The sequence below is a fragment of the Schistocerca piceifrons genome, chromosome 6, assembly GCF_021461385.2.
Source record: "Schistocerca piceifrons isolate TAMUIC-IGC-003096 chromosome 6, iqSchPice1.1, whole genome shotgun sequence".
In the NCBI taxonomy this organism is placed as follows: Eukaryota; Metazoa; Arthropoda; class Insecta; order Orthoptera; family Acrididae; genus Schistocerca; species Schistocerca piceifrons.
The window spans coordinates 299,545,071-299,689,249 of record NC_060143.1 but is presented as its reverse complement, the minus strand read 5'-3'; the positions used below and the strand labels follow the sequence as shown (position 1 = coordinate 299,689,249).

Sequence of the window (144,179 nt, the reverse complement as noted above, 5' to 3'; positions counted from 1 at the left end):
CCCGTGAAGAAACAAATATACATTTAGTCTCCCTTTTAGTCCTACTTGAAATCGGTCTCATGCACTTGAGCAATATGCTGAGATGAGTAGCACGACTGTTTCGTTAGCACTCTCCTTTGAAGACTGAGTACTGTTGCTAGTGACCTACCACTAGGCAGAAGTCTTCCACCTTCTTTACATCGCCATTTTCAGGGGATGGACAGAAATATGGAAATATCAGAAACATTACCATGCCCAATACTGCGTAGATAAACTTCTGGCATTCAAAACAGCTTCCAGTTGTTTCGGAATAGATAAACACATCCTTTATGGTTTTCAAGGGAGTCTCGTATCATGTCTCCTGAAAAATAGTGGCAATTTCAGGTAATGATTATGGAGGCGAATAGCGATCATGCACCCCTCTCTCGGAAGTAGGCCACGTAGGCTCAATAATATTGAGATCTGGAGACTGTGGTAACTGGGGGAGGTATGAAAATTCATACTCATGCTTATAAAATCAGCCCTGGACGATGCGAGCTGTGTGAAAAGGAGCCATGTCGTCCTGCAACACAGCGTCATCAATGGGAGACAAATATTGCATGCTGTGATGGACCTGATAAGGCAAAATGGTTACATAGTCCTTGGCAGTAATGCGACTTCGCTGAGTAACCATGGGGCCCTTGGAACACCACCATGTGGCTGCCCAGATCATCACCGTACTCCCCGCCACGCTTCATTTTTGGGACGTGAACTGGGCCAGAAGTTGGAAGCAGTTTGAAACAAGACTCATCCGATAAGATCACCTTCTTTCATTGCTGCATAGTCCTTGGTTTATGGCTTCGGCACCACATTTTCCCGTTACGGGTGTTTGCATTACTGATGAGTGGGTTTGCAACTCTAGCTCGCCCTGCAGTTCCCCGTTTGTGGGGCTCCCTCCGTGTTGCTTTGGTGCTAACAGGGTTCATGCTAGCGACATCCCAATCTGCAGTGACATTTGCAGTTGTCGTCCTCTTTATTTCTCGTAACAATTCTCTTCAATGGCCGTCTGTCACGATCACTCAACACGCTTCGTCAGCATCGTGCCTCAGCGGAGGGCGTTCTTTCACTTTCTCTTTATGCGGTATAAATATTCGATACGGTTCCTCTTGTGATACCAAACACTACGACTCCCTTGCTCGAGCACCAACAATTTACCCATGTTCGAATTCAGTTATCTCCGACATACTGCACTCACTTCTAAACAGAAAGCTTTTCAGACTACGACTAACATACTGAGGACATTGCACAGGTGCCCTTCGCCACCGAAGGCAACAGCGCGACCTGCAGGTTTAGCTAGTATCTGCAGTTCTGTTCAAGCATGCCTTTCTCACGATGTTTCCTTATTTTTGTCCAAACCCTGTACATCAGTACTTCACAGTCCACTTTGTAGCGGGTGACGGAGGGTACTTCTGGAACAACTTATTCTTTCCCACCTTTCCCTGTTTCACTCGCAAAGGGCGTGCGGGGAGAACAATTGTCGGCAAACCTCCCCTTGTGGTCCAGTTTCTCTGATTTTCTCGTCGTGGTCATATCACGACCCGCACTTGGGAGAAAACTGTATGTTCCCCAACTCTTCTTGGAACATAAGCTCTCGGAAATTCAGCTGCAAACACCTCCATGATGCGTAACACCTCAGTTGTAGCGTCTTCCACCAGACTTTGTCGATCATCCCCGCAACGCTCTCTCGCGCAGACTAAACAATAATTGATGAAACGCGCTGCTCTTCTTTGGATCTTCTCTATGTGCTCTATCTATATTACAGGTGTTGGACAGACGTATACAAACACCGAGAGAAACGCGTGCTTGAACATAAATGCAGAAGCTATCCACCCCGCAGGTTGCGGTGTTGTATTGACAGCGAACTGCACCTGTGCAATGTCCTCAATATGCTGCAAGTGTCAGTCGCTGTAAGAACAGCGTTCTGTATGCTTGAGAGTGTATTACGTCAGAGATAGGTGAATTCGAAAGTGGGAAAATTGTTGGTGCTCGAATTATGGATGCTTTCTTAAGCTAACAGCCGAGGTGTTTGGTGTTTCAAGACCACGGAAAGCGGAAAAACATCGCGAAGAAAGTCTGTTGGGTGACCGTGACAGATGTTCGTTGAAGAGGACTGTGACGAAAAGAAGAGGACAACATGTGCAAACTCACTGTGGAGCTGAATGTCGCACTCACGAACCCTGTCATAAAAGGAAAACAACACGAGTGAAGCTAATTACAGGGCGAGCTGGAAATCCGAAACGATCATTTCGTCGGATGAGTCTTCTTGCACACTGTTTCCAACTTCTGGCCGTCTTTACGCCCTGGCAGTGAATCATGCTTAGGATTTGGTGATGATTTGTGCAGCCATATTCCATAGGCCCCATGTTTACTGTTCGAGGTAGCATTTTGGCTTATCACGTCCATCCCATGGTACAATGTTTGTTCCCTAGTGCTGATGATGTGTTGTAAGACGTCAGGGCCACTAGTCGCACAGCTTTCGTCAGCCGGGACTCCACACTGACGAGTAATGTTCAAATATCGGTCGGACGGCCGTTTTGTAAGCTACCTCCTTCATAGAGTGTCTACTTTTCCTGGAGATTTTTCCAGTGTATGCCTTACCTGTGATTAGATTTACATCATCATTCTACTTCACATACCACCGTATGCATACTCCCAAATATTTAACTACAGCAATTGTTCAGCACTCGTGTTATCATACAATAATGATTCTTTCCTCTTATTTGTGCAGAATACGTTACATTTACTTTTGTTGAGTGTCAACAGCTAATCCTTTCAAGAAATGTCGATTCACAGCAGGCCTCCCTACATGTCGCTACAGTTTTGTGATTTGCATTATTTCTCATTTAGAGGGTGACAATTGTTGAACTATATGAAATAAAATCGTCACAACTTCTGAACGGTTTGCGTTAGGACGTTCAAACTGGACGGTTGGTCGCGCGGCAAAATGGAAATTTGTTTGTGCTGTATAGTTCGATTTAGCGACTAAGCCCACTTTTATTTAGATGGGTTCGTCAATAAGCAAAACTGGCGCATTTTGGGGACTGAGAAACCGCATTTCGCGATGGAGAAGTCTCTTCACCCTCAACGGGTGACAGTATGGTGTGCAGTGTCCATTCACGGAATAATCGGTGCGGTATTCCTTGATGGCACGGTTGCTACCGAACGGTACGTAAAGGTTTTGGAAGATGATTTCATCCCCGTATTCCCAAGTGACACTGATTTCGACAAGATGTGCTTCATGAAAGACAGAGCTCGATCCCATCGAACCAGGAGAGTGTTTGATGTCCTAGAACGTCACTTTGGGGACCGCATACTGGCTCTGGGGTAGCCAGAGGCTACTGGCATGGACCTTGATTCGCCGCCATATTCTCCGTACCTGAATCCACGCGGCCCCTTTTTGTGAGGCTGTATTAAAGACAAGATCTACAGTAATAACTCCAAAACCATTGCTGAGCTGAAAACAGCCATTCAGGGGGTCATCGACAGCACCGGTCTTCCTACACTTCAGCGGGTCACGCAGAATTTCGCTATTCGTCTGCGCCACATCATCACCAATGATGGCAAGCATATCGAACATGTCATAACCTAAATCAGAAGTCGGCCGCGGTGGCCGAGTGGTTATAGGCGCTTCAGTCCGGAACCGCGTGACTGCTACGGTCGCAGGTTCGAATCCTGCCTCGGGCATGGATGTGTGTGATGTCCTTAGGTTAGTTAGGTTTAAGTAGTTTTAAGTTCTAGGGGACTGATGACCTCAGATGTTAAGTCCCATAGTGCTCAGAGTAATTTTTTTGAACCTAAATCCGACGATCTTAGTGACGTTTACATGCTGAATACAGTGTGTACACGCTGTATTTTGTAACTAATTTTCGTTTTACATGTAGTTCAATAATTGACACCCTGTATGTATACTATTAAAATTAATGGTCTTATAAAACTCTCTTAGGGCACATGTGAAGTTACTTTCATGTCTGAAGACTTCTCTCCGTTAAGAATGATACGTCTTAGCAGAACTGCATTTCACTTATGTGGAATAAACGCGAAATGTTCTTAAAAAATAATAGCTACTGAAGTACTAAACCAGCACCTAGCTGAGAACGCACTTCTGTGTCCCAAGCCACGCACGAGAAAGCTAGCTGCTGTCACATTTGGAGATGCAGATAGTAAAAAGCGTTACGAAAGACCTTATTTGCAGTTCTCGTTGTTCTAATGAGAGCGAAAGTCCCCACCGCCGTAGCGAGGGCGGTGACATGTGCTGTTGTAACTGGAGCAAGACAAACGTCAGGCGAGGGAAAGGGGCGCAGTCGTAATTGCCGTATTCATTACCTGGAACTCACCTGGAACGAAAACATTTCGCCTCCACTGTATTTCGGGGGAACGCTGCAGACCGCTGTCAGTTTTTCGTAAAGTGGTTGCCCGCGTTTCTGCACATCCTCACTGGGCATGCGAAAGTTTCCCTTCATACACAACAGCCGACTGCTTCGCTATGGATTCCCACGTTGAAATACCAGCCTTCCTGGAGTCCTTGGGAACGGAACAGACTGCCAGTAGGTCGCAACAGAGTTATGAGAACTAGTTTCTCCACCGAGGCGGTGTTACACGTGAAGAATGCTCCAGATTCTCAAGAAGCCAAAGAACAGGCTGTTCGTCGCGCTTCGCTAGAACCCGCACTGTCTTACGTTTTACGCACCTTTACGAGCTTAGATTCGAAAACAGACGAGCTTACAAAATGGTGCCATATGTTTGGAGGAATACACCATTTGGAAATTACTCCATTTTTATTCTGTGGCTGGATGCCTTTCCAGATGCCGTCGGATCAAAGCTACATGTTGCTCACGTAAGCATTCGCTCCGAAATCTCCATGGCTGCTGTGATGCCAATAATGAAGATAAACTGTATCTCAGTCCATTCATTCAATATTAAAAGAGAATAACCGATTTTATGATGAACAGGCACCTAATAAAAGACATTACAGCAAGCGTGCATAATTCCAATTTTAATGGTTAAAGCAGTATTTCAAGGAAGAAAGGTTCTCGTATTCAGTTATTAAAGAGTCAACTTCTCATACCGAATTGATACATGACTAAGTGATCTCAAAAATAAAAATCTGGTATTGCTTTGAGAGGAAACGAGAACTGAATGTTGAGTTGTAGTACTAATCCATTAAAAAAAAAAAAAAAGGAGAGAGAGAGAGAGAGAATTACTTGAGGATTATTAAAACCTAATGATTAAACGCTAAAAGTCTTCCAGAATATCGATAAATCACATTTTGCTTAATAAACTGATTTTTTTTTAAAGAGTATTACTCCATTTAAGTCACTTCAGTACGCAGAGGCAGATTACGAAGGTTATGTTCGTGATACCTCTGGAATAGCTGCTGCGTGGTGGTTGCCTTTAGTGTTGTTAGAAATTCTGAATGACAGAAGACAGTCACTTCACGTACCAACGCGCTTTAAGCATCACAATCACAAAGTGGCAAACTAGAAACTTCTATTAAAGAAAATGTTGCCTTTCATCATAACAGAATTACGTGAATAGATTCTATTCACTTCAATAGTGAGTTCATGCCTCTTCAGTGAGCGCGGTCTGAGGCGTCTTGTCACAGTCCGTGCGGCTCCCCAGTCGGAGGTTCGAGTCCTCCCTTGGGCATGGATGTGTGTGTTGTCCTTAGCATAAGTTAGTTTAAGTTACATTAAGTAGTGAGTAGGCTCAGGGACCGATGCCCTCAGCAGTTTGGTCCCATAAGACCTTACCACAAATTTCAAAATTTCCTCTTCAGAGATATTCCTGTTGAGTCTTACGCCATACCACGTAATTAGTTGTAAATGGGCGTAAGTTTGAGAAATGAATTCTAATGAAAACTAAATCAAAACGCAATTATACCTATCTCGTATTTCAAGATAATTTTAAAATATCAATTAGAAAAGGGTTGTAACTTACTAATAAATTTAAAATTTTGTCTTGAATTCAAACACGACACAAGCTTAATGAAAATCGAGCTCCAATATAAAACTGACAAATTGCAGCGGGGGATTGCTGATTGGAAATGGAGGAAAAAAGGTCCTGTGAACATATGTGCGGAAATGTTCGGTGTGCGTGCAACAACAAAAACTCGTCCCGGTGATGCGTCGCAACAATTTCACAACAAATGTTCAAAGTGAGCTCCATTGGCTGCAATATACACTTTCACATGTCTCATCATAGATTGCCGCACTCTTTCGCACGTTCCGGCCTCTCTCCGAATAGCGTCGCAGGCGCCGTAAACGCGCTGTTGAAGTGTCTGCACATCAAGAACTGGTTCAGCATACACAACGCTTATCAGATGACCCTAGAGGTAAGAATCCAGCGTGTTTAAGTCCGGTGATCTAACAGGCCACGCTAAAGGGCCTCCGCGTCCTATTCAACATCTGGGGAAAATGTTGAGGTATTAGCGAACTAGATTAGATTAGATTAGATTAATACTAGTTCCATGGATCATGAATACGATATGTGGAACGAGTCGAATTTTCCAATACATGACATAATTAGGTTAATTTAACAACATACTTAAGTTAATATAACAACTTTATTTTTTGTGTTTTTTGTTTTTCTTTATTTTTTATTTTTATTTTTATTTTTTAATATTTTTGTTTTGTTTTTTTTTTGTTTTTTTTTTGTTTTTTTTTTTCTTAATTTTATTTTGTCATTCAGAAATTCTTTTAATTTCTTCTTAAATACTTGTTGGTTATCTGTCAGACTTTTGATACTATTTGGTAAGTGATCAAAGACTTTAGTGCCAGTATAATTCACCCCTTTCTGTGCCAAAGTTAGATTTAATCTTGAATAGTGAAGATCATCCTTTCTCCTAGTATTGTAGTTATGCACACTGCTATTACTTTTGAATTGGGTTTGGTTGTTAATAACAAATTTCATAAGAGTGTATATATACTGAGAAGCTACTGTGAATATCGCTAGATCCTTAAATAAATGTCTGCAGGATGATCTTGGGTGGACTCCAGCTATTATTCTGATTACACGCTTTTGTGCAATAAATACTTTATTCCTCAGTGATGAATTACCCCAAAATATGATGCCATATGAAAGCAATGAGTGAAAATAGGCGTAGTAAGCTAATTTACTAAGATGTTTATCACCAAAATTTGCAATGACCCTTATTGCATAAGTAGCTGAACTCAAACGTTTCAGCAGATCATCAATGTGTTTCTTCCAATATAATCTCTCATCAATGGACATACCTAAAAATTTGGAATATTCTACCTTAACTATATGCTTCTGATTAAGGTCTATATTTATTAATGGCGTCATACCATTCACTGTACGGAACTGTATGTACTGTGTCTTATCAAAATTCAGTGAGAGTCCGGTTACAAGGAACCACTTAGTAATTTTCTGAAAGACAGTATTGACAATTTCATCAGTTAATTCTTGTTTCCCAGGTGTGATTACTATACTTGTATCATCAGCAAAGAGAACTAACTTTGCCTCTTCATGAATATAGAATGGCAAGTCATTAATATATAATAAGAACAACAAAGGACCCAAGACTGACCCTTGTGGAACCCCATTCTTGATAGTTCCCCAGTTTGAGGAATGTGCTGATCTTTGTATGTTACGAGAACTACTTATTTCAACTTTCTGCACTCTTCCAGTTAGGTACGAATTAAACCATTTGTGCACTGTCCCACTCATGCCACAATACTTGAGCTTGTCTAGCAGAATTTCATGATTTACACAATCAAAAGCCTTTGAGAGATCACAAAAAATCCCAGTGGGTGGTGTTCGGTTATTCAGATCATTCAAAATTTGACTGGTGAAAGCATATATGGCATTTTCTGTTGAAAAACCTTTCTGGAAACCAAACTGACATTTTGTTAGTACTTCATTTTTACAGATATGCGAAGCTACTTTTGAATACATTACTTTCTCAAAAATTTTGGATAAAGCTGTTAGAAGGGAGATTGGACGGTAATTGTTGACATCAGATCTATCCCCTAGAATGCATAAGTGGGGTGGTGCTCCGTCACGCGGAACCCACATAACCTATTGTATTGCCAAAGACACATTCTCAAGCAGCCCAGACAGAGTATTCCACAGGAAGTCCAAGTTCGTTTCTCCGTCGAGGCGTCGTGGAATAATAACCGGTCCAACTAAGTGGTCGCCAAGAATTCCTGCCCACACACTGAGGCTGATCCGATGCTGATGAGACGCCTCAAGCATTCTCTGATGACGATTATGCACGTTAATGATTGCAATTCTGGTAAAGGCTGCTTTGTGGGTAAAGAGGACTGACGACAGAAATCTCGTAATTGTGATGGGCTAGTGCAAAAACCATCAACAAAATCCTTTCAGAAGAGGGAAATCCACTGCTGATAATCCTTACACTCGTTTCAGATGATAGGGATAGTGGTGGCTGTCATGCCAGATACACATAATCCTACTTTGGCTCACACCATGTTGACGGGTCGCTTGCCTGAGACTGTACTAGGGTTCGTCTCAGTATCCTGTAGAACCCAGTCCTCCAGATCTGGTTACGCACAATCCACCATCTCTCTACACGTTCCTCTGTCTGAAACGACCTATCATCACACAAACGGCCAAAAAGGACTTGAAATGCTCTCTGATGTGGTTGATGTCTGTGAGCGTAATGGTTTTGAAATAGCTGTGCTGCCGTCTGCTTGGCAGTACGCGAACGCCATACCATCTCGACTTGTTCCCGACATGAATACTGGACCATTCTGCTGCTTATAGCACGCTGCGTCAATCACACAGCGTGTAACACACAAGGAACTTTCATTCGTCAGCGTCATCTAACGTGGCAACGATGCACTTCCGGACATATGTTCATGGGACCTTGATTCCCCAATTTCCGGTCAGAAATCCGTCCCTGCAGTTTTATTAATGTTTACCGTGCATATATGCACATATATGGTTGATTGATTGGTTGGTTGGTTCATTCGGAGGAGGGGGCCAAACGGCGAGGTCATCGGTCCCACCAGATTAGAGAAGGATGGGGAAGGAAGTCGGTGTACCCTTTCACATGAAACATACCGGCATTTGCCTGAAGCGATTTAGGGCAATCACGGAAAAACAATCAGGACGGCCGGACGCGGGTTTGAACCGTCTTCCTCCCGAATGCGAGTCCAGTGTGCTAACACCTGTGTCACCTCACTCTGATATGAAAATCGTTGTGTTTATACGTTCTTAACAGAATTATAATCCTTATATAGGCACTCACGCCGTATTCATAACTGTGAACTACTCTGAACAATTCGTATTAGCTCAATAAAAATTAAGTATCCTGTAGCAGTGTCAAGAAGGGTATTGTATAGGGCTTACCCCTGGCAGATTGTGATAACCACTGTTGAACAACGTTGTCTGACATGGTGAGTGAATTAGAAATCAGTGCTAGACATGTTACTGGAGATTTTATCAGTTCTGAAAGTGTATATACTACGAACCTTGATTCCCACTACCACAACCTGCTTAATGTAGTCAAGCCTTAATTTCCCTCTGCAATCCCTCCCCCCCCACCCCCCCACCCCACCCCACCCACCATCACCACCCCCTCCACTTTCCTGCACTAGACAATTTACTACTTCTTAATGCTTCAGGATGTATACTATCAACCCTTCTTTTAGTTAGTTGGTTCTATAATCTTATGTCATCTATGTTGACTGTTTATGACGAATGATATTAAAACAATTATTTGGGTCAGTCATATTTATTTTGTTCTACGACGTGGTTTGAGGGCTTACATCCTCATCTTCAGGTGGATCAGTGTATTACGTAACATTTTTGTCTGCTGGATGTAGCCAGCTGTCTCTTTTGAACTTCATTTCGAAGCTATTCCAAAATAAAGACCCTTGAGGTTCGTTATAATATACACTTTCATGGCACACAAACACGAAACAACACACAGTACAGAGATTGGGGAACATGAGGGTTATTTCTGTCGGAACATCTTTTAAATGAAGTTCGAAAGAGACAACTGGCTACAGTCAGCAGGCAAAAATGTAATGTAATCAACTGATCCACCTGAAAATGAGGCTGTAAGCTCTCGAAACGCGTCGTGGGAGAAAATAAAAATGACTGACACAGATAATTGTTTTAATTTTACTTTTACTGCTATAATTCTCTTTTGTCCCCGCTTTGATTCAGCACCGCTGCATTAGTTATCCAGCCTACCCACCTAATGCTCTTATTCTTCCGTCAATTTGTGCCGCAAATTTCTTTTCTCCTCACTTCCGTTCAATACCTCAGCATAATTCATCCGATTCACCCACGTAATCTCCAACCTTGTTCTACAGCATCGTATTTAAAAAAACATCTGTTCTCTTTTTGTCGACATTTTTTCGTCCGCAATTCGCATCCATACAAGGCTACAATCGGGTTAACACTTTCAGAAAAGGCTTGTTAACACATTAATATTTGTTGCTACAATACTTCTCCTTTTCAGAAAATAGTTTTTTACTGCTGCTATGCAACACTTTATATCCGCTCAGTTTAGTTATTTTCCTACTCAAATAGTAAAACACGTCTTCTATTTTCACCATCTCATTTCTATTCCAGTTCCTTAACATCACTTGTCTTACTCCGATTAGGCTATATTATACGTGTTTTACATTTACTGAAGGTCATTTTAAATATGCTCTTCTTTTGGAAACACTACCAAATCTGTTCAACTGTTCTTCCAAGTACCTTGCCATGTCTGACAGAATAACAGCGGTAATAATAACAAATGCAGCATTCATTAAAGAAATCTACAATTTAAAAAAATAATCTTAAGATCGATATAACCTAAACCATCTCATGTCAGATACAAACAAAGAAAATGCGAATACTGTCGTCAAAATTGGTATTTTTTGCCGTAATTAAAAGGCGATAAAGAAATAAGTTAGGGAAAGAGTACGAATTGGAAGAACGCATCTTGTTTTTACGAAGAGATGCCTGCTAGAAGTAAAGAAGTCGCTTACCCTGAGTAGGAAGAAGCAGTTTGTCAAGACAGTCATCTGCGGTGTACTGCTGTGTGGCTGTAGAAACCAAATACTGTGTGTGGATTCCAGAAAACAATCGTTTACTGGTGAAGGAGGTGTGGCTGCGGAGAAGATTAACGAAGATCGCCTGTTCAAATGATAAATCCAAGAAAGAAGTTTTAAAAGAAATGTAAGAGGGGAGGGTCCTAAAGATTACCTTTCAGAAGTGGGAGCCAAAATTTTTTGATTGTTGATTGAGACACAACGGCTTCCTAACAAACAATATTTACAGGTGAAAAGATTTGTTACAAATGACGAAGGGAGATTATGGCAGAAGGTCACAGAAGTTAAAGAGAGCAGCGCAAAAAATGGTTCAAATGGCTCTGAGCACTATGCGACTTAACTTCTGAGGTCATCAGTCGCCTAGAACTTAGAACTAATTAAACCTAACTAACCTAAGGACATCACACACATCCATGCCCGAGGCAGGATTCGAACCTGCGACCGTAGCAGTCCCGCGGTTCCGGACTGAGCGCCTAGAACCGCTAGACCACCGCGGCCGGCTGAGAGCAGCACAAAATAGATAAAATGGTGGCAGCGATAGGGTATGGCTTAGATGTTTATTACTTTGAAACCTAATAAATTTCAAGGAAACAAATAAAGAACAGTAATAACATTTATTCATCTTTTGATCATTTTCTGACAGGTCATTTTTGAGGACGTTAACAATTCGCAGAATTTCTGTCTTTGATAGATATAAAAACAATGAAGACTTTATTCCTTATTCCTTACTACACACACACACACAACACTGGCACCACCACTCGGAATCTCACTCAGACTTTTTTTATTATTCTTCACGAAGCTCACTTGAACAGCGTTCTACGTCCCCAATTGATTCAACAATCAAAACAGAGAAGCAGCGGCCGAAACCTTGTTTGCATAAAAATGTTTGTATAACGCATCACATTTATTCCTGAACACCGTGCGGGACCTGAGTCAACCCAGTAATTGTTGTATCCCTTAACACCATGAAACTATTAAATATCAACATCTTTTTTAACTCTTTCTTGGAGAATTAATCTCAAATATCCTTCGTTCTCCACGTAAATATAACTTGAAGGAAAGGAAAACGAAACATATTGCAATGCAGGAACTGTATTGAACTTTACTGAAGACCATGGTGTTGCTTTAGGCTTGGATGAGATGCAGCGCACAGTCTGCATAATTATAAGTGTGGCGGGAAGACTTTGAGGTAAATTACTTTGTGATAGGTACTCTCAGCAATCACACGCAGCACGCCCCGAGGCACGCCAGGGAAAAGAAACTGGATGAAATAACCCTACTTTCTGCGCGTCCTTTCCACCAGCCAGATAACGAGAATATCACTCTAATTGTAGCCTGGTTTCCGTTCGATAGAATGAATCTGTGCATGCCGTTAGTCTGCAAGAGAAAGTTTCCACTACCTACGACCACTCATCACGGCAAATTACCCTCGGTCAGGCCCCGCAGGTTAAGAACTGCCAATCTTCTTCCTGCCCACCTTGTTAAACTTGTCATTCTACCGCCATTAAGGAGACAACGCAAAAGTAGAAAACATTCTGACTCTCGCTTCTCTAAGGTTTAGATTAGCCAGCGCAGGAAATAACAGCATCGACTTACGGAGTCGATAAGCGGCAATGACACCAGCGCCATCAGGGTTACTAATAGGAACATAGAACGTGAACTGCAAGTTCTGAGTAAAGCAGGTTCAACATAGAATTGGTAATGCAGGCACACCGTACTCCATATTTTAAATTAATCTATATAAATAAAATCAATTGCCACATGTATGAAAGATCATCACTTGCTCGACAGATTTGCCTTATATATATATATATATATTCAAAAAATCTCAAGGTTCAATGCGGAATTCATTGCTGTAGCTAATGAAAAATGTGACAGCAGAACTGCCAAGCCGATCATCATACTTCTTATTTCTTTTACTGAGATTTTCTTACAAAAATAGCTTTCAAATTTCAGATTTTTCCGGAAAAATCTGAAATTTGAAAGCTATTTTTGTAAGAAAATCTCAGTAAAAGAAATAAGAAGTATGATGATCGGCTTGGCAGTTCTACTGTCACACTTTTCATTAACTACAGCAATAAATTCCGCATTGAACCTTGAGATTTTGTTAATATAATTGAAGGCGATATTTCAGTATGTTATGGTGATAATCAAATCTTCGAACTGTTGCAAAGATTGAATTGATGTCAGCTCGCAGTAATTTGGTGTGAGCAAACATTCAATTGATGTCAGTTCGTGGTTTATATCTTGGGAAAAAAATTCCAGCTGTGACGCGTCGAAATATCTGTCGGCGTACGCGCAGCGCAAGTCAACTACATGATTGTCGAGTTAATGAGTCTTACGAAGAGCGTAGACAGCGTTTGGAGGCAAACCGAAGAAGAATTTCTCAAGGGCGATCCATTATGACTCCGAAACAACGGCTAGGGTCGAGTTCGACTAGCTCACTTCGAGTTTACACACAAAATAGTTTGGAACACCGGAAGGTCGACAAAACTAACGGCCAAACGTGACAATTCGAACTGAACGTTTAGTGTTCGGATATGATCCAACAGTGGATTACGCCGCGGATGTTATGGTCGACTCCGGAACAATGAACAATATTGCAATGCTTTGAGGTTTGGACACGAACCGCCAGGATTGTATTGTGCCAGTGGAAAGGTCAAATCAACACAACTGACACCGTCAGCAAAGCTACTGGCATAATTGCTTTCTGCCTAAGAATCTTGAACGAAGAATTTCTTGCAGAATATACACAAATTACAACAGTTCTTTCCAAATGGCATCATTTGGGGCGGTTATTACCGAATAAAGAGTTTTTACCCCAACTCTAAAGTAAATACTTTTTCGACTGCATCACACATCACGTGCACAAACACGACACTCCAGCAAACATCACCGATATACAAAATTTCAACAAAGCACTTCTTCATTTTTACAGACTGTGGGACAAATTCACCATTGTTCAGGAGCATTGTTGCCGCCAGCGAATGCTGCTCATAAGTTTCTACAGATTTATTTCCTCTGAAATTCTGATGATGAAATCAATCAGCGTTGTGTCATCAGCTGTGCAGTTAAGCGAAATATTATTGCGCAACTGCTGCTGTCACATGAACGCAAACAATTGCTCAGATTGTTCAAGACTAGACTAGAAATGATGTGTCCAAATGATCATAAAGTAGTGATCAGAGCACATAAATGACCAGCAGGCGAACATGCAAGACGCTTCAGTGTACCGACGTTGAATGAAGTTGCCATTGCGGTTGTTGATGAGAATTTGGTGACTCGCGACATTGTGGTTCGATGGCGTGATGGTGATAACCTTCAGCGTCTCTGCAAAACCCGCTTATATCTTGCCGAGGAGAGGCTGGATTTCATTTTTTGATCAAGGTGATTAATGCATTAACAGATACAATGGTTTATCCATTAACTGGAGAGGTCATAGAAGGGAGGAGGAAATGGATAAAAAGAGCGGGAAGAGGGATGAGGGAAGGGCTCAAATGGCTCTAAGCATAGTTACTGATATAATGTTGTTCAGTATCCGTCCTCAGTCACCAATAGAAATGTCTGCACTCATACCCTTACAACCTGTACACTGGAATTGGTTGAACATACTAATTTCTTTGGTTAAATATGAAAAAAATTTTTGTTGTTGTAACTGATGCATACGATAACAATAAAAATAATAGCAATAAACTGCGACAGTACAGTATGTCGTTTTAGTTTTAGACTTCTATCCCAAAACCTGGTTTGATGCAGCTCTCCACAGTCTATCCTCCACAAGCTTCTTCATTCTGCATCACTACGGCAACCTACATCCATTTCAGTCTTCTCACTACATCCATCTCTTGGTATTCGTCTACATTTTTTACTCCCCCCCCCTCCCTCACACACACACACACACACACACACACACACACACACACACACACACCTCTCTACTACCAAACTGATGACCCCGTGCTGCTTCAGGATCTGTCCTATCAACCGACCCCTCCTTGTAGTCAGTTTGTTCCATAAATCTCCCTTCTCCCAAGTTCTACCCAGTATCTCCATTATATTTGTTTGATCTGCCCATCTAATATTCATCATTCTTCTGTAGCAGCAAATTTCAAAATGCTGTGTTCTCTTCTTGTCTGAACTGTCTGTCGAATACGTTACAGTTCTGTACAGGATCTCTTTCGTGAATTAACTGCGCTTTGGCAAAAACTTCCCAACAAATTGAAGCCTTCTGCTTACCTCACCTTCTACGAGGGCACTCTGAAAGGAAATGCTTCCGAATTTTTTATGTGAAAACTCTTCAATCTTTTTTATATAAAAGAAACGTTATTAACATTATACATCTTTATTCTTCATGTCTACATATTTATTTCTGGTCCTAGTAACCCTGGCGACGAACACACTTCTTCTAACGAGAGACCAGTTTGATGGTATCGTGTCTCTAGAATGTTTGACTTTGTTGATGGAGCCACAGTCTCACCTCCGCTCAAACCGCTTCATCACTATCAAACTGAAGTTCGCGACGGTGTTCCGTTTCTCGAGTGATAATATCCTACACACCTTCTTAGAGCACCTCCGGTAGTAATGTCCGGAAGTCATAGATGGAAGCATCAGACGCAATGAAAGTTTGACACAGGCGCTGAAGCGAGTTGGGATTGCAACCTAATCCTGAACTATTTCTTCGGGGTATTCCAATCTCTGTCTTCCTCTACAGTTTTTACCCTCTACAGCTCCCCCTAGTACCATGTAAGTTATTCCATGATTCTTCTTGTTAGTGTTTTCCACGTGTTCCTTTCCCAGCTGATTCTGCTGAGAACTTCCTCGTTCCTTAACTTCTCAGTTCACCTAATTTTCAACATCCCTCTGTAGCACCACATCTCAAATGCTTCGATTCTCTTCTCTTCCGGTTTTCCCACAGTCCATGTCTCACTACCATACAATTCTGTACTCCAGACGAACATTCTCAGAAATTTCTTCCTCAAATTAAGACCCATGTTTGATACTAGCAGACTTCTGTTGATCAGAAAAGCCATTTTCACCAGCACTACTCTGTTTTTTATGTCCTCCTTGCTGTGCCCGTCACGGGTTATTTTTCTGACTATGTGGCAACATTCCTTAACTTCTCTGCTTGGTGACAATCAATTCTGATGTTAAGTTTCTCGCTGTTCTTGGGTTGGGTTATTTGGGGGAAGAGACCAAACTACGAGGTCATCGGTCTCATCGGATTAGGGAAAGACGGGGCAGGAAGTCGGCCGTGCCCTTTCAAAGGAACCATCCCGGCATTTGCCTGGAGAGATTTAGGGAAATCACGGAAAACCTAAATCTGGATGGCCGGACGCGGGATTGAACCGTCGTCCTCCCGAATGCGAGTCCAGTGTCTAACCACTGCGCCACCTCGCTCGGTCCTCGCTGTTCTCATTTCTGTTACTTCGCATTACATTACTTTCGTCTCTTTTCGATTTACTCTCAGTCCGTATTCTGTACTCATTTGACTGTTCATTCCATACGATGTAACACTTCACTGATGATAGCAATGTCATTAGCGAATCTTATCACTGATATCATTTACCCTGAATTTTAATCTCACTCTTGCGAGTTTCTTTTATTTCCCTCATTGCTTCTCCGATGACTGAACAGTAGAGTCAAAAGACTGCATCCTTGGCTTAAATCCTTTTAAACCCGAGCTCTTCCTTCTTGGTCTTTCAGTGTTATTGTTCCTGCTTTGTTCTTGTGCCTATTGTATGTTACCCGTATTTTCCTATAGTTTACCCTTATTTTTCGCAGAATTTAGAGCATCTTGCACCATTTTACATTGTCGAACGCTTTTCCAGGTCGATAAATACAATGAATATATCTCAGTTTTTCTTCACTCTCGCTTCCAGTGAGATTAGGGATATGAAATGTTGTCAAATCGTAAATAATGACTTCGAGTTCATCATCGATATCTAAACATCGATGGCCGATAATAATCGACTGCAAAATATTGGTGTTTCAAGATCGATGCCAAATGATCAATACTTAGACTGGTCTAAAAAGCGACATACAAATACATTTAATACCATACATTATATATTCGAGTACTCTTTGCCTACGGACTGCAATGTTTTTTTTGTTACCTTTGCTGTTTCCATAAATCATGCGGATACAAACCGATTCTTACGCCTCTCTCTACATTACCACAACGCGGAGTTCTTTTTCATTTTTGCAGTAAGTTAAAAATATGTACCCACTACTATAATAGCCTGACTACCTACCTGTAGCAGTTTAATGTTAGCACTGGACTCGTTATTTCGAGGCTGGTAGAACTTTGGGGTTGCAAATATCTCAGTAATTCACTAGACAGCGGAGCGGTAAATATCGTTACAAATAGCATTCAATTAAGATCAGAGCATAAAAAACACTTGGATTTGTCTGTGGCGCCAAAAAACCACGTTAATCAGCAAAAATATCGTCCAAACGGCGATGGTTGCATTTCTTTGAAAAATTTGCTCAATATTCTGTAATTAGCAGCGCAAATGGCAAAATCTCGTCCAATCTGGTCACCCAGGAGGCACTTAATTATGAAAACCAGTTCCGATAAGGAACGATGGGAAGAGGTTTGTGGGGAGTAGAAGGGGTATGTGCTGCAGCACATTCAATAGTTCGTTTCTAAAAGATTTTTTAAGTGGGCTGCTTGAATTCATCCGAGTCGACTGCGCCCTGCACCCCTTCCCCCCCCCCTCCCCCACCTTTCGTCCAAAATCTATTTACGCTCTTGTAATGCTATAATAACTAAAGCCAGTAATTCTGTACACAATTAAATGTTAAAATATGCATGCATCCATGCACTATCAAATGACTAAACATGGGCAATTAAAGGAAAAATATGAAATGTCAGAGTTCAAAAAAATATGAAATGTCAGAATTCAATCTTTTGTTGTGATGCATTTTCTTTTGTTTTCAGACAATGTATGACAAACAGTTTTTCCAGATTGTCCACCTACTTCGGGTAGCTCTGCATGTTGAGCCGCTGAGCTAGTTCAAAAAATGGCTCTGAGCACTATGGGACTTAACATCTGAGGTCATCAGTCCTCTAGAACTTAGAACTACTTAAACCTAAGTAACCTAAGGACATCACACACATCCCTGCCCGAGGCAGGATTCGAACCTGCGACCGTAGTAGTTGCGCGGTTCCGGACTGAAGCACCTAGAACCGCTCATCCACTGCGGCCAGCGCTGAGCTAGTAATACCTGGTTTTGAGAAGTGAGGTCGTTTGAATCCATCCGACAGAAACCTTGAAAATGATTTGCAATGAATTCCCATTTTCGGGTAAGGTAAATAACGATGCTGGTCTTTTACTATAGGCCACAGCCAATACCTTCCGAATACTTTTCTTTCATGGCGGATTCCGGTTCCCTAGAAGATGCAGCCACTCTGCTTAAATGAAAAGGACAGCATCGAAGGCGAGGTGAGCACCTCCCCGGAGAGTCCCGGCACTAAAAGCCACTTGATAAATAAATAATAATCCAAATTATTCTCATTTGGGCTTCTGCATTCGTTTGCCAGGACACTCTTTAATGCAAGAAGTGACAGATGCATACTTAAATGACGAAATTTGGGAAAGTGTAACGTTGAATAATTCTAAATCCTTTGCATTTTCGCCAACAAAAATTGTTCTAGCATCTCTGTCCAACAGAGATCTCTCTATTCCGAAAGTGCTGACGGTAACAACCACGATGACACAAAAAATTTGCGCCTGTCCCACAGCTCAAATCCAGACTGAAAGCAGAAGAAGTGTAAAATGACCTTGGAGGGTGAAAGAAGACTGGAGCACGTCCGTTTCTTAGTGGTTTGGCAACACAGCACTTCTATTTCCGCTTGGTGGAAACTCTGAGTCATATAAAATTGTTTATCGTTCTTTGTGGAAATTTTCAGAATAAATGAAAAACATGAGTCTTTCTAAAGTCTTATTTAACAAATCTGACCCCCCCCCCCTCCCGCACCGCTTTTTGACAAAATCCTGGCTACGTCTTAGTCCAATCAGATCTTGTGCTCCGTTCAAATAATCTGACGGAACGTTAAACCCTAATCTCCCTGCCTTCCATCGACAGTGAAATGTCAAATTGATCGTATGATATTTTTGACATTTATCTGCCCGTGTTATCGTGTAAGCAGGGTAATTAGCCGTGGCGTACCTGCAGTATTTTTTGAAAGACAGCCAGCTTTGCCCTTTGAGAAGACGATAACTCTGAAGGCAGCGATAAACCGTGCAGGCGGCTTCCCATTATCGGTCAGCAAGTCTGATAAACAAAACCGCCGGAAACGAGGACTCTTCAGCCGCCCACTATCAGTGGAGTTTTCTGCGAATTCGTTCCCCAGAAAAGCTTCTGTGGGCGCTTTATCCTCGCTTCGACCAGCTTTGTTATCGCATTTGTCATTTCTTCCACGTCACTCAGATAATAAGCTTATTGCATAAGTGGCAGGGTTCTTTGCGACTAAGATAAAAGTAAACTGCAAAGACTCGGTGGTGTGTAAGCATTCTTCTTGGCTTCTGATACTCGCAAGAGTAGTAAATAGTATTAAGGCTACAGCGTATACAGAATCATCTCTGTAAACTATGTGATCGCTAGAGCCCGGATTTTCATGCACTATCAAATCGTAAAACAAGCATGCATTCATGCAATATGATACCACTACACATGCACAACGAGGCAGCAAAACAATAAAAATATACGATATCATAATACAGTTCTATAATTGTTTCTGTTTTCTTCTAAAACAATAGACAACAACCAATTTATCCACATTTGCTTCACTTAGTTTCATGCGCTTGCCAGACAGAACATTTTTGTACATAGAAATTGATCTCTCTACGCCACAAGAAGTTAGAGATGCATACTTAAGTGAAGAAATCTCGGGCCAGATCAGTTCAAGTTGAAAATCTTCTACATTTTCGTCAACTTCATAAACTTGAAATCAGGATTTGATCCGATAACTTTGTTCATCTTATCGTTGGCTGTCACATCCACCTCTCCATAGAACGATTCCAAGGATTTGTCAATCTCTTAAATAATTGTCAGAGATTCCGTCAGTTACCTGTTACTTCCAGTTCCGTTACTGCGGCAGGCAAATGCGCAAAATTTGATTCGATGTATATTAGATCTTGCTTAAAATCTGTTATCTTGAATGCCACTTCCGCGTCTTTAATGCAAGCTATATTAGTGACGTTGAAAATATCTACGACCCAAAACGCAAAAAAAGCAAGTAGGAGGCAGTAACTTAAGGATTTTCAATAGATGAAGCAATGTATATTTGCGAGAATTCATGGTCACGTATTGACTTAACTTCATCAACATTATCACAGTAAAAGACGGCAGCATTTGTCCACGTTCCCCACCCGGCTAAAATTAGTTGTGGTGGCAGAGCTAAATCTAGCAGTATATCTCTAAATGCGGCGACACGGACAGGCGCTTTCAGCAATACATTCAACAAGAAAAAAGTCAGCGTATGATTTAATTAATGCTGTCCATTGTGTTTTGTGCGTCTATTTATCTTATTTGTGGAGGACATTAGTTTATTCACGTTGTCGAGCTTTAGTCGCACTGTTTCACTACACAATGTAGCGCATGCGCTAAAAATTTAACGTGCTGTAGGTTAGCATAAAAAATATTTTACTTGCTTGTCCGGCCTTCATCATATACGGGAAAGCATCGCTTAGCAACAACAGGGCCCTTTATTATTCACATTTATTGGCATGAAATATACTGCCTTCTACAGGCATCTACCGAGCCCAAATAGGGCGCTTGAGGTTATTGTGATGTCTACAGACTGTAACTGTAAATTCGCGAATTTACTAATGTTCTATACTTCTGATTTAATTCAAATGAAAAAGACATCAATAAAAGGCGCTATCATGGACGTTATTACAATACACGCACCGCGGCTAACAAAATTATATAATACACATTATAAATGCCTAAATTCAAGTAGTTGTATCGATGAAATATTTGAAACATGCATTTACTCCTCAAATTGCCAAAACATGCATGCAACATCGATTTTAAAGAAAATACAGGCTCTAGTTACCACAACAGCCAGTCCGATATCGAAACTCGTGGCCGAGATAAGAATAGGTGCTTCAGTATCAGGATGATTTATGTTCTAGTGTCAGAAGTTTGACTGACATTCTCCATTTTGTGCTGCTCTCTTCACTTCTTGATGCTTTTGACTTTTTCTTACCGACAAAATATTTTCTCTTTTCTTCTAACGTGGCCTCACCTTTTTTTTTTTTCATGCAGATTCTCTTAAATAAATTTTATGCCTCAAGATGTAGCCAACATTCTTTGTTCCCTTTACCGAGCAGAACTCATTCGGCTGCTTTATTTCTTTTATACAATATAAAATCTCTTCATTGAATTCCCTTTTTGTACAAGTTATCTTCTTTCTTGAGACATTTAATCCGTTGTAAATGTGTCCTTTCTGCTATCCACATGGTCTTGCTTCCATAACCATACAGCGCTACGTCATAGATCAGTGTCTTAGGAATCCATTTTTTCCTTTCCATGTCAAGTAGCTTGTTTACTTGTAGTTCCTTTCTTTCTGATTAAAACCAAGTTTTCCTGTAGCAATTCCGTGCAGCTTCTGTTGCGTTTTGTATTTGTCCTATTTAAGGGAACATTCGATTGACTCTAAGTATAAAAAGGGCATAAGGAGAGTTACAGTTTAACAACGAGTTCATACGAACAGAGCTTCAACTCGAATTTGAGGAGGATGAGTTAAACAGTCACTGACGGAATTGTTGAAGGAATCATGATAACTTTTTCTAGAAATGGTTTAGAAAGGCGGCGGAAACGTATTTCAGGATGTCCGGGTGAGCTTTGAGCCATGATACTACTGATATGACTCCAGTGTGTGTTAAATGCAGTCCAGCCGCACTCGATTAAAACAAGGGCACTGAATGGTACTAGCTGGCTGTTGAAGTGTTGATTAAAGTCTGTTCCAGCAGACAGGCTGCATCTGCTCTCAACTGCGCCACACGACGAGCGAAGGACTATAATGGTGAACAGGGACAGACTTAAGATTTAACTAACAGCACTCATTCACTGTATTCACTGCAGGTGAAAATTTTACTACAACTCAGTGTTACATAATGGAAAATAATAATTCCCAACATTGCTGGTCAGATGACAGACGCTAAATTTGAAACACGAACAGCTGCTAGCATGAGTTTCTTAGGAGTAGATACCTTAGGGGTTGCGAAGCAACTCAAATCGCTTGATACAGGCAAGTCTTCAGGTCAAGATTGTATGCCGATTAGGTTCCTTTAAGATTACGCTGATACAATAGCTCCCTACTTAACAATCATATACAACCGCTCGCTCACCGATAGATCTGTACCTACAGATTGGAAAATTGCGCAGGTCGCACCAGTGTTTAAGAAGGGTAGCAGGAGTAATCCATCGAACTACAGACCTATATCATTGACGTCGGTTTGCAGTAGGGTTTTGGAGCATATATTGTATTCAAACATTATGAATCACCTCGAAGGGAACGATCTATTGATACGTAATCAGCATGGTTTCAGAAAACATCGTTCTTGTGCAACGCAGCTAGCTCTTTATTCGCACGAAGTAATGGCCGCTATCGACAGGGGATCTCAAGTTGATTCCGTATTTCTAGATTTCCGGAAAGCTTTTGACACCGTTCCTCACAAGCGACTTCTAACCAAGCTGCGGGCCTATGGGGTATCGTCTCAGTTGTGCGACTGGATTCGTGATTTCCTGTCAGGAAGGTCGCAGTTCGTAGTAATAGACGGCAAATCATCGAGTAAAATTGAAGTGATATCAGGTGTTCCCCAGGGAAGCGTCCTGGGACCTCTGCTGTTCCTGATCTATATAAATGACCTGGGTGACAATCTGAGCAGTTCTCTTAGACTGTTCGCAGATGATGCTGTAATTTACCGTCTAGTAAGGTCATCCGAAGACCAGTATCAGTTGCAAAGCGATTTAGAAAAGATTGCTGTATGGTGTGGCAGGTGGCAGTTGACGCTAAATAACGAAAAGTGTGAGGTAATCCACATGAGTTACAAAAGAAATCCGTTGGAATTCGATTACTCGATAAATAGTACAATTCTCAAGGCTGTCAATTCAACTAAGTACCTGGGTGTTACAATTACGAACAAATTCAGTTGGAAAGACCACATAGATAATATTGAGGGGAAGGCGAGCCAAAGGTTGCGTTTCATTGGCAGGACACTTAGAAGATGCAACAAGTCCACTAAAGAGATAGCTTACACTACACTCGTTCGTCCTCTGTCAGAATATTGCTGCGCGGTGTGGGATCCTTACCAGGTGGGATTGACGGAGGACATCGAAAGGGTGCAAAAAAGGGCAGCTCGTTTTGTATTATCACGTAATAGGGGAGAGAGTGTGGCAGATATGATACGTGAGTTGGGATGGAAGTCATTAAAGCAAAGACGTTTTTCGTCGCGGCGAGATCTATTTACGAAATTTCACTCACCAACTTTCTCTTCCGAATGCGAAAATATTTTGTTGAGCCCAACCGACATAGGTAGGAATGATCATCAAAATAAAATAAGAGTAATCAGAGCTCGAACAGAAAGGTTTAGGTGTTCGTTTTTCCCGCGCACTGTTCGGGAGTGGAATGGTAGAGAGATAGTATGATTGTGGTTCGATGAACCCTCTGCCAAGCACTTAAATGTGAATTTCAGAGTAATCATGTAGATGTAGATGTAGATCTCGCATCTGACATGTGTAGTCGCGCGGGATTAGCCGAGTGGTCTAGCGGCGCTGCAGTCATAGATTGTACGGCTGGTCCCGGCGGAGGTTCGAGTCCTCCCTCGGGCATGGGTGTGTGTGTTTGTCCTTAGAATAATTTAGGTTAAGTAGTGTGTAAGCTTAGGGACTGATGACCTTAGGAGTTAAGTTCCATAAGATTTCACGCACATTTTATTTTATTTTTCTGACATGTGTATCTTTTAATAAATCAAGCTTAGAAGCAGACAAGTCTAGAGTTCCCATGATGGCTCTACAACCAACTTTGTGACTTTACATCGAATCTGGAAGTAAGTAAATGTAACGTATTGTGCATAAATAGACTGGAAAGATACACTTTTGGCGAAAAGTCACATGAAATAATACCAGAGCTAAAACATCTATGAATATCCGTCTGGAGCGACGTAAAGTGGAAGAATGACACAACATTAATCGTAGGAAAGGCTGATGTCAGACCGAGATTCGTTGGGAGAACCCTAAAAAGTGCAATTACCTCATGAAGGAAGTAGCTTTTCAAAATGCTCGGTTGATCTACATACTTACGAATAGCTCCTCAGTCAGGAATTCGTACCAGATAGGATTGCCGGAGGAAATCGAGAAGGTAATAAGGAGAGAACCAGGTTTCTTTACAGGTTCAGTTAATGAGCATGGGAGAGTCAGGGAGATGCTCATTCAATTCCAGTGGCAGATGCTACAAGAAATGTGTAATGGATCACGATGTGGTTTACTGTTAAAATTACGAGTGTGTGCTTTCCCAGAACAGTCATCTAACATATTGCTTCCTCCTGCGCATATTTCGCGAACATATTGTGAGGATAAAGTCAGAGAGGCTTGAGTTGACACTGAGGGTTACTAACAGTCGTTCCTCCCCCGGACTATTCGCGGCTGTAAGAGGAAAGGCGAAAATAACAGTGGCACGCACAGTATCTCCGCCACACAACTTATGGTGGCTTGCGGTGCGTGGTTGGAGGTGTATAATGAAAACATTTAACAATGAATATGTTTGCATTTTCACTGCGAATTACAACAAAAATAACTTCGAAGAAATTTCAGCATACTAAGTATAGAGCCTTTCCACAAAGATTTTTCGACTTTATACAGTGTGATTCAGCTGCTCCTACCCGTGGGTTTTATGCAACCCTCAATGCCTTCAAATAACATGTGAAAGATTTTCGTATTTCCTCACTCGCTGCTCGTAAACTATACGTCCTACAGAAAAAATCAACAGAGCCTTTCTGTAGGAAATTTAATGTACTTTAATTTTGTACTGAGATACGTTTTACCTAGAGGCAGTAATTTTTGAATTATTCAAGAAAAACGTACAAAAGTGACCTTCAAATGAGTTTTTCATGAATAACTCGGAAACAATGGCCTCCAGCAACATCGTATCGCAGAACAAAATTTAACTAAATTAAATTTCCTACTAAGAGTCCTGTTCATTTTTTTATTTAGGACTACTAGTTTGTGCATAGCGAGCGCGAGAATATGTAAATCTCACACATGGCTTTTGAGGGCATTATGGATTGCATAAAACCTATCGGTAGGGCAGCTGAATCACCATGTGTATTAGAACTAGTAACTATAAATAAATTTATGCATACACACACGACTTGGGGATGTAGCTATCCTGGGGCAGGCAGGGCATTGCCCAGAAAAGATCTTACCCCACAGTAAAATAAAGTCAGTTTTGGAAATCATTCTGATGTAAAGACATGCGAATCATTTAATCAACTTTAGCTAGCTAACGACATCGAGCTCAGAACATCTTATGTACTCGTAAACTAATGCAGACGTAAGATGCGGAGTTAAAGCTCAAAGAAATGTTATATATAATTGAAAATTATATTGTTTAAACTTATTTATAAGTTCGATAGATAGATTCTTCGCACACAATACTGAAAGCTAAGACCGGTAGCCACTGGAAACAAGTCACACAGTCGTTGACTTCTAAATAAACAATTACTCCATCAGCCACAGCTCCGAGAATCTTCTAAGAGCGAAAGATTAATATTTGCTATGTCAGATCAGGTGGGGACTTAAGAATTCATATACAAATGATACTGCTACAAGTTATTTATCACCGAAATGAAACACATCAGACGATGACAACTCTAATGTGAAGTCCATCACGCACAGTATAGTTTAATCGCCAATGTTGGCAACGAGAAGAATCGACAAATTATAGCAGCTCGAATTCCAGCGACCTCTACCGATTCAGTACTAGAGGAGGAGAAATGGAAATGAAGTCCCATTCTTCTTAACAGAGCGTAGGGGAACAATGCGGGAGACCCGCACTGCCGTACTAGGCAAGGTCCTAATGGAGGTGGTTCGCCGTTGCCTTCCTCTGACCGTAATGGGGATCAATAATGATGATGAAGACGACACAACAACACCCAGTCGTCTAGGGGCAGGTGAATCCCTGACCCCGCCGGGAATCGAACCCGGCACCCCGTGCTCGGGAAACGAAAAAGAGAGACGAGAAGCCAAGAAAATTCCTGTGCGCTGTATTGGGACTGAAGATAGGAACTTCACTGCCACAAAGACGAAAGCTGATTGCTTTATCTAATTGCACGTAATCAGGTCGCATTTGATTCCATTAATGGCACATCTATGATCATGAATTAGTTTTCTGATAAAAAAATTGCTTAAAGTTTGAAATATCTCTATATTCGCCATAAATGGTTAGAAAAATGTGTTATTTCTTATGATCCCTCCATGGAAAATGCGTATTTCAAATCACGTGGAGACACACTCGACGTGTAGAAACAATGTCCATACGAGCGAATGCAGAGATCACTTAGCATGGAACTTTGTAGGACAATGTGTAATTTATAATATTCCGCTTTTGCGGTAATTCTATTCATAAAATTCGTGTTCCTCCTGTAAAAACTACCTCAGACAAATCTTGATAAACGGTTTGAACAACTGACGAGTTTCCAAATCAATTTTCCCTAAGTATAGCTGCAGTGTCAAGAAACTTCGTGTCCATTAAATAGACATGCCTATGAGAATTTCTATTATGCGTGTGCAGGGCAAGTTCAATCGATCTGCGTTGATGTTCGATCATCGCTTACCTTCTGACGGCTATCGTTGCTCCGTGTTTTTACTGCGTCAGATGGTATTCGTAAGGTTTAGCTGACGGGATGAACACGTTAATGCTGCTCGCCAATCGACTGGCCTCAGACTGCTGCTAAGCAACGACGTGGGCCGCTACAGAGGCCCCTGGATTGTTGAGAAGTGCGGCACGCCGCGATTTGCTGCTTACTCCCAGATGATATGCGGGAAATAATCATCCAACAATTAAGGGAACTATCCAGCGATAATAGCAGTGGTGCAGCTAGGCTGGGACTACCAGGATAATACCCCCGAGAATAAGGCGCCTCTGGAATTTAAAAAAATAATTGGAAAAGAAGGATAAAATTGAGTGGGAAGGAAAAGTTGAAAATTTATTAAAGTCACCCAGTCAAGAGAAGTCTTCTGCTACGTTAAAATAACAAAAGATTGTTTTGGAAATCATTCTGCCGTAAAGATACGCGAGTCATTTACCTCCTTTGTCCAGATCAACCTGTATTAGATAAAAACATCGTCAGTTAATTGAATATAAGGAGCGAAATGGGCTATATGTAAGCAAGTGATTCGGCCAAAACTATGACAGAGGATCCGTCCTAAGTGGCATGTACAATGGCGTGCCAGAAAAAAAGTCATATTTAAATGTAGTCGTTAATGGTGTTGTAGGGCCACGAGGCTCATAAAAAACAGCACTGTATCTCTAACCGTTGAGAGCATCTACAAATTTTGTGCTGGTGGCATATTAAAGTGGTAGGATTTGAAACCTTGTTGCATGAATACTTTTAATGTAACGCCAAAGACACCAAATCCAGCTTCGTTGCCGGCCGTTGTGGCCGAGCGGTTCTCGGCGCTTCAGTCCGGTACCGCGCTGCTGCTACGGTCGCAGGTCCGAATCCTGCTTCGGGCATTTATGTGTGTGATGTCATTAGGTTTAAGTAGTTCTAAGTCTAGGGGACTGATGACCTCAGATGTTAAGTCCTATAGTGCTTAGAGCCATTTGAACCAATTTTTTTTCCAGCTTCGTTGGGTTAGTAGGAAGTAAATCATCTACACACTGAGGGATTCCCTGATATTCTTAAGGTTCTGAGAAACATAATTCGTAAGAGAAACAAATGCAACGAACAAAGCGTATCAATAGTTCTTGAAAACAAAATCTCACTGTTTCAGGGTTCAGTATAAACCATCAAAAAGAATTAATAGTCTCAGAGCACGGCATTGCTATTGCATATGACTTCTTAGGAAGAGCGCTGTCAGAAACAAAGGTGAAAGATCAGAGTTTAACGCGCCGTCGATGACGAGGTCATAAGAGAAGGCGCGTCAACTCGGGTAGCAGTATGATGGATAAGGAGATAGGCTCTGTCCTTTTCACAGGAAGCATATCGGCATTTGCCTCAAGTGATTTTTGAGGAAATCAAGGAAAACCTCAATGAGGATGGACGGATGGACATGTCGCTCGGTTGCTCTCAGAAATAGCCGGCATCAGACGATCATGCGGCAAACTGCTTAATGACATTTTTAACATCCGTGAAGTATGGGCCTTTGAGTGTAAACTCTGTAAGCATTGTGAGAACCAGAGGCTGCCAGAGCCCGTAACAAGGATTAATGTAACGCTTTTTAAGCCAATGACTGACAACATTTGTTCGCAATTTAAATACTCGCTTCAAGGAATGAAATATATTATAGAAGCATAATGTATCTACCGCCTGTGACGAAGGTTTTAAAAATGAAGCACTTAGGTTTCTCAAAGACATGTTTTCATTACATTTCTCCTCTGTTTCCAGCGCAGCTTACGGAGATACGAACATTATTTAAAGCCGTCCTGATGTATCTAACAGAAGCCACGCCTGTAGCAAAATCTGAGCGCTCTTTTTCCAAGCCACAAATGTTTTTAAAAAATATTTACATACTACAATAGGTCAGAAATAATTATGTGGTTTGGAAGTACTATAAAAAGGAGTAAGGTGTCGCGAATTGTCGCAGGGTTATTTGACAGGCGAGAGAGTGCATCAGAAACGTTGCAAAATTATGACTGACAGAACGCCGTACATCTTTCGACGAGTGCTTGGAAAACGCCAAGACTCATTAGCGTAGAAATCACGAATGTCCTTCAGCACTACGTGTCTATCCCGCAGAGGTCGTGCAGGTAAAATTATGACGATAATGGCTCTCATAGAGATGCAAAAGCATGCATTCTTCCTACCCTCCTTCTGCGAATGGAAGAGGAAAAGATTTAAACGTACAGCTCAGTAAAATGTATTCTCTGCCATTCGGCTTAGAGTTATTAGCCGTGTACAGATGAAGATGTAGATGTACAGGGTGTTCGGAAATTCCCGTAACAAACTTCTAGTATTTGGAAAGGCGAGTGAGTACATAATCTTTTGAATAGGAACCCATATCCGAAAACGTACCGTTTCCGTTCTACGACGCTTTCAATTCGAAGGTTTAACTCATACACTTCTGCTTGAAGAATTGAATTAGGCGCGACGCCGCAAAATTATTAGGTAACATTTAGAAAGAAACATAATGAAGCATCCAATTATCACTTAAGCACATTTGTCTGTATTAACACTTTAACATTACGTTCTGTACGTACAGTATGCTGCGTTCTTTTTTGTTTTAAAACAATGTAAACACATAATAATTGTGTTAATACAAACAAATGTGCTTAGATGACAAATGGATGTTTCGCTAGGTTTCCTTTCGAATTGTTGGGTAATAATGAATTAATCATCTGAATTGGAACCGTCGTAGAACGGAAACTTTACGTTTCAGGACATGGATTCCTATTCAAAATATTATGTACCCACTCCTCTCTACAAACCTTAGGAGTATTAACGGAATTTCCGTACACTCTGTTTAATTTACGAAGAAAATAAAAGAGCACGAAATGTTGATTTTTCAAAAGTAATGCATATAAAAAGAGGAGAAAGTAAGTCAAAAATGTAAGTCGCAAAGAATATACATTTCATTCGCAGTTTATTTTATTTTTTTTTTTTTTTTTTTACATGGATAGTCAAAGTTAAGGACTTCTTTGAAATTATCTATTCATTCTTATTTTGTTTTGCAGAACAGTATTAGATATTACTTTTTGTTAGAATATTCAGTTCTCTAGTCGGCCTTTTATGTTTTTATTCTGAATGCAAGAAGATGGTCCTATTAGCTAAATGAAGATTTTCATAGAAAAGAGTTTGGTCTTGTATTCAATTAAAATGTACTTTGGGTAGCGTGCAGTACTTGTTATGTGCAATGATGCACTGATAAACAGATTTCTCATTTATGGATAAATCGTGGAGAAACTGTATGAATTAGGGGAAGGCGGGGCAAGACGGGGAGATGGGGTAAGACGGGGAAGGGCTGTAAGCTACAGTTAGAGTATTGGCATCTGTGGATAGCTACGTCAACATCATCAATACACAGGCCCTAGTGTGTTGACATTGCTGAACCTTAGTTTCGCGGCGGTTTCTGTGAGCTTTGCAAGGTACGTACAATTGTTATATTGATTTGCAGTGTTTTACACCTTTCGAGGTCCTAAAACATGTGTTTCGTGAACAGTTGTCCAGACTGTATGTATAGCACTGAATAGTACGTCTTATTAACAGTAAACTGCTGTGTCGGTAGTCAATGTTCACTAAATAGTGTTCATGTAGGCGTAACATAACCTGACAGAATGGTAGAGGGCAATAGGGGTGGGGCAAGATGGGGAGCTTCACCGTCTAGCCCATACTATTTGTCCAACCATTACGTTCTTATCGTCTCATGTGTTTACCCCGCTGCGGGTTTTGAACACGTACATTATACGTTGAATACAATTGTCAATAGAATGGTATTCGTTATTCCAACACTTTCCTAATTAATTACAAAGTGTGCCTTAGGCTATATGGTGAATAAAAATACACAAAACGTGCAAAATCAGTATTCTTGCCATGCTTTAACGACTGACTATTGGAAATATGGTATTTACTGTATAATATAGATTACCAGGAATGATCTGACTCAATAGTACGTTCCACGTGTTTTATTTCAGATGGTTCGCAAGAATCGGCGACAAACGTCTAGGCAAGATTGGTCATTGGAGTCAATGGAAGGCGCTGTAAATGCTGTAATGGAAGGTCATATGGGTTCTTTCAGGGCTGCTCGACAGTTCAACGTGCCACAGAAATATGTGTTTCAGCGTCGGGGTGACCACGACACTTGTGCAGAGACAGAAAGTGATGATGACGAGGCTGTCCACACTTGTGTACTATGTGAAAGTAAGAGGCCTAAATAAAACGTAATACCTGATTCTACAATTCGCAGAACCATGTTTCGAAACCTTATCGTCACATGATTTCGTTATTCCAGTCCTTATTTAAGCTTCAGAGATGAATTCATGCTAGTTCCCCATCTTACCCCGCATATGGGGCAAGATGGGGAATTGGTAGTTTAAGTTTCAAATCGTGATATTTCTAACTAAATGTAACAAGTTTGCAGGTTTCTTTGCATGCTATTGTAATTCAATGGTTAAATAAACAAATGATAATCAAACCTACTTGAATTTGTTTGTTTTTGTCCCTTTTGTAAGGGTTTAAAGTTAGCTTCCCCATCTTGCCCCGCCTTCCCCTATGTTTATCTCAACCAAGGCATTTAAAATAAAATTTTGTTATTTAGGATTCCGAAACCAAACAGGTACAAGCGGAATCCTTACAGGACAACTTTGTTGCCCATCAGTCTCTCAGGAACGGGCATAGGTATCAAGTTGAAATTTGTGTCAAATACTAAGATCAATAGTGTCTTGGTGATGCAAAACATTTAATCTTCTAATTCATTAAAATCAAAAGATACGGCGACGTATGTCACATTTGATTGTACTCGCAAACTCACTCACCAAAATCTATAGGCCTGGTGATGTAGCGGCTAAGTGCGTGCCTCCAAACTGTGAAGTCGCTGGATCGAATTCTGGTCGGACAACGGATTTTTCAGTCTCCATCTGTCAACGACGTGAGGAGTCGCCAGAAACAACTCGTGGTTTGGATTCTACTTTAAAGTGTGGGTCCGCTTCCCCTAGTTGGACAAACAGGGTAGGTTAGGAATACGCAAGTCACCGCGGTGACGACAAATAGAAAGAACTGAGCCACACGCAATTACACGTAGTTAAGATTGTCCGGCAACCTCAGTCTGACTCGCACTTGTACGGTTTTTGATTTTAGTTTTTCTTAATTGTTTCACTTTTATACTCATGTGGTAGCAGAGCACGGGGTAATGTTGTAATGTAGTGTCTATGTATATGATGGGAATGGTGGTGGCGGGGGGAGGTGGAGGGACTGTGAAAGACTATGTTTGGGCGACGTTTTGTTGAATTAGGAATAGGGTGGGATGAGAGTAGGCCTGAAGGAAGGAGCCCCACTTTATATACTGCGGGTAGGCATAATAATGTGAACATCTGTACGTACTTGAAAATGTTTTATTAATAAGGGGTTGGACACCCCATTTGGACACCCATAATACAGCTGCCATTCTTCTTGGTATACTGGCATATAACGATTGTATAGTCTCTAGTGGAATGTTATGCCACTCTTCGGTCAGAATCTCTTCTAACTCCGAAGGAGGCGGAAATCTGCTCCGGAGTCTGCGCTGCAATACATTCCACAAGTGTTCGATAATGTTCAAGTCCGAGGACTATGCTGGCCAGGGAAGACGCTGCAGTTCAGCTGCATGCTCCTCATACCACGATTGTACTGTCCTGGCTGTGTGAATGAGTGCGTTATCGTCCTGAAATATGGCATTGTTGAGGAACAACATTTGAATCATGGGGTGCACCTGATCACCTAAAATGTTCACATAATCGTTGGCTTTAACACAGCCGTTAAGAGTAATGTTGGGAGCAGCAGTATACCATGATATGGCTGCACACACCATCACGCTTCCACTTCCATGATTAACCGTTAGAAGCATGCAATCATGATTGTAGCTTCTTTTGGCGTTCTCCAGACGTACATCCGGACCGATGTTGGAAATAACGAAAACGTTGACTCGTCGGACCACATGACGTGTTTCCACTGTTCAGCCGTCCGGGATTTATCCTCCTGACACCATGTTTTACGCTTCTTTGCGTTAGTTGCCGTCGCTAATGGTTTTGGTGTAGCTGTCTGTCCACGAATATTCCCCTTATGGAGTTCTCGGTGGACAGTATCGACAGATAAGGGGTCTCGAAGATGGCTGTTGAGCTCTGGAGTCACTTCAGCCGCCATAGTTTTGTGTTGTTTTGACACAACTCGTGTTAGCGTACGACGATCTCTGTGATTTAGTTTTGATTTGTCACCACTATTACGTTTACACGATGTTGTCTTTCCACGTTTTGTGTAGGCTGTCATGACTGTCGAAACAGTTGCTCTCGAAACATTCAATAAGTTGGCTGTCTCGGTGACTGATGCTCCAGCTTATCGAGGCCCCACAATCTGCCCCATTTTGGAACTCTGTTAGGTCATCCACTGCACGTGGACCTCGGCCTCTGAATGCAAATACGAAGAGTGCATTGCTCGCAAACAACCTGCACTGATGCGCAGTCCGTAGTGAACACGCACAGCCCAGCGTGACACGTGCTTTACCTGCGTTGTTGACTGTCAAACACAACCATCCCATTACTACAGCTGTTCACATTATTTTTCCTATCCCCTGAACTTCCCCCAGGGCCTCCATGACTCTACGTATGCCCCTGGGCGTACACCACATCCGACAACTGCTTCTTGGCCACATTAACTGGCAATACTCATCATTCGTCCCATAGTCTATAACTCGTACCCTTGCGGTTGAGTCGCTGGACGTTAATGGTGCAGATATCAGTAGGTAGCAAGCTGCAATCGCTTGGCTGAGGCCAGGACTGCGTCGTGTGCGTTTCTGAAAGGAGGTGTGCGAACGCAGCGCTTCCGTCGCCCATGTGGGCTGCACGGAAGGCGTGGGCGGCGGCGGTGCGTGGTGCGTGCCGAGAGCCACGTCTCGCCTTTCCTAAAGCAGCCAGGTCCGTACGTGGGAAGTCGTCCTGACCCACATCCCGCTCGTCTGCCTCACAACTCGACGTTGGCTTGTCCACACAGCACCAAGTCTCCCACCGGATGTCCGGAAGGTAGAGACCAGTCTGACTTCACAGGAATTCGTCGCTGCTACAGCGTAACACTAACAGTAGACCGCAAGCCACATTATGGTGTGTCGCGGAAGGTGTTTTTGTACCACAAACAATGTCGGAAGGGTAGAAACTTTTAGTGACTGGGGAGAAATCGCGAAGAGAGTCCCACAGGATTCAATTTTGAGTCTACTCCTTTTCGTTTTATATGTGAATGACCGTCCACTTAACACTCAAAAAGCAGAATTAACAATATTTGCAAAAAATGACTCTGAGCCCTATGGGACTTAGCATCTGAGGTCATCAGTCCCCTAGAACTTAGAACTGCTTAAACCTAACTAAGGACATCACAAGCATCCATGCCTGAGGCAGGATTCGAACCTGCGACCGTAGCGGTCGCGCGGTTCCAGACTGAAGCGCCTAGAACCGCTCGGCCACAACGGCCGGCCAAGTTTTGCAGACAATACAACTGTTATAATAAATCTCATTAGAGGAAAGGCCACAGAAGAGATATTAAATGACATTTCCCTAGAAATTACATGTGGTTCTCAGAAAATAGGCTCTCCATAAATTTGGGCAAAAATACACTGTGTTCAGTTCTGTACAACAAATAGCCATGCCAACAACCGATGTAGCCCATGAGCCAGTGAATAAGGTAAAATGCTCCAAATTTCTGGGAATACGTATTGATGAAAACTTGAATTGGAAGAAGCAAATTAGTGAGTTTCTCAAACAATTCTTTTCGGCTACTTTCGCTCTTCACATAATTGCTAATCTTGGAAACAAACGAATTAACCTCCAGACATATTCTGCGTATTTCAGCAATGTCTTACGGAATAATTTTCTCGTGTAAATCATCACTTAGAAACAAAGTATTGATTGCGCAAAAGCGATCAGTATGAATAATACTTGGTGTTCACCCACGGACGCCATGTAGGTACTGCTTAAAGGAACTAGGCATTATAGCTGCGCCCTCAGAGTACACACACTCACTAATGAAATTTGTCATCAATAATCTGTCACAGTTTGAGAAGAACAATGACGTACATACCTACTACACTAGAGTGAAAAATGACCTTTAGTACTCATTATTAAAGTTGTCAGTGGCTCAGAAAGGATTTCAATATGTAGCAACAAAAATCTTTGATCATTTGCCAAGTAACATAAAATATCTGACAGGTAGAAAAGCAAGTTTTAAATCTAACTTAAAATTATTTCTCCTAGAAAACTCCTTCCAATCCACTGACGAATCTCTACTTAAAAACTGGTAGCAAAAAAAAAAAAAAAAAAGGAAAGAGAATATTTGTTTAAAAGTGTACTTGATGTGAGTAGGACTAAAATAATAATGCGTTAATTAGTATTAACACTTATCATGTGAACACATCCTGTAAACTGACTCATTCCACATCATTTCGATAAAAGAATCGTTCAAATTATTTATGAAACACGTAACTAACTAGCTATCTAACTAACTAGCCACTGTCAGTTCCCTAATTCCTGTTCTAATCGCGAATGGTGCAAAGAAAGAGCGATTGTTGGTAGGCATCTGTGTAAGCTCGAATCTCTCTGATTTTACCTTCATCGTCTGCGTGATAAACGTATGAGGAAGCAATACAGGGTGGGTATAACGTCTTTCCCTGATTATCAAAATTTCTTTCTAGGAAACTACACTAAATACAGTTATGCGAGATTTTGCAAGTGGCAGCTAGCTCATAAAGTTTTTTATGGGTACGTTTCCACTGAGATCTGTTTGCTGTCCGTAGAACTTGTAGGCCACAGTTTCTCAACTGCCTTGTCGTGACACATTGGTGTGCAGTGAATACACGTCAGATGTGTTGCGAGACTGTTAACTTTTTTAATCTTCCGCGGGTAAAATATTTAGAACACACAAAATTTATCGCCAAATCGTTTCTTGGAGTAATAACTTTGTCAAGTTTGTATCTTAATAGACGTTCCATACTAAAAATGTGTACGGTATGCACTTTATGTGTTTGCTTTTTTGTACTTAGGAAGAATATCACCGGTAAGGGTGTAGCGGAAGTTTGAAACGTACTTTGGATTGCCCCGAAGGAAGAAAGATTGAAAAATGCGGGTGATACTCAATTTCTGTCCACATCTTTGGCAACAGCTCATGCATCACCGCCTTTACAACGTACATGCCATTAGAGTTTGCACTTAAGGAACTTGGGAAGTGTCCACTTTATCCTTAACTCAACAAGAAAAGTCAAGAGGAGCTATGTATGGTGAACGTGATGGCCACGATGTTGGACCATCTCTACCGAAACATCTCTCGGGGAAGATTTCATTCAAGAATTGGCGAACAAATAGCGCCGAGTGTTGCGGTGCACCACCTTGTTGAGACACTGCCCACGGCTGAAATTTCTGTAACTGGGATGCAACATAAAATTCCCACACGTCTATAATAGCTGTTGCCTTAGTGATGTGCTCATCAAACAGAACGCTCCAATAATTCTGCATTAAGCCACACAACAGTTTCACTTTCGGCCTTCCCCGTACCTGTTGTACCACGATACTTGGGCTCTCCGATCACCAGACTCGGTCATTATACCTATTTACTTTCCCGGAGATGCGAAAAGTCACTTCATCGAAATACGAACATTATTTAGGTAGCATGTTCCTAGCAAACTCAGAACGTCTGGGCCTCTGATCTGGCTGCAAAGGTTGCAGGAGTTGCCCTTTGTATGCGCGGAAATGGTGTAGCTTCAACACATTACTCTATGGTATGCCTGCTTCCCTCGCAACACGATGCGTAGATTCCTCCGGACTGTGCTGAAATGCAGTAAGCACGGCATCAACAGCATCGTCACTCACTCCAGGTCTAGTGCTTCTTGCCACGTCAGCAGTACTGCCAGACTCTTCAAATATCACCCACTGATGCTCTTCACGTCTGGTGGATCTCGACCATAGTCGCTTGGGAACTGTCTCTGAACTGTAACTCGCGATCGTGTTTCGTGAAACCATGAAACTCGTTGCGCTTTCTCCTGTGTAGACCCCAAAGTGACAGCACCACTCCTGAATTACGCTACCTGTAATAACAGAGACAGAAACGAAATCAGATGCTGTCAGAGGACATGTAGACGCAAGGGCGGCCATATGGTACCGGTAGTTTCTGTGGAGGGGAGGGGGCGGGGGGGGGGGGGGGGATGCTGGACTTGAGGTGTGGAGTATTTTTAATATTTTGAAAGAAGAATGGCGGTTTGTCTCAAGCCATAAACATTTTCCTGTTCCTACCCTGTTAAAAAACTGCGTAATAACCAATTTTGAAATTATTTTCTCGAAAGAAAAACACATGAGTACACTATATTTTTTTCTTTCTCTAAGAGCTTGGGGAGGCAGGGCGATCCCCCTTGACCCCGAGTATGGGACTCTTTTGCAGAAGTGTATCCAGAAAAATTCCATGGGTTAAGCTACAGTTTGGAAAAAACCGGGTAGGTGTACCTACCATAGTTACCTAGAAATAATTTTTTGTAATCAGTGAAAGACTTTATGCTCGTCCTGTATATTGGGTGACTATTATAGGCACGAACGCTCTCGGAATCATAATAACAAACTACACCGTGACGCACAACGGCTGTCTTGTAGCGTCTGCCACTGTCCTTGGATGAGCTTCTCCGAGACGCTTTCGCTCTTACTAGGCAAACTTGTAACGAAACACGTTGCTCTTCTTTGCTTTCTCTTCTCTACTCTATCGGTCCTTTATGCTACTGATACCTGATTGACGAGCAGTGTTCAACTAGTGGACGAACCAGAGATTAGTAAGCTACCTTTTTTGTGCGCGGTTTTCACTTCCTGAGGAATTCTTCCAGCGAGGGCTGTTACCTCCCTCCCCTGCGGCTAGCGTCATGTGATCGTTCCATTTCAAATCGCTCCGTACGCATACTCCCAGATATTTAATGCATTTACTGTTTTCAGTGACTGTTCGGCAATCGTTTGATCATACCAGAATATTTCATTCCCCCTATTTACGTGCAGGTGGTTAGCATCGAGTCCCTTTGCCAACATTCGAACCCTCTGCTTTTCACCACAACTGCGCTTCTCTGTGTACAACAGCAGTATCCGCAAACAGACTCATGTAGCTTCCCGGGCCATTTATATAGACTGTCAAGTCCCATTAATTTGACCACCTATTACAAGCTTGAATGACCATCTTTTGCAGCAAGGACAGCTGCGAAACGTACAGGAAGAGTGTCACTGAGGTTCTGTAAGGTATCGACAGGGATGTTGAGCCACGCCGATTCCAGTTCAGAGGCGAGGTAAACCAGGTTTCTGGGTTGAGGATCCATGGCGAGAACAGACCAATCGAGGTGGTCCCACAGACATTCAACTGGGCTTAAGTCCTGTGAGTTTGACAGATAGAGGAATACAGCAAACTCATTCTGATGCTCTTCGAACCACACATGTACACTCCAAGCTGTGTGAGCGTTGCATAGTCCTGCTGTCAGATGCCATTTTGCCGAACAAAAACAGATGCATGTAGAGTTGGATATGGTCCCCAAGGTTAGGTGCAGACTTGTTCATTGATCCACTGTGCCTTCCAGAATGACGAGGACCCAGGGAATGCCCTCCGGCCTGGACCCCTAGCAGATTGTAGCAGGGTGGTGGCTGCTTTCACACGTTTCACCCCGTACACGCCAAAGGCCATCTGTCCGCTGTCCGATGGAGCATAAAAAGTGATTCATCTGAAAACGCCACCTGTCGCCACTCAGCAGACTTCCAGTTGTGGTACTGGCGTGCAAATTTTAGCCCGCGTCGACGATAAACAACAGTCAGCATGGGTGCATGAACCAGGCGCCTGCCACGGAGGGTAGTAAGCGGCAACGTTCGCTGAACGGTTGTTGAGAAGACCCTTGGTTCGTCTGGGTGGTCAGTTGGTCAACATTTGCACGTCTATCCGCCCGTACACTTCTCTGCAGCCATCGTTTATCCCTGTCATCTGTGGGCCCATGGTGCAACACAGTTGCCTCGGCGCGAGTTTTCACTAGCGCCATTTTGCCATGCACGGTATTACTTTAACGATAGCGGCAAACGAATAGTATACAGACTTAGCTGTTTCGGAAATGCTTCCACCCTCGACCCGAAAGCCAAAGACCACGTCCTTTCCGACGTCATGTATGGGTCTAGGGGGTTGGGTTGGGTTGTTTGGGGGAAGAGACCAAACTACGAGGTCATCGGTCTCATCGGATTAGGGAAGGAAGTCGGCCGTGCCCTTTCAAAGGAACCGTCCCGGCATTTGCCTGGAGCGATTTTAGGGAAATCACGGAAAACCTAAATCAGGATGGCCGGACGCGGGATTGAACGGTCGTCCTCCCGAATGCGAGTCCAGTGTGCTAACCACTGCGCCACCTCGCTCGGTCCCGACGTCATGTAAATCGCTCCGTTTCCACATTACGACAACGACTGCACTGTTTTCCGCGTTCACCTGACATGTGTTGTATACCCTTCATTCCTAGTGCTCCCACCTGCTGTCTCTGAATGATTATTCCACGCTGACGTCGAACATAGGCTGTGGTCACATTTATGTGACAATATACTTATATGGATATGATGTCTGTTCTTTCGGAGATGTCCGAAAGAACAGACTCCATATCCATTTAAGTATATAGTTCTGGCAATACCGGCCATGACCTTCTTCTTCTGTGCGGATGCACACATATTCCCCGAACTCTTACGGGACTTGGTAAGAATGTCTCCCACGAGTAATGAGTGTGTTGGGATGAGACACTACGAATGTAGTGTGTGGACATACAAGGTGAGAATGTGGGTCTCGCGGGAGGCGTCCGCGAGATAGTCCCTGCAGTCGCACTATCCTCTGTCCCCTCGGTGGCTCAGATGGATAGAGCATCTGCCATGTAAGCAGGAGATCCCGGGTTCGAGTCCCGGTCAGGGCACACATTTTCAGCTTCCCCCGTTGATATATATCAACACCCGTCACCAGCTGAAGGTATTAATATAATTCTAATTAATGTGAAGGCCGTGTATAATGTCCCTTTGGGTACGCTGCTAATTGTTCCACGATTACCGGCAGTGCTGCCCATCTTCATATTCGTAGTTACACAGTGACCCATCATACAAAAACTCTATCAGTTTAACTGTCATGATGACTCTTCTGGAGACTAAATAACTCCCTTGTAGGAATCAACATGGTTTCCACAAGCACCGACCATGTGAAGTCTGGCTTACTCTGTTCGTTTATGGGATGGTAACAGACTGCAGAGCTAGGTTTGAAACTCACGGAACTTCTAACGTTATTCACTAGGCCATTTATCTATATTGTGAATTGCAATTGTCCTGTAACACTCAGAGCCGGCCAGTGTGGCCGAACGGTTCTAGGCGCTTCAGTCTGGAACCGCGCGACCGCAGCGGTCGCAGGTTCGAATCCTGCCTCGGTCATGGATGTGGGGTGCTGTAAATCCCCATGTTACACTTGAACATCATTTAAACTTACCAGGTGCGCAATATCAGCATTTGGCATCATATGTCTGGCATTTTTTTCATTGAGGAGAGGTCTAGTGATGACGGGATTTAGTTTCAGAAAGATGGAGGACCTCCCCACTATCCTCGCAACGTAAGAGCTCACCTCGATGCAGTTTCTCCAATCACATGGATTGAAGGAAGACGTAGCACTGAATACCCTGCGCGTTCCCCAGACGTCACGCAAATTGACTTCTTTTTATGGGGATATCTCACGGACAGAGTTTATTGCACAAAACCCAGAACAACTGATGCATTGGAATCAGAAACTGAACGACGATGTCGAGAAATTCCAAAAGAACATTGTGGTAACGTAGGTGAATCCATTGGTTCGCGTTATCAGCTTTGTCTGGACAATGACCATCATCAATTTGAACATTTGTGAACGTGATTCTTTAAGTACATTCTTCTTCTGTAATTCAAGCCCTTAAACTTGTCTCTAAGTTCGTAAATAAAGTTTTTATATTCATTCAGAGTGTTAGGACATTTTTTGAGACATCCTGTACTTTATGGTGCGCTCTAAATTACTTTTACGGCTAAGATTTTCTCTCTTTTAGGAATGAAATGCTGTGGGACCACCAAAACGATCATGCTCGACTCTGCTGGATGTGCCTCCATATGGCGAGACGCGTGAACATATAATGCACGCAGGAACGCTGACGAACATGATCGTTTTGGTGGTCCACATTTTATGGTGTCGGGAGGCATACCGTTCTATCGGCGTCTGATTTCCAAGTTTTTGGACACGTACGCCCATCAGTCAACGGAATTGTGTCACTATACTCTTTCCCCATGCGCGTCTTTTCAGGTGCGCCTTCGGCCCTGACTTCATTATCCTGGATGACAATGCGCGACCACATCGAAGAACGCAAGTGGAGGAGTTCTTCAACCTCAATAAGCATTTGAGAGATGCGTTGGGGAGACGTATTCCACCAAGTCCACAAGCATCTACGACCTTCCGACAGTTGTCAACCGCACTGGTGGAGCAATGGAAAGCCCCAATATAAGAACCTCTTATCAGCCTTGTGGCCAGCGTGGGAGCACGTTGCAGGTCAATCACAGTCGTCCGCGTTATTGAAAGAACCATGTCCCGCTTTTTGTAATGTCCAGAGGACCATCATTAACTGCGGTGGCTTCAGTGTAATACACTACTGGCCATTTAAATTGCTACACCAAGAAGAAATGCAGATGATACACGGGTATTCATTGGACAAATGTATTATACTAGAACTGAGACGTGATTACATTTTCACGCAATTTGGGTGCATAGATCCTGAGAAATCAGTTCCCAGAACAACCATCTCTGACCGTAGTAAAGGCCTTGATACGACTGGGCATTGAGTCAAACGGAGCTTGGATGGCGTGTACAGGTACAGCTGCCCGTGAAGCTTCAACACGATACCACAGTTCATCAAGAGTAGTGACTGGCGTATCGTGACAAGCCAGTTGCTCGGCCACCATTGACCAGACGTTTTCAGTTGGTCAGAGATCTGGAGAATGTGCTGGCCAGGGCAGCATTCGAACATTTTCTGTATCCAGAAAGGCCTGTACATGACCTGCAACATGCGGTCGGGCATTATCCTGCTGAAATGTAGGGTTTCGCAAGGATCGAATGAAGGGTAGAGGCACGGATCGTAACACATCTGAAATGTAACGTCCATTGTTCAGAGTGCCGTCAATGTGAACAAGAGGTAACCGGGACGTGTAACCAGTGGCACCCCATACCATCATGCCAGGTGATACGCCAGTAAGGCGATGACGAATACACACTTCCACTGTGCGTTACCCGTGATATCGCCAAACATGGATGCGACCATCATGATGCTGTAAACAGAACCTAGATTACTCCGAAAAAATGACGTTTTGCCATTCGTGCACCCAGGTTCGTCGTTGAGTACACCACGCAGGCGCTCCTGTCCGTGCTGCAGCGTCAAGGGTAACCGCAGCCATGGTCTCCGAGCTGATAGTCCATGTTGCTGCAAAAGTCGTCGAACTGTTCGTGCAGATGGTTGTTGTCTTGCAAACGTCCCCATCTGTTGACTCAGAGATCGAGACGTTGCTGCACGATCCGTCACAGCCATGCGGATAAGATGCCTGTCATCTCGACCGCTAGTGATACGAGGTCGCTGGGATCCAGCACGGCGTTCGGTATTACCCTCCTGAACCCACCAATACCATATTCTGCTAACAGTCATTGGATTTCGACCAACGCCAGCAGCAATGTCGCGATACGATAAACCGCAATCGCGATAGGCTACAATCCGACCTTTATCAAAGTCGGAAACGTGATGGTGCGGATTTTTCCTCCTTACACGAGGCATCATATAACGTTTCACCAGGCAACGCCGGTCAACTGCTGTTTGTGTATGAGAAATCGGTTGGAAACTTCCCTCATGTCATCACGTTGTAGGTGTCGCCACCGGCGAGGACCTTGAGTGAATGCTCTGAAAAGCTAATCATTTGCTTATCACAGCATCTTCTTCCTGTCGGTTAAATTTCGCGTCTGTAGCACGTCATCTTCGTGGTGTAGTAATTGTAATGGCCAGTAATATAAAAATGTCATTTCTGTTCGGCTTATTGCGTGTTTCTTTCAGTTACCTTCTGTACCTACACTGTACCAGTTCTTTCTATGTGTGGTCCAAGTTTCATCGAGCTATGATACTTGGCAACACATTATCGAAGATTACTTTCTCCTGAAGTTGTCAGACTAGGGTTATGTGGGGCCTGTGAAAGAGCACACATGGGAAACGTGTCGAAACCAGTAACTGTATCTGGTTGTGAATTTGAGAAGACGAGCAGTTTAAATAGCTGGGATCGACCGTCACGAAAAACAACAATATCTCGCCCAAAATTAAACAACGCCTAGTGTTATCCAGTAGAGCGCATTTTGATCTAATAAAGCTACTTCCTTCGAGGTTCGCATCCCGCCTCACTAAATTAATGATCCACATAAAAATTATGAGACCAGTACTCACATACGACTCTGAAACGTGGCCACTGACGGTAAGGAACATCAGCATGAAGGGTCCCTTTGACAGAAAGTTATTCAGCGGAATAATACACATCCGCTGCCAAGGAGGTAGGTTGTGCAACCGTGTGTTTTATGCAATATGTAATGAACTATCAGAAATAGTAATGTCAGCAATATTGAGGTGGGGAGGTATATGGAACGGGTAGGTTATACAGAGGGCCAAAGAAATTCCGAATGGCAAAGAGGGCGTTACCAGCCGAAAAGCAGGTGGATAGACGGCGTAAAAAGGACCTAAAGAGAATGGGATACAGGAACTGGAAACCACTAGCGCAGAATCCAGACTTGTGGCGGAAAATCTTTGAAGAAGCAAAATATCACAACGAAGTATAGAGCCACTGAAGAAGAATGGTCCTAAAACAGCCCCTTGAGGTACTTCCGAAGATAGTTTTACGACGGAGGATTTCTCTCCGTTATTAATGAGATGCTCTGTTCCATTTGCTAGGATCTCTTCAGTCCAATCAGAGAGATGGATAGTTTTACGACGGAGGATTTCTCTCCGTTATTAATGAGATGCTCTGTTCCATTTGCTAGGATCTCTTCAGTCCAATCAGAGAGATGCGTAACTTTAAAGAAGAAGAAGAAGAAGAAGAGAAGTCTGTCTGGGCAAAAGTTCTCGTGTAGTGTCAACCGAGGAATCACACTACTTAATTTGGGATATACAATACTCTCTAATATACTATTCGACGGAATACTGCCAATCACACAGAGGGAGACGGGGCCATACCAATGCGGATTCCTTCCTGAGAAGTCAACTATAGATCAAATATTCACCTTGAGACAAATCCTGGAAAAAACAAACGAATACGGAGTTGGCACGCATCACCTCTTTATAGATTTTAAAGCAGCTTATGATAGCATAAATAGAGAGCAGTTATATCAACCTCTACATGAACTGGGAATCTCGAGAAAGTTGGTAATGCTGGTGAGAATGACAATGAGCGAAACACAGGGTAGTGTAAGAATATGAGGAATGATGTCCAACACATTGAGTATTAAAAATGGAGTGCGACAAGGGGATGCATTGGCATGCCGCCCTGGAGAAGGTGATCAGAAACGCAAATCTTCTGAATAGGGGAACGATCCTCTACAAATCAGTGCAGATACTGGCCTACGCAGATGACTTAGATATATTAGCAAGAACCCAAAAAGCAATGGAAGAGACATTTACAGCTCTTGAACAGGCCAGTAGAAACATGGGGTTAATTATTAATGAACAAAAAACAAAATACATGACAGGTTTTAGCACATAGAGAAAATATGCCAAATGCAATAACAATGGGCAATTATACATTTGAGAGAGTTGAACATTTCAAGTATCTGGGCTCGACAGTTACACATCTAAATGATACCTCCTATGAAATTAAGCAGAGATTAATAGTAGCCAACAGAGCCTATTTTGCCCTAACAAGAATTCTATCCTCAAGGCTCCTGACTCGTACCAAAAAATTAACTATGTATAAATCACTTATATGTCCAGTGCTTACATATGCCTCTGAAGCCTGGGCATTAACAACTAAAGATATTGAAACACTGGATGCATTTAAAATAAAGTTACTTAGACGAATTATCGCCCCAATTTGTGAAAGAGGAAGATGGAGGAGGAGATACAACCTTGAGCTGTGTATCATATACAAAGACCAACCCATCAGAAGGATTGTGAAATCATCCAGACTGAGGTGGGCGGGACATGTGCCTCGCATGAATGATACAGAAGTACCAAAAAGAATATTACACGGAAAGCCAGGAGGGCGGAGAGAACGTGGTCGACCAAGAGCCAGATGGGAAGATGGAGTAATCGAAGATCTTAGGAAGATGGGCTATAGAAACTGGAGAGTATTGGCAAAGAACCGAGGGAAATGGAAGGAAGTTGTAGAATAGGCCAAGGCTCATCATGAGCTGTAGAGCCAAGAAAGAAGAAGAAGTGTCAACCGAGGCAAGAAACTCTGAGATAAACAGCAGCTGTGTGAGCGGCCCTAAAGTCTTCGATGGTTGTCTCAGGGTCAGCTCGGGACTCCCAAACATTCGTGACGTAATTCACAGGACCTGTGGCGGTGCCCGCGCGAGGAGTCCATCGCGGGCTCGGTGAGTCAGTTGAGCGCACGATGACGTAGCCGTGGCGGCGGTGGAGGGCAGAGGTGGGGAGCGAGGAGCGCGCCAGCGCTGCGGCCAGTCAGTTGCCTGCTGGAAGCCGTGCGGAGAAGTACATTTGCTGACGCGCTCCCCTGTCCACAGAGTAGTAGGCAGTCCGCGCGACACGCACTCGGCGCGGCGCTGTGCTTCAGGGAACTGCCACTTCGGCGCTGCTATCATCCTCAGCTTGTGACAAGGTTAAAGGTAGGTTAGCCACGGACTTCCCCGTTCTGCGGCGCTGTCAGGATGTGCCAGCGAGGAAGCGACTGGGTGTGTGTCGTGCTGCGTGCATATTGTATGAAACGAAACGAAACAAAACATCGTTAAAAAAAGTCAGTGTCGCCGAAACAAAGATTTTAGTGACACTTCGAATGTGTGTGTGGTGTGAACCTCCAATAAAATTCGAAACGAAAAAGAAAAGAAAAAACCAAATAAGTGGTTTACCTCGAGAACAAGAAAGTGTTGCTACTTGGAATTAGAGGGCATGTGCTTTCGTAACATAATAAAGAAAAGGGAGACGAAGTATGCCGCTAGTGCTACGCTGGAAGACGGAATATACGAAGCACACTGACGGAGAGTTTCATCTACAGCTATACTTTGCCAACCACTCTGATATGCAAAGTAAAGGGTACGTTATTAGGGTTTTCCCCTTGCCATTCACCCATGGATCGCAGAAAGAACCATTTTTTAAATGTCTCCGTGCACTTTCTAATTAATATATTCTTGTCCTGACGATCTCTACGGGAGCGATACGTAGGGGTTGTACTATATTCCAGAAGTCATCTTTCAAGGTTGATTTTCCGAAACTTTGTAAGTAGGCTTTCTCGGGGTAGCTTACGTCTTGCAATCCGTCACATACTTCTGAAGGCTATACAGTACCTTATCGTGAAATAACTTGTCAGTTCTGCACCAATCCTCTTCATTTATTGATTATTTTGACACTTTATCATTTCTAAGAGAGTTTCTACCATTTTCTTGCTTGGTTTACTTTCCCAAATTTTTTACTACCAATATATTTGTTAAAACTCAGTTTCATTTAAATAAGCGTCGAAAAGGTTTCCTTGTCATTTCTTGGATAGTTGCTGTGAGGCTCCTCTGTTCATCTACCCAAAAAATCTTTCCGTTCCGCCCAGCACGTCTTCGTTAGCCTTCTCCATAGCAACGTTTCCATGGCTACTTAGCGCTTCGTGTCCATCTGCCCTGTGTTCAGCCTCCACAGCCATACAGCTACATATTATAAAGGAACGTCATAACAGATTGTTCTCTTTTCTACTATTCTTCACATGTAGTAAGGTAGGACTTTGATGAAGAGTTGCATAAAATTCTCAATGCCAAGAGCGTCAGTACGCGACGATTTTGCTGCAGCAAACCAAATTATTTACACGATTTGGTTAGAACATAGTAGTGGCCTCTGCAGAAAAGTTGGCGGCCAACTTATTTCTAGGATAACCCGAGGTCTTGGGTTAGGTTGGAAGGTGCGATATGATTCTAAGCTGTCGAAGTCGACGAATGTGAATTAATACGAAGCAAAGGTTGTGGAAACAGATTAACCAGTAGCGGAGCCTGATGTCAAATGTTCGACCCATATGTATGGGCTCTTTTCGTTATAAGAATTCAAAATTACAAGACAAATTCAGAAATCCTTTATTAGAAATTAGACTAGTTTGGACGAGTGTTCTTATGCATATTACATACATATTTCGTAAATAATCTCTGAAAAATTAAATGTGGTCAACTAGGTAACTTTTACATAAGATTGTTAGAAGTAACAGTAGTGAGCGTATTGTGAAGACATAATTAATGCTCCATAAGGTGAAATTTTACGAACTGTTTTCAAAAACATCGCGCATTACTTACAGATACTGTGGCTAATTCACTAAAAACCTCGTTCAATCACTAATGTAAAAAAGTGATACAATAAACTAACATGTTATGTTCTCGGCATGAGATAGTGAAATGGGATCCATTGATTGTATTATCTGTTGCATGTAGGTGGCGACTAGACAGGTGAAAAAGTGTTATTTGTTCTTTATGTACAGTGAATTGATCACATAATTGTTTTAAATTCTTTTGATTCGTCGTAATTTACGCAACTTCTGAAAATGTTCTTACTGCTTATGTTCTTGAATTAGGACGCTCCGTATTAGCAACCGTGTATTGTTTACTATATAATGCAATTCGAAGATTGTTTCGAACAACTCAATGCCCTACGAAGCATGGTCCTATTGCTATTATCTTATTCCAGTCTTCGAAATGACTCACTCAGCCAGTTATGGTCGGGACCTACAGTTTAACAGAACCCACGAATGACAGTGCAACTCGGCATTTTTTGCATACGGAAATCCTTGCCAGAAGTGGACAAATGGTGACTGGGGTTTGAACCCTAAATCAAAGGACTTGTAGACTCAGTCTCATCCACGGAACTACCAAGACACACGTATTCTTCGGCTGACCTGATACATTGATGACAATGACACTGAAAACAGTGGCTATGTACTTCTAAACTGATGTATCGACTTATCAGCCTGAGACAGGCAATGGAGCCACCGATTGGTTCGTTTTTGAAAGTAGGCGATAACACGGCAAGAGAAAAAGTTCCGTTAATGCTAACTAGTTTTGATCCACGATTTACTTCCCCTTGACAGGCTGAAGTGCTTGTACTGACATCATCCAGTGGGAGAGGTTGTATTATGAGTCACTGTCAGTTCCAGCGTCCTGTTCGGAAGAGACTAAGAAACCAGTTGATGACCAGTCATGTCCGGTTTCGTGCGGCTCTTAGGCCAATGAAAGATGCTTCTCGTTTTGCACGTTTCCTTTAGATTGGCTAATACTTCAGGGAGGCTACTGATGCGACTTGTCTTCGTTGGGACACAACTTAGCTCATCTGGAGGGCAGCCTCTGAACATCTGGCCTGTTTATCTGTGGCACTGTTGAAGGCTTTTGGTGTTATCCGTCTGAAACGAAGTAGGAAGTCTACAGCAGACGCCCTTCACGGTTTAGAAAGGAAAAAAAAATTATTTTTAGGTACTAATCATTTCATTGTTTCTCTACATATTCGTCTTTAAACTTCGTACTTTTGTACGCGTTCGAACCAATTCTGAAAATACCAATAATCTACCCTCCCCCAATTGCTTAAGGAATCGAACCCCCGTGTATAAAACATCTGCTTCACGCATCTCAATGTTTATGACGCCAAATCTCTTTAACTCTATGTAGTGCAATGCTATAATTTTGCAGTGTAATGCAGCGCTATAAATTTGCAGGTACATGCAATGGTATATGTGGATACTATCTGCGAAATGTGTTGCGAATAGATTAAGAATTTAAGAAGTGATAAATTAAAACATCATGCCTGAAACTGATGTTTTACTGCATGAACAACGAAGATGTAGTTAGCAGTAAACTTTTTCCTTTCATTATTGCCCCTTGTGAGGGATGTCAGCCAGAAAAAAATTCAAATAGGTTTGGAATTGTGTGTGAAGTTTGTTGTAAATCGTTAAGGGTTCGTCTTTTCAAATACTGGATCAAAATAAGTCCGGGTAATTGCGCGCCGTGAGTTAAGACTGCCTCAAGACACATAAACGATGTGTAATGTAATACTTGTCTTACGTTGTTGAACCTTTAACGTAAGATTATATCTCTTAATAAGCGGGTTATGACAGCAGCTTAAATTCGGTCGATAATTATATGAAATACTGAAAATCATATTTTTGTTGCCCCTGAAAGCCATTGGATAGACAACCTGCAATTGCAATACTGCGCCGTGAGCGGGGTTAGCTAATTAGTATACATCATAGAGGTCGCGACAAGACCTGTGTAATTAAAGAATCAAGCGATCATTTTCGTGAGTGCTCCGCAAACGAATCACTTTTGCTGGTCTCCGGTTCTTCTATTAGCACCTAGACACTTGGTACCTTCTTAATTCCAGCTCGTATGAATAAGAATCAAAATTCGTCTCCCATTACGGTATTGTATACGGATGTTGTATTTTCTCAGTCGTTGTCGACACGAGCGTGTTTTTGATCTTCCATTAAACTGTACGATACCCTTCGTGAACAGACCCTTGTCACAGTTAAATCCTGATGCAAAATTGGACGTACTACGGTCTGTTCTGAAGCAGATTGATTATCACGTGTTGAACGGGGTGGTTTCAGGCACTGAAAAAAGACATCCAACAGAAACTTTCGTACGATGTTTGCATTTTCTCACAAATGCTTGGTTTATTAAAGGCTCATTGTAAATGAACTGTTCAGCCGGTTTTCGAGCTGCCGTTGCTTTAACAACAACAAATGGACAAATTTTAAAACAACTTAAAAGCTGATCCTCGTACGAATATTGACCGACACTCTGCTATCAGTGTTTATTAATATCTGTTGACTGGTTTTATACAGATCACTACCAGCTACAATTCTTTGTTGTCCTCCTTAAATTATTTTATTCTGCAACATGATTCGGCGTAGTAAATATGACAAGACAGTAAAATTTAACGTACAGAAATTGTAAATCAAGGAGCCACATAAGAACCTGAACACGGCTGTTGCTATAACGACTCACATGTTGTACTGTTTATTTTTTTCTACGAGCAGTCGTTGTAAAAAGAGAAGCTGTTGGTACGGATAACGATTGTCATACTCTGTGCCTATTACAGCCTCACAATTTCTTTGCTGCACTCTTCAGAAAATGACGATAATCTACATCCAAGCAAATTAAATCCATTGCGTTAACTGAAACTGGTGCACGTCGCTGCGTTGCCCAAACCTCGCACAGTGTCGGGTTGTCTGTAGTTAGACGAGTTTAGAGTTTCTGAGTGAGGTCCAAGTTTATTTGGGTACTGTTCTCTTGTTTTAGAGAATGTAGAGCGCAAATCAAAACAATGTCATTCTGAGGAGCTAAGGAGAAACTTAGAACCATAATTAATCTTCGTAAGAGCGTAAAAAATCGGATTAACCAATGTGCCTTAGCTAGATGTTTTCAAGGTCGTCTGATCAAAAGCATGAGGTACGGGACTCGTATTAGGGAGTAATGGAGTTCACATCACGGCAAGTCTGACGTACGCCAGGAAAAGGCAAGATATTTCCCTCGACAAGGATACAGCCCATTTCCAACATCTGTGCTCGTTCTGCCTCTACAATCACCTCGATATCGGTGGATCATTTTATGACAGTCGTACTTACGTAGATTAAGGGACTCGTTATTTCTGCTCTAGCGATATTAAGCAACATAAAGCTGTTCCAAATTGATGATATACATGGCGGTTAATCAGTTCGAATATAGACATAAATAACTTGATTTCAATCGGAAAGTTACTCAGTATCTTTATTACGTACTATCGTATTCCTTTAGAACTTTATGCCATAATGTAGCTAAAATATATTGCTCATTGCCTTACTGGTATAATATTAAACAGTAGAAATTTTAAGCCCACAGCATCTCTGCTATTTCCACATTGCTCAGCAATGAAAAAAATGGCTGATCAGTTGATATTCTACTTCCAATTAATAATACATATCGTTGGATAACATTGTCACTTGCTGCATGTAACATCAAAAAGCGCCGTGTGAATATAATGTTTCATTTCCGGTTACACTGGCTTTGCGTTTTTCCTGTATTTTGTCGGAATGCTATCGGCAATAATCGGTCGATATCGTCAGCCCTGCCCCGTTATGCATTATATGTAGAACTACGCACTTTCTGATTCGTTGGGGCTTTCCCACATTCGCAGTTTACAAAATATAGACTTAACGCAAGATAACACTGCAGAAAATGCATTTCAGCGTGTAGCGTGTGAACTCAAAATATTCCCCGCGCTTTATCTTCGTCTCGACGAACTTGTTTATCTAAGATAAGCTTGCAAATATTTGCCGTGTAAAGACGTGGCAACGAAGCTCCTGGTTATCACGTTATACACAATCTGTCTTTTTTTTGTGATAACCAGTTGCTGTGACAGTCACCGTAATTCAGTAACGTGCAGTCAAATGCAGACGAGGTGGATGGAAAAAAGTAATTAAACTGTTCATTATTTCAAAAGTAGTCGTCATAACTGTTATCTTATTTATAACACTGTGAGACAAGACAACCAGTTCCGTCTTGGAAAAATGGTCGCGATTGTCTACGGAAATATGATTGAACACAGGCGTGCATCTCTTAGTCCGAAGAAAAATCAATAGCCACGAATAAATATGGAAATGGCGTGGCGATAGATTGGGACTACATAGAGCATGGTTAACCAGCCTTTTTTACCAACCATCTACTTTTGTGTCTCTGTTAGTACTAAAATTTTCGAACCGCCCACCGGCTCCGCAGTAGTACAGATTTTTAAAGTACGTAAGCAATTTTACTTGTACTAAAATTTTCGAACCGCTCACCGGCTCCGCAGTAGTACAGATTTTTAAAGTACGTAAGCAATTTTACTTTATAATGTTCGTAAATCAGAGTTACAGAAAGTTAAAGCATATAAATATAAGTACTTACAAAATAGTTTCTGTCAATTTTTTATGAAAATCGAATGAAATATTTTTAAAACTTTTGCCTCCTACATTTCACTAGGAAAGCTGGAGCACAGACTAGTGGGCGGTAGGGACCAGCTTGACTACCACTGGCACAGACGATGTGGGCGGGCCCACATGTCGCCAAGATCGTTTCGACTAAGCTGTAGAAGTTTCTCTGGGAAGCCCTTACGCATCCTGCAGAGTCCTGACCTCTATCCATATGATTTCCATATTTTTGGAGTCCTGGAGAAAGATATTCGTGGCTGTCAGTTTGCTTCGAACGCAGAGGTGCACGTCTTTTTACAATCCTGATCCAGAAGGCAACGGCAAACATTTTTGCATGAGGGCATTGACCGTCTTGTCTTACAGTGGGATATGTGTATTATCAGTTACGGTGATTACTTTTGAAATAATGAACAGTTTACTTAGTCTCCATGTGCCCCGTTTTCATTTAACTGCCCCTTACACATCTATACTCCGCAGGTTACCTCACTGTGTGTGGCGGAGGGTAATTCTGCTTCCATTGTTATTCCCCTCCTCCCCCATCCTTTTTCCGTTCCATTCACGAATGGTGTGTAGGAAGAACGATTGTAAGCTGATAGGCTAGGCGTTGAGCGCCCTTAAGCTCCTCCTCCAAAAATGATCGTCGGTAATGCTCCGTTTGACATCTAATGTGTCTTGTTTTTCTGGTGATCGTTTCGTGAGACGTATGTGAGAGAAAGTAGTATGCTGCCTGTCTCTTTTCTGGAGTACGCTCTCGGAATTTCGTCAGGAACCCTCTGTGATGCACAACGCCTCTCTTGGGGTGTCTGCCACTTGAGTTTGTTGAGGATCTCCGTAAGGCTCTCGCATCGAGTAAACGATCCCTCTTTTCGATGGAGCTTCTTCACCTCTTCTATTAATTCTACTTGGCAATGGCCCCAGACGGCATTAACGGCATTCAAGAACGAATGTTTTGTAAGACTCTTCTTCCTTACAGTTCTCCCAACGAATCTCAATTTGGCACCTGTTTTTCTACAGTTTGTTTTCTGCAGTCATTTCACTTTCGCTTGCTCCGGATAGTTACTTCTACGTATTTTTCGGTGGTTTTTCTAAGGACTTTTCTACAATAGTGTAATGGAACAGTAGTGGATGCCTTCGCCCATTTATACGCAATAGGTTACATTTATTTACGTTCACAGTGAAACTTCAGACCCTGCACCAATAGTCGCTCCTATGCAGGTCTTCGTATATTTCATTAATAATAATAATAATAAATAGTAACATCAATAGTAATGATGAACTAACGGAGGCATTGTGAATGATCTTGATCTCAATAATAATAACTTGCATTATTAGGAAAAATAATAACTGGTAATAATTATAACAGTAATAATAGTAATACTAATAATAATAATAAATAGTGGTGGCATTAACAATGATGCTGAGTAGTTTAGCACATTTGAAGCTTTGTCTTGTATTGTAAGAAATAGAAGGGATAATGAAGGGGGAGAAAATAGAAATGAAAGTGACTCGGCTGTTAGGAAAGGAGATGGTTCATTGGTTGATTGGGAGGGGTGGGGAGAGGGAGGGGGTAACAACAGTCACCAGTCCTTCGATAGAACACAGGTGCATCCATAAGTAGAGGCGTCCACCGAGAATTTTTCTGATCTAGCAGCGAGATTCATCACAGCAGAAGCGAGAGAGCTGAAAACGTTATGGACATCTTTTGTACCGTCAATAATAAGAGCAAGATGAAGGAAATACTGAAGTGAGCAGGTGGGCGTCCCCGGGGCTACACGTGCGATAGGAAACGTCCGACCCACAGCTATCCCACGCCTGGTCCATTACAGTCAAGAACGTCCACTACTCAACAGAGTGCGACACGGAAAACTTGTTGCGGTAGATAGGAGGCAAATCGAATCTAAAAGCTATTATAACATTGTAAAAGAGGGGTACAAGAGTAGCCTGATCAAGGAGGTAAGATTGGGGATCACCTAGACGTAGCATACAGCGGAAGACCCCCCCCCCCCCCCCATCCCGGACCACTCTGCCACTGCTTTGGAGCTAGATTAAAATCTTCTTAAATGAGAACAAAAACCACTTTCGATGAATAAACTGAGATCAACCTCCTTGAATCGTCCGCCAATATTAGAGGAAATGAGTCTGGAAGTCCATACTTAGCAAGGAGGGCCAAAAGGATGGGCATTTCACCAGGATATGAGCTACTGTCTGGCAGGTCCCACAATCACAATCTGGGGTTGGCTCGTTCACAAAATAGAGAGATCATAGCAGATTTGATTTGTGTAGTGGTACAGAGAGGATTTTACTTTGTCGAGAATTAGTGTTTCTGCTGAGCTGCTCAAGTACTAGATTTTGATCCGTTAAGAAGGACGTGTTGAACTCTGTCTGCAAGGCGGCCCTGTGTCCACTCACAAATCTGATCCGATACGCGGCTAAGTTCGTCTTTTGTTCAGTAAACAGCAGTGCGGAACTGGAACCAGAAGTTGCGTGAGTGTATTTAAAGACATATGCTAGGGGTACAAACATGAGTTTGAATTAAGATACTGGAAGTGCTTCCTACCGCGAAAGCATAGTGCCGGGCCGCAGGGAATACGTCCAGAATCTTTGTAACTGTGTAGTTCTGATACCGCTACTCATGTTTTACGTTCCAGAACGTGAGAGAGTGCTAGTCGTTCTGTGTTGTGAGCGAGATAATAGTGAGCTGTGTATGTAAGCAAGCAAGGCAGTGGAAGAGGTGTGCTGCTGTGTAGACAGGATGACGAGGTCTACAGATACAGCACTAGATATGTTTCCAGCCGAACCGTTAATTGTGGTTTATGCAGGAAGTAACGTTGTCGTCTGGAGTACGCAAGAGTAGCAATAAACTACAAACCCACTCACCACAGCTCGAGGAGTGGGTCAGTATGAATTTAAGTAGTCTCATTTGCAGACTGTTTGTGCGCCCTTTTTTACTATAGTGACCTTGTAGAGCTACAACTTTCCTACTATATTATCTGTAATAGTACCTCTCCCCCATAAAATCTTTGTATGGTTAAGTCTGTGACGAGTAGTTTGGTACAAATAATTTGCATATATCGCACGTAAACTACGAAAACAGTAAGGTGACTTAGCTATGAAACTTTTACCAATATTCTTATTGTTGTTGTAGTCTGTCAGTCCGAAGACTGGTTTGATGCAGTTCTTCATGCTACTCGGTATTGTGCAAGCCTCTTCATCACTGCATAACTTCTGAAAACCTGCATTGGTTTGAATCTGCTTACTGAAACGTGGTCTTCCCAATTTTTACTCTTCACCCTTCCTTCCAGTACAAAATTGACGATTCCTTGATGCCTCAGAAGATATCCTATCAAACGATCCCGTAGTCAAGTTGTGCCACTAATTTCTTTTTCCCCCGATTTGATTACACTCCATACAAAAGAGTCCAGAAAATACTTAAGAAGTTCTCTTTTTTCAGAAACGTTTCCTTTCCTATTGCCATTCTGGGTTTTATATCCTCTTCAGTCAGACCATCGCCAGTTATCTTGCTGCCCACACAATAAAATTCATTGACTAAGTGTCTCATTACCTAATGTCATTGCATCAGCAATATAGCTTAGTTTTACTTTTGTTGATATACATCTTTAAAAAAAATAAGTTCTTTAAATGAGTCTGCGATATTATGATACCCTTTTTTTGTTTTGTTTTGCCTACAATGCCGCCTAGATCACTTTATCAGGGTGGCGACTTCGTCTCTTGGAAAGATTTCTCTGCGATTTCCAGATTTTTGCAGGTTGAAATTCCAAATTTAGCTAAACAAATATTTGTTAAATGATGTGAGGGAAGGAAGATTAGGGTTTAACTTCCCGTCGACATCGAGTTCATTAGAGACGAAGTACAAGCTCGAAACGTTTCAAGGATGGAGTGTCAATTCGGCTGAGCCCATTCAAAGTAACCAACCAGGAGTGGTGTAGGAAAATCACAGAAAACCTAAATCTGAATGGCCCGACGCGGATTTGAACCGTCGTCCTTCTCGAATATGAGTCCATTTTGCTAACAACTGTGCCAACTTTCGGTTATTTATATGGGAGGGTAAGTTCTAGTTTTCTTTAATTTTTATGACCATAAATCAGTATTTTGTGTTGCCAATAGTTCTGTTAAATATAAGCCCCTGCCGCCCCTGAAAACTAGTTCGTTATATTTGGGATGGTTGCTATTCGTATTCTTAAAACCAATGCGGGGCGTTTATAAATATAAGAGTTCGCGGACAGTTATGTATTTTAAAATTCAAAGAAGAAGGTGATTTCCAGAAGAATGCACGTAGAACCCATTAACCAGTTGTTATGATTTTAATTTCGTGAAGTGCAGGACTGTAATAAAAATTGACGGTTTGGCTGAATGTATGTTATACAGCCAGAGGCTTTATGTCAGAACCGATGTTTTACGCTTATGGCTGCCATGCCAGCAGGAATGTGGAGGAGAAGGTAGGATCCTGTAACCGCCTCTTTATGTCATAATAAGCGTTGCCCGTTACAGGACTGCAGCTAGAGATGTACTAATGGCACCTGTTAAGCAGGCCATAAAAGAGAGTATTACAAGCAGGTTAATAGCCTCTGGGCACTGCGTACGGGTCTGTTACATCACATATCATTCTAGAAGAAGACGATTTTAAGGCTACATAAAGGCAAACTCAGCAACAATTATTTTTTCTCTTTTCCTTGAGTTCAACTGCACATCGATAATACAGCTACACGTGGATTTGGCTACTCAGAATCTCCGTCAGTCGGGCGATCATCGTTTGCGAGATGTCTCAGTTTTCACATGAAACGATAGAGAGACTGAAATCGTTCTGAGACTAGAACCGCGGTCCATCCTGCCAAACCAGAAGTTACCTGCAAGGCCCCCCCCTTCCCCCCTCCCCCTCGCCGCGACTCTTCAGAGAATCGAACTTTCAATCGAATAACTTCAAATGTCTGATTACTATAGAAATGAGTTCATGTGTTAAATATTTGACGTTAGGCATGCAAAACCTTTGTGGTTGAAGACGCAAAACCCTAATTATGTAGGTTTCATTGGTTTCAGTTTTGGTGAGATGTAGGTAAAACCTTAATTTTCATATCACGTGAACGTCGAATTCTTTGAGAATGTAACACAAAGTTGACCATTCTCGAAAACTAATTCTGGCAGTAATATTCCCGTTCTGTCCTTTGCTTGACCTTGGAACTTGTTGATGCTCATGGAAAAAGCAACCTTAACGAGAAATTGAATTGTGTTAAGAATAATTCGATGTCGGGACTTGTCAAATTAAAAATTGAGAAGTAATGTCTGATGCTGAAGTTTTATTGCATAAACAGCGAAAACGTAGAAAACGATAAACTTCTTTCTTTTAATTATTTCTTGGGGGCTTTCAGTGAAAAAAGGTTTCGAAAGGGTTGAAATTACTTGTAAAGTTTGTTTGAAGTCACGAAGTGTAGTCATTCTCAAACACTACTTGACTTGTTGTGTAAAATCTTTACCTTAGGATTTTCTCTTAATGAATTGATTATGACAGCAATTTAAATTTATAAATTCGCCCAATAGTCAAACGAAATACAGAAAATCAAATTTCTGTGGCCCTGGAATCCTTTAGACAGGCAACCTTAACTCGGCTAGAGGACTGTTTCAGGTGTTTGCTGATGTAGGTGCCGTTACTTTCTGCATCAGAGCGCTACATTCGACTAAATCCTGTTTAATTTCTTGAATGCTGTTTCCATTCCCTCTTAAGTAAACAATAAGATTTAGTTTGAAATTCTACATCAACTGTTGTTGCATTTGCAGAAAACTTCGGAACGCTAGTCCTTGAACGGTCAGCTGGCTTAAAATGCGACGGGCAAGCCTACCCATCAGGCTAACATTTTAAGCGGTGTTAGGCACCCGTAAACGAGCAAACAATTCATGAAATTTTACTATGTTTGCCAAATATTTTTGATTGCTGTTTGACGACTTTATCAAACATATAGCGTCTTGCACGTGTCCGCCAGAAATTTTGTTGCCGGAAAATTTGATAAGAAGGCGAACGTTGTTTGCCACTTTTGGTGAATAGCAGAGTAATCACGTAGATGTATTCTACATATTTTTAAAAAAGTTGATAAAAGAAGCTCACTACATGCAAAGAAATTAAATAGAGATAATTTTGTAGAACTCTCACGAATAGTTTCTGAAACAAATTCCATAAAAAAAGTTTAAAGCAACTTAACAGTAAATGTTTTAATTTCATGCCAAGTATGGCACAAAATTTCGTTGTCGCATCTTCAAAATTGTAAATCTGATGCGGCTATTAAATAATGACCCCCTTAAGTTTGTGTGAATATCGCCATTTGAAATGCATTGCGAAATGTTTAGATGTTCCATCCCTTTGCGTTCCTTGACTGCCGGCGTGAATCGACAGGAGGCAGTGATCTCAGTCTTCAGTCGAGCCCGTAAGTTCGTAGCTGAAATGTCGCATCTCGTAGCCACGAAGAGCGATGGAGCAGCAACCTGCGATAAGACACCAGCAAGCGCATCAAGTTCGCTCGTTACTCGCGACCTTGGCAGCTGTTCCAAATGGGGCAGAGAGCAACTTGGGGCTCCAGAACCGGAGATCATGAGCGTGGCGACTCGCGCACATTCGTAGCGGAAGGAAAACCGGCTAAATGTCACTATGAGTGACCTGCAATGAAAACTGCACAACACACTTTGATCTTTGCGTTTTCTTTCACTCTTGCTTACGGACATCGTAGAATCAAAAATAGCGGCAACTTTCATTACTTATGCATCTGTCCCTGAGTAAAATCTTTGCCTGGTACACTCAAACAATGAAGTTAGTTCGTGACTGCTTAGTACAGGAAATCATACGAGGGCTATTCGGAAATTAAGGTCCAATAGATCGCGAAATGGAAATGGCATAGAAAATTTCACAGATGTGTTGGACAGTGTCTCTGGTATGACTGTCGATCGATTCACGTCGCTATTTTCAGTTCTGAACCCACAGTGAGAACGTAAAGATGCTTAGAACAGTAATGTCTCCCGCCAAGTATGGGTGAACGCTGCGAGGTTTCGCCTAATTTCATGCAACCCCACATAACGTACTTTTCATGCATTTCCTTCACCATTGCAATTCTCGGCCGCACACGGCAGGGGCAAGGAGGATATCCACACAGGATTACAAATATTGTTTTCAGCCACTATCTGAAATTAAAAATAGTATCAACAAACATGTTTTCCGTCGAATACAGCCTGCTATCTCATCCTCCTACCACTTCGAAATAATGAAGCAACTTTTCCTGGATTAAATAGGAGGAAACGATCAAACACTAAAAGATTATGAGGATTATTCTCATAACGGTCGCATGCTAAAACTTGGTGGAAGATTGCTTGAAATATTATTCAGATTTATCGATTAAACAAAAGAATATATTTTTCTAAATCTGTTATCAAAATTTATTTGATGTTCCATCTTGCAATTTAAACTTTTTCTTTCGCGACATCTGACGATATGTCCGGACCTTCACCCGTAAATGAGCTGTTTACATATTTATATGGAACCGATATAGCTTAAATGAGACAATGAGAGAAAGAAATGCATCAGCTTTTCATAATTTTAGCACACCGCTGTTCAGAAACTATAAGAGGTGTAAAAATAAACTTGCAAGTCAAAAAGTTGCAAGAGTGGACGTGGAAAACGTCAGGAAAATCCTATAACATTAGCTTCGACACCCCATCCATCTGACATTAATTGATGCAAATTCCTAATAAAATTAAACAACTAGTAGCTTGAAATGACAACAGCTCAACTACCACGGCTAATTCCAGGTCTGCTAAGTTTCCCAGGGCTTCCTCCTTCGCCGTCATGGCGTTGTGACAAACAGCACTCAAATTTCAACGGGTTATGGGCTGCGATCACAGTGGCACCGAAAAAAAATGGTTCAAATGGCTCTGAGCACTATGGGACTTAACTTCTGACGTCATCAGTCCCCTAGAACTTAGAACTACTTAAACCTAACTAACCTAAGGACATCACACACATCCATGCCCGAGGTAGGATTCGAACCTGCGACCGTCGCGGTTGCTCAGTAACATCGGGCGACAGCAGTTTAGTCACGGTGCATCCGATCTCCTTCGTCAGCATTTGGCGGGATCAAGATGATTAGAATCTATTCTAATGCAAGTGAAAGAGATTTATCTGCGTAGAAAAGAACATGGCGAGCACTGGACATTTTTTATCAGTCACTGGCTAATCAGACACGTTTTACGGGAATATGAGATGAAGAGAGAAACTTTGTATTACATACTCGAGGTGATTCTTGGTGACACTGGAAAATACGAATACAAACAGCCTGCATTACTGCAATAAACTCAGCAAAGCAATTAACTTTCTATGCCTATCATTCAGCATATGTTTGAGAAACGAACATAAAATTTAGAATAAGATAGTGTGATCACCTAAAGCACTGAAAAGTCGAACACATACGCCATATTTGTAAACCACCTCTTGTAACAGAATCACCGTCACAGCATTAAGTAGTAATAATAATTCGTCGCAGCAAATGCCCACCTAGCACAGCACAAGAAAGATCTACAATAACTTTAAGCATCAAAACTGACATACGACATTTCTCACATGAACACATACTTTTTTGAGCCTACAATGTAAGCCCAAAATTTCCGAAACAGATTTAGCTTGTGTTGCAGAGGACATGCTGCGTAACTATAGACACGAGGATGAAATTTTAGACATAACATGTCTGATGTAATATAAGGTAACGTTCAATTAATCCAAAAATGTGTGTGTATGTGTGCGTGAGAGAGAGATTTTCATTGTATGATATTAATTCAATCTTTAGCTCCTACGGTGAAATCAGCGTTTGTCTGGGGAACCACCACGAAACTAGCATCTGACAAAAATTATGACGCATGCCGCATCGAAGTGATTGAAATCCAGACATGCCATAAAAATGTATGTACGTACGTGCGTGTGTTCCACATCACTAGACCGATTTCAGCCAAACTTAGGAAGCATATCGCTTACTGTCAGGCAACAATAGCCGCCGGGGTAACAACCACCTGTCTATCACAGTTCAGGAGATCTAAAGTCATAAATAATGAGATGCGTGAAAAATGCAGTATCATGCATGACATTTAAATTTATTACTTCTGTGCTATTAACAGTATTCGCAATAAATTTCGCACGCGATATCCATATATGCTGTTAAATGCACCTGCAAAAGTATATCATGGTACCACACATAGTTAAAGAAATATGACGTCATAAACTCTGAGATGCGTGAAAACCGCCAACTTGTGCACAACGTTCAAATTCTTGATTCTTTTGTACAGCACCATTCGCAACACAGTTTGTAGACAGTACCATGTATACCGCAGACTGTACCTGCACAAATATATCATTGCACGACACATAGTCATCCGATATGACGTCATAAACACCGAGACGAGTGAAAAATGCCGCATCATGTATGCACTTTTAATACATTTTTTCTTTACTGCTAAACACTCCTACTGTCGAGTACACATAAGGAAATCTCTGACACCTGGTAGCACTAATGGCTGTAGGCGAAAACAATTGCCGTCTTTACAGCTGTGAAGAGTCGTTGCCATAGACACGTTTACAAAATCGCGTTGTTGACACCCGAGGTAGCTGCGTGCAGTATACAAAAACTGTTCGAGATAGTGCACTTATACATTCGTTGTACGACTGTTTCGTAATTTCAAGGGTGTTTTAACGAATGCATCGAAATGAAAGGTTTTCAGTATAACTTTACAAATACAGTTTTTTGTTTTGTTTTCGTTTCCAATAGAAAAGTGGCAAAATGGAGACCCAGACAATGCCGAGTTTGTTAGCTAGTTACACTACTGGCCATTAAAATTGCTACACCAAGAAGAAATGCAGATGATAAACGGGTATTCATTGGACGAATATATTATACTAGAACTTACATGTGATTACATTTTCACGCAATTTGGGTGCATAGATCCTGAGAAATCAATACCCAGAACAATCACCTCTGGCCGTAATAACGGGCTTGATACGCCTGGGCATTGAGTCAAACAGAGCTTGGATGGCGTGTACAGGTACAGCTCCCATGCAGCCTCAACACGATACCACAGTTCACCAAGAGAAGTGACTGGCGTATTGCGACGAGCCAGTTGCTCGGCCACCATTGACCAGACGTTTTCAATTGGTCAGAGATCTGGAGAATGTGCTGGTCAGGGCAGCAGTCGAACATTTTCTGTTTCCAGAAAGGCCCGTATAGGACCTGCAGCATGCGGCGTGCATTATCCTGCCGAAATGTAGGGATTCGCACGGATCGAATGAAGGGTAGAGCCATGGGTCGTAACACATCTGAAATGTAACGTCCACTGTTCAAAGTGCCGTCAATGCGAACAAGAGGTGACCGAGAAGTGTAACCAATGGTACCCCATACCATCACGCCGGGTGATACGCCAGTATGGCGATGACGAATACACGCTTCCAATGTGCGTTCACCGCGATGTCGCCAAACACGGATGCGACCATCATGATGCTGTAAACAGAACCTGGATTCATCCGAAAAAATGACGTTTTGCCATTCGTGTACCCAGGTTCGTCGTCGAGTACACCATCGCAGGCGCTCCTGTCTGTGATGCAGCGTCAGGGGTAACCGCAGCCATGGTCTCCGAGCTGATAGTCCATGCCGCTGCAAACGTCGTCGAACTGTTCGTGCAGATGGTTGTTTTCTTGCAAACGTCCCCATCTGTTGACCCAGGGATCGAGACGTGGCTGCGCAATCGTTACAGCCATGCGGATAAGATGCCTTTCATCTCGACTGCTAGTGATACGAGGCCTTTGGGATCCAGCACGGCGTTCCGTATTACCGTCCTGAACCCACCGATTCCATATTCTGCTAACAGTCATTGGATCTCGACCAAAACGAGCAGCAATGTCGCGATACGATAAACCGCAATCGCGATCGGCTACAGCATGACCTTTATCAAAGACGGAAACGTGATGGTACTCATTTCTCCCCCTTACACGAGGCATCACAACAACGTTTCACCAGGCAACGCCGGTCAACTGCTGTATTTGTATGAGAAATCCGTTGGGAACTTTCCTCATGTCAGCGCGTTGTAGGTGTCGCCACCGGCGCCACCCTTGTGTGAATGCTCTGAAAAGCTAATCATTTGCATATCACAGCATCTTCTTCCTGTCGGTTAAATTTCGCGTCTGTAGCACGTCATCTTGGTGGTGTAGGCCAGTAGTGTATTATTAAATTTTTAATTTGGTCGAAACTTCTGGTTTTCAGTAAAGTAGCGATTCCAGTTCACAGATTCCGAGATATATTCGTGCTTTTATCTTTTTCATTATTAGGACGCCACAAACACCATTATTATACTAAACTTAAAAGTGTATGCATTCCTGTTTTGCATGTGAGTATGTCGCCCGATTCGAGAGAAAAAACAAACTGATTTGAATTCCGCCGACCGTCGTCCGAAGTCTGTATGTTCGGGCGCTGCCGGCCTAAGTGGCCGAGCGGTTCTAGGCGCTACAGTCTGGAACCGCGTGACCGCTACGGTCGCAGGTTCGAATCCTGCCCCGGGCATGGATGTGTGTGATGTCCTTAGGTTAGTTAGGTTTAAGTCGTTCTAAGTTCTAGGGGACTGATGACCTTGGAAATTAAGTCCCGTAGTGCTCAGAGCCATTTTTGTTCGGGCGCTGAGATGAGTTGGACCGAGGCTGCGCACGTACTGGCTGCTGGTGTGAAAAGATCGGTCGTCTTCGGCCAATGTCGGTAGTCGGCGAAACGTCCCGATGTCGGCAGCCCTGTGACCGCAGCTTTACGAGCACACTGGGAACTCCACGGGCTCGCTGCTCCAGATGTCTATCGTTGGCTCCTTGCCCATTACATCTCGTGGCGGCAAGTGTGCGAGAAGGCAGCGACGGGAGAGCGAGAGCGAATGTGAAAGCTGTGATGACCGGCTCTGCGCGAGGTGCAGTGGGGAGACACGTAGCATGCAGCGTGCGTCACCCGCTCCCGATGACCTCCCGGACGGTGGACAGGAAGGTGGTACGCAGCGAGCTCCTGGCTACTGCATGACGCCTGCGGTGCGTGACTCACGCATAGCGCAGCGCTGCGTACGGGAGGAACGGGCTGCCGGCTTCGGTGACAGCAAGACCGGAGGGGCCGCGCCGTCTGCTCCGCTCCGAATGCAGGCCGGAGCTGACCAGCGGAAGCGGTGCGGTTTCCGCCAGTGCGATGTCTACCGGAAAAAACACTGCGTGCGCCTGTTCCGGTCGGAGTCGTCCTCAGACGCGATACTCCAGCTGTTTCTCGCGTTCAACATCCGTTGTTGTTATTGTTTTGACAGACACGAATAATTTACAGAAGTGTTGGAAAACCTGTGAAACATCCCCTTAGAAAAATTTATGAATTACTGTGCTGATAAACCTCTTAGGTTATTTGATTTTCAAACAGCTGAGCAGAACTGAACGTACTCAGACATTTCTCTCTTTACTTATTCTGATCAACACTAAACTGACACACAATATTTTTATCGCAATGCAATCTGACTTTCAATAATCCCTACAAAAGAATGGCCCTGACTAACAATAAGCTATACCTTTCATGAATCACTTACCTCACAAAAATCTTCGTTACTCAAACTACTGCAATACAGCGAGCGCCAATACTGCCAGCTAAATAAAAGATTCTAACTACTGAACGCACTAACTACTGATAGGCATAGTTAGCAAATGAGAGATTTTGATAGAGAACAAACAATGTATTTACCTTAATAATATTCAAAAGTAATCATATATATATATCAGTTCATGATATCCAGTATTACAAATTTATCTGATGGAAACACGTGCAGATCGTCCGCTCTCAAAATTCTGCCATCTCTCTTCCCACATCCACCACTGGTGGCGGCTCACCTCCGACTGCGCAACGCTACTCGCTGTTCACGTCCAACTGCCCAACACTACAATGGCAAAAATTCCAACAATGCATACCAGCCACAGACTGCACACAGCACAGTCAGTGATTTTCATACAGAGCGCTACGTGGCGTTACCAACATAAAAACCTAAACAGCCTACTTACACCTGGTTAAAGACGACATGTGGAAGATCTGTTAGGGTTCCGGAGAAATTTAAGAACACACGAAGCAGTACTGGCCCTACGACTTATCTTAGAACATAAGTTCAAGGAAGCAAACGTATGTTTGTAGCATTTGTAGATTTATAGCAAGTCTTTGACAATATGTGCGGAAATAGACTTTTTTTAATTTCGAAGGTATAAGCGATAAAATGCACGGAACGAAAGGTTATTTACCATTTGTATAGATGATGCTGTCATTTACCGTCTAATAGAGTCATCGCGACATCAAAAGACACGATATCTGCATGATGAGAAAAGTGGCAGTTGTCTGTGAATAAGAAAACTTGTGAGGTCATCCACATGAGTACGTAAAGAAATAGTTTAAATTTCTGTTACACGATACATCGCACAAATTTCAAGACTATCAGATCGAATAAATACTAGAAACTATAATTAGGAACAACTTAAACTGGAACGATTACATTGATAATGTTGAGGGAAAGGAAAATAAGAGACTGCGTTTTATTCGCAGGACACGTAGAACATGCAACAGGTCTGCTAAAGATACTGCATACAGTACGCTTGATCGTCCTTTGCTAGAGTATTGCTGTGCGTATGGGATCCTCACCATATGGGACTGACGGAGAACATCGAAAAAGCCCAAAGAACGGCAGCTCGTTTTGTATTATAGCGAAATACGGGAGAAAGTGCACGGATAAATACGCGAGGTGGAGTGGCAATCATTAAAACAAACGCATTTTGCGTTGCGACGAGATATTTTGATGACATTTCAACCACCAACTCGGAATGTGAAAATATTTTACTGCCGCCATCCTTCATAGGGAGGAATGATCGTTGTAATGAAATCAGAGCTCGTACAGAAAGATGTAAGCGTTCATTTTGCCCACGCGCTCTTAAGATTGGAGCTGTAGAGAAATAGTCTGGAGGTAGTTCGAAGAACCCTCTGCCAGTCACTTAAGTGTTAATTGCAGAGTAGTCATTTAGATGTAGGTAGATGTAGATGTACAGAAACCAGAGTGCACTTATAAGAGTCGAAGGACGTGAAAGGGACGCAGTGGCGGGGAAGGGAGTGAGGCAGGACTGTAGCCTACCCACAATGTTATCCAGTCTGCATGTTGAGCAACAAGAAGGGCAACGAAGAAGAAATTTGGAAACGAAATTAAAGTTCAGACTCGCGTTCAGTTGACTGTCTGTCACCGTTCACGCCACAAACAGGAAAGTATGTTCAGCATAGTGAATATCGATTTCTTGTACCCTGTAAGAGATGTACTGTACCCTTATGATTGACTGGTATCCCACAGATGGCGTAGGACTAAGATTACATCGAAATCGTTTGCATTAAAAATAAGACCTATAAATATAGTTGAAGGTGCATCCCTACTACACAAAGGAACGAGTAGTGTCTTGAAAACAAATTATAAGGCGAACATCAAGAAAAAAAAATGGCCAGATGTGAATAAGACTCGTGCACTGAGGGTTCTGTACACAATTATGTATATAGACAGTCCGTCCAGTCCTGCAGTCGAGAATCACGACTATTGATGCCTGTTATCGACATTGATACTGGCAAGATATCGGTTCCAGGGAGTCCAAGATTTTCGAGAATATTTAAATTTCAATTCTGACGTCGGGTAACAAATGTCAAAAGAAATATTACAGATTTACAGTTTTCGGACTTTTTTTCCTTTGGCTGTACTGTAAAACTTTGCAATACGTCATGATTCTAGGCCAACGAGAAATACCCTATAGGTTTTGATATGTGAGATTGCGAGCATCAAAATATGTGACTTAATGGCCGCAACTGTTGGTGGCATTGACTTACAAGCTTCAATTTTTTACACTGCCTAGGAACCATAGACCTTAGTATGTGCCCGCAGCTCGTGGTCGTGCGGTAGCGTTCTCGCTTCCCACGCCCGGGTTCCCGGGTTCGGTTCTCGGCGGGGTCAGGGATTTTCTCTGCCTCGTGATGGCTGGGTGTTGTGTGATGGCCTTCGGTTAGTTAGGTTTAAGTAGTTCTAAGTTCTAGGGGACTGATGACCATAGATGTTAAGTCCCATAGTGCTCAGAGCCATTTGAACCATTTTTGAACCTTAGTATGTGACATAAATTTCAGCTTGATTATGTCAACCCATTCCTGAAAAAAAGGGGTCTTAACAGACGGAAAGACGAACAGACAGCAAAGTTACCCTGTTAGGCTTCCGTCTTTACCGATTGACGTACGGAATTCTGATGACCGATTAGTCGAATTAAATTAGACAGTTCTGAGGAAATTAAATTTGAAAATGAGGCGCTAAAAATAGTAGATGAGTATTGGTTGCCGATGTACATAGGATATGAAATGCAAACAGGCAATAGCAAGAAAAGCATTTGCGTATGAGAGAAATCAATTAACATTTAAAATAAATTTAAGTTTTAGGGAGTCTTCTTTTGAAAGTATTTGTCTGGACTGTTGACCTCTACGGAAGTAAAAAATGGACGACAAGCAGTTCAGACAAGGAGAGACTAGAATTTCTTGAAATGTAGCGCCTCAGGAGAATGATGAAGATCAGACTGTTGATATCGAATAACTAATGAGGAGTTACCGAATCTAACTGGGGAAATGAAGGGATCGGTTGACAGGAACCATCCTGAAACACCAAGGAATTGTAAATTTGGTAATGGATGGAAATATGGGGCGTAAAAATTGTAGAGCGAGACCTAGGCGGGACTACAGCTAACAGGTTGAAATGAATGCAGGTTGCGACAGTTACGCCGAAGTGAAGACGCTTGCACAGGATAGGCTAGCGTGAAGGGCTGCATCAAACCTGTCGTCGAACGGAAGACCACAAAAACAAAGTCGATTCTCACAGAGGATCAAGGAATGGAAGGGATGTTTTACCTTAATTACTCTCGGTAAAGTTTTGTAGGGCCTTCAATTACTGGTTGATTTCGCGGGATAAATGTATAATTATTTATGTGTATATCTTCATAATCCGTACTGTTTCAATTTTTTTCGTATGATAACTGATGAAAATACGTGTTTTGAAAGGACTGGAAGCACAGCGATCTGTTTTACATCATTTGGGTAATGGCGCATAACGCCTGTGATAAGCCGTCTGACTCATTCGTTTATCTGACGATAATTTCCACGAGGCGCTAAAACATCCGGTGTGATGTATTCGGCGATAACGGGCTTCGTTTGCAGGCAGCTGGCACCTACACGTCGACTGTGTGGTGTGTGTGACTCACTGTTTGCCCGGAGAACATGACACCTGCCCATCTATACACTTACCACCCCTGTGCTATACGACACTGGCAGTCAATTCTGCCAACTCTTCCGCTCTAGTTGCCTGGCCGCTACCAAGCACTTTACATGCAGCGCTGCATCAGGAAAAACCACTTGCCTAAAACATAACTTGCTTTAGTCATACACGATTTCTTGCAAAGAAGAGATACAGGTAGACGAATTGTTAGCTCAGTGAATGCGATTGGCTCGATGAACGTATCACTAATATAGAGACGTACACGATACAGGACGGCCAGTGTTCAACATAAATGAAAGTAATATCGGGTGTGTGTCCTAGGGAAGCGTAATAGGAACTTTGGATGTCAATACAGCTTGCCCCAGGTGGAACGGTCAATATTCAGGTTTATGACAGGAATGATCATTCGAAGCAAAAAAGTCTAGTAAACATCGACTCTAAAACGCGTAACCCCCCCCCCCACCCCCCATCCCCCACCCTCATGACAGTGGTTCCCAACCCGGGGCAATTACTCCTTGAGCGGTGAAAGGTAATTTTCCGACTTGTAAAACCAAAAGGGTTCGATTGCGTTTCGCTCACGAAACTAAATTATTTTTAAGAAATTATTCCTGTCATCACTATTTCGAACGGCTGTAATTCTGATTACATAAGGTAGGAATTTTAATGCTAACATTAACGTTCGGCACAACGTGATGCAGATTACAGCTTGTGAAAAGATTGTATGAATATCATCTTCACATAGCCCACCCACTGCACACCTGCTTGCGTACTTCGTATCACTCATCTGTGACTGTAAATTATAGACATATACATCACTTATGTTTAAATATCTCATGTAAGGTGCCTTCTCAGAGTTGTAGATAGTTCCCACAGTGGACCAGATATTGCTTCATTATTCACTTTGCAACAAGTAAACGAACTTATGGACAGAAGAACCAGTGTTTACCACGCTGTTGTAGGAGCTACGTATCATTATTATTATTTCTATTATTATGAATGGTGGCAGTGGTCACACACAAACCATTGGGAGCCTGAAGTCTTTCAATTTCTACCAGTTAAGAAGTAAGAAGCGTAAGAAGTCCAGCAATTATTAGATGCACTGAGAATTGCTGCATCATTCTAGAAAAACAAGGTTGTTAGAAACAAACAGAACCAAATGACTCACCGACTCATTAGTAGGTTAATAAAACACCTGCAAAAACTAAATATCATATATCTTTCGTCATTTTAAAAGTTAAAATTTTTGGATAACATTCTTTCTCACTCTGAAGTTCAGTAGGAGGTAATGTTGATGATGCTGGGTGTACCCCTGATATCTCATTGCATTCAGGTGTAATGGTCACGTGGAGGTTGTGAAACACTGCTTTAAGAACTCTGAGCACTTTTTCAGTAGAAGAGACATGCCTCACAGAGCCGAAGATGAAGGGCTCATACTTCTTAAGATATGCATTTAAAAGTGTGTCATTACTAGACTGTCTTGCTTCGAATGATCGTTACTGTTATATCCTCGAATATTGAACATTCCTCCTGCGACAGCCGGTGTATCTAAAAACGTCTGTTAGATTATTCGTTGACGCTGGTGTTGTCTACAGGAAATTGTCGTTGCTGGACGTTCGGCAAGGAAATGCACAAAGGCTTGCACAAAGTTTTCATCATTGGGAGGCACAGGATCCAGTCACATTTATGCGACCACCACCTATGTTCCACAACAACGTGCAATAACTATTCGCAGAAAACAGGTGGCAACACAACAATGCAGTCGACGTCGTAATACGGTAAAAGAGCGGTGTATCTGACGTCCAAAAGGATATCATCAATTTCTTTAAAATGATGATGACGTTCTCTTGGGTAAAATATTCCGAAGGTAAAATAACCCCATTCGGATCTCTGGGCGGGGAGTACCCTGGAGGACATCGTTATCAGGAGAGACAAAACTGGCATTCTACGGATCGGAACATGGAATGTCAGATCCCTTAATCGGGTAGGTAGGGTAAAAAGGGAAATGGATAGGTTAAAGTTAGATATAGTGGTAATTAGTGAAGTTCGGTGGCAGGAGGAACAAGACTTCTGGTCAGGTGAATACAGGGTTATAAATACAAAATCAAATAGGGGTAATGCACAAGTAGGTTTAATATAACAATGAGCAGAAAAATAGGAGCGCGGATAAGCTACTAGGAACAGCATAGTGAACGCATTGTTGTAGCCAAAGTAGACACGAAGCCCACGCTACGACAGTAGTATAAGTACATTTGCCAACTAGCTCCGCAGATGACGAAGCGATTGAAGAAATGTATGATGAGATAAAAGAAATTATTCAGATAGTGAAGGGAGACGAAAAATTAACAGCCATGGGGGACTGGAATTCGATAGTAGGAAAAGCAAGAAAAGGAAAAGTAGTAAGTGAATATGGAATGGGGGTAAGGAATGAAAGAGGAAGCCGCCTGGTAGAATTTTGCACAGAGCATAACTTAACAATAGTTAATATTTGGTTTAAGAATCATAAAAGAAGGTTGTATACGTGGAAGAGGCCTGGAGACACTAGAAGATTTAAGATAGATTATATAATGGTACGAGAGTACTAGGTTTTAAATTGAAAGACATTTCCAGGGGCAGATATGGACTCTGACCACAATTTATTGGTTATGAACTGTAGACTAAAACTGAAGAAACTGCAAAAAGGTAGGAATGTAAGGAGACGGGAACTGGATAAACTGAAGGAACCAGAGGTTGTAAAGAGTTTCGGAGAGATTATTAAGGAACGATTGACAAGAACGGGGGGAAAAATACAGAAGAAGAAGAAGAATAGGTATCTTTGAAAGATGAAATAGTGAGGGCGGCAGAGGATCAAGTAGGTAAGAAGACGAGGGCTAGTAGAAATCCTTCTTTCGGCACAGTTTGTAAACTCTTCACTTCCGCCGTGATTAAACTATACCGCCCATGGCAAAATGTCACCCCTCAACGACCGTTCAGCAAACGTTGCTGTGTATGGGCCTCCGCAGCAGGTTCACGCACCCATGCTGACTGCTGTTCATCGGCGTCGAAGGCTGGAATTCTCACGCTAGTACGATAACTGAGCGTCCACTGAGTGGTGGCAGGTGGTCTTTTCAGATAATAATAATAATAGCGTGTGACGAGGGCCTCCCGTCGGGTAGACCGCTCGCCTGGTGCAAGTCTTTCGATTTGACGCCACTTTGGCGACTTGCGCGTCGATGGGGATGAAATGATGATGATTAGGACAACACAACATCCAGTCCCTGAGCGGAGAAAATCTCCGACCCAGCCGGGAATCGAACCCGCGCCCTAAGGATTAACAGACTGTAGTGCTGAGCACTTTTTTAAAATTTTTTTTAAATCTCGTTTTGTTCGCTTTAGTTCGTTGCATCTCCTCGGGGCGGACGACGTAAGACATCCGCTTATGTTCGTTATTGATCGATTAACTCAGTTTTTTTTTTTTATTACAGAGGGCAGCTAACCCTCTGACCGAACACGCTGAGCTACCGTGGCGGCAACCACTCAGCTACCGGGGTCTTTTTAGGTGAATCACGTTTTCTGCTTCATCAGACAGATGGCTGTTGGCGTGTACGGCGTGAAACATCTGAAAGCAAACACTGCGTGCGTTATCGTCTGGGGAATGTTTTCGTGTCATTCCCCGAGTAATCTCGTTATTTTGGAAGGCACACTGGGCCATCACAAGTATGCATCTGTCCATCAGGGACCATGCCCACCCCGACATGCAGTTTATTCTTCCTCAGCTCGATAGCATCTACCAGCAGTATAATGCACCGTGTCACGCACGTAACAATGTACGTACAAGCTTCGAAGGTCACCAGGATGATTTCACCGTAATCCTATGGCCACCAAACTCCCTAGATTTAAACCCAACAGAGAATCTGTGGTATCGCCCTGTCCGGGCTGCTTGCATGACCCACCCCAACCCATGTTGGAAAACTAAGTAGTGGAAAAAGGACGGTGTTTCGCGTTTTCTGTTGTTATCGCCGAGCGAGCGCGTACATTGGAACACTGCTGCACACCTACGAATAATGTGCTGCATTCTGTGCAGTTCTGTGCTGCTTTGTGCCGCGCAATTGTGCACAGCGCGGTGCGGTGTCGAGTTGTAAAACTGTCGTTGGCTGTGTAGACTTTTATAAGTAAGTGCAGACTACTACAATTTTCCTACAAGTCCTGATCGGTTAAGATCTCAAACGTGTTACCGGTACGTTAGGTATGTTGCATGCCTTTCGGGCACTACCTCATTTCGATCACTTTGTTTCCGTATGCGATCAGTCTCTTACTAGATTCCCCTACAAACCGTCTAGATCTAGAAAAAATGGCTCTGAGCACTATGGAACTTAGCATCTATGGTCATCATTCCCCTAGAACTTAGTTTAAACCTAAATAACCTAAGGACATCACACAACACCCAGTCATCACGAGGCAGAGAAAATCCCTGACCCCGCCGGGAATCGAACCCGGGCGTGGTAAGCGAGAACGCTATCGCACGACCACGAGCTGCGGACACATCTAGAAACTGGGTGAGGATATACAAGGGGCCATGTCACTTACGGAACATTTTTGTTTTACGTAGTTATCCCTCCGGAACATTTCTGTTTTACGTAGTTATCCCTCTGTCTTTTACTTAAAAGTAAACAGTATTTATAGCGAACTCGATGTTTAGTTCATGTTTTATTCGCAGAGTGTTGCAGTAGAAAACTGTTTCCTAAGAAAAGAACGCAAAACATTAACATATCAAACATCACTCCAGTACTTTGTCAAGCTTACATAGGACATGCTTCTGTTATTCATAAACAACTTTCGCACCTATCAAGAATCACGGGGAAACTCTTGCCTTTGATTACAATGAAGATCGTGAGCACGAAATGACTACAGTAATTATATAGATTTTTTTTTATGTTTGTGCATCTAAACTGTACTTTCATCAAATGTAAAAGCTTTGGTTACGAGTAAGTGAGAAGTTACGCAGTCGTCTAGTTTTTATTAATTATAAAACGTAATTTATATTCTGTAAGGATATAAAATACACAGCTGTCTGACAGAGAATGATGTGCAGTTCTAATTATGTTCAGAACAAACAAGCAAAGGAACAGAACGCAAAGAGAAGTCGTCAACTCCCGGTTTCTCCTTCGCACGATCATTTATGTTTCTTTTCCTAGTAATGTTACCAGTACTAAAGTCTACTACATCATACATGTAATGTACCAAAACTACCGAACCGTAGTTTTGATAGAGCGCAACTCGAGTGCGGAGCGTCCAGTGTGGAAGCGGCGCAGTGTTTACATGCCTTCCTTGCCGCGCAGCGTACTTGTAGCTCCTTAAGGCGACATTGAATCTCTCTGTGGGCAGCGGTCATAATGTTTTGCCTCTCCATTCTATTTTGTTAAACTGTCCTTAACAATATTTTGAAAGCGCAGTTAGTAATTGGTGTGATAATCTGTGGTGCCACAAGGAAAACTACGAGGAAATGCGGGGGATCCCACGCGGCCAGGGAGCAGGAAAACGCCGCTCGCTGGTGAGCACAGAGTGGCGGGGGAAAGTCCCCCGTGTGCGGCGTCAGGGCTGGCAACGTTGCGTGATGTGAGGAGGCGAGCTGAGAGCTCCGGTCCGCCCACAGCTCCGCGCCGGCGATTATCGATACTCGCCGCGACCGTCACGACAGCGCCGACGCACGTGCGCCTCACAGGCGGCGCGCCAGTGATACCGCGGCTAACGACAGTCCTTTGTTCTTAATTACAGTTCTGACCGCTCCGCAGGAGGGCAACTTCATCTGGTCGCGCGGCAGTCACGATCGCCTTTACCTGCCTATCTGCCCTTTTTTCCAAAAACTCATCATGAGCTCAAATTAAAAGAGATATTTCGAAAAAAAATGCCCTTCTGCATGCCGACCAGCTTGGTTTCCAACAAATAAATAAATAATAAAAATACAAAATGCGAAACCCAACTTGTGCTTCTCTCGCACGAACTTCCAGAAATGAACACAGGTAGCTGCAGTACTTCCTGACCTCAGGAAGGCGTTTGGCTCAGTATGAACTAGGAGGTCATATTTCTGGACAGTTGTATGTGAATACGTGTCTCAGTGGGTAAGTGGTCGCTTAGTCATCTCAGGTCACCGGTTTGGTAAACAGTCGGTCCAAGGATTTTTTCCATGTATTGCTTCTCTCATCTCTGGCAATAATTTGTTGGTGGTAAAAATGAGTTGGACAGTTGTTTGGGACCCACGCCAAACTGTGAATCGTTCTGTAACCTGTCTCATACATCAGTTCAAACGTCAGATGATAATTCAGTTCGAAGGTCAGAGAACGGTAAGGGGATATCACCTACAATAGGACTGTGCCTAGAAAAAGATTGTGGTGTTCAAACAGACTTATAAACTGAGGACACCTTTACCTACGTCTGTTAATTTGTTTTGCCCTCAAGTATTATGCTCTGTCCATTTTTTCTTTTGTCGAACCATCTTACTTTTAGCTTTACAGTTCAAATGTGACTTTGTTGTTCCTCTTTCTTTTATTCTTGTTGCATGGAGTTTTCCTTTTGTTCCTCACTATTTCTCAGTTCAGATAAAATTCGTTTAATTTTTTCCTCGTACCTATCTGGTAACGTGTAGCTAGCTACTGCTCCTAGAAATCTCCCCTCTGCGTTTTCTATCGCTTTGAATTGTCTAGTAAGTGTCTTAACATTTACGTCCATTTAACAACGTTGGTCTTGCCATTAGCCATACCGTTTAAGCAATGTATCTCTTCTGGTAACTTTTAAAATGTCATTTGATTGTGCCGCATAGATACAGGAATTTCTGTAGCTTTCTATTCAAATTATTCGATATACAAGTATCACAGCTAGTATTCAGGAATTTGTTAATCGGCTGTATTGTTTGGTAATTAATGACTGTTTTCGCCCTAACTGGTTCACATCCTCTAAACGCCATCATTTTTGCATTTCCTACTTTCACAAGCAGGTACAGTCCACACTGCAGATCATCTTCAATTCCAACTAAAATAATTTGATCGTTTGCAAAGATCATTGTGTATAGGGTAGCGTTATTTATTTTAATTTATTTGTAACAGCTTATGTTTTGTACAGGTCCGATCACAGTAGGAGCAATTTTACTTATTTAGTATACAAATGTGGGCTTCTAATCTTCCTTGTACAGTGATTATTGTTCATCAAGAAGTGATTCATTATAGTCATCGTGAGTCAGCAAGTGACAAGAAAAGTGCCTCAGCGGACGTTACATCTCTTTGATGAGCTCAGGAATGTGGACGAAGACACCGGAAACCGTGCTGTCGCAGCACGCGTGGTCTCGACCCGAAACGTTTCCACTTAACAAGAGTCGCTTCCAACCGGATCCGCCGCGTCTCCACAAACAAGTAATTGCAAGCCCTACCACTACAGTGGCGTTAGAAGGCAGGAAGGCACATCAGGCGCTATATGTAGTGCTAGAACGTTTAAAGACCTGACCTTAACAATGTCCCTAACGTACAGGTTGCAACAAATTCGATACAGTACACTTGCCGAAGGCATTGTAATTCTGTGAGACACAGTAAAGGATCTGGAAGATCAGCTAAACGGAATTCAGTGCGTCTAGAAAAAATGTTATAAAATGAATATCGACAAAATTAAAACAACTGTAGTGGAATGTAGTCCAACTAATTCAATAATGAGGGAAACAGACTGGAAAATGAGACACTCAATATAGTAGAGGAATTTTGTTATTTGGGCAGCAAAACAACTGACAACGGCACAAGTGGAAGGATATAGAATGTAGACTGGCGATAGCAAGAAAAGTGTTCCTGAGAAAGATAATTATGTTAATATCTGTACATGTTGTAAATTAAAAGTCCCATGCTCCTGCTTCGGTCTGTATTCGAAGGCTAATCTCAGAATCTGCTGCAGGGATTTCCATAAGACTGATTCACGAGCAACGTTTATGTAAATAATGTATTACCTCTGAGTAAAGATCAGTGTGTAATACATGTATTTCTATGTGTTCCATATTGAATTGGCGTTTGGAGTGACACCTCGTGGCAATGGTTGCAGCTATGAGCCGATCAGCTACAGAGGAGGTGGTGTCTGGCAAGAAAATCAGTAAAGCAACAGCCGCCACAACTCCAGAGAGCAGTGAAGCTTCACCAGAATCTATATTAGGCCTGGTGGTCTCAGGGTAAAATGCTGACTTGGAAACAGAAATTCGGATGATCGAGTCCACTGAGACGACGGATTTTTCAGTCTGCCATTTAACGTAGCATTCAACTATCAGTAGAGTTGTAAGACTACCGTAGGATATCATAAGTAAGGGTAGATGGCGGTGGACGAAAGTAGTATCTAGATTCCCCCAGAAACGGGAAGCGGTGAACCGTCTAGAATCTGAATGAGGATACACTAAGAGTCGAACAACCTAAGGACTATTTTTGCTCTGCATAGTCATACTCCAGGCGGTTACTTAAAAATAAACAGTATTTATAGCAAAATTGAAATCGTTAATGCTTAATTCGGCTTTAATTCGAACAGTGTTAATATGTGACGTGGAACAGAGAGATGTTGTAGTAAAAAATCATTTCATATAGCACTAGAAAACGAATTTCCATAAAAAGTGGTAAAATTTAAAAAACGCAAAACAAAAGCATATCACACACATTGCTTCAATACTTCGTCGAGCTTATATAAAACAGGTTTCTGGTATTCATAAACAACTTTTGCATTTACCGACAGTAACAAGAAACTCTTGATTTGGATCATGATGAAGAATGTTCTATTGAGTACAAAATAACAACAATAATTATACAGATTTTTTTACGTTTGGCATGTTAACTGTACCTCCATCAGAAGAAATTGCTTTGGGTGCGTGAAAGTGCAGAAGTTACTGATCAACTATTTTACTTACTTATAAAATGCAATTCATTGCAAAAAATAAACAAACAAACATACAATGTAGCCTTTCACGGATGGTGTTGTCTTCAGTTGAAACTTCCGGGCTGAGAAGCCGTGGTCAAAGGGGGCTTTGAGCACTATGGGACTTAACTTCTGAGGTCATCAGTCCCCTAGAACTAAGAACTACTTAAACCTAACCAACCTAAGAACGTCACACACATCCATGCCCGAGGCAGGATTCGAACCTGCGACCGTAGCGGTCGCGCGGTTCCAGACTGTAACGCCTAGAACCGCTCGGCCACCATGGCCGGCTAGAGAGGCCGTGGTCGATGTACGAAATTTCCACCTAACTTTTCGTCTTCATCTGCGGGAGACGAAACGTTGGGTGGAAATTTTATACATCGACCACGGCCTGTCAGCCCGGAAGTTTCGACTGAAAACAAACAAACAAATCGAAGAGAAGTCGTCGGCTCCCTGTTTTTCTCCCGCACTTTCATTTATGCTTCTTCCACTACTAATGCTACCAATACTACCGGTAATTCATGACATTCTTGGGGCGCAGGATCGCTCTGGAAGACCTCATTTCTGCCAACGATTACGTGACCATTTTAGCTGATAAGTTTCTGCCAGCCGCAGTGGCCGAGCAGTTCTAGGCGCTTCAGTCCGGAACTACGCGACTGCTACGGTCGCAGGTTCGAATCCTGCCTCGGGCATGGATGTGTGTGATGACCTTAGGTTAGTTAGGTTTAAGTAGTTCTAAGTTCTAGGGGACTGATGACCTCAGATGTTAAGTCCCATAGTGCTCAGAGCCATTTGAAGCCAAGCTGATAAGTTTGATCTCATGGTACAGTGTTCGTTCCCAATAGTGATTCTGTGTTCCAAGACACTATAGCTCCGCATCACCCAGGACTAGTTTTGTCAGGACGAAAATGAACTGAGCATCTGTCCTGGCCACCACATCCACCGGTTATCAATATGATTAAGCCTTTGTGGTCTAGTTTGGAGAGAGAACTGCGTGATCGCTATCCACCTCCATCATCGTTACCACCATTTTGCAGGAAGAACGATATAACATCAATCCCTTGAAAATCATACAGGACATGTATTTATCCACTCCGAGATGACTGGAAGCTGATTTGAATGCGAAAGTTTTTCCTGCATCGTGTTAGGCGTGGTAATGCGTCGTGTTTGTGGCGTTTCCATATTTTTATCCGCCCATGTAGTTCCTTTTATTTGAGAACTGAGTCCAGTTGCGGCTGTCTGCAGTTCTATTCTTTTGGCCGCACATGGCTGGTTTAAGGCGGCTTTCGGCAGGTGGTCTCAAGACGAAGAAGAAACGTGCGGTGGGCGCTCTGCCTCGAAACAAACACGATGACATCACCGTGCGCATGTGCTAGGCAGGGAGCGACTGTTTGTCGGGAGAAGAGAAGTGAGGAAAAGCTGACGTCTGCTTTTCTGGGAAGAAGTGCCGGTCTGAACATCTGCGTCGCAATTACCGCCGTGCTTGCCCACGTCCTTCAGCCGCCACCCGTACTTAAGCCTTCTGTGAAGGCGGAGGAACGTGATTTCACTCACCTTCGGAAATGAACGAAAACTGGTCAGGAATAAAGAAGGCTGTACTTGGCTGAATCGGCGTTGCGGGTGCCATCTGTTTGTCTGCGACAGAACTATTACCCCGGAGTTGTTCACAGCGCAGCGTTCTCAGCTTTCTATAGGGTTGAAAGTTGTTAAATGTTAAGCTGACGTAGAGATCCGTCGCAAAGACTCTGACGTAGCCAATTAGAATTGGGTTGCGGAAGGATGTTTCATCACTGTTTAACGGACATGGAAAAAATTACTGACCACCAGGTTCACGCTGGCGTCCCTGCCATAAACTCCAAACGTCACCGCAGGGAGTGAAGGGGATGTGTTTGTGGGTGATATGTCCTTGAACTGGGGCCGTTAAACTCAGCGCCCCAGCGGTTCTATTCGAGAGATGTACGTTATGTTTCAGCACTGGGCTTTGTCCTCTGTTTTCCCACCCATAACAACAGACACAATACGCACGTATCACAGTGATCAATACGTAACAGATAAATGCCTGGTACTTCATAACAGCTCGGACAAGAAAACAGAAAAACAGTTTCACAAGTACCTTGTCCTGGATGGCAGCGTAGGATTCCCACATTGCCTCTCACACTCTTTTCATCAATATAAGACTAACGTTCACGCGATGAGCATTCGAACTGAAACAAACAGTTGAGAATCACACTAAACAGTTAAGACGCTGTCAAGTTTTCACTTAACTTCACTAAAGATGTTCACGTGCTGCCGTGGTTAAAGTATGCGGTGCATGGCAAAATGGCGTTATCCAAGACCGCATCAAGGCAACTGTGATGCACCATGGGTCACTGACAACTTGGGTGAACGTCGACTACGGAGATGTGTACGGGCGAATAGACGCGCAACTGTTGAGCAACTGACCGACCAGATGAACCAAGGGACTGCCAAGAGCAACTCCTCAGCGATCGTTCAGCGAACGTTGTTGCGTATGGGCCTCCGCAGCAGTCGCCTGTTTCGTGCACCCAGGCTGACTAACCAAGGGACTGTCAACAGTAACTCCTCAACGATCGTTCAGCGAACATTGTTGCGTATGGGCCCGCAGCAGTCGCCTGTTTCATGCACCCAGGCTGACTGCTGTCCATCGGTGGCGAAGGCTGAAATCTGCTCACGAAAACCGCAACTGGATGTCCACCGAGTGGCGACAGGTAGTTTTTTCAGATGACAGATGGCCGTTGGCGTGCACGGCATGAAACGTCTGAAGGCGCAAACACACTAGCCTAACGAATGCAAACTGACGATGGCCAATATATTTGACAGAACATTGGTTGCCAACGCATTAGCGTTCGGCCTGTCATCCTCTCCAAAGCAAGGGATACGGACCAAGGGATTCGGCCACATGGAATAGCAGTTGGCTCTGATAATTTCTGCTCTAGTTTTGTTGTTTTCTTATAATGTAGCATTTTAATAACATTTTCATCAGCCGGTATTTTGAGGGAAGAAGTCGCATGTGGAGCATTTATTTTACTGCAAGAAACTGATCATCAGGAAAAGAAACAGAAGAGAAACGACCCTGGTGGACGACCTCTTTTTTAAAAAGTAGGGAGCAGAATCATGGGACAAAATTAGTGCATTACCCTAAAGCTGAATTGAAATATAGGCTACTTCGTAATTTTTTTGCGTATGAGAGCTACAGATTTCGAATTGTTATTGAAATTTGTAGGCCCTAAAATTTCCAAAGATGACACCTATTTAAGGAGAGTGAAAACATACCCATATACATTCCATTTTCTTTTCCATACTGTGCACATTACTTTTTAACATATCGCTTATTTCCCTCCAAGCACCTAATCTGCTCAATTTGTTATTACGAGCCGGCCGGAGCAGCCGAGAGGTTCTAGACGCTACAGTCTGGAACCGCGCGACCACTACGGCCGCAAGTTCGAATCCTGCCGTGGGCATGGATGTGTGTGATGTCCTTAGGTTAGTTAGGTTTAAGTAGTTCTAAGTTCCAGGGGACTGATGACCTCAGATGTTAAGTCCCATAGTGCTCAGAGCCATTTGAACCATTTGTTTTTACGATCGCAGTTCGTAGGATCTCATATATATTTACGTCCACGATAAAACTATCAGCTTTTATGCTGTATTCTACTCAATACTCCAATATTTTTAGACTCAATAGATACATACCCGTCCAATAACCGCAACCAACGAACTTTCGACCCTGCCTTCGAACTAGGGTATGGAAGCCCAACTCAGTGCTAACGTTTTGATGTTTGCGCCGGCAGTCCGAACCACAACCAGGGCCAACCGCTTTGTTGGCTTCACTTAGCTGCCAGTTCACACCAAGCAAAGTTCGGTCAGAGAAGCGGTCGATTGTCGTTCGTTGGTCTAGTGTGAACGCGACTTGAAAGCAAACACCCTGGAACAATTGTCGGAAGGTTCGAGGCAGGAAGAGAGAGCGTTAGGGTCTGGAGAATACTTTCTTGACGTTCCCTGGGTGATATCGTCTTCTGGAAGGCACAATGGATGAAAACAAGTATTCATCTATCCTTGAGGGACCATGTCGAGCCCGTACATGCAGTTCATTTTTCCTCGGCGCTCTGGCATCTACCAGTAAGACAAAGCAAAATGTCGCACAGATGGCAGTGTACGCCGAGAGGTTCTAGGCGCTTCAGACTGGAACCGCGCGACCGCTACGGTCGCAGGTTCGAATCCTGCCTCGGGCATGGATGTGTGTGATGTCCTTAGGTTAGTTGGGTTTAAATAGTTCTAAGTTCTAGAGGACTGATGACCTCAGATGTTAAGTCCCATAGTGCTCAGAGCCATTTGAACCATTTGGCAGTGTACTAGTGTGGTTCAGATAGAACCAGGATGAGTCGTACCCCCCTGGCCACCAAACTCCCCGTATGTAAACCCAACTGAGAAAATGTGCGACCACTCGATGGGGCTGTTCGCGCCAGAACCGAGAGACCTAGCGGATCTGACCACGGCACTGGAGTGGGCGTGGCGCTACACCCCTGTTGGTACCATTCAGAACCTCACTGACTTTTTCTGCACGTTTCGCGGTAGTCTGTGCTGCAAACGGTCGTTTTCAGTCCTTTGAGAAGTGGTCACATTAATTGACTCGACAGTGGAATATTTTCTTTGTTTAAAGTTGATTTCTTTACGTTGTTGATGTTGCCAGATAAAGTGACATCATAAATAGTACAACCTATCCGTCGACCTGAATGTAAAGTCTCGATATTGTGTAGTGGTTGCACTCTCTTAATAAGACAGCCGTAGCTGTACTCGGTACAGATGCTATGTTCTACATTATTTTAAAACCAGTTGTTGATAGAATGAAAATAGTAATCTGTAACGTAATTGTATCAGCTTCTGAGACACAATCGAAATGTCGTACAGATGCAAATTTCGAAGTTAGGTTTTTATTATATTAATATTCAGAGTGAGTGTTTTATAAGTTTAAGAGAAGTTCAGTAATGCTGACTAAAGGACCGTAGTCTCAATCCATCTCCATCGAGTTTCAGGCTGGTATTCTTTCCGTGAGCCTCAGTACTGACACCTTTGGAGTCCTTTTTCTTGTCTTTCTTCAGTTGTGTAGTGACATTTGGCTGCATTCAGTTTTGTACGCCGTCCGCCGGTCGAGAATATCTCGATAGGTGGAGGCATCGGAGGATCTCGACCGACATCGCAATCCGTCTGTTCTTCAGCCGCTTCTCGTGTCTGCGTCGCAGATGTATTTTTCTGAACAGGGAATCTGCTTCCGCTTTTCCTGTCGTTTCCCGCTTGTTTGTTGTGACTTAAGTCTTTCACCGGAGCTACGGAGGCGGCTCACGCCGCGGTAGGGACCTGGTCCTGTTCTGGGGGGGGGTGGGGGGGTGGGAGCACATGGCGAGGAGTTTTTTTCCTCCGCCGATCGACGACAGAGAGGCGCGTGGGACGTGCGTGGCTGAGGTGGGTTTGGGCTGTCCAAGGTGAAGCACGCTCCCGGGGACTGTTCTGTGGGCCTGTGCCTCGCAGTCTCGTCGCGTTCCTTTTGGGCCCGCTGCAACAGGGGGGATCGACCTGGCGCCGGACGGCAAACACGAGCAATGAGACCGGCAGCTGGGAAGGGGGAGGGAGGGGGGAGGGGCACCACCGGCCGCTGTGCTCCACGGCTTGCACTTCCGCGCTCTCTTAACAGCGGCGCTTTACTTACGTACGCTGACGAGCCCAGCCATTAGGGCCACTGCCCACAGGAGACCAGAAACGAGCTCTGTAGTCTCCTTTTACGCGCCAGCGGGTCCTGCGTCGTCATATCCGAACTCGCCTTCGCCGTACCTATATTTACGCACACCCCGTAAGCCAAACGTACAGTGCGTGCCGGAGGGTAACCTGTACCACTACTACGCACTTCCCTTCTTGTTCCACTCGCAAAAAAAATGGTTCAAATGGCTCTGAGCACTATGCGACTTAACTTCTGAGGTCATCAGTCGCCTAGAACTTAGAACTAATTAAACCTAACTAACCTAAGGACATCACACACATCCATGCCCGAGGCAGGATTCGAACCTGCGACCGTAGCGGTCGCTCGGTTCCAGACTGCAGCGCCTAGAACCGCATGGCCACTCCGGCCGGCGCCACTCGCAAAGAGAGCGAAGGAAAGAAGACTGTCTATATGCCTCCGTACAAACCCAATTTCTTTTGTTCAATTCCCCACTGCAGCTAAACGTCGGATATCTCTTTCGACATGTACTGAATACAGCTCCTGATCGAATCAGTGGTGCCTCTTCTTTCGGACATGTATCTACGAAAGAACATGTAGCCATATAGAATTATATTTACTTTTCTCACACATAAATGATAACTAAATACAGTACCAAATCCAAACGTGCTGTGTAGAGTTCGCGCGGAAATGCAGAACGAATGCGACAAAACTTCTACGTGGCATAATGAATAGGAACTCCCTTTGAATGGCGATAAATGCAACATGCTTTGCACTGGAAAGAAAAAAAGACCTATGAGAACAGAGTGCAATCACAAAATCAGCAGTAAATTCACGTTGTCGGGCGCAACGATAAAATATTTAGAGATAACACTAAGAAGTGATATAAAATGGGTGTTTTACGCAAAATCGGAGGAAGAATTAGATTCGTTGGAAGGCTTCTGGGAAAAATAAATTCATCTGAAAAGGAAAAGTCAAACATTAGAAAACCCAGGATGGCTTCAGCGGCCAGAGACTGTGATCATGTGCGTGTGATTTGCGTTTGCGTGTGTATGTGTTTGTATGCTGTCTATTTTCGACGAAAGCCTTGTTGGCCGAAAGCTCAGTTTCTGACGGTCTTGTTGTTGTGCCTATCTGCGACTCAGAATCTCCGCTATGTGATGAGTAGCAACTACCCTTTTCACAAGGAAATCGCGTATGTTGCGCCCTTACGGCTCCTAGGATAGTACCCTAGCTTCTGGAATTCTTATTAAGAATGCGTGACACAGACATGATAACAAATTGAGAGATACGCAGCTAGGTTCATAATACCATAAAGGAAAGTTTAACAAAGATGCTGGGGAGACTTAAATACAGATCTGTCAAACGAAAATGAGTTTGTTATTGCGAATCCCTGTTGCATATATCTGGAGAGAAGAATGTGCGACACTGATGCTTCCATTATCTTATACGTCATGTTCGGATTGCGAGGATAAGATAATAGAGATATGCGCGTATAAGGACAGCCTTTTTACCCTCGCTCTATACCAAATGGAATAGGACAGAAAACCTGCGATGTCGGTCTGAAGCACAAACGGCCATCCGCTGTGCAGTGGCGTGAGGAGTTTATCATAGGGATCCTTACGCGAAGTGTAAGTTGGTGGCAGGAGAATCGTTCTAAAGTAAGCTTCAAATCCAGGATTTCTAAATTTTCTCAACAGTAAAAATCTCTTATACCTTATCCTCCGCTGGCCGGAGTGGCCGAGCGGTTCTAGGCGCTACAGTCTGGAACTGCGCGACCGCTACGGTCACAGGTTCGAATCCTGCCTCGGGCATGGATGTGTGTGATGTCCTTAGGTTAGTTAGGTTTCAGTAGTTCTAAGTTCTAGGGGACTGATGACCTCAGAAGTTAAGTCCCATAGTGCTCAGAGCCATTTTTGAACCTTATGCTCCGCAGCTTTAAGAAACTTATTAAAGGACATCTTCTGTACACCATGAGCTGCACTAGAAATATTTATTTGCCAAAATCGGTTATAACCAGAGGAATCTGATATAGAGGAGCAAGCAACCTTATGTACATCGATTGCTAGAAAATGAAAACTGTGTATACAGGTTGGTCCATTGATAGTGACCGGGCCAAATATCTCACGAAATAAGCATCATACGAAAAAACTACAAAGAACGAAACTCGTCTAGCTTGAAGGGGGAAACCAGATGGCGCTATGGTTGGCCCGCTAGATGGCGCTGCCATAGGTCAAACTGATATCAACTGCGTTTTTTTAAATAGGAACCCCCATTTTTATCACATATTCGTGTAGTACGTAAAGAAATATGGTCGTTTTAGTTGGACCACATTTTTCACTTTGTGACAGATGGCGCTGTAGTAGTCACAAACGTATAAGTACGTGGTATCACGTAACATCCCGTCAGAGCGGACGGTATTTGCTTCGTGATACATTACCCGTGTTAAAATGGACCGTTTGCCAATTGCTGGAAAGGTCGATATCGTATTGTTGTATGACTATTGTGGTCAAAATGCCCAACGGGCGTGTGCTATGTATGCTGCTCGGTATCCTGGACGACATCATCCAAGTGTCCGGACCGTTCGCCGGATAGTTACGTTATTTGAGGAAACAGGAAGTGTTCAGCCACATGTTAAATGCCAACCACTACCTGCAACAAATGATGATGCCCAAGTAGGTGTTTTAGCTGCTGTCGCAGCTAATCCGCACATCAGTAGCAGACAAATTGCGCGAGAATCGGGAATCTCAAAAACGTTCGTGTTAAGAAAGCTACATCAACATCGACTGCACCCGTACCATATTTCTATGCACCAGGAATCGCATGGCGACGACTTTGAACGACGTGTACAGTTCTGCCACTGGGCACAAGAGAAATTACGGGACGATGACAGATTTTTTGCACGCGTTCTATTTAGCGACGAAGCGTCATTCATCAACAGCGGTAACGTAAACTGGCATAATATGCACTATTGGGCAACGGAAAACCCACTATGGCAGCGACAAGTGGAACATAGCGACCTTGGCGGGTTAATGTATGGTGCGGCATTATGGAAGGAAGGATATTTGGCCCTCATTTTAGCGATGGCAATCTAAATGGTGCAATGTATGCTGATTTCCTACGTAATGTTCTACCGATGTTACTACAAGATGTTTCACTGCATGACAGAATGGCGATGTACTTCCAACATGATGGATGTCCGGCACATAGCTCGCGTGGGGTTGAAGCGGTATTGAGTAGCATATTTCATGACAGGTGGACTGGCCCGCACGTTCCCCGGATCTGACGTCCCCGGATTTTTTTCTGCGGGGAAAGTTGATGGATATTTGCTATCGTGATCCACCGACAACGCCTGACAACATGCGTCAGCGCATGTGTGAACATTACGGAAGGCGAACTACTGGCTATTGAGAGGAATGTCGTTACACGTATTGTCAAATGAATTGAGGTTGACGGGCATCATTTTGAGCATTTATTGCATTAATGTGGTATTTACAAGTAAACACTCTGTAACAGCATGCGTTCTCAGACATGATAAGTTCACAAAGGTACATGTATCACATTGGAACAACCAAAATAAAATGTTCAAACGTACCTACGTTTTGTATTTTAATTTAAAAACCTACCTGTTACCAACTGTTCGTCTAAAATTGTGAGCCATACGTTTGTGACTAATAACAGTGCCATCTATCACAAAGCGAAAAAAGTGGTCCAACTAAAACATTATATTTCTTTACGTACTACACGAATATGTAATAAAATATGGGGGTTCCTACTTAAAAAAACGCAGTTGATATCCGTTTGACCTATGGCAGCGCCATCTAGCGGGCCAACCATAGCGCCATCTGGTTTCCCCCTTTAAGCTAGACAAGTTTCGTCCTTTGTAGTTTTTTCGTTTGACGCTTATTTCGTGAGATATTTGGCCCGCTCACGATCAATGGACCACCCTGTATAGTAGCAAAATATAAGTAAAATTACATTTTGGACCTCAGTAGTAATGACATCATGTCAGTGAAACGACAGGAAATGGAATCTGTGTTGTCACATAGTATACATGTTGTCCTGTGTACATAACATGTCATGTTAACTGATATTCCTGCACATCTTATTAAGAGTACGAGTCGACGAGTAGGAAGCAATCGCAGCGCCATCGTAACAGCAGCGCCTTGATATCTGTACATGCAACCCTCAACACTGGACTCGTACTCGCTATGTTTCTGATATTTACTGGTCATCACAAGGCTGAATCCCCCCTGCTGGATTGCAGTCCTATGACGCAGTAAGAAAAGTGTATCATGAAAGCAATTATGAATGGAAAATCATTCTAGCTTCTGTGTGACTGCAAATGAGGTGAATCCACTGACATAAGAGACTCTTGAAAACGGCATATTATTTTGGTCCTATACCTGAGAACGTCCGCAGCTCCTGGTTTTATGGTAGCGTTCTCGCTTCCTGCGCACGGGGTCCCGGGTTCGATTCCTGGTGGGGTCAGGGATTTTCCCTGCCTCGAAATGACTGGGTGTTGTTGTGTTGTCTTCATCATCATCATTCATCCCCATTCCGGTCAGAGGAAGGCAATGGCAAACCACTTCCGCTACGACCTTGCCTAGTCGGCGGTGTGGGTCTCTTGCATCGTTCCCTAAGCTCCTCGGTGTATGGGACCTCATCATCATACCTGAGAACTTGCATCTCGACAACGACGAAGTTGGTCAGCTGTTCGCATGCTTCTGCCGTGAGCGTCTATGGAAAGTGGCTAAAGGTCGGTGAAACCATGAGTAGGCGACAAAGTGCTGGATGTCTACGCTTCATCATGGAACATGGAGGTTGGAGGCTTGCCCTCTCTGTAAAGCAGGACAAGTGGCAATATGGGGCGCAAAGTGATTGGACGTCCACGACTCTTCACAGAACGTAGGGTTCGGAGGCGTGTCTGCTCCGTAAAGTAGGACAGTGACCTGTGGCATCTCTGTGACGAAAAAACACAATGCTGCTGCACGCACAAATTTTTCAGAGCACACCATACAGTGCACATTGTGGAACATGGGGTTCTGTAGCAGACGACCTCTTAAACCTCCTCAAGTTGACCCAATCACATGGTCAATTACGACCGCAGTGGACATACGATCACCGACTTGTCTCCTGGTCGGGTAAATCACATTTACTGTTACACCATGTCGACGATCATTTCCGGGTATGGCGTCATCCAGGCGAACAGTTGCTCTGAACATTCACCACACCACAGTCGCAGGTTTATGGGTGCAGTATTATGCCGTGGGAGACATTCACTTGGCTTCTCGGAACCTTTGGTGGTAAGCGAAGGCACCAAGACATCTGCGCACTACAGGAACATTATTAGGGAACACGTGCATCCTTTCAGGCTTGATGTCTTCTCCGACGACGATGACATCTTCCAATGTGATACCTATCTGTCTCGTAAGGCCAAAATCGTGCCGCATGCGTTTGAGGAGCATGATAGTGAACTCACGATGATGTCTTGGCCACGATATTCGTTTGATGTGAACCCGATGGAACACATCTGGGACATATACAACTGTACGGCAGTTCCACGCGTACAAAGCCCTGGCCAGTAATTTGCGAGAAACGCGTGAGCAGCGTGTAAACATTTGGTGCCAAATACCTCCGGAAACCTACCAAGGAGATGTCGACTCGATTCTGTGCAGGATCGCTACTATATTTCGCCCTAATCGTAGACAAACATGCTGTTAATCAGGCGGTCATAATGTTTCAGCTCATCAGTGTAGCAACAAACGGCACAAAAAAATTAATCACCCCGGGAGACGTCACGTTTGGGTCCTTATCGAGCAGGCATAGCAACTGGCACCGAACTAATTCACATACGCCATGCAATGACCGTAACTGATTTGTTGAGCTCATATGAATATGTAGCAGCAATGCTCAACAATTTTGTAGCGAAACCCAGTTGGGTAAAGTTGGAGAAGTTTTATTCAAAGAAGATTGTGCGACTACTATGCTGCAAGCGCTATTTATCTCGCCTAGGGATCATGAGAACAAGAGGAAGTAGATTAGGTGTCGTACAGAGGCATATAGATAGTCTTTTTTTCTCGTCCGTTATAAAATGGAATGAACAGGAAAATCAATAGTATCGGTACGATGAACCCTCCGCCATGCACTTTACAATGGCTTACTGAGTTTATACAGCGTGTCGCAGGAGCAGTGGCCAATATCCATATATATGACATGGACGATCACTCGAAGCAAAAAAATCTGGCAAACGTGTGCTCTAAAATGCATAGCATATGAGCTATCAGCAATTCTTCATCTACGATGCTGCGAAACAAGTCTCTTCTGCTGCAAGCTCATTGCTTCCCGTATTTTCGGAGGAAGCAGCACGGATCAAAATAAGAAAAAATTGTCTAGTAAACAAGGGCTCTAAAATGCATACTTTAAGAGATGTGAGCACTTGTTCAATAAAAGAGAAGTGTTTCACAGTAGTGAAGATGAACAAGCGCTTACAGCACTTTAGAGCCCATGTTTACTGAACATTCTTTCTTGTTTTAATCCATACCACCACCTCTCAGAATATGGAGAACAAAGAGCTTGCAGTAGAAAAGATTTGTTTCACAGTATCTAAGATGAACAAGTGCTCATATATCTTAAGGCACGCATTTTAAGGCCCATGTTTACTGGAAATTTTTGCTACGGGTGATCGTTCCTGTCATATCCCTGAATATTGACTATTCTCTTGAGAGGTGTAGATGTGGATTGTACGTGTAACAAATTAGGCCAGAGAACGCGTGATGTTGTGTTGTAAACATAGGAAACTGTAGACTACTGGTCGTCAAACTTATTTTGCTGAAGAACCAATACTGGCAGTGTGGGCTGGCACTTTGGGTCGCATATGTGTCGATCTTAATATTATTTGGAAACCTACTTAAATTAGTGTGTTATGAGCCCCCAACTGACTAGCTATAGTCATGGCGCGATAAGTTGGCCGCTGGCCTAGAAGTTCTGATTGTTAAAAGTCGGCACCATTCGGAACACTTCTGGGCGACTATTCTCTGTTGCAGATTCTGCCACCTTCAGCGACCTCAGAGTTGTGACACTGTAATTACCTGACGAAGTGTTGTCTTGTTGGTGAACGTGATCTTCTCTATAAAGCGCATTCACGAATCCAAGTTATTTCCGTTTGGAATTTATACCATAGCAGCTGATCGGTACAAGTCGCGCTCGCCTGAATTGTCAGTTCTAAAGGCAATAAAACATTTCCGCCTCACATTCTCTAATCCAGCAGCACCTACGCTACTTACCCCTCCGCCCTGACATAAGCGACAAACTTTAATTAGCTTGAATACGCCCAATTCATCAATGTCGGGTAAAATTAAGCGCACCGTAAAATCTACTGACTCTTAAGTATTGTTGTTTGTTACTGGGCAGAAAAACTACAGTCTTAACAACCTACACTGAAGAGCCACAGAAACTGGTAGACCTGCCTAATATCGTGCAGGTCCCCGGCGAGCACTCAGAAGTGCCGCAACACGACGTGGCATGGACTCGACTAACGTCTGAAGTAGAGCTGGAGGCAATTGACACCGTGAATCCTGCAGGGCTGTCCATAAATCCGGAAGAGTACGAGGGGGTCGAGATCTCTTCTGAACAGCATGTTGCAAGGCATCACAGATATGCTCAGTAATGTTCATGTCTGGGGAGTATGGTGGCCAGTGGAAGTGTTTAAACTTAAAGAGTTTTCCTGGAGCCATTCAGGACTTATGGGGTGTCGTATGGTCCTGTTGAAATTGCCCAAGTCCGTCGGATGCACAATGAACATGAATAGATCAGGTGACCAGACAGGATGCTTACGTACTTGTCACCTGTCAGAGTCGTATCTGGACATATCAGGGGTCCCATATCACTCCAACTGCACATCTCCCACACCATTACAGAGACTCCACCAGCTTGAACAATCCCCTGCTGACATGCAGGGTCTATGGATTCATGAGGTTGTCTCCATACCCGTACACGTCCATCGCTCGATATAACTTGATACGAGACTCGGCCGACCAGGCAACATGTTTCCAGACATCAACAGTTCAATGTCGGTGTTGACGGGCCTAGGCGAGGCGTAAAGCTTTGCGTCGCGCAGTCACCAATTGTACACGAGTGGGCCTTCGGCTCCGAAAGCCCCTATCGATGATATTTCGTAGAATGGTTCGGTTCGCGCACTGACACTTGTTGATGGTCCAGCATTGAAATCTGCAGCAATTAGCGGAAGGGTTGCACTTCTGTCACGTCGAACGATTCTCTTCAGTCGTTGTTGGTCCCGTTCTTGCAATATGTTTTTCCGGCCGCAGAGATGTTTGCTGTTTTACCGGACCTGATAGTCACGATACACTCGTGGATTGGTCGCAGGGGAGAACACCACTTATCGCTGCTTCGGAAATGTTTTGTCCCATTGCTCGTGCGGCGACTATAATACCAAGTTCAAACTCACTTAAATCTTGATGACATGCCATTATAGTAGCAGTAGCCGATTTAACAACTGCGCAATACATTTGTCGTGTTATACAGCCTTTGCCAACCGCAGCACCGTATTCTGCCTTTACGTATCTCTTTATGTGAATACGTGTGGCTATACCAGTTTCTTTGGCGCTTCATTGTAGATACATATTATTATAAAATACGGCTGAGAACCGCGGGCCACTAGAATACTTGAACAGGGCCGCAATTTGACGACCATTGTTCGAGACGAAGGGGGCAAAAATGGAGTATCGCGTGAACGTCAATGGTCAGTTCCATGTAATAACAATAAAATTGATAATGAGACGTGCTGTTGTCGGCCGTTGTTGGGGCCTGACGAGGAGTTATACCGACTGCTTATGCAGGGTGTTAATGATTGCGCGCGCGCCGTGTGTCTCCGTCGTCGCCAGTGATCATAAAAGGTTTTCCGCGCAGGAGTGGGTGCTGTAAACGATGAGTCACGCCCTCACGTATACTCAAAGCAGTTTATTTGCACTATCCAGCGTGAGATTCGCTTTAGCACCAACATGGGCTTCTGACGTCCGTTCGCGTCAAGGTCGCACATCTGCGTCTCCGCAGCCACAACTCCAATCTGGTCGCGTTCTGCCGTGATTCTAACTTTACCATTGGAGTTCTTGTTTGTGCGAAGTATGACCGAAGTGGTTAGGGAGAACACTCTGAATGCCCCAAGCTAATAATCTTCGTCTACATATAGGCTGAATCAAGAGGACAGATATGTGCTCTCAGGGTTGATAGTAGATTCTGGACGAAAAATCTCATTTGGAAATACGCCCTGTTCTGGAAGTTTTCCGAACTAGAACACATTTAATGTAAATTGTTATTTATTTTCTGTATTATTAAAACGTTGACATTGTTTACGACGTACCACAGTAATGTAGAGGAAGTTGAGACGAACAATTTGATACAGGACACTTTTGTTCTATGAAGTTGGAAAAGTACCTCAAACTGGCTTGCAGAACCTACCTAAGCTACAACGCATACCCGTCGGTCGAGATTTTCAGTATTCTTGCGCTCTCTTCGCGCAAATTATTAGTGCTAGAAAAAAATGAATGGGATATTTTTTTGTAGGAAATTTGCTGTAGTTTAATTTTGTACTACGACACGTTTTCGCTGGAAGTGATATTAAATGTGTTCTATCTTGGAAGCCATTCGGGATAATGCATATATCCATATGAAGCTTTTTGTTCAAAATCACTATCACCCGTAATAGCATTCACTTGTAAGCATGTACCTTTTCTCATGACTATCCCTGTATTTCCTACGCAAGCCACTGCACAACGCACGCGGAGGGTAAATACCTGTATCATCGATTTTATGTTCTCTTCCATCCAAATACTGAGCGAAGGAAAAATGACTGTATCTGTGAGTGCATTGATCTCGCTTATCTTATTTGTGGAATATTTCGTCGGTATTACGAGAAACATAAACAAATTAAGAACGGATATGCACAGTACTGACGTTCCACAATAACATTTAATTTATATTTCGTTGTGAACCAGCTTTCTGCTTTTTAGGCGATCCTCATCCAACTGAAGATCAAACAGATAATCCACGCATCAGCGAGAGTTTGTATCTGTACAGAGATTGTTTTTCCAAAGATATGTGACCATTTTACAACTATACGAGGTGAATCCCCTAAAACTCGCATCATAGATAATGCGGAAATGAAAGCGCTATTGATGTGCGGTTTTCGCACAATGGATTGGTAGTCAGGGGCTCGTATTGTTAGCTAATCAACAGATTGTAGTAATACTTAGAACGTGTATTTTTTGTGTAAACATAGACCTTTATAAATGGAACAATGCCTATTAACAGTAACAAACTAAAATGGGTAAATTACAATGACAGTTGTGTTTGTTGCAGTACTGCAGTGCGTTTCGTTTACGAGATATTGTATTTTGAAACGCCCCCACCCCAACACTTGTACAATACCTGTGGTAGAAAACAAGTGCATACTCTAATTATGTAGAGTCCTACCAGTAACGAGATGACTGACCATCACAGATTGTATTCAAAATAACCACCGGCAGCGGCAATATACGCTTCTAGTCTGGTATGCAACGACTGCTGCACATGTACTAGCATTTTATAAGAGATATCCAAGCTGGCTGGAGTAATATATTGTAGCATTTCTCCAGATGTAGTTCACGTGTCCTTGTACACAGCGTTTTTCAGCTTTTCGCACAAAAAAGAATGTACAGGCGTCAAATCCGGGGAACGGGCCGGCCAAGGTACAAGTTGTCTGCACCCAATCATACGGTTTAGAAACAAATCGCGAAGACATGCTATAGTACTTCGTGCAGTATAGCTGGACAGTCATCATGTTGGTACCACAGGTTCCTCCCAGTCTGCAAAGAAACGTCTTCTAGCACCCGTGGAAGATGGTCTGTTAGGTGCCTGCCATACTTCTGCGTGTTCAGTGTTCCACGTATCGATAACGGGCCTATGCGCTGATGGTTCACTGTCCCACACCGCGCGTTTACACTCCACGTAATCTGACGTTCCACCAGAAGAAGCCAACGGGAATTATCAACAGACCAACAGTGCGTGTTTCGGCGGTTTACCTGGCCCTGACTGATAAATGTATCTTCATCAGTAAACAAGATACATCATACATATGGAGTATCCTATCTTAATACCGATGTACAGAAGTTAACACGATTCTCACTATCGTTACCACGCAGCTCTTGATAGAGGGAGACGTGATACGGATGGAACCTATGTTGATGGAGAATGCGTAGGAGACTTGTGTGACTCAAGCCTCTTCCTCGTGCGCTTCGTCTTTGACGTCTATTGGGATATCTTGCCGTAAACACCATACAGACCGAACTACATTCTTCTTACACTCTCCATATACCATGAGTATGTCAGATTTTTCTGCACTAGTAAATCCCATCGTCCACTCACGCCCTACTGCTTGGATTGCCACACACTAAGTGACTAGCAAGTCACGATGCACTCAAGGAACACACAAGTACACTGTAAACAAATATAACAACATCGTACCTAGCAACTATGCAGGCTGAATGGCACAAACAAGTGTCGGTGTTGAAACTATTCAAACGGGAGTATCTGCCCCGGGCGGAAATTCCAGGGGGTGCCAAACTCATATTCTTGAAAAAAGAAACCTTGTTTCACAAAGTGCCTGGCATTCAGCGCATGTTGATCTACTGATTCTTCATAAGATTTTGAAACGCGTCCCGGTTAAATTTTGAGCATTTTTGAACACATTCTAAGTTGATTTTTGAACGAATCATTAGTTGATTTTTTAATGCGTGCATAGCGTACGTGAGATCTCTTCCAGGGGAATCACCGTGGCATTTAGAAATAAAAAGTTTTCCTGTAGACAAAAGGGGACGGGACTATATGAGCTGAGCAGAGTAATAAAGACGAACTGGAAAAAGCCAATCAGTGTTTCTTTATATAGTTGATAGGGTATGCGAATTATAAGCGTTGTAATTATTAACCATATCCATATATTCTGACTACCAGAGTGGAAATAAGCGACTAACAGGTAAGAAAGATTAGATACTATCTACTCGGCGCATCGAAGAAAATTTTGACAGGAAATTTTTGCCAGACCGCTGCACTAACAGTTTCACAGGCCCCGATTAGCAGCCGGACTAACGGGGAAAATGCGTTGCACGAACACGTAATGACGCCTAGCCGGAGAATAAGTGCGGGGTAATTGAACCGGTGATTCTCGCAGAATTAGTGATGTTAACTGGAGAATAAATTTTGACAATGGCAGGAAAAGTCACAGAGTTAATGATGACAAGATCGTTTGTTAGAGCGAGTAAGGAGAAAAACCAGGACGTCACGAAAAAATATGACTATTCAGATTTATATAAAAATTTCGTACTTTAATTTTCGATCTTATGCTTGAGAAACTGGAGCATATGAATGAAATATGAAACTATTTCCTAACACAAAACTTTTTGCTTGTAGTAGGCCTAATAAGCATTTGATATTGGTACTTCATGAATTATTGTGTTATTTATGTAAACGAGTTACATAAAAATGACCATTTGTGCTGAAACATTCTCGCTTATTGGACACGTGTTAGAATTGGTGTAACATTAGAAAGACCTATTTCGTTTTATGAAGCAGACAGTGACAAAATAGACGTATTCAAACCGAGAAACCACACCACTCTTGGATACTATTCGTATTAACAGCAGATTCACTACTAGACAACGACATTTTGATTTTTCGTGTAGCAAACCGTTTGACGAACTTTGATGAGGTGATAGATTTTTTCGCGGGAAGGAAAGAACACCCTATAAAGCTGTAGCAAGATTAGAGAGAAAAAAATGCTGGGACGTAAGGACTGAAGAAATGTGTACCGTCTTTGTTTGTCTCTTGTCTTTACTGGTTTTATGCTTCATATACTTTAAATAATAACACAAAAGGGAAAGTTGTCAAGTAATAGGCAACAAAGAATGCAAATATTCTGAAGAGTTATTATTCCGTAGTCACATATAATCCCACACAGTATTACTTGTGATTTTTTTTAACGTGAAGAACTGTCGAATGGGAGCAAAATAGGCACCACAAGACGCCAGGTCCGGTGGCCCCCATTACAAGGGCGCAGCGCCCCACCCTGGGGCACACGAGAACAGAACACACAATTCCACTATAGCAAACCCTTCAGAAAACATATTTATGAACAATCGATCCCCTGTTTTAATTTTTGATGCTCCGTCTCAAACGCTCGAGGAAGGAGGAGGGGCATAATAGTAAAGAACTGTCAAAATATTTGACAAAAACGTACTTTTACGCTTCATAACTAGAAGAACTGTTATAGTTACTGAGACGTGTAAGAAAGAGTTTATGGTAGTCTTGTACTGCAAGGAAGCAAGGGAGGGGATGTTGCTATGGTTGACCAGTATCCTCCTTCCACACCACAAATGCACACCTGGATTAACACAGTTCTTTATTTACTTGTACAGCATACTTAACTTCAGTAGAGTCCATGTCTTGCAGCACAAGCTCATCAGTAATAGTCCTCTTGCAAACAATATCGGCAATCTTGCTATCACAAACTTTAATCTCGCTATAGTCAGTAATGTGGTCACTATATGCTGTCCTAACCTGCAATGTGAACCGAGCCTGCTCAGCAAATATTCTGACAAACGCCGAACTGGAAGAGTGAGTCATTGAGGTCCTCCGGTCAGCAGCGGCGGCTTAAATACTTGCTGTCCAGAGGCCGTTGGTGGCCTGTTGCTTGCAAGTGTGTCTCTGGCCTCTCTCATGATAGGCGCGCTAGATCCAGCGCCTACTGTCGATCTTCATGCTACATCTTTGGTGACTAGTGTTCAAAAAATGACTCTGAGCGCTATGGGACGTAACATCTGAGGTCATCAGTCCCCTAGAACTTAGAACTACTTAAAACTGACTAACCGAAGGATATGACACACATCCATGCCTGAGGCAGGATTCGAATCTGCGGCCGCAGCGGTCGCGCGGTTCCAGACAGTAGCGCCTAGAACCACTCGGCCTGCTGACTAGTGTGCTTACAACAGCTTACACCAGCACAAATATAGATGCAATATTGCCGTCACTTACAATTAGATGACACTTGATAATGGCAATAAGCTGAACTAGGCCTGTCGTTTAAAATATTAAAGACATATTACGTTATTGTAGCTGGTTTGGAGCGTTCATTTCCATAACGCGTCGGTGGTGTGGTGTGCTGTGCAGGATGCGGAGCTCGCTGGCTGACGCTGGCAGCGGGCAGTACGGGTCGTGCCCGCAGCTGGAGGGCCGCGACCGGCGGCTGCAGCGGCGCTCGCGCAAGGACTCCGTGGCGGGCAGCGAGGCCGCCTCCTCCAGCGGCGCCAGCAGCGCCGACACCGACGATGGCCAGCACGACTCCTCCTCCGTCAGCGAGCAGGAGCGCCTCCAGGTCGAGGCCGCCTTCCGCAGCCTCAAGACCCAGGTGCGTCACCTCGCGAGACTCAAAACGATCACCAAAAGCCCATTTTACTCGATCGACTTCCCCGTCTCGACTGACTACTTGAGAGGAGTGGCCTACTGGAGCGCCCCTGGTGTCTTATTCCTGAACTAGTCTCGTCTGTTAAAGCCCATTTTACACGGCTGACTTCCTTGCCTCAGTTGACTGCTCGAGAGAAAACGACCTACATAAACAACTTAGACTGGCCAAGGCGCCGCCATATTTGAAGCCAACTGAAAACTCAGCCGCAGTGTTTTACGTCGTCACGTTAAACGAGATAGTCGTCTGCTAGCAAGGGATTGTGTGGTTTTGTTTGCCATACAGTGACATTTGCTACTCCTAGCCGCGATTTTTTTCAGTGGCCGGACGAGCGTTTCGGGAAATAATTTCCAAATATGAAGTGAGTGTTTGTGTATTATGCCATATCAAGCGTGATGTTTGCGATGTGCGAGCTGCTGCGTTGTTCTGGTGACTTTAATGTAAACACACACATTTCTGTCATTACTGATATATCTTACCCCACAGATATTGGCGAATTTCTGTACAACAGCTATTGCACCTTTGACTTGGATGACGTTTAGCGAGTTTCACGCTTACGTACAGGGTAAAAATTATTGAACTCTATGAAAAAAAAACTTAAATTAGTTACAAACTATGGCGTGCACGCACTTTGTTCAATATCTAAACGTCACTACAGATATGCAGATTTAGCGTATGACATGTTGCTTGCTTGTTAGCACTGACAACTCTAAACAAACAACGCTGCTCTCGCTCATTAAGGAAGACCATTGGGCAATGCATTGTCTGCGGTGAGAGGTAATGCCTGAAATGTGGTATTCTCAGCACACTCTTGAGACTGTGGATCTCAGAATAATGAATTCTCTAACAATATCGGAAATGGAATGTCTCATCCATCTATTTCCGACTACCATTCACATTCAGACTGTTAATTTCCGTCGTGCATCCATAATCACGTCAGAAACATTTTCACATGAATCACCTGAGTACAAATAACAGCTCTGCCAGTGCACTGTCCTTCTATACCTTGTGCATGTGACTCTCCCTGCCATCTGTATATGTGCATATCGCTATCTCATATCTTTTGTCAGTTGAGTGTATTTTGGCTACTCCATAGTCTTCAATTTTGATGTAAGTTTTTAAGTTTTTCGTCTCTCTTCATTCTACTTTCAATGCGCGTTAGACTGGTTTGTCCCATTCAACAGTTCCTGCCTATCTTCTTCAATCTCACTGACAATAGCGATGCCAACAGCAAATCTTATCATTGCTATCCTTTCACCCTGTCTTAATCCTACTCCATCATTGCTTCATCGATGCACCGACTGAACAGTTGGGATGAAAGACTACATCATCATGACATTAATATTTCCACAGTTCTATGTGAATCTTGTCCGCAGCTCGTGGTCTTGCAGCGGCGTTCTCACTTCCCACACATGGGGTTCCGGGTTCGATTCCCGGTGGGTTCAGGGATTTTTCCTGCCTCAAGATGACTGAGTGTTGTCGTGTCATCTTCATCATCATCATTCATCCCCATTGTGGTTGGAGGAAGGCAATGTCAAACCACCTCCATTAGGACCTTGCCTAGTACAGTGGTGCGGGTCCCCCTCATTGTCCCATACGCTCCTCGGAGTATGAGACCTCATCATCATCATCATCATGTGAATCTTGGTACAGTGGCCAATAGGACCCAGTCATATATAAAATCAAAAGACATTGACCAGTATTGATTCTTTTCTGATTGTAGCCAATGTTAACTTTCAGACAACTCGGTGTTTAGGATGTCTACAACAGTGAGAGCAAAAGTACCATGCAGAGTTGCTGAAATGACTGTAAATGAGTTTGAAATCATCTTTTTACTGGCATGTTATTCTCAATAAACATGTTGTTGCCTGTTAGCTAAAGTTTGTAACTACTGGAGAGCATTTCACTATCCCTCACCAAAAGTATTCATGGCACGTGTGAGTGGTTTCTGTAGGAAGATACATGGTGGCATAATATAACTCTGTAAAATATGATATAATGTAAAGCACAATTAAAGTTAAGCTGCACTGGTCGTTACATATTCCAAATCAAATCATATGCTAAGCAGCACTTGATAAAATCTCCCTGCATATCATGCTTGCTGCATTGACCCTGACACAAAAAAAAAAAAATCGCAGCACCAAAAAAGAGTTTTGCTACATAAACAAAAGTTGGTAGATGTGTTTGTGAGATGATGTCTCCTCAGATTACATGCCAGTCGCGTGAGTGGCATAAGTAGTGCTGCTACAAGGATGCAAATCAGGTTTGCCTTAAATACACTCCTGGAAATGGAAAAAAGAACACATTGACATCGGTGTGTCAGACCCACCATACTTGCTCCGGACACTGCGAGAGGGCTGTACAAGCAATGATCACACGCACGGCACAGCGGACACACCAGGAACCGCGGTGTTGGCCGTCGAATGGCGCTAGCTGCGCAGCATTTGGGCACCGCCGCCGTCAGTGTCAGCCAGTTTGCCGTAGCATACGGAGCTCCATCGCAGTCTTTAACACTGGTAGCATGCCGCGACAGCGTGGACGTGAACCGTATGTGCAGCTGACGGACTTTGAGCGAGGGCGTATAGTGGGCATGCGGGAGGCCGGGTGGACGTACCGCCGAATTGCTCAACACGTGGGGCGTGAGGTCTCCACAGTACATCGATGTTGTCGCCAGTGGTCGGCGGAAGGTGCACGTGCCCGTCGACCTGGGACCGGACCGCAGCGACGCACGGATGCACGCCAAGACCGTAGGATCCTACGCAGTGCCGTAGGGGACCGCACCGCCACTTCCCAGCAAATTAGGGACACTGTTGCTCCTGGGGTATCGGCGAGGACCATTCGCAACCGTCTCCATGAAGCTGGGCTACGGTCCCGCACACCGTTAGGCCGTCATCCGCTCACGCCCCAACATCGTGCAGCCCGCCTCCAGTGGTGTCGCGACAGGCATGAATGGAGGGACGAATGGAGACGTGTCGTCTTCAGCGATGAGAGTCGCTTCTGCCTTCATGCCAATGATGGTCGTATGCGTGTTTGGCGCCGTGCAGGTGAGCGCCACAATCAGGACTGCATACGACCGAGGCACACAGGGCCAACACCCGGCATCATGGTGTGGGGAGCGATCTCCTACACTGGTCGTACACCACTGGTGATCGTCGAGGGGACACTGAATAGTGCACGGTACATCCAAACCGTCATCGAACCCATCGTTCTACCATTCCTAGACCGGCAAGGGAACTTGCTGTTCCAACAGGACAATGCACGTCCACATGTATCCCGTGCCACCCAACGTGCTCTAGAAGGTGTAAGTCAACTACCCTGGCCAGCAAGATCTCCGGACCTGTCCCCCATTGAGCATGTTTGGGACTGGATGAAGCGTCGTCTCACGCGGTCTGCACGTCCAGCACGAACGCTGGTCCAACTGAGGCGCCAGGTGGAAATGGCATGGCAAGCCGTTCCACAGGACTACATCCAGCATCTCTACGATCGTCTCCATGGGAGAATGGCGGCCTGCATTGCTGCGAAAGGTGGATATACACTGTACTAGTGCCGACATTGTGCATGCTCTGTTGCCTGTGTCTATGTGCCTGTGGTTCTGTCAGTGTGATCATGTGATCATGTGATGTATCTGACCCCAGGAATGTGTCAATAAAGTTTCCCCTTCCTGGGACAATTAATTCACGGTGTTCTTATTTCAATTTCCAGGAGTGTATATATATAAAAACAAAGATGAGGTGACTTACCGAACGAAAGCGCTGGCAGGTCGATAGACACACAAACATACACAAACATACACACAAAATTCAAGCTTTCGCAACAAACTGTTGCCTCATCAGGAAAGAGGGAAGGAGAGGGGAAGACGAAAAGAAGTGGGTGTTAGGGAGAGGGTAAGGAGTCATTCCAATCCCGGGAGCGGAAAGACTTACCTTAGGGGGAAAAAAGGACAGGTATACACTCGCACTCACGCACATATCCATCCACACATACAGACACAAGCACTTCCTTTCGTCTTCCCCTCTCCTTCCCTCTTTCCTGATGAGGCAACAGTTTGTTGCGAAAGCTTGAATTTTGTGTGTATGTTTGTGTATGTTTGTGTTTGTTTGTGTGTCTATCGACCCGCCAGCGTTTTCGTTCGGTAAGTCACCTCATCTTTGTTTTTATATATAATTTTTCCCACATGGAATGTTTCCCTCTATTATATTGTTTATATATATATATATATATATATATATATATATATATATATATATATATATATATATATATATATTCCTTATACACAAATATTCCGCACGTCCATTGCCTCGCTGCAATGGAGCACTTCCTTTCACGCCAATCACCTGCCACCCTACCTAAAACCTCTTTCCTCATTACCTTCATCCTGACCCACAACTTCACTTTTGAAGGCCAGACATACCAACAATTAAAGGCAACAGCCATGGGTACCAGGATGGCCCCCTCGTACGCCGAACTATTCATGGGTCGCTTAGAGGAAGCCTTCTTGGTTACCCAGGCCTGCCAACCCAAAGTTTGGTACAGATTTATTGATGACATCTTCATGATTTGGACTCACAGTGAAGAAGAACTCCAGAATTTCCTCTCCAACCTCAACTCCTTTGGTTCCATCAGATTCACCTGGTCCTACTCCAAATCCCATGCCACTTTCCTTGACGTTGACCTCCATCTGTCCAATGGCCAGCTTCACACGTCCGTCCACATCAAACCCACCAACAAGCAACAGTACCTCCATTATGACAGCTGCCACCCATTCCACATCAAATGGTCCCTTCCATACAGCCTAGGTCTTCGTGGCAAACGAATCTGCTCCAGTCCGGAATCCCTGAATCATTACACCAACAACCTGAAAACAGCTTTCACATCCCGCAACTACCCTCCCGACTTGGTACAGAAGCAAATAACCAGAGCCACTTCCTCATCCCCTCAAACCCAGAACCTCCCACAGAAGAACCACAAAAGTGCCCCACTTGTGACAGGATACTTTCCGGGACTGGATCAGATTCTGAATGTGGCTCTCCAGCAGGGATACGACTTCCTCAAATCCTGCCCTGAAATGAGATCCATCCTTCATGTAATCCTCCCCACTCCACCAAGAGTGTCTTTCCGCCATCCACCTAACCTTCGTAACCTCTTAGTTCATCCCTATGAAATCCCCAAACCACCTTCCTTACCCTCTGGCTCCTACCCTTGCAACCGCCCCCGGTGTAAAACCTGTCCAATGCATCCTCCCACCACCACCTACTCCAGTCCTGTAACCCGGAAGGTGTACACGATCAAAGGCAGAGCCATGTGTGAAAGCACCCACGTGATTTACCAACTGACCTGCCTACACTGTGAAGCTTTCTATGTGGGAATGACCAGCAACAAACTGTCCATTCACATGAATGGACACAGGCAGACAGTGTTTGTTGGTAATGAGGATCACCCTGTGGCTAAACATGCCTTGGTGCATGGCCAGCACATCTTGGCACAGTGTTACACTGTCCGGGTTATCTGGATACTTCCCACTAACACCAACCTGTCAGAACTCCAGAGATGGGAACTTCTCCTTCAGTATATCCTCTCTTCTCGTTATCCGCTAATTTCAAGTTGCCGCTGCTCATACCTCACCTGTCTTTCAACAACATCTTTGCCTCTTTACTTCCACCTCGACTGACATCTCTGCCCAAACTCTTTGCCTTTACAAATGTCTGCTTGTGTCTGTGTATGTGCGGATAGATATGTGTGTGTGTGTGTGTGTGTGTGTGTGTGTGAGTGTATACCTGTCCTTTTTTCCCCCTAAGGTAAGTCTTTCCACTCCCGGGATTGGAATGACTCCTTACCCTCTCCCTTAAAACCCACATCCTTTCGTCTTTCCCTCTCCTTCCCTCTTTCCTGACGAAGCAACCATTGGTTGCAAAAGCTAGAATTTTGTGTGTATGTATGTGTTTGTTTGTGTCTCTATCGACCTGCCAGCACTTTCGTATGGTAAGTCACATCATCTTCGTATATACATATATATATATATATATATATATATATATATATATATATATATATATATAATATAATAGAGGGAAACATTCCACGTGGGAAAAATATATCTAAAAAGAAAGATGATGAAACTTACCAAATAAAAGCGCTGGCAGGTCGATAGACACACAAACAAACACAAACATACACACAAAATTCTAGCTTTCGCAACCAATGGTTGCCTCGTCAGGAAAGAGGGAAGGAGAACTCTTTGCCTTTACAAATGTCTGCTTGTGTCTGTGTATGTGTGGATGGATATGTGTGTGTGTGCGAGTGTATACCTGTCCTTTTTTCCCCCTAAGGTAAGTCTTTCCGCTCCCGGGATTGGAATGACTCCTTACCCTCTCCCTTAAAACCCATATCCTTCCTTCTCCTTCCCTCTTTCCTGATGAGGCAACCATTGGTTGCGAAAGCTAGAATTTTGTGTGTATGTTTGTGTTTGTTTGTGTGTCTATCGACCTGCCAGCGCTTTTGTTTGGTAAGTTTCATCATCTTTCTTTTTATATATATATATATATATATATATATATATATATCTGTGTGTGTGTGTGTGTGTGTGTGTGTGTGTTTTTATGTGTTTTTTTATTGTGTCTATATACCAGCGCTTTCTTGTTTGGTAAGTCACAGCATATATAGCTCCCGGGATTGGAATGACTCCTTACCCTCTCCCTTAAAACCCACATCCTTTCGTCTTTCCCTCTCTTTTCCTCTTTCCTGATGAAGCAACCGTGCTTTGCGAAAGCTTGAATTTTGTGTGTGTGTTTATGTTTGTTAGTGCCCCTATCAACATACCAATGCTTCCGTTTGGTGTAATATATATATATATATATATATATATATATATATATATATATATATATAAACGTACTCCAGAAATTTCATTACTCTACGTTAATTCATGGTATTATGATTTTTTCCCATCAGTGTAGTTCATACGTTTTCTGCATGAGCCATCATGTCTGCAGAGGTTGGAAACTAGTCTGTATACAACCCAATAAAGGTGCTTCTTTGTTTATCCTTGTCAACTTTCTTTCCATTGGCACTTATACTGTAGGTTAGCGGAGCTTGTCATGTGACCGTGTGGACTGGTGTTGGTTGCAGGTGTACGTGTGCGGTTCGCTAGCAAACCTGTACCTGGGCTCTACGAGTGGTGATGAGTGGCGACTCGAGAGCACAGGTGTGCCTGTGCTGCTGCTGGACCTGGGGGCGGCACGCGCGCGCACTCAGCGCCGCATCCAACTCGTACTGGCTGAACGCGGCACATGCTTTGCGCTGTGGCGCGACACCATCGACAACCTCACCAACTACCGAGTGGCTGGGCGTGCCTTCCACACCATGCACCTTTCATCTGACCACACCACACTCGTTGGCCTCAGCTTCGACTCGGAGCGTGCTGCCGATGAAATGGCGGGCCGCGTCGAACGCCTCACCTCCTCGCCGGAGAACATCAGCCTGTCTGCACCAGGTGCGATGCCTCAACCTTTCGATGCACACATGCATAACTCCCACATTAATGCAGATCAGAGACTGCACAGATAACCAAAAAGACATGAATAATGTAGAATCTACAATTTTTTTCCAAAAATTGCTGAACTAATCGTGCATGATCTGTAAGCTGGATAATCCACAAGCAGGTTCATTAGGAGTTTGTTGAAGAAGCATAATTAGTGTCAAATTTCATGGACAATACAACCAAGTTAAACACCAGATGTGGAACAACAAAATGTAAATAGCTTTAAATGTCTGGGCAAATGGATTACAGAAGGAATATGTAAAGAAAGATTGAAAGCAAGAATCAGAAAACTGGAAATAGCTTTCCAAATGCAACAAAAAGTGTTTCCTCCTAATACCACAATCTGTAGTTACAACATTGTCATAAAACCAATGTATATCTCACCCTCTCTGATGGAGGGAGAAGGAGATAAGTGTTCAATGTCATGTCAACAATGAGGTATATTGGGTCCAGATTATAAAAATTGTATCTAAAAATATCTGTCTAAATCAAAACAGGAAATATATTATAATTGAAAAAATTATGGACAAAATGTGCAAATGCAGAGTTTAGTTTTATGGCCAAGTAAGAGTAATTTCTATCTTACAACTCCCTGAAACATAATATCTTGCCCTAGTTGTTTGTGACTGAAGTGTAATTTGTAACTTTACTGTGCTATGGTTGTGATTATTTGTCTTCAAATGTTGTTGGTCAGTAACCTACCAGCAGTCCATTATACATTTTTAAGCAATAGCTAATAATTACAGTAATAAATAAAAGGTAGTGTTTCACACCCTTCTGTTATGTGAGATGCTAATGAAAGCAAATGATTTGGCTACTCATCTTGCATTGTGTATTTGGTGTAATTTAGTATCTTTGTTATATGACTTTACATGATACTTGGTTCCAGGTCGCAGTAAAACATCACGAGGGCGTCGGTCTGCACAGCCACCCCCTCCTCCGCTGCCAACAAAGTCACACATCTCACAGCCCTGCTGTTTCCAGCACATCACAAGTGTGGAGGTGGGCGATCGCAGTCGGTACTTCTCTCTGCAAACTCTCGTCCCCATGCTGTCTTCTGAGCAAGAAGAGCCACGCTCAGAATTGTAACTGAATTGCTTTATACATTACATGTGTCTAGAGATGAACAATTGGCATCTCTGCCTCTTTTTTGTGAGAAATGTTCACTGGCTACTGAAGACTTTCCTTACATAACTGTAATGGTATCCATTGTGGACCATGTTTTAAAGGATTCCCATTTAAGCCAGATGAATATTTTGTACTAATTGTTGCTATTCATCATAATACATTCAGTTACATGATGATTGTGCCTTGTATGTGCCGATTTTCATTTGTGTATAATGGTGCACTCAGCCTGGCATGCATATAAAGACTGCTTTGTTCCCAGTGTAATAGCAACTGTTTGATGTGTGAATAAGTAGACAAGGAACATTACATGAGTGAATTTTTACTAAAGCTTGTCACTTTTTAGAATGTTGTGCTGAACCAGTATTGGAAGTTACAGATAGGTGCATTGCGCTGTTTCTGTGATTATTATTGACTGTTGTGGGAATGTGCAAAGTAGTGCATTGCAGATACTTTCAGCATATTGTGCTGCTGCTGTTCGTCAAGGTTCTGGTGCCTTGTCCTCAGCCAGAATAATTTGTGCAAAATGCATGCTATTGCATATATGTGAGTGAAATGTATTTTTGTGAATGTGTGTTTTGTTAAAATTTGTTCACTGGACATGTATTTGAATCATTTTCATGTATTGCATTCTTTTCTGTTGTTATATGGACACAGTATGATGCTTTCTGTGATAATGTGCATCGGTTTTCAGACATGACCATTCGTGTTCCGAAAGATTGTTTTTGTGTGAGCTTCCATAATTATTTTTCAGTTTGCAGCTATCCTTGTTCATTAACACAATACATCTCATTGGTGAATTCATTGTGCTTTGTTTGTAGTTATTATCTCAGTGCACAACTGATTGACAGAACTGTGTATGTGCCATGATTGGCATGTACTTTTAAAACTGATTATATGTCATGACACATTAGACAGTACGTAGAAAGGTTTGGACATGCCAAATTCACTGAAAGACATCTGACATGAAACCAGTGAGGCTGTAGTTTCCTACCTAGTCTATTATCATTGACCTTCTTATTTGATTCAGTGAGCACAATAAAACATAATGAAATTTTTTTAAAAAATCAAGATTTTTTTCCATACCTTTAGTATCTTCCTGCTATTTGTCTACAGTCAAGATTGAAATAAATTTATGAGTACTGGGCATGAAAAGACTTGGAAGTGTAAATTTCTCTTTTGCTGTACAATTTTCTAATAAAAATTTGGGGTTTGAAGGAAGGGGAGGGGAAGAATCTTACCCTAGTCATTATTTAATTGTATTTTTCCAAACAACCCATATTAATATGCTCTGTACTGTTACAAAGTGCATTACTCTTTCTAAGCCAACACCGTTATGAAATATAGCTTTCTTTCTTTAGACATTTGCCATCCTTGGATGTTCTAGTTTACTCATTTCTCTATACTCTTTCATTGAAATTATAAGACAAAGGCAATTGTACATGCAGAATTATTGTTTAAACAAACAGTTACAGTTAATTTCAGTATTTGATTTACAGACTGAACTTTCCCAATCACCTCTGTTGTCCAATGTGGAAGTGGTTCGAGACTCATTATTCAGTTTGTAAATAAAATCTTGTTTTATTATACATTATATTTATTACAGTTGTTTATGCCGATGTAATGAAAGAACTGCTGTCAAATGCAGAAGCTGTGCTCTTTGTTGATGACTTTATTGAAAGATTCATGTACCTAGTGTTTCAAGACTGGGATAATGAAGATATTTAGAAGAATTTTATCATGTATGTTAAATATACCCCCAAACCACCTCAGTACAGCTGTGGTAATGGGAGTTAACTTCTAGAGAATTATATTTAAACCAAACAGTTTTAGCTAGCTTGTTGATAGATTGTTGTGCTTGTAAAATATATATGATTAAGTGGATTTCAAATTTTGTGTCATATTTTGAGATATGTTCTTTCAATAAATGTAAATTAAAATCTTTAGGAATGAGAGTTGCAAGTATGATGAAAGTGTAACATGATGTGTGCTTAGATCAGTTCAGCTGCAGTACCATTGTATTCTACACAAAGAGGATGTGTTACGATGTGCCTTTTATATTTGTCTTGAATTTTTACATCTGGGTCATCACAGTGTGTTAAGATGTGTAGTGACATTGCTAAAGACAAATTAAATGTTTTTGTACACAAAACAAACGGACTAATACTTAATATTAGTGCTTAGTCATGACCATTGATCATAAGAAATAAAGAATAAATTTCCTTATCGAAATGTAGGCTAAGAAGAGAGACTAGAACAATCTGCACATTTCATTCCTCTGATTTGCTCTTTCTATACTTCTACAAAACAGTACATTATTACTGATATTTGGTCTGTACAATGATTCTAAAATCTTACTCAGTGAATGGGGAATCACTGTCCAACATGCACCGATTTTAAAGGTGAGTACCAAATACACAATTTTTCGTCTATGCCCTTTGTGCTGTCTTGTTTTTTATTTTCTATTTCCAGTAGTGACATAGTATCATAACAATATTTGGTCTCCATTCAATAAAGTAACAGCAAAGATTCATACAAATCAGGGCTAAGAGGAAGCTGCTAAGTCTACATGTGCTTTGCAAACCACCATGAAGTGTGTGGCAGAAGGTACTTAGCATGATACCAGATTTTAGGTTTTCTTCACATTGCGATCACATAAGTAGTGCAGGAAGGATGACTGCTTAAAATCCTTTGTGCAAGCTACAATTAATATAATCTTCTCTTTGCAGTTCCTGCAGGAAAGATACATAGGGAGATGAGGAATATCTCTAGATCGTTCACTGAATTCTGGTTCTCAGAACTGTGTATGTAGGCTTTGGTGGCATAACTGGTGTCTTCTATTCAAGTATCTGACATTTCAAGTTTTTCAACAAGTCCGTAATGCTCTCCCAGGAGTCAGAAAACCTGTGACCCTTCATGCCATCCTTTTTTGTATACTTTAATATGTGCAGTTAATTGTAATTGGGATGGGGCCCTACACACCTGAGCACTATCATAAGCTGCAACACAGCAGTTCCTATCATAGGCTGACTGCATTTTCCCAGTATCCTGCCAATGAAGTGAAGCCTGACAACTCCCTTACCTATTACTGAGCTTATATGATCATTATGTTTATATCCTTACAAATTGTTACATCCAGGTATTTGTATGGGTCTCTAATCCCAGTTGTGACTTACGGATATTGTAGTTGTAGGATACCACTTTTATATGTTTTGTGAAGTGCACAGTTTTACATTTCTGAACAGGTGAAGGAAGTTGACCATCTCTGAAATCAACATCTGAAAACATTTGTGGAACTTCTTCAGGTAGTACTTGATTATGGATAACAGTATCATCTGCAAAAGTGTGTGATTACTGTTAAGAGTGTCTGTCAGGTCATAAACATACAATATTGACAACACAGGTCCCAACATATTTGCCTGGGGCATGTCTAAATTTACTTATGCTTCAACAATGTAAGAAAAGACAGATTGCTACTTACTATAAATAAGATACACAAGGTTGCAGAAAGGCAAAGTTAAAAGACACTCACATAAAGTTTTTTGCCACAGCCCTTGTCAGTAAAACACACACACACACACACACACACACACACACACACACACACACACACACACACACACACACACACACACGTGATGACCAGTTCCAGCATCTCGGAGCAGAATTGAACTATCTGTGATGTGAGGTGTCTTCTTTACAGTAAGTAGCAATCTGTCTTTTCCTGTATTGGTGATATTTCTACTTGGAGTTTCCATTGTTTGACTCTTACTTCTACTTCTATTGATGAGTCTCCATCCAAAATAATACATCATGTGTTCCCTACCGAGAAACTCCCAATCCAGCCACATTTTGTTTATATGCCATACAATCTTTTGTGGCGGTGTTCGTAGCGACAAACAATTCGCTGTAGAAACGGCTTACGAAGTCACCGCCACACTTTTAATAGTGGGCCGACCGGTCCGCTGGAACAGTGAACAGAAAGATGAATACCCAAACACTCTGATTAAATAAAAGTCGGTACTTATCTTTATTAATGAAGATACAGTAACACAGTAGTGAACTCGGTGTCTACAGAATCTGTCTAGTTCGAGTCGGAGCGGCTAGGTCAGCGTCGGCTGACGACAAACAACAACTCTGCTGCGATGAACACACAACTGACTAGCAAGTACACAATTCGGTGGTGAGTATACAACTGAGCGGCGAATACAGAACTGTCCTAGTGCTCGCGACTCCAGCGCTTAAGAAGCAAGAAGCCAGCGGTGGCACGCGCAGACTTGCGGCGATTTGCTGTCTCGCTGGCGCTGCTTATGCGGACGGTGTCCGGACTTTGATGCTGCCAACCTTTTGGCAGTGGGCTCGGGTGGCATTACTGGCTAGGACATAATACAATCATGCTTTACTTATAAATGGCAATGTGGTATGAAGTGAAATACTTTTTGCAAGTCAAGAAATATTGCATTCACCTGATTGCCTTGATCCATCAGTTTCAGGATGATGTAATTTGAGAAAAGCGCAAGTTGAGTTATGCCTTCACCGATTCATCCATAGGAGGCAGCATGGTTTCATCTATGATGCAACAAGTTAACACTCATCAAACTAACTTAGGGAAACATGCCAGTCAGTCAGGTGGCAGGTACACTAGTCATATTAGCAAAGGTAAAGGTGGCTCAATGACCACCATACACAGAAAGAAGTATACCAATGGCCAGTTCACATTTTAACTCACTGCACTTTATACTGCTGTTAACTACATCAACTTTTACTTGTCAGTTTCAGTCACATTTGTATATCAAGTCTGTCACCACCTGTTTCAAAATTTACTGTCAATATCAGTTCACATTTTTACCACTGCCGTATTCCAAAGATGTAGTTTCACACATAAAATTATTCAAATAAAAAGTGTTTCATATAACATGTTTTCAAAAGTACTAAAGACTATAAAATAATCTCTTCCAGCTCCATACAGTTTCCTAAACCCATGAAGATGGTCCTGAAAGTCTGTGCTTGTAAATTTTTAGCTGTGACAATACTTGTAAAATTTAAAACGAAAAACACGGGACACATGCAAAAGATAACTGATGCATGGGTAATTCACACAAGTCACCAACAATTTTTTATACAGCAAATGATTTGAACTTCTGTGTGATTTTTCTCAAAAATAGCTACTCTCTACCCTCCTTACTATTATGTATTGCATGTGCCTCACATATTTCATTTTGAATTTTAACAGTATTGTCATAGCTATTTTCAAGACTATCCATAAGGGCTTAGGTATCTGTATGGGATTTATCCATTTTAAAAACATGTTATATCAAAAGTTTTTTATTTAAATAATTATTTACCCCTTTTTAGTGTCATGAATGTGAAATTTTTTAGCTGATATCAGACATTTTGATGAGATTATAACACACATGTGCTAAATTTCATGTTTATTTCACTTTCTCTTCACCTAGGTTAATCAATATGTTGCTTCCTGCTATATATATTTTGCAAAAATACCATGAAGATAAAAATTAGGTAGGATTGAGCTCACATGGAGGCTTACCAGCAATCATTCTTACAGCAAAACATTCTGAATGGATCAGGAAAAGTGAAAAATTGGCAGTGGCACACAAAGTATTCTCTACCACATATCAGACAAGAAAGGGAGTTAATATTGCATTGTCATTCAGTTCTGATCTGTGTTAAAAGTTCCAAGTTTCTAGCCAATTGGGAAGTTAGTGTAAAATCAACTGCAAAATCTGTACCAAACAGACAGGGTGACAAGAAAGCAACCTAAAGAAAACCTTTTAAAATATGAAGTTGCCAAATGGCTGCTAATAATCATGAAATTAAGTGAGTTAGAAAAGCCTTTTGATAATCATTAAAACTAATAGTGGCAGTGTTGTATGTGGAAGGAAGTTACTAATAAATGAAAGTAAAAACATTTAACAAGTGAAAAGTGCTGACGCTCTGGCTATGCAGTAACAAAAATAAGTACCATATCTCTGTATTTTCTGATGACCTGCTTTTTCTGTTGGATGTTATAAGGACAAATGTGATAAAAACTGGTTTGTATCAGGAGTTGCTCCAAACTTCAAAACAGGTTTTAAAATATTAATATTTTGTTTTTCTCTCATTATATTCAGGTCTTGTTTCACATTAAATTTCTCCTATGTCTGTAACTTACATTTTACAGCCTTCTGTTTGCTGTTTGTATGAAATCTTCAGCAACTTCACTATCTTTGTAGCCTGGTTTAAGGTTGCACAGGGCTCATAGCACGGATGACCTGTGGAGGCCCTATTCAGGAATAAATACTCACATTTTTAATGTTATTTTACTTTGATATGATGAAGGAAATATATAATAAACTTTTATTTCTTGTACTGGACGTTCTGAGCAATTATCTGAGCAACATAACGAATGTTACTCAAAACAATGTAACAACTCATCACAATTAATTCTACTTCCATCTGTAGAAAGTAAGAAAAAATCTCTGTTTAGGAATAATAAGTCTCTGTCCTACAACTGAAATAAGGGCATGTGACCTGAGTGTTCTTACTCAACTTTTCATGAAGTAGGAAGATTAAGGTAATCAGTCTTCTACATATGAAACTTCCTGGCAGATTAAAACTGTGTGCCGAACCGAGACTCAAATTCGTGACCTTTGCCTTTTGCGGGCAAGTGCTCTACCAACTGAGCTACCCAAGCACAACTCACACCCCGTCCTCACAGCTTTGCTTCAGCCAGTACCTCGTCTCCTACCTTTCAAACTTTACAGAAGCTCTCCTGCGAACCTTGCAGAACTAGCATTCCTGAAAGAAAGGATATTGCGGAGACATGGTGTAGCCACAGCCTGGGGGATGTTTCCAGAATGAGAGTTAGTCTTCTACATTTTTACCATCACCTGAATACAAGAAGACAGAACTGACAGTTTCTGTCTGTTGATGACAATGACTTCTGTCTTGAAATTAAATATAAATTATTACAGTTCATCTAAAAAAAGTAAGAAGTGTCATATTGTAGGCTTATCAAATTTATTCATCTCGACAGAACAAAATTTTACAACACAGTGCCATAAAGAAACATGTCCAACACAGCATGCCTAAAAGCATAATCTATGTTGTGCTTTGTTTAGGAAGCTAGAAAACTAACACTGCCAATTAATGGGAGAAAATGAGCACACTGGGGTATGTGAATATGTTAAACATTACAGCACAAATAGAAACTTTACAGAAATGTGTTGAAACATGGTATACAAACACACTGTAAAGGCACAGTGTGAGTAAACTCAAAATTAGTGGACGAAATGTAAAAGATAGCTGCAAAACGTACCTAGGTGAGTTATGTTATCTCCAACCATAATTCATACAGATAGATATCAGAGCTTTCCAGCTATTTCACTGAGCAACGTATGTCAGATATCAAATATTAGGTGAGGTTTGTTAACAGCATAAAATAAATAATCACAGTCGACAGTACTGAGGCACAAGCTCATAACAATTCATAGCAGACCAAAGTGGAACGTAGCCTGTAAGTAAAACTTGTGCCAATGTTTAATACCTAAAATGTAATTTAATGAAACCTAATTATGTAGAATGTATACATCAAACATTCTGAAATACACATATTTCAATGTCAATGATTATTTTGAGCACTTTGAAAATGCTGCTCAATCGTGCACACACAATCCTTAGCACAGGGATTATTTTCAGTTAAAAACTGCTAACATTTAAGTTTCCCCAGATGACATAGGCTGTAATGTGCAGGGCTTCTGACAATGTGGGATGCATAGCATTTGCTACAGTACTGCTCAAAAGTATTTTGTAGTTGCGGTATTATGTCGTCAGTACTGTTTGCATGTAATCACAATGGACGAGGCATATAACAATGTCACTCCACCAAGAGCTTCGTGCTGCTGTGGTTACATATGTAGCAAACAAGCAAGGTCATAGAATAACAATGTAAGTACATATTCATTAACTATTGTTACTTAGGCATTCAGACAGTGTCTGTTTACTTGTAAACACAACTGGAAGCATAGCAAAACACATAGAATACTTGACTGATGTGAGACAATCTGTTTTGTGTGCTGTGAAGAAGTTGCAGTCAAGCATTGCTAGAGACTGTGGCATATCACAGTGGCTAATAATTGTGCAGCCAATGGCTAAAACAGCAATGAACAGCAACCAAAAGCCATTGTGAGGTTATCATTTAAAAACAACCAACAAGGAGGGAGGATAGAATGATTTGTGAGCAGTCAGCTGCTAATCCAAGAAAATCAAATTGACAAATTATGGATGATTTGGAGGAGCATCTTGTAATGAATCTACATGTCTCTACTGAGAAACATAGCCTAGTAGCAAGTGATTTAAATGGCAGATGACCATCATGTAAACCACTCACAAATTCAAAAAACAGGGAGGCCAGGTCAGAGTTTGCAAAGAAACATCAACATGGTCTGTTATAGATTGGTGCAAGGTTTTATGGGATGATGAAATTAAATTTAATGTATTTCTTCTGATGGTGTGCAGTATATATGTCAACCAAAAACCAATGGGACAGCAAAAAGTACCAGATATTGACCATCAAGCTCAGTGATGCCAGTGCCATGGCATAGTGATTTTTATTAGACATGAGGTTAGTCCTCTACTCCAGAAAAAAAATGGTTCATGGGAGAAAGAATACGCCACATAATTGAATATTTCAGTAGGACAATGATTCAAAACACACCTTTGGCCATTTTGAAAAAGTTCTTTTCAGATAAAAAAATCAAACTTTTGGAGTAGCTAAGCTAGATCCCAAATATAAATCCCAGTGAACACCTCTGGGGTGCACTGGCTCAACATTTCATCCTCATTCCATGATGAGGAAGTTCCATTTCATTACATCTTCAGTGCCAAATCATGTATGTGGCTCAAGGCTGTACATGCTGAACACAGCATCATTCACCACGTGGAGCTGTATAACACAACTGCTGCTTGACGTAAGAGGGAGGGTTGAGGATGTGGAACTCATGTCAAGCCAGCATCAGTGAGATAATATTGTTGGGAAAAATGGTTGAGGATGTAAATTCTGCTGCCATTTTGCAGCAGCAGCTGGCTTAATGTTGTGTGAGATGAGGCATGTTGAAAAGCTTCCACAGGCAGGTGCACCTATCGCAGACCACGCGACTATTTTCGGTAATTACAAGGTGGATGAGAGTTATGCACAGTGGTGCCAAAATGTGTGTGAGTTCAATATAGTTGCATGGTGGAGCTAAGGGTGTGATTTTCAGGTGTGTGGGAGGTGGTTGTGTTTGCATGAAGGTCGCTGTCCGTGCAGGGGCCACGATATCACAGTCTGTGGAGATTGGCCATTGTCAGCAGGGCTAGGCTGCAGTGAGGAAGTGAGGATATGAGCGCATTGAGGCTGGTGCTGTGGTCCACATGCAGTGTGTTATTGTCAACAGTGTTGATTTATTGTTGGTGTCTGAGTATGGTTAATATTCTTTCTAATTTGAACCCGTAATCCTACAATTCATCTTCATGGACGATCATGGCGAGTTGCTCTTAAAATGGAAGTTTGAACACTCACAAGGTGCAAAACAACTTGTGTTGCCCAGTTGTTCACTATAAATCACTTGCTGTAGCTGTTCTTCTGGCATCGGTGACGGGTGTTGGAGAAGAGCCAATTTTGCTGCACTGTTCGTGTTATCTGTGGGATGAGGGGGGGGGGGGGGGGGCAGGGGGATGGGATAGTGTCACTTATAACATCCGCATGTTTGCCTAAAAAACTAAGCAGTGTAACAAATTTAGCACCATCATTAGTGATGTCATATGTGGTGAGGACTATCATGAACCAGACAGTGGATTGGTCTGGGTGAAATGGTGGCTGTTTAGGATGTGTATTAAATTGAATGGATATGACATTGGTGGATAGTCATGCCAATTGCCAGGGTGACATCCATAGAGGTACAGCAGACAGATACTTCATTGCTGTTTAAAGCACAGTGGGGAGCATGGTAGGAGTGTCTGAAGACTGTGCAGCCGGCTGCACCAGCACCAGGTCAAACAATTTCACATAAGGCCCAGAAGGCATCAGCCAGAGCAGGTGATAATGAATATGACTGACTGGACTGCTGTAGCTCAGTAAGTGCCAGAAATTGTGCAAAGTGGGAGTGACAACAAAGTCATATAGTAAGTCTCCTGTAGTATACCACTTTTGACATTATTGTCTACTGGTGGAGCACTGCACTGATGAGTGTCACTTTCATGTATGATGACTGTGGATTGCTTAAGAGTCAGTTGCGGAGTACTGTACACTATGACACTGATTTCAGTTTGTTGTCTAGTGAATTGCAGCACACAATGGTGGCTTTGTCAATGCATAGTATACAAATGGACATCAAAATTAATCAGGTCGCACTCATTGTGGGTCACTGATGTAGTACCCTACACCAGGACTGCATCGGGATGATAGATAATACTTCCTGAAATGAGATAGCACTTTCTCTATTGCTTGAATAATCACAATACATGACCATGCCAGTTCAGGAGCCGACCATAGTTTGAACTAAAGCATGCTCCCAGTCCCCGAAGATCCTATACATGAAAAACCACAATCAATAGGCAGCAAGATTAACGTGTCATAGCATCCCCAAAAGTTACAGAACATGACATTACTTCTGCTAAAGAGAAAGGGAGCATTGTAAAAAGACAGTTTAGGTGCAGCAGATATTTTTAATAATTACTTTTAAAAATAGGCAAGAAAATTGGTGCAAATAGGTCAGAAGAGAAAAGAACAGCACACTGAAGGAGCAATATGGAGGAAAGTTAGTGAAATAAATATTAATCTCATATCCCCATCTGGAATAAGGAAGATCACCATGACTCAAAAGTAAAAGTTCCTATAGAGTGAATAAAATCTCCAATAAAACACTAAAAAGTTTTGGTCTTGTAATATGTAATGGTGTACAAGACCTGATCTGCAGTGAATAGACTTCATTTAGTTTCCAGGATTGCAACTATAAATCCATTGTATGCTTTCATACCATTGCCTTCCCAAACTCAATCCATATTACTCCCTTCCCCTTCTACTTAGCATACTTTATTTCTATTTTGCTTTAAAACTTCTTACTCTTGTCCCTACCATTCTCTTTAAACTGGAGATGGCACATTGCCTACCGAGATACAAGTTGATTTTTTTCACCATGTACAAACTCTAAGAGGATACAGAACAAAAAAGGTCTTATGATCTTATGTCTGAAAATCCATGGTTGCCATGCTAAAGACGATTCATTCAATCACAAATAGTTACAAAGACTGTGGTCTAATACGCACTGTACCATGCAGCCACAGTTACAGTATGTGTTGAAAATCGTTTCCATGTGCCACAACATATGGGTGTACGTGCCGTAGCATGTTCTGTTATCACACATTCACATTGGCCAGGCTGCATCCAAACAGTGTTAAAGGCACCATGAGTATGCTGCTTCAGTGTCTCCACATCTAAAACGGGCTCTACGTACATGATACTTTTGAGGTGCCCGATAACCAGAAATCGCACGCGTTGAGATCCAGTGATGAGCAGGTCATGCAAATGGACCCCCTCATCCAATCCATCGACCAGGGAAGACACAACTGAGATGCATCTGGACATTAATTGTGAAGTGGGCTGGATCACCATCATGTAGCAGCCAAAAAACCCTTTGAACCATCAATGGAACTTCTTCCAGCAGGGGAGGCAAAGCCATTCACAAGAAAAGCTGATAGTTCCAGCCTGTTACGCAATGTGGAAGGAAGACTGGTCCCAAAATACAGTCACCAGTTACACTAGACACACATTCTGGATGCACTGATGCTGATTATTTGCTGTCACCATACTACGGGGGTTCTGCATGCTATCCCACAGATGATTGTTATTAAAGTTGAATATACCACTCCACATAAAGCTGCCCTCAACTGTTAATAGGATGGATGACACAAATTCTGGAATCATGGTTGCCTTGTGAAGAAACTAGTGAAAAAACTGTTCCTGACATGGAAAGTCTGTTGCTAGTAAGTCCTACACATGCTGCAAGTGATAAGGGTAATAACAATCACTATAGAGAATGTTCCACAGAGTCATTTGGCTTACCCTGTACTGGTGAGCCAACTGCCTGATATTGACATAGTGGTTGACTTCCACAGTGTCAATCACATTTGCCTCACAAGTCTGGTGTCCGAACATTTGATGTACGTCCTTCACGATTTCCTGCTTCCTGAAACGACCCTGTCTCAGACAAACAGCAGAACACTGTTGCAAACATTGAAAGCTGTGGTTGTTGTCAGTGTATATAGGACTCCTGATACAACCTTATTGCCCGCTGCCCACTGCCATTTGCCTTTCCAAAAGTAAACACCATGCCGGCAAGATCTTGATTGTGTACAACACTACAAGGTGAGTCAGCAAGAGAAGTGAATCAGACACAACATTACCAATTATTATCACAAGAGAGGGCACTAGGGTGTGATTTATAAGGAACAGTACCACCCTCTAGGAGGAAACCAAGCATACTGTAACTGTGTCTGCATGGCACAGTGCATATTAAACTGCAGTCTTTGTAACATTGTATGACTGAATAGATGGTCTCTTGCATGGAAACCATGCAATTCCAGACATAAGTTCATTAGGCATTTTTTTTTTTTTTTTTTTTTTTGTATCCTCTCATTGATAATCCCTAGAGTGTGTGACAGTGGAAAGAATCACCCTGGATAATCACCCGGTCTCTCTGCTATCATCACCACCACCTCCCTTCCTTGTAGTACTTCACACTTACTCATAGTTTTGGATCTGAGAGCCCTGTACCCTATTTCCCTTTTCATATTTCCCTCAACTTTTCTTTCCCTGAAGAAGTAAAAACTTCCTTGAAAAAGTAAAAACTAGCAAAAGCAAACTGTGCAATATCCTGTGGTGTGTGAGATTTAGAAACTTACCAGACTAATGGACCTACCCAGATTCCACCACACTCCCCTTAAGACTCCACGTTAACTGTTAATAATGCAACAGAATTGGTATCTTGAAATGCCCTAACATCAAATCATAAGGTGGGATATTGCAATAATCCTACCATACCTATCAATTCAGTCAATAGAATAAATAATTGACTTGAAGGCAACTACCTGCACCTTCAAATAAGAAATGCAAATGAAACATAAACTGATTATTTATTACATTAATCAATTACAAAGTATTTGTTTCAACAGGCTAAAAAAAATGTTAATCACTGATGACAATTAACAGAGGGATGGCTACTATATCCTAGCTCTGCATTAAATCATTAATCTATTACAACCTAACAATTAATTTAGAAACTCCAATGGTTGATTGAACACCACACCAAAAAATGCTAAGGCACGAATCAGTTTTAGCTGGAGCTGTTGCAATGTTATGCTTCCTATATAAGCATCGTCTCCCATCTAGTGAACTGTGCTGCTGTAGACACTCACCACAATCTGCTGTTGAGGATAGCGGTCATAGTGGAGAATCAGCATCTCACTTGTCAAGACACTGACATGTCCAAGCATCACGACATCTTGAATCAGCTACTTGTCTCCTTCCACAATTAAACCGAGAGTTTTCCGTTTTCTTCTACCAGCTCCTGAGTCAGAAATTTTCGCTAACCAAGCCACAGATGCCAGTCAGGAAAAATGTTACTGTTTTCTGCCAATAGCATTCAATGCCACATTTTAGAAATTCCCAACCTGGAATGTCAACAGTCACAGGTCAATCAGAGCACATCTTCCTCACTAGTTTGTCCTAGAAATTCTCATCTGATGTCAGCCAGCAATGGGAAAGTCAGAGCATTGTGTAACACTTCTCAATTTCCCAAGGTCCCTGTTCTCACCATGGTTTGCTCCAACATTCCCATACTTGTACATTTCTGCCATAAATTGTGGTTTGTAGTGTCGCAGCAAGCACATGGAGCTGTTTCCCCCAGCCATCTCAAGAGGTGAGTCATGCCACAAGCCACTAACCCTGAATTTGTGAAAAGGACTGGTAGATTCCGTAAGCTTCCATTGATGGCCACTTGACACATGCAATCCAGTATGAGTCTCTGAGTGCCCATGACAAGCCTGTTACATCTAGAGCCATGTAAGTTGTACATTTATCATGTACTCACAGACTGAAACTATCAGCCCCATTACTGACTGCCACTGAAATTTTTATAAAATATACAGGGTCCGGCATAAAAAACTCCCCGATTACAAAGTAACGTGCAGCGGACAGTAGAAGGAGCAGAATGGTGGGGGGCGCGTCGTTAAGTAGCTGCCTACGTGCCGTTTTCAGTGTACGCCATGGCGTGGTCTGGTGAACATCGTGCCTTCGTAGTGGAAGATTTTATTCAAAATGGCGAATCGTCTATTAATACTCAACGTGCTTTTCGCGTTCGCTTTGCGCTCGGACGACGGGACCCTGTTCCCGATAAGAAAACAATTTATTCTTGGGTTGCTAACTTTCGTGAGACAGGTTCCGCATTAAAAAGGAAACCACCTGGACGACCACGGACTGCAACAGGCCTCGGAAATGTTGATGCAGTTAGAGCTTCAGTTCAACAATCTCCTCGACGATCCGCTAAAAAGCATGTGGCAGCATTACGGATATCTGATCGAAGTGTGAGAAGAATCTTGCATCGAGATCTTAAAATGCATCCTTACAAAATTGTAACTACGCAGGAACTGAGTGAACGAGACTGTGGTGTCCATGTAAGTTTGTGCCAAGACCTTCTTCGGAACATTCGTCCCAACGATATTGTGATTTTTTCTGATGAAGCACACTTTCACCTTGCCGGAACAGTGAACAGCCAAAATTGCAGGTACTGGTGTGAACACAATCCCCAAGAACTTCATCAACGACCACTTCATAGCCCTAAAGTAACAGTATGGTGTGCTGTTTACAATTCCGGAGTGATCGGTCCTTACTTTTTCGAAGAAAATGACAGGAATTTAACCGTCAACAGTGAACGCTATTGTGCCATGCTCCGCGACTTTCTCCAACCGCAACTAAGGGAGCTTTTTGGTGAAATAGAGAACGTGTGGTTCCAGCAAGATGGTGCTACTGCCCACACAGCACGGCAGTCACTGGCATTGGTGAAGGAAATGTTTCCTGGACATGTGATCTCGTTGCGTGGAGACATTGGCTGGCCCCCACGATCGCCGGACTTAACGCCCTGTGATTTCTTTCTTTGGGGCTATTTAAAAGCAAAAGTTTATGAACAACGTCCACAATCTTTACGAGCCCTGAAAGAAGCGATTACAGAAGAGGTTGAAGCTATTCCACCTGAAATGACTCAAAGAGTAATGAATAACTTCAGGGAAAGACTCAAACAGTGTGTCGACAGTGCAGGAAGCCATTTAAGGGATGTTTTATTTAAAAAGTAAGACCATAAGAGTATTTTCTAAAATGGCATAATATGTACTTTTATTTAGTATAAATAAAATTGTTTTACCTTATTTGGTTTTGTTTTTATTAGCTTTCCTTAAAGGGGAGGTTTTTCTGCCGGACCTTGTATTTACCTGTAATAAATCAATATAATGAGTCTTTAAGTAGATGCATCCAAGTGTCCTGCCTGGTGCCAGTCTTTAAAAGGGACAGAGAAATTTAGTATAAATGAAAGGTGGCAAACCAGATGGCTTGTAACCTTGGAAATTTGCACCAATCTAACCACAAATGCCAGTCAGGAAAAATGTTACTGTTTTCTGCCAACAGCATGTCAGTGCCATATTTTACAAATTCCCAACCTGGAATGTCATCAGTCACAGGTCAATAAGCATGGAAGGTGCAAGCCAGATGGCTTGTAATCTTTTATAACCTTCTCCTTTTAATAGAATTTTGGGCAGGAGTTGACCTATTGAAGCACGGTAGCGGGGCAATGCCAAGCAAAATTTCTAAAAGAAAAAAGGAAAACTGTCACCTACCAAGATTTGTCATGGCACCCACACAAAACACTGAAATGTGCAGCATGGAATGGTGTAAAAGGGATGGAAGCAGAATAAACACTCCACGTTCAACCACAGGATGGGCCTCTCCTGCACACAGTTCGAATAACGATAAGCTGGCCTAATTTTGATGGCACACAGTAGCTGTACCAGCAGACTTAACAGTTACTACAAGACCAATGCAATTAGCGATTGCTTAGCACTACAGTTGTACAACACAATGTAATAGTTAGGACTCTGCCCTCATTGTATGATTATTGTTTTGTAAATATGTGTATAGTACATGAAGGTGGCAGAAGATCTATTCACAGGACTTCATAATCCAAGCAATGTTTTCTTTAATTAAGTTACAATTTCTGTCTCTTTCTAGTAGAAAAATGACCGAAAAATTTTCTGATAAGCTGTCAGATCTATTGCTTACTAAAGGATGTGATCTGCCACTGGAATGATAGGCATAAAGAATGAGTTGGCTATTGGATTGGTTACACAAACATGATGAACAATAATTCTTGGAAAATTAAGTGAGAGGTGAACAAAATGGGTTTGTGTTAAGTGCATTATTGAGAAAAATGTGATACCAGTTACATCAAAGAGTGTTAAGTTGTGGGCATAAAATGATGTTAGGCAAATTATCTAGTATGTAACAGAAAAATATCACAGGTGTGACTGTGATGATTGTTGTTGTGCACATGATTTGATTTAGATAAATAAGACATTATTAAACTAATATTGTAAAGATATCTTAGGTTACATCAAAACATACGGAGATCAGCACCACACTAAAGCAAATTTTGTTTTACTGTATGGATATGATATGCTCACATTGTATCAGTCATGGCCGTTGGTTAGAGTTGATTTTAGCAAGATTCTTGTTATAGACATTGTGATGAAGCAAGGTGGGATATTTTTACTTCCCCTCTTGTTCTGCCATCTGTCTCCCTAAATTCATTTTTTCACTTTTAACTAATTAACATCAACAAACATAAGTGTAACTTGCATTTTCATGAAAGAGAAATATTGGCCCTCTGTTTTAAAGAATATAACACCAGATCTAATTTTGTGCTTATTTTATGTATGTAATTGATTTTATAATTTAGTTTGACTATTCCTAGTTAATACTTTCATTATAGAGTGAAATCAGTAATTGATTCGTAACTTCAATTCTATTGTTGACCTGTAAAGAAATATTAATTCTATACTAATTATAAACATTTGGAAGACAAATTACTAGCAATCTTAAAGTATCTATTTGGCTCTATTCAAAAACATGTTAGCAAAGCCAGTCCTTCATTAATTCCAAAGTATTTCACAGTTTTGTCAAAAGTATTGTTTACATAACTATATATGTTAATTCCATCATTTCAACAAATAATTTGACTTAACCCTTGCATTGGAATAAACTGTTAAGAGGAACCAATTTTTCGATGTATTCAGTTAATTTAAAGAGTTGAGTTTCAAATGTAATTTCTGTAAATTTAACATTGAACAATGTGTAGTTTCAGTACCTAGTATTGTGAGGATATATAAGGGCCAGATTTTTGATCCTGAGACAGTCAGTCCACAGTGAGTTTAAGACAGGAACCTGTGTTGGTCAGAACAACAACAATGTATCAACTTAACTGTGAAATAAGTGTAACACAATTGGGCTGTGTGTTAAAACAATGACAGTGTCTGTTCAATATGTGCCATAATATTTGAAAGACTGTGAAGTGTATGGTTAAGTTTTTACTGCTCATAGATGTTCAACAATCAACCAATCAAATTTTGAATGATCTGAATAACCGAACACCATCCATTGGGATTTTTTGTGATCTCTCAAAGGCTTTTGATTGTGTAAATCATGAAATTCTGCTAGACAAGCTCAAGTATTGTGGCATGAGTGGGACAGTGCACAAATGGTTTAATTAGTACCTAACTGGAAGAGTGCAGAAAGTTGAAATAAGCAGTTCTCATAATATGCAGAGATCAGCACATTCCTCACGCTGGGGAACTATCAAGAATGGGGTTCCACAAGGGTCGGTCTTGGGTCCTTTGTTGTTCTTAATATATATTAATGTCTTGCCATTCTATATTCATGAAGAGGCAAAGTTAGTTCTCTTTGCTGATGAGACAAGTATAGTAATCACACCTGACAAACAAGAATTAACTGATGAAATTGTCAATAATGTCTTTCAGAAAATTACTAAGTGGTTCCTTGTAAACGGACTCTCACTGAATTTTGATAAGACACAGTACATACAGTTCCCTACAGTGAACAGTATGACGCCATTAATAAATATAGACCTTAATCGGAAGCATATAGCTAAGGTAGAATATTCAAAATTTTTAGGTGTGTCCATTGATGAGAGATTAAATTGGAAGAAACACATTGATGATCTGCTGAAACGTTTGAGTTCAGCTACTTATGCAATAAGGGTCATTGCAAATTTTGGTGATAAACATATTAGTAAATTAGCTTACTGTGCCTATTTTCACTCATTGCTTGCATATGGCATCATATTTTGGGGTAACTCATCACTGAGGAATAAAGTATTTATTGCACAAAAGCGTGTAATCAGAATAATAGCTGGAGTCCACCCAAGATCATCCTGTAGACATTTATTTAAGCATCCTAGGATATTCACAGTAGCTTCTCAGTATATGTACTCTCTTATGAAATTTGTTATTAACAACCAAACCCAATTCAAAAGTAATAGCAGTGTGCATAACTACAATACTAGGAGAAAGGATGATCTTCACTATTCAAGATTAAATCTAACTTTGGCACAGAAAGGGGTGAATTATACTGCCACTGAAGTCTTTGGTCACTTACCAAATAGTATCAAAAGTCTGACAGATAACCAACAAGTGTTTAAGAAGATATTAAAAGAATTTCTGAATGACAACCCCTTCTACCCCCCATGAACCATGGACCTTGCCGTTGGTGGGGAGGCTTGCGTGCCTCAGCGATACAGATAGCCGTACCGTAGGTGCAACCACAACGGAGGGGTATCTGTTGAGAGGCCAGACAAACGTGTGGTTCCTGAAGAGGGGCAGCAGCCTTTTCAGTAGTTGCAAGGGCAACAGTCTGGATGATTGACTGATCTGGCCTTGTAACAATAACCAAAACGGCCTTGCTGTGCTGGTACTGCGAACGGCTGAAAGCAAGGGGAAACTACAGCCGTAATTTTTCCCGAGGGCATGCAGCTTTACTGTATGATTACATGATGATGGCGTCCTCTTGGGTAAAATATTCCGGAGGTAAAATAGTCCCCCATTCGGATCTCCGGGCGGGGACTACTCAAGAGGATGTCGTTACCAGGAGAAAGAAAACTGGCGTTCTATGGATCGGAGCATGGAATGTCAGATCCCTTAATCGGGCAGGTAGGTTAGAAAATTTAAAAAGGGAAATGGATAGGTTGAAGTTAGATATAGTGGGAATTAGTGAAGTTTGGTGGCAGGAGGAACAAGACTTTTGGTCAGGTGACTACAGGGTTATAAACACAAAATCAAATAGGGGTAATGCAGGAGTAGGTTTAATAATGAATAGGAAAATAGGAATGCGGGTAAGCTACTACAAACAGCATAGTGAACGCATTATTGTGGCCAAGATAGATACGAAGCCCACACCTACTACAGTAGTACAAGTTTATATGCCAACTAGCTCTGCAGATGACGAAGAAATTGAAGAAATGTATGATGAAATAAAAGAAATTATTCAGATTGTGAAGGGAGACGAAAATTTAATAGTCATGGGTGACTGGAATTCGAGTGTAGGAAAAGGGAGAGAAGGAAACATAGTAGGTGAATATGGATTGGGGGACAGAAATGAAAGAGGAAGCCGTCTGGTAGAATTTTGCACAGAGTACAACATAATCATAACTAACACTTGGTTTAAGAATCATGAAAGAAGGTTGTATACATGGAAGAACCCTGGAGATACTAAAAGGTATCAGATAGATTATATAATGGTAAGACAGAGATTTAGGAACCAGGTTTTAAATTGTAAGACATTTCCAGGGGCAGATGTGGATTCTGACCACAATCTATTGGTTATGAACTGCAGATTGAAACTGAAGAAACTGCAAACAGGTGGGAATTTAAGGAGATGGGACCTGGATAAACTGAAAGAACCAGAGGTTGTACAGAGATTCAGGGAGAGCATAAGGGAGCAATTGACAGGAATGGGGGAAATAAATACAGTAGAAGAAGAATGGGTAGCTTTGAGGGATGAAGTAGTGAAGGCAGCAGAGGATCAAGTAGGTAAAAAGACGAGGGCTAGTAGAAATCCTTGGGTAACAGAAGAAATATTGAATTTAATTGATGAAAGGAGAAAATATAAAAATGCAGTAAGTGAAACAGGCAAAAAGGAATACAAACGTCTCAAAAATGAGATCGACAGGAAGTGCAAAATGGCTAAGCAGGGATGGCTAGAGGACAAATGTAAGGATGTAGAGGCCTATCTCACTAGGGGTAAGGTAGATACCGCCTACAGGAAAATTAAAGAGACCTTTGGAGATAAGAGAACGACTGGTATGAATATCAAGAGCTCAGATGGAAACCCAGTTCTAAGCAAAGAAGGGAAAGCAGAAAGGTGGAAGGAGTATATAGAGGGTCTATACAAGGGCGATGTACTTGAGGACAATATTATGGAAATGGAAGAGGATGTAGATGAAGATGAAATGGGAGATACGATACTGCGTGAAGAGTTTGACAGAGCACTGAAAGACCTGAGTCGAAACAAGGCCCCCGGAGTAGACAATATTCCATTGGAACTACTGAAGGCCGTGGGAGAGCCAGTCCTGACAAAACTCTACCATCTGGTGAGCAAGATGTATGAAACAGGCGAAATACCCTCAGACTTCAAGAAGAATATAATAATTCCAATCCCAAAGAACGCAGGTGTTGACAGATGTGAAAATTACCGAACTATCAGCTTAATAAGTCACAGCTGCAAAATACTAACACGAATTCTTTACAGACGAATGGAAAAACTAGTAGAAGCCAACCTCGGGGAAGATCAGTTTGGATTCCGTAGAAACACTGGAACACGTGAGGCAATACTGACCTTACGACTTATCTTAGAAGAAAGATTAAGGAAAGGCAAACCTACGTTTCTAGCATTTGTAGACTTAGAGAAAGCTTTTGACAATGTTGACTGGAATACTCTCTATCAAATTCTAAAGGTGGCAAGGGTAAAATACAGGGAGCGAAAGGCTATTTACAATTTGTACAGAAACCAGATGGCAGTTATAAGAGTCGAGGGACATGAAAGGGAAGCAGTGGTTTGGAAGGGAGTAAGACAGGGTTGTAGCCTCTCCCCGATGTTGTTCAATCTGTATATTGAGCAAGCAGTAAAGGAAACAAAAGAAAAATTCGGGGTAGGTGTTAAAATTCATGGAGAAGAAATAAAAACTTTGAGGTTCGCCGATGACATTGTAATTCTGTCAGAGACAGCAAAGGACTTGGAAGAGCAGTTGAATGGAATGGAAAGTGTCTTGAAAGGAGGATATAAGATGAACATCAACAAAAGCAAAACAAGGATAATGGAATGTAGTCTAATTAAGTCGGGTGATGCTGAGGGAATTAGATTAGGAAATGAGGCACTTAAAGTAGTAAAGGAATTTTGCTATTTGGGGAGCAAAATAACTGATGATGGTCGAAGTAGAGAGGATATAAATTGTAGGCTGACAATGGCAAGGAAAGCGTTTCTGAAGAAGAGAAATTTGTTAACATCCAGTATTGATTTAAGTGTCAGGAAGTCATTTCTGAAAGTATTCGTATGGAGTGTAGCCATGTATGGAAGTGAAACATGGACGATAAATAGTTTGGACAAGAAGAGAATAGAAGCTTTCGAAATGTGGTGCTACAGAAGAATGCTGAAGATTAGATGGGTAGATCACATAACTAATGAGGAAGTATTGGATAGGATTGGGGAGAAGAGAAGTTTGTGGCACAACTTGACCAGAAGAAGGGATCGGTTGGTAGGACATGTTCTGAGGCATCAAGGGATCACCAATTTAGTATTGGAGGGCAGCGTGGAGGGTAAAAATCGTAGAGGGAGACCAAGAGATGAATACACTAAGCAGATTCAGAGGGATGTAGGTTGTAGTAGGTACTGGGAGATGAAAAAGCTTGCACAGGATAGAGTGGCATGGAGAGCTGCATCAAACCAGTCTCAGGACTGAAGACCACAACAACAACAACAACCCCTTCTACTCCATAGAGGAATTTTTAGATATAAATTAAGAAAAAAAATAAAAAAATTAAAAAATAAAAAAAATAAAAAAACAAAAAAAAGTTGTTATATTAACTTAATTATGTTGTTAAATTAACTTAATTATGTCATGTATTGGAAAATTTGACTCGTTCCACATCATTATGAAATATCGTATTCATGATCCATGGAATTAGTATTAATCTAATCTAATCTAAACTATTGTAGCAGTATGTGGATGTTTGCCTGCGAACTGTTACTGAGGCTTATCGAAAGTTAAACAATAGTGCACTGGCCATATAGTTGTATATTATTAGGGGGTTGTGAACAGTGAAAGTAAAGAACTGTGAAACACAACTCTGTACCTGTTGTCTACATTATTGACAGTCGACAGTGTCAAAATTACAAACCCCATTTTTCAGCCGGTGTAGCAACACAGTACATTGACACTGAGGACAAAGAAATAAAGCAGGGGAACATCACATTTGGTGGCCCGTGTTAGGAATATTGTATGTAGGCACAATAAAATAGAACTCTCGAACTTCTAACAGTGAACTTGAGTGGTTTACAGTACAGTTTTAAATGGAGGAGATGCAACAGCCAATCAGATCTGGGGTTTCATGGCCATAGTAGGACAGTAGCCAATCAGTGAGCAGGTTCTATGGAACCCGCCATTCAGTACACGAACAACCAAGCAGTATCCAGGTGGACACAGCTGACTGGGATAAACAAAATGCATCACAGAGAGTAAAAACTTGCAACAGCCATGCAGACGACAAGTCAAGATGACAACAGCAGCAGCAGGAGACGAGTGATTAAAAATAAGGTTATTTCATAGCAAAAGCATTTTGTATTGATACATAATGAGTGACCTTAATTAACAAGACAGTGTGACTTCGAACAAAGCTATAGAGGTTAAGTTGTTAAATAAACATAAAGACCTAAGTGGGACTGGTCCTGTAGATGATAGTTGTTATAAATCAGACATGAATGTAACTTTAAATGATGGAGATGAAAGTCCTATTGTAGATGAAATGATTAAAGTGTCATTTACATTATGTGGTGATTTGGGCAAAATGGACAAAAACAGTACTGAACTGGATGAAATCATTAAGGTTAAGGAGGAGGAACCTAGTAGCAAAAATCAGCAAGGACAAAAGAATATGGCAGATGGAAAAGCAGAAGCAATGCTAATGCAAATTATGAGTTCTTTGAGTAGTATGTCTATGAAAGAAGAAATTAGTAGTAGGAAAGAAGACAGTAGTAGTAGGAAAGAAGACATTAGAAGGGTGGAAAGCAGTATGAAAAAAGATATTAGCAGGGTGGAAAAGCAAACTGAAAGCAATAGAACTGACATGGTTAACTTAAAGGATGAACCGAAGAAAGAAATTAAAAAAGAGATTAAGGTAGTCAGCTCTAATATTTTAGAATTACTTAAGAAGGTTGAAGTGGTAGTTCAAGATTGTGACAAAAAGATAAAGAAAGTAGAACAGAATACTAATGAGAAATTAACATTAATGAGTAGGAAATGTGTAGAAGAGAGAAAGGAGCTTTGTGATGACTGTAGTAGGAGGGTAGAGGCTTCTGAAAAACAGTGTAAAGATGGAGTCAAAGCTGCCAGGAAATTTTGTGCTGAAAACAAGGTTAAACATAAGAACCAAATTGATTAGATTAAAAATTATTTAAAAACTGGGATATAAACCAAGTGTGCAGTAGTGGTAGAGGAAAAACTGGTAAAAGTAAATGAAAATGTAGATTCAAAATTGACTGAAATGGAGAAAAAGTGGAAGAGGTACAAAATCTAAAGCATAGAGAAAGTGAAAGTGGGTCTGATTCTGACAGCAGTTGTAATTATGATAGCAATGATGAATCCAGTAGTGATGAGGATGAGGTATTTGAATTTATAATTGATAATGATGGAAATGTGTTAAGCAAAGAAAGAATAAAGGAGGATAAGGTTAGGCCTAATGAAAAGTTAAAGTATGAGAGTGGTAATGAGGATGAGGACCATGCTATCTGTTATTTGACTGTCTGATAATCATTTTGGTAAGCAGGATGATAGTTTTTCCAGGGAAAGGATTAATGAGGATTTGTTGTATGAAGATCATATGGTAAGTAAAACAGAAGTGTAACACCCCATAATAGCAGCAAGGCTACAAGGGATAAATGTTAAGTGTTTACTGGACAGTGGTAGTGACTTGAATGGCATTTCACAGGCATTTTTTGAATCTATTAAGAACACAGAGGGTATTGTAGTGATGCATGTTTCTGAAATAAAAATTATTAATGCTACTGGTAAGCTATCAAAGAGTGTGAAACAAGAGGTACCATTGACATCTTGGGTTGTTGGGTTTTCTGCGGAATATCAGCACCATTCATGCACAATATTTCAGTAATGTAGTTCATAACTTTTGTCAAGTGCAACCAGAGACTGCTCCTTGAGTGAACCTGGTCTAGTATTTATGTCTGTGGCCTCCCCCCTCCACCAGCGGTTGCAGGTGTTCACTCTACAGTCTGTGCCCACTCGCTGTGACCTGCTGGACTGCTGCTGTTCCGTTTTCCGTCTGCTGCAGTTCTGGGCATTCCCTCTGCGGTCTACAACCACCAGACCTACTCCTGGATGTTCCATCTTCAGCCTGGTGCATTTGGAGTTCCGTCTGGGTTGCCAGGCATTCTCCCTCTGGTCCTCTCCCGCTCACTGTGATCTTCTGGAGTGTCGTCATTCCGTTTTTGGTCTGCTGCAATTCTGGGTGTTCCCTTTGCAGTCTGCGCCTGTCAGACTTGCTCCCGGACGTACCATCTTTGGTCCGGAGAGCCTGGCACTATGCCTGGGCATCGTTTTCTATATACACACCTTCAGTTCTTCTATTCATGGAGTGCTGCAGCTGTCTCCATTGCTCCTTTAAAAATTCCAGAGCAAGATCCGAGGCTCTGCTTAGATGGTACCCCATGTTATGGTTCATGAGATTTTCAGCCTCCTTAACACAGGAACACTGGAGCTGGGCAGACCGCGCCTCCTGGTCTTTAGCGGAGTGTGCCATAAGGAATGCCTCATCTTGCCAATCTACAGAGTTTGACCACATGAGCAGGAAAGTACAGCAGATGGAGGAGACTCACACTGTGACAAACCTAAGTGGCATACAGGTTGATGACACAACCTTAAAGATACTCAGCAAGGGTCTCAACTTCACAACGCCCCCTAGAAATATGCCCATTTCAGGTTTCATCAGTGCAATAGAGCAAGTTGCAGCCACACTTCCATCTAATGTGGCAAAGGAAGTCCGCTGAGATATTTGAAGGGCTCTCACCAATGCCAGGCCACCAAAATCAAACATCACAATTGAAGAGAGGCGTGCACTCAAGAAGCTCCAGGAAGACAACAGTACGTAATACTGCCAGCAGACAAAGGGAATTCTACAGTCATTCTGCAGTGGGTGGATCACGGTGAGAAAATACGCCAACTTCTGAGGGACCCTGCATATAGAGCCTTGGAGTCTGACTCCACTGACAAGGTGGACAAGAAGACCAGGGCTCTTCTGAAGGAGACAGGGATGTCCAATAAGATCATGAGACAACTCCGGGTAGCTCCTAAAATACACAAGGAGGGCGTGCCCCTATGCTCAATTGTCAGTAATATTGGGGCACCTTCATATGAAACAGCCAAGTACTTGAAAGATCTGCTGTCTCCGTAAGTGGGGAGACGTGTTTACCACATCCGAAACTCGGAAGTCTTCCTGCAATGCCTCAAGCAACTATGCATCACAGATTTGGACATCATGGTTAGTTTTGATGTGGCATCACTGTTCACTAAGGTCCCACTGAAAGACTCACTAGAATTGATTGCAGACAAATTGGCAGTGCTCTGTTTGACCTGTTCAGGCATACACTGACATCCCTCTATTTCCTGTATGGGAACCAATATTATGAGCAAACTGAAGGTGTAGCTATGAGCAGCCCACTGTCTCCTGTAGTCACCAACATGTTTGTGGAGAGATCTGAGGAGAGGGCATTAAAAATGGTTCAAATGGCTCTGAGCTCTATGGGACTTAACTTCTGAGATCATCAGTCCCCTAGGACTTAGAACTACTTAAACCTAACTAACCTAGGGACATCACACACATCCATGCCCAAGGCAGGATTTGAACCTGCGACTGCAGCGGTCGCGCGGTTCCAGACTGTAGCGCCTAGAACCGCTCGGCCACTCCGGCCGGTGGAGGGCATTAAAGACAGCCAGATATAAACTCACATGCTTCTTCAGGTACGTGGACGACACCTTCGTGATCTGGCCTCATAGGAAGGACAGGCTCAATGAGTTCCCTGAACATCTTAACTCCTGCCACCCAAATACCAAGTTCACCATAGAACTGGAAAAGAATGCCCAGCTGCCATTTCTGGATTTACTAGTTAAAAGGAAAGCAGATGGATTAATTGGCCACAGTGTGTATCAAAATCCCACACACACTGATTTATATCTGCAGGCCAGCAGCTGTCACCACCCTGTGCAGAAGAATGGGATTCTTAAGACATTGGTCCATAAAGCATGTATCCTGTCAGACCAAGATAGTCTACCAATGGAAATAGAGCATCTTAAAACAGTGTTCTGCAAAAATAGATATACCATCAACCAGTCATTACACTACAGAGCAAGATGAAGTAAAGAAGGTGGCATATCTGCCCTATGCTGGTTCTGTTTCTTCCAGAATCAGCAGGATCCTCCTTCAACACAACATCTGTCCATCCAGCAATATCGAGGAACTGGTCGGAAATGTTAAAAATGACCTGGGGTTACAGAAACCAGGCATTTACAATATACCTTGTCAATGTGGCATGTCCTACATTGGCCAGACAACAAGAACAGCGGATATCAGGTGCAAGGAAAATCAAAGGCACACCTGATAAAGATAGGTGACAAAATCAGCCATTGCTGAACACTGTCTGGAACTAGATCATGTCATGAATTATGATGAAACCAAGATTCTAGCACAGACACCCAGATTTTGGGACAGTGTTATAAGGGAGTTGATAGAGATAAAAGTAACTTACAATCTCATGAACCGCGACATGGGGTACCAGCTTAGCAGAGCCTGGGATTCTGCTCTGGAATTGTTAAAGGAGCAATGGGGATAACTGCAGCACTCCATGAATAGAAGAACTGAAGACGTGGATATAGAAAACGATCCCCAGAGAGAATGCCAGGCTCTCTGGACAAAAGATGGTACGTCCCAGAGTGGGTCTGACAAGTGCGGACCACAGAGGGAACACCAAGAACCGCAGCAGACCAAAAACGGAATGGCGACACTCCAGAAGATCACAGCGAGCAGGAGAGAGCCACAGGGAGAACGCCTGGCAACTCAGACAGAACTTGAAACACACCAGGCCAATGATGGAACACCCAGGAGTGGGTCTGGTGGGTGCAGTCCGCAGAGGGAATGCCCACACTCCAGCAGGTTTTAGTGATCAGGCGCAGACTGCAAAGGGAACGCCTGCAACTGCCAGTGGAGGGGAAAGGCCACAGATATAAATACTGGACCAGGTTCACTTGAGAAGCAGTCTCAGGTCACACTTGATGAAAGTTATGAGCTGGGTTACCAAAATATCGTGCAAGAATGATGCTGGTATCCGGCAGACCACCCGACAATCCAAGATGTCATTAGATCACCAGGAAAGGCTGAAGAGTTACAAGAGGTACTATTAGCTGTGGAATTGGCAGGACAGCTGTTGGAGTGCAGTTTCTTGGTGATTCTAAATCACAGCATTGATGTAATATTTGGAACTAATTTCTTGTGCAAATGGGTGTAAATATGCTAGTGGTAAGTTTAGTTTCAAGTACAACGGAAGTAGGTATGAAGTATCATTTTTGGAACATATGGACAAGTGTGTTGAAAATGTATTGGATTTGCCATTAAGAGTTTTGACCATGGAGCAGGCTACTGAGGAAGAAGAGGAGGAGAGAGTAAGTTTGGAGATAATGAGAGAGTTGAGGATATTGAGGATATTACAAATAGCCAAAGAGAGGAATTAAAAGGTATTCTCCTGAGCAACTATAAGGCATTTTCAGACAGGCCAGATTTGGTAAAAGATTTTGAGTGCAAATTAAAGTTTAAGGATCATGAACCATTTTTCAAAAAACCTTATATTATTCCATTTTCAAAAAAGGAAGTGTGAGGAAAGAAATTCAAAAGATGGTCTCATGGGGGATTATTGAAAGGTCAACCAGCAGGTATAATAACCCATTTGTGGTTGTAAAGAAGAACAACAGCAGTGTCAGGTTGGTTCTGAATGCCAGGAAGTTGAATGAAATTGTAATAGGAGACAGACCTGCTAACATAGATGAAATTTTGCAAAAGTCCCATGGATGTACATTTCTGACTTATTTTGATGTGACATGTGGCAATTGGAATATCAGTTTGGCCAAGGAATCTAGGTCATGTACAGCATTTTTACATGAAGGTAAGTGTTACCAATACTGTGTGGTGCCATTTGGTCTGAACTTGTCTGCATGTGCATTTACAAGAGCTATTGACAAGGTGCTAGGTGAGATATTAACCACTGAAGTAACAGTCTATGTAGATGTGATCCTAGTAGCAAGTGCAGAATGATTCAAGCACTGTAAGATTCTGAGTGAAGTACTGAGAGCTATGTGTAGAGGAGGTATGAAACTAAAATTAATTAAATCTGAATTTGTAAAGAAGGAAATTTCATTTTTTGGTCACAGTATTAATGAAGAAGGTATAGAGCCTGATCCAGAAAAGCTTGCTGCTATTGCGGATTTCCCACCCCCAAAGAACAATAATGATCTTAAAGCTATGTTTGGCTTCTACCAAAATTTTGTATCAGATCAGTTATTTAACTGTCCTTGCCCTGGTAATTTGTTGAAGAAGAATGTGGTGTGGTGTTGGACAGAGGAGTGTGAAGAGGCATTTTAGAGTTTGAGGAAAGAATTAGTAAATAGTAATTTTTCACTGCCTTCCTGTATGAGTACTGATGCAAGTTCTTGTGATTTGGGGGTAGATATTTTCCAGTTAGTACCTACTGAAATGGGGGTTGAAGACAAAACTATTGCTTTTGCTAGTAGAATATTACAGCCACATGAAAAGAACTATTACATTTAAGAATTAGAGGCTTTGGAAATTATTTTTGGATTTCAAAAGTTCAAGTACTATTTGCTTGGACATAAGACCATAGTGTATACAGATCATAAGGCTTTGAATTACCTTCAGAAGTTCAGGTTGAAACACATCAGGTTAACTAGGTGGTCTTTGTATTTGCAACAATTTGAACTGAAGATAATGGTATTTCCAAGAAAAGACAATATTGTGGCTGATGCATTATCTAGGATGCCAGCAGGGAAGAAGGATACTGACAGTAGTGAAAACTGTGAAGAACAAGTAAGGTTGTTTTATTTGCAGGGAGTGATGGATGAGAAGCTTATTAGGTAGATTTGCAAGAAAATGAGAAGGGAGCAGAATGAGGATCCAAATTTAAGGGTAGTTAATCAGTATTACAATTCAGACAACATGCCAAAGTTGAAACATTACTATACTATACATAAAGGGTTGTTATTTGGGAGGAAAAATTTGAATGATCAAGACTGTAAGTTATGTTTTCCTGATCAAATGTTGATAAATTTATTGACTTCTTGCATGTTAGTTATGGGCATTATGGAACCAGGAAAACAGTAGCTAAGATACAGGAGACAGTAATATTTAACAACTTGTGGAGAAGGGCTAATCAGAGACTAGAAAGGTATGATAAATATCAGACAGTAAAGACAACTGGTGTGCCATCAAAAGGCTTAATGCATTCTGTCCTTCCTAGTGAACCTAAAGAGCTTAGAGCAGTGGGCCTTCTAGGAGCTTTACCTGCATTTAAAGGGTCCTGTAGCCACATTTCATTAGTTGGGTAGCCCATTTTCGCTAGCATTTCTCTTTCTTTTCCTTGTTTCTCTTTTCTCATAACTCACATAGTGGTGTGATTGAATGAATGTGGTTGTTGTCACGTTGCTAGATGGTGATGTAGTCTGCTGCAGAGAGACTGTGATAGTCATACAGATTCAGCAGCAGTTGTACAGAATAGCCAACTCTCATAGTGGTCAAGTAGGCCAAGAGGTTTGCGCTACTTGTGAGAAATCCACCTGTGTTAGGTTGGTGGCAGAAATGGCATCTTTGGGTTTTCCGGGCCACGCGGAGTGTGCAAGAGGCCAGAGAAGAAAAAGGGAGGCAGTCTGCCACCAGTACGGGAAGCGTCCACAGCTGTGTTTCAGTTGAAGAAGGTGAGTTAGACTGACTGTGTGGTGCATTGTTACTTGGCAAGAGGAGAGCTGTTAGCTTTTGGTCTCACTTTTCAACTCTGAAAGATTGCTTTGCCTTGTCGCAGCAAGGAATGCAAAACTTTGGCAGATTTTTCATTTTGTAAATTTCTATAGCAGACTTGGATCCACTGGAAGAGCACCACACAAAGGTGTTGATAAGAAGTGAGCACTCGCTTCTGTATGAATGTCTGTCTGCCTTAAGCTGTGCCTGTATAAGCTTTTATTTTTCTAAATATTTATAGCTTTGACTCCTCATAAATTTTCCTTGCTTCATGTATCTTTCGTCCGTGGGGAGCCAACCATGTGGTTGAACATTAGAGTTTGTTGGGCTACCATCATCACTAACTGTCCGATATTATGTTTGTTTTATAGAATGTTAACTGTTCATGACTGTGTGATGTGATGTTGTTTGCAACTTGGCCACGATACCTAGTAATTGCGTCTCCACAAACCACGTGGGCATGCAGGTGTACTGCAAAACGTGTACCATTTCACGAGTTATTGCGATCAGTTATCAGGCAGCAGCAGTTGTATAAATGATTCATGCCAATGATTTTAGGTGTAGATTATAATGCTGAATGTATTGATGTTTTTCTTTAATGTTTTAGAAATTAATGTTATCAGGAATTGTGTACATGCCTCACATCCATATGTTAGGAATAAATGATTTTATCCACAATTTTTTCGTGTATTCTGAGGTTACATTTTTGCGCCTAAGCCACCCACCTCATATCTTTCCCATTAGAACATCCAACACGTTTCCTTATGCACAAGTCCAGTGATTAGTTTCCCCTTTTATTTTAAAACAAATGCTTTAGATTAAGTCTTATTTTCAGGTGTGTTGCTGGGAGCTGATTTTATGCACAGTGTTCATGCATTTTCTATTTTATTTTAAATGTTTGATTCTCGTGAACAGTGCACGGGCAGTACTATTAATTATATCACATCCCCTATGAGCGACACCACAATGTATGCATTTTTATGAGTTTTTGATCTATGATCAAATTAATTTATTTTCCGATTTGGCCAAATCTTTGATTAGTTGTATGGTTAGGTTTGGTGGCAACCCTAATCTTAACGTAATAACCTATAGAAACAGGTTAGTTACAGCATCTACAGGAGGCTATAAATATATTTTTGTTGGTTTGGACACATTCTCAAAATATGTAAAACTGTATCCAGTTAAGAAGGCAAATAATAGTACCACATCTGATTACTTTTTCAATATAGGGGCACCAAAATCTCTTTTGTTTGACAACCCAGATAGCACAGTAAGCCGGTTTCAAACTTGTTTCCAGATGTAAAGTTCAAGTATATAAGCTTGATCAAAGCTGGAATATTCAGGCCTGTTAGTTGACTTATCAAGTTTGGCTCCAGCTGTATCTACACACGTGGAATACAGCCTGGTATTTACAGCTTGTTTTAAGCTACATAATTATTAATCTGAATTTATTGAACCTAATTAATTAAATAAATATCAGAATGGAAATGGTGTGAAAAAAATTATCAAGACATGTATGTTTAAAAAATTTTATTTTCAAAGTGTTTAAAATTGTTTTATTTTAAAATTTAATTATTCTGAAGCCCCTCCGGCCCTGGCACACAGACCAGAGCAAGATCAAATATCGCTGACTTCTGCTGGTATAATGATCCTGTAACAGGTAAAAGAAAATGTTAGCCGTACCTAAACATAAAAAATGTAAGAAGTTGAAACTGATCAACCTAAACATAAAAAATGTAAGAAGTTGAAACTGATCAACCTAAATATAATTTATGCCCCAGATTAGCAAAATAACTTCAAACCCACTGATGTAGTAAGAATCATTAACTAGTATAAACGTCACTGAGTAAGCAGCTGCTTCTGGTGACTTCATTCCAAAGAGTTTTTAAAGTAATTTGAAATAACTTTTTGTTTGAAATTTTGAAAGTAAAGATGACATTTGGGTAATTTTGCAATGACTTCATGAAGAAGCCACACATCACTATTTCTAACAGTTTCAGGGCCATTTAATCTGAATTATAAAGAAACAATTACTTGAAATCATATACATCTCATACTGTAAGCTTATAAGGAAACTACCGTTTAGAAAAATGTAGACTTTTGTTCTATCCACAATTATATTTTGGTGAGTAAAACTAAATCAAAATGAAATAAAAGATGAAATCAAAATGAATTTAAGAAATTACCAGTTCAGTGGAACTGAAATGTAAAAGAACAAAAAATGTTCTCCTTGTCATATTTTAATATTGCCTTTTATTAGATTTCAGCCACATTACAAATAACAATAAAAGTAAGAAGTACCAGTAGTCCTGGCAGTATTATTTCACCTAGGGAACAACAAAATTAAGGGCAATTGAAGACCAGTCAAAGCTACATAAATAAAAAAGACTGACACCTATGTAGTGACTGGTTCTTGATGCACTTTTCCCGTTCACCATGTCATTACTATTTGTATTAGCAAAGAAACTTTTCACACTTCACGATTATTTATTCATGGTGTGACACACGCGAGTATTTACAAGCAAACAAATGTAATAGGGCAATATATATAAAAAGGCGAGATTTTAAAAAGGTAAAATAACATTAAGTTTTAATTTATTGGTGCCACGTACTAGAGAGCTAGTTTAAAATGACCCCTTTTTGCTGAACAACTTGTAATATGTTTTCTTAGCTGGTAATCCATTTCACTTTCATCCAGGTTCAATTTTTTTATGTAAAAGAATATGATATTTCTTTACGTTACGTAATAATATTTAACATTTGTAATATTAACCTACCACTAGAGAAAAAATGCACCAGCGTACCTGTAATACACTATATATCTTCTTCAGACCCGGTGTAGCAGCAAGGCAGGGGACGCCACACACTTTCCGAACTATTTTCCGGTATAAAACAAACTTCACAACAGTCAACAATCATTAATGCACGTCACAAAAATAAAATGGCCATAAACCTAGCAGAGTCAGTGCAACTGCAAGGCTTATAAACGCTTGTGGCGCTTCCCGTGGACGTCTATGGAAGCTATGCTGCGTGCGCATCTGCTGTACAGCCTTCCAGGGAAATTACAGTTTATTTCAAGCTTGGGAAAATTATTTTAATTCAAGCTTAATTTTTACAGCTTGATGTAAACTGTGTAACAGCTTCATTTTTCAATCTTGACTTTTCAACTGAACCTAAACTCAATATCCACCTTGAAATAAGCTTGAGTGCTAGCTGGGAATGGTCCACAGTCCATTTCAGAGAGGTTTGAACACTGTATGGCAATACACAAGATAAAACACACAAAGATTTCTACCTATTTTCCACAATGTAACAAAAGTGAAAGGGTTATGAAGGAGATTAATCAACTGTGCAGAACTTATTGTATTAAGAAACACACTGCTTGGGTAGGTCATATTAAGCATTTTGAAAACATTATAAACAACTTACGGAATGAATCAACAGGATATGGCCCATGTGAGCTTATGTTCAACGAGAGACCCATCAACATCACCAGAGGAGAAGTTGATTTCCCTCAGGCAAGTGAAGTAGATCAGGATGAAAAGACCAAATTGGCAAAAGAGATGATGAAAAAGAAAGCAGCAGGAAGGAAGAGAAGGTATGACAAAGGAATGAATCAGACTAGTTTCAAAATAGGTGGCCCTGTCCTTGTTAAAACCAAAGAAAAATCTAACAAAGTAAATGTACCAGAGAAGGAAAGTTGCTACTCACCATATAGCAGAGATGCTGAGTCGCGATAGGCACAATAAAAAGATTCGCACAATTAAAGCTTTCGGCCATTAAGGTCTTTGTCTGTTATATTCCATCCTGGATTTTCCATTAGCAAAGTAAATGATGAGATAAAGAAATTTTGGTGAGTAGCAACTTTCCTTCTCTGGTATTGTTATATTCCATCCTGGATTTTCCATTAGCAAAGTAAATGATGAGATAAAGCAATTTTTGCATGTGTATCATGGTCCTTTCAGAGTAATACACACTGCACATGACAACTCTTATGAATTGGCTTGCACAAAAACTAACAGCATATTTGGGTTAAAGAACATTATTGACCTGAAACCCTATGTATCACCAATTATATGTTTGACTATTGATGCACGGCAATTTAAAATGTTTGTAAGCTTGGGTAGTATTGATTTTGTTAGGAGAATGGAGTGTGCATTGAACCAGAAATAAGACCGGCAAGCAAGTAGAGGGTTCAACATTCCGTGTTGGATTCATTATGTGGCATGTTTCCTGACACAGTCAGACTCTTGTGTGGGATTCTTTAGTATAAGAATATTTTAGAAAATGTTTCTCCATGGCTGAAAGCAAATTAGTATCATAGTTCAAGAATTTCTATCAAACAAAGAGGTAAGGTAAACAGAAAGTGAAAGGTATCACCATACGTGGAGGATAATTAACATATGAAGTAATCAGCTCATGGGGGTAGCACCAGAGATAATATGCAGTATATACCATCTCGAAATTGTTGTATAGTAGAAGTGTTTGTGTTCAGTGCAGTCAGTATATTAAGATAACTAATTACCCATAGAAGTGTCATGGTACAGCCTCTTCTAACATTACAGAAATAGAACTCTAAACATAGTTGCGTGGAGTAATATGTGTGGAAAGAACAAGCAAGATTGATATGTATATTGCCCTTCAGTCTAGAATATCAAGCACTTTGATGGAATACAGTGAAATAATAGTTTGTCTAAGTGATAATTTTGTCTGGTCAGTAATGAGAATTAAGTTTGCCTTAGAATAAGGATCTGTTTCTGGGGAAAGTTTCTCAGTACAACCAATTTTGAATTGGATAAGCAGAGCAGGTGGTTACTTGTTACTTAATGAAGCAATAATGAAATAATAAATAATGTTAAGGTCTTAATGGTTAAGGAGCCTGTCTCTGCAGTAGGGATATTTTTTGAGTATGCACTCCACTAGCCAACAAGGTAAGGAATGTAAGTAAAATAATGAAGCTGACAGACATGGCTGAGTAATGGAGAAGATAACTGTATACAAGCAAATGTGGTGTAACTACATTGATGATCTATTTGTGAACTACGCAACACTGGGTACTGTTTATATTGTGTAGTTCATTACACTGCAGCTGGGAATGAGAGCTTAACAAAAAGAGCAATATTTTAGTGAGGTACAAGTCATATAATGTTGCATCATTGGATTGATAGGTTATCTCAAAACTTCTATTTGTATAGGTAATAATGGGATGAAGAACAGTAATTTTGCTGATGAACTGACAACTGTGGTGCTAGGCAGATGTGAAAATTTCTGACAGGTCAACTATTTGGTAATATTTTTTGGGTTTGTGAAGATTTAATTTTCTGGTTGAATGAGAGTTGAGTAGAGAACTAGTGCTAGGATTTGGCACAACTTCCATCCCCTTAATTTAGATTTGAGTAGTAATTAAGTTATGTAATGGTGACTCTATTCGTTTTTCATACGGTAATGATTAGTAAATCTATGTGCGTGATTCGCAGGAGAGCTTCTGTAAAGTATGGAAAGTAGGAGGCGAGGTACTGGCAGAAGTAAAGCTGTGAGGAAGGAGCGTGAGTCGTGCTTGGGTAGCTCAGTTGGTAGAGCACTTCCCCGCGAAAGGCAAAGTCCCGAGTTCAAGTCTCGGCCCAGCACACTGTTTTAATCTGCCGGGAGTTTCGTAGCAGCGCACACTCCACTGCAGAGTGAAAATCTCATTCTGGACACATCCCCAGGCAGTGGCTAAACCTTGTCTCCGGAATATCCTTTCTTTCAGGAGTGCTAGTCATGCATGGTTTGCAGGAGAGCTTCTATAAAGTTTGGAAGGTAGGAGGCGAGGTACTGGCGGAAGTAAAGCTGTGACGACGGGGCGTGAGTAGTGCTTGGGTAGCTCAGTTGGTAGATCACTTGCCTGCGAAAGGCGAAGTCCCAACTTCAAGTCGCGGTCTGGCACACAGTTTTAATCTGCCAGGAAGTTTCGTATCACCGCACACTCCGCTGCAGAGTGAAAATCTCATTCTGGAAACATCCTCAGGCTGTGGGTAAGCCATGTCTCCGCAATATCATTTCTTTCAGGAGTGCTAGCCCTGCATGGTTTGCAGGAGAGCTTCTGTAAAGTTTGGAAGGTAGGAGGCGAGGTACTGGCGGAAGTAAAGCTCTGAGGACGGGGCGTGAGTCGTGATTGGGTTGCTCAGTTGGTAGAGCACTTGCCCGCGAAAGGCAAAGTCCCGAGTTCAAGTCACGGTCAAGCACACAGTTTTAATCTGCCAGGATGTTTCGTAGCAGTGCACACTCTGCTGCAGAGTGAAAATGTCATTCTGGAAACATCCCCCAGGCTGTGGCTCAGCCATGTCTCCGCAGTATCCTTTCCTTCAGGAGTGCTAGTCCTGCATGGTTCGCAGGAGAGCTTCTGTAAAGTTTGGAAGGTAGTAGGCGAGGAACTGGCGGAAGTAAAGCTGTGAGGATGGGGCATGAGTCGTGCTTGGGTAGCTCAGTGGGTAGAGCACTTGCCCACGAAAGGCAAAGTCCCGAGTTCAAATCTCGGTGCGGCACACAGTTTTAATCTGCCAGGAAGTTTCGTATCAGTGCACACTCTGCAGAGTGAAAATCTCATTCGGGGAACATCCCCAGGCTGTGTCTAAGCCATGTTTCCGCAATATCCTTTCTTTCAGGAGTGCAAGTCCTGCATGGTTCGCAGGAGAGCTTCTGTAAAGTTTGGAATGTAGGAGGCGAGGTACTGGCGGAAGTAAAGCTGTGAGGACAGGGCGTGTGTCGTGCTTGGGTAGCTCAGTTGGTAGAGCACTTGCCCGTGAAAGGCAAAGTCCCGACTTCAAGTCTCGGTCCAGCACACAGTTTTAATCTGCCAGGAAGTTTTGCATCATCGCACACTCCGCTGCAGAGTGAAAATCTCATTCTGGAAACATCCCCCAGGCTGTGGCTGAGCCATGTCTCCGCAATATTCTTTCTTTCAGGAGTGCTAGTCATGCATGGTTCGCAGGAGACCTTCTGTAAAGTTTGGAAGGTAGGAGGTGAGGTACTGGTGGAAGTAAAGCTGTGAGGACAGGGCGTGAGTCGTGCTTGGGTAGCTCAGTTGGTAGAGCACTTGCCCGCGAAACGCAAAGTCCCGAGTTCAAGCCTCAGTCCGGCACACAGTTTTAATCTACCAGAAAGTTTCGTATTAGCGCACACTCCGCTGCAGAGTAAAAATCTCATTCTGGAAGCATCCCCCAGTCTGTGGGTAAGCCATGTCTGCGCAATATCATTTCTTTCAGGAGTGCTAGTCCTACATGGTTCGCAGGAGAGCTTCTGTAAAGTTTGGAAGGTAGGAGGCGAGGTACTGGCAGAAGTAAAGCTTTGAGGACGGAGCGTGTGTCGTGCTTGTGGAGCTCAGTTGGTAGAGCATTTGCCCGCGAAAGGCAAATGTCCCGAGTTCGAGTCTCGCTCTGGCATACAGTTTTAATCTGCCAGTA

At 42.1% G+C, this 144,179-nt stretch overlaps 1 protein-coding gene across 1 annotated transcript; it reads left to right on the top strand.

The window, feature by feature from the left end:
• Positions 1-45,701: 45,701 nt before the first annotated feature.
• LOC124802556 lies at positions 45,702-108,437 on the top strand. The gene is made up of 4 exons (XM_047263422.1): positions 45,702-45,847; positions 97,331-97,568; positions 104,751-105,114; positions 106,052-108,437. The coding sequence occupies exons 2-4, from the start codon at positions 97,332-97,334 to the stop codon at positions 106,249-106,251; spliced, it is 801 nt and encodes a 266-aa protein (XP_047119378.1). The 5' UTR covers positions 45,702-45,847; position 97,331; the 3' UTR covers positions 106,252-108,437.
• The last annotated feature ends 35,742 nt before the right edge of the window (positions 108,438-144,179 follow it).

Excerpts from the sequence above, each read along its gene's own strand:
- LOC124802556 (XM_047263422.1), top strand. The coding sequence starts at position 97,332 with ATGCGGAGCTCGCTGGCTGACGCTGGCAGCGGGCAGTACGGGTCGTGC. Across the intron at positions 97,569-104,750 it reads TCCGCAGCCTCAAGACCCAG|GTGTACGTGTGCGGTTCGCT; the intron begins GTGCGTCACCTC and ends TGTTGGTTGCAG. Across the intron at positions 105,115-106,051 it reads CATCAGCCTGTCTGCACCAG|GTCGCAGTAAAACATCACGA; the intron begins GTGCGATGCCTC and ends ACTTGGTTCCAG.